We start from the raw sequence: 132,095 nt of genomic DNA, 5'->3' as shown, positions 1-132,095 counted from the left end.
GATGTAGTTTACACTGCGTTTGGGAAGTATTCAGACCCCTTGACTTTTTCCACATTTTGTTATTGATGAGTTTTTATTTTATTTTAATCCAACTACGAACACCACCCTGTTTGTAGTTGTGTTTGCAAATTCATTACCAAAAAAAAAACGTATTTACGTAAGGAAAGGGGGATACCTAGTCAGTTGTCCAACTGAAATGTGTTTTCTGCGTTTAACTGAACTCTGAATCAGAGAGGTGCGTTAATCGACATCCACGTCTTCGACGCCCGGGGGAACAGTGGGTTAACTGCCTTGCTCAGGGGCAGAACGACAGATTTTTTTTTTTTTTTTTTTTTTTTTTTACCTTGTCAGCCTCGGGGATTCGATCCAGCAACCTTCCGGTTACTGGCCCAATGCTCTAACCACCTGCCACACCATAAGTATTCAGACCCTTTGCTATGAAACTCGAATTTGCTCAGGTGCGTCCTGTTTCCGTTGACCATCATCCTTGAAATGTTCCTACAACTTGGAGTTTCACCTCTGGTAAATTCAATTGATTGGACTAGATTTGGAAAGGCGCTCACACCTGTCTATATAAGGTCCCACAGTTGACAGTGCATGTCAGAGCAAAAACCAAGCCATGAGGTTGAAGGAATTTTCCGTAGAGCTCTGAGACAGGATTGTGTCGAGGCACAGATCTGGGGAAGGGTACCAAAATAATTCTGCAGCATTGAAGGTCCCCAAGAACATCCTCCTTAAATGAAAGAAGTTTGGAACCACCAATACTCTTCCAAGAGCAGGAAGCCTGGCCAAACTGAGCAATTGGGCGGAATGACCTTAGTCAGGAAGGTGACCAAGAACCTGGTGGTCACTCTGACAGAGCTCCAGAGTTCTTCTGTAGAGATGGGAGAACCTTCCAGAAGGACAACCATCTCTGCAGCACTCCACCAATCAGGCCTTTATGGTAGAGTGGCCAGACAGAAGCCACTTCTCAGTAAAAGGCACACGACAGCCCGCTTGGAGTTTACCAAAAGACACCTAAAGACTTTCAGACCATGAGAAACAAGATTCTCTGGCCAGATGAAACAAAGATTGAACTATTTGGCCTGAATGCCAAGTGTCACGTCTGAAACCTGGCACTATCACCGCAGTGAAGCATGGTGGTGGCAGCATCATGTAGTGGGAATCTTTTTCAATGGCAGGGACTGCGACGCTAGTCAGGCTCGAGGGAAAGATGAGCGGAGAAAAGTACAGAGAGATCCTTGATGAAAACCTGCTCCAGAGCGCTCAGGACCTCAGACTGGAGCGAAGGTTCACCTTCCAGCAGGACAATGACCCTAAGCACACACCCAAGACAGCGCAGGAGTGGCTTCAGGACAAGTCTCTGGCCTTGAGTCGCCCAGACGGAACCCGGACTTGAACCTGATCGAACATCTCTGGAGAGACCTGAAAATAGGTTGGATGTGGAGTGTCGCTGCACAGCTGACAGCTTGAGGATCTGCAGAGATGAATGGGAGAAACGGAATGGGAGAAACAGAATGGGAGAAACTAGAAGGCCAGCCTCCCGGACTTGCCTCTTCACTGTTGACATTGAGACTGGTGTCTTGCGGGTACTATTTAATGAAGCTGCCAGTTAAGGACTTGTGAGGGGTCTTTCTCAAACTAGACACGCTAATGTACTTGTCCTCTTGTTCAGTTGTGCACTGGGGCATCCCACTCCTCTTTCTATACTGGTTAGAGCCAGTTTGCGCTGTTCTGTGAAGGGAGTAGTACACAGCGTTGTACGAGATCTTCAGTTTCTTGGCAATTTCTCGCATGAAATAGACTGACGAGTTTCAGAAGGTTATTTGTTTCTAGCCATTTTGAGCCTGTAATCGAACCCACAAATGCTGATGCTCCAGATACTCAAGTAGTCTAACGAAGGCCAGTTTTATTGCTTCTTTAATCAGGAAAAACTGTTTAACTGTGCTAACATAATTGCAAAAGGGTTTTCTAATGATCAATTAGCCATTTTAAAATGATAAACTTGGATTAGTTAACACAACGTGCCATTGGAACACAGGAGTGATGGTTGCTGTTAATTGGCCTCTACGCCTATGTAGATAATCCATTAGAAAATCAGCCGTTTCCAGCTACAATAGTCATTTACAACATTAACAATGTCTATACTGTATTTCTGATCAATTTGATGGTATTTTAATAGACAAACGTGCTTTTCTTTTCAAAAACAAGGACATTTCTAAGTGACCACAAACTTTTGAACGGTAGTGTATAACCTGTTTTTGCTTTGTCATTATGGGGTATTGTGTGTAGATTGAAGGGATTATTATTATTTATTTTTTTAACAGATTTTAGAATAAGACTGAAATGTAACAATGTCAAAAAAATTATAAATAAGGTCAAGGGGTCTGAATACTTCCGAATGCTCTGTATAATGGTGGATATGGGGTGATGTCTTGTTTCAGGCTGTTTTCACACTTGGGCCCTTTCAGCCAATTTTTGTGTACTCAGTGCAGTTCGCTTAGTTTTTTTTTTGTGCAGTGTGAACTCCCCAAATGAACTCAGACCCTTCAAAAGATCACCCGAACTGAAACCATCTCGAGAGGTGGTCTGAGTTCGATTCTCTTGAATTCTGCGGTCTGTTTCTCCTTTTTTGAAGACAGTTTTAACGCAAAGCTCCCCAGGTTTGCATGTCATTATTCCCGCACTGCACACTAGACTACTACAACACATTTTCCTCTGGATGTTGATTAGTGATTGTCAAGGACCCACAGACATTCCAAAATGTCTTTGTTCAGATTGTTTGCATTATGTGATCAATAGGCTGAGGGCTTCATAAGCTGTTTTTTGATTGTCTGATTTGAATAGTGTGAGAAGACATGTTTGGTGAGAAACAGATTTTGTACTCTATTTTAGCTCTTATCAAGGTAGTAGCCTACCTTGGGTGTACAATTTATTTTTCAATTACAGCGTTGATTGAATAATTGCGGAATAAATAATCAAATGTATTTAAAGCCCTTTTTACATCAGCCGATGTCACAAAGTGTTATACAGAAACCCAGCCTAAAACGCCAAAAAACATGCATTGTAGAAGCACTGTGGCTCGGAAAAACTACCTGGAAATGCAGGAACCTAGGAAGAAACCTAGAGAGGAACCAGGTTATTTGGGGTGGCCAGTCATCTTCTGGCTGTGTTGGGTGGAGATTATAACAGAAAATGGCCAAGATGTTCATAGATGACCAGCAGGGTATTATAATAATAGTGGTAGTTATTCTGTTACCAATGAAATGCACATATTAATAGCATCTTCTGATTACAATTCTCTCTCATATTTTAACTAAATGCAGTCAATCTATTAGCGTACAAAATGTATAGCTAGCTGTCCAATAACGCTTTCTGATTGAATGGCTTGTCCTACACATTGTAAAAACCCAGAGTGCATGTTGGAAAGAGATCTTGGTTCCTTTCTAAACATAGCAATGTGAATGCAAAGAGGACCACAAAATAGTTGAAGTGAACTGGCTAAAGAGTTGAGTCCTCATTCAAAGGCAAGGGCAGTGTGAATACAAAGAGAACGGACTTCTTTTGCTCTTTGTTTTTACCCGAGTTCACTTTAAATAGGACTGTGTGACAACACCCTGACTGCTTCCTCTAAGGCATCTCCCACTCATTCAAGAGCCCTGTGTGTTTTACAGACTCTAAATGGCTGCGAGGAAGTCTGATACCCACAACAATGGTGAGTGTGTCTGTCTTTCGGCCTCTTTCTCTGTTCTCCATCTGCTCATTTTGTTTTAAAATATTCCTACATTTGCATCATGGTGTCATTTTTCATTTCGGCCATTCACTCATCCTGTTTTTCCAGGACCCATCAGCTACCTTGATGACGTTCCCTTTAAAATCAACGATAAGTTCCGCTGCCCTGCCAAAGTGGGGCTTCCTGTTGGCTTTTGTCTGCCCGACTGTCTTTCTGTGCTCGCAGACCTGCAGGTAAGTCTTCTGACTTATGTCACTGTTGCATCAAGCGTTTCAATGACAGGGATGCTTGGGGGTAAGTTTTATCGCTTCCCTGTAATATTAGTCTGTATTAGGGGGGCACCTCTGTAAATGTTGTAAATGTTGAAAATAAGATATCTCATGTCTCGACCAGATTCACCCGGGTTGATTAGTCTCTATTCCTTTAGTCCTTTGTCTGTTGCTCCGCTCTAACTAGTCATGCTGGTTGTCTCTGGCCACTGCAGTATGACTTCTCCCTGGAGAGGCGGAGTGTGCGCTGGGGGGCGGAGCTGGCCGAGGCCAGGGCGGCAGAGGCCCGAGCTGCAGCAGTGGAGCTGGAGAGCAGGGAGCACTCACCCCCCGCACAGGACCCTGACGGAGGATTGGCCGGCGGGGGCAAGAGGCCTCGCCCCGCCGAGGAGCAGGACGCTCTCCCGCCCGCATTGAATCCGCTGATGGCCGCACTGCGCCACAACGCCATCCTCACCCCGCTGCCCGCGCCCGCCAGGCAGACCGCTCCCAGCATCCCGGAGCCACAGTACCTTAACCTGGCTGACTTTGAGCGCGAGGAGGACCCCTTCGACAAGCTGGAGCTGAAGACGCTGGACGATAGGGAGGAGCTGCGCAACATCCTCCAGAGCCAGCCACAGCCCCAGCAGCAGTCTGTATCCCCACCTGAGGAACCCCATCCCGAGCTGGCATCACGAGGCAGCACGCCTCCACCCCAACTCCCCGCCACCAGCCTTCCGGCCAAAACAGGCTTTTCCCTCAACGGGCTAGTGGCGCAACTGGACATGGACAGAGCTGGGGGTCTGGCCCAGGGACGGACAATGGACCCAGACCGGCCCTGCAACATCCGCTCTCTGACCTTCCCCAAGCTGTCGGACCCCGGGGACTTGTCATTTGACTCCTACTCTCCAGCCCCTGTACCACCTAGCCTATCCACCGGCAGCCCACCAGCACCCCAGCAGAAGACAGAGGAGCCACCCAGGCACACCCAAAATGGGGCACCAAAGCAGGTGAGCTTACACACAGAAGGTGAAGTGGGCTTTGCTTAGTTTCAATCACTAAATGTATTGCTTAATTATTTCAAACTTCTGAAAAGCTTAGAAGTTTTGTGGACCAGAGGAAGATGCTTTTTTTGGACTCATATAGAGATATGATGCTATAAAAACTCTCTGCATAGATAAATGCAGGTCCTCTCCCGTGCGGAGCCGCACTGCTCAACCTGTCACCCAGTGGGCGGCAATGTGTGGAGACCATCGTGTCCATGGGGTACTCCTACGAGGGGGTCCTGCGGGCCATGCAGAGGCGAGGCCAGAATGTGGAGCAGGTACGCCCCTCCGCTCTCCCTCGCGGTCACAGCAGCCTAGGCCCATTTCCTCTACACAGATCTGTTATAAAGAAATGTTCTATTTGAATCTGTGCTGTCATTCACTCACTGCCCATTGCGCCCAGAGAATTGTCTGTCTGTCATGGTTGACTGTGAAGTCATCAGGTGTCTGCATTATGTGATTGTCTGTGTTCACAAAAAAGTCCACCAGGCAACAAGTTGAGGATGGTGGTTGTGAATAAATGAATCGTTTATGCAGTGTTTTCTTTTGTCTCAAAACACACCATCCATCACCTTTGTTTGATGCCTAAACACTATGATGGCATTGCAGTGAAGGATTACAGTAGTACTGTAGGAGACGCTCGTTAAGGGGCTAGTTAACTCCCGAGTGGCGCAGTGGTCTAAGGCACTGCATCTCAGTGCAAGAGGCGAATCCAGGCTGTATCACATCTGGCCGTGATTGGGAGTCCCATAGGGCGGTGCACAATTGGCCCATTGTCATCCGGGTTTGGCTGGGGTAGGCCGTCATAGTAAATAAGAATTTGCTCTTAACTGACTTGCCTAGTTAAAGGTTACAAAAAAACTATTGAATAAACATTGGCTAACAATGGAATGACACAGTGGTAGTTGATACGTTTGACAGCTAGCTTCCAAAATGAAAAAATTTATCCTCAAGCATCACGCAAGTACAATATTTTATAATGTGAATTTAGCGATCCCTCTAATCAACAATGAATATTCATGTATTTCTATTTCATAAATTCACCTCCAAGAATTTGGTCACCATCATATTTGCAGTCATAATTATCTTGCTCTCAGCTTGTAAAACCACCTAGCAGATAGACAGTCTGGACTTACACATGAAGCCCTCACCTAAAGATCAACAATGTCTGTCATCCTGTGAACCAGGTGCTGGAGTACCTGTTTACTCATACGCGTCTTTGTGAGCGGGGATTTGAGCCCAGTGCTGTAGAGGAGGGCTTAGAGATGTACCAGTGCTCTGAAGAGAAGGTGAGTCCACCCACAGTCTCTACCGTCACATACACTGATATGCACGTTTATACAGATGAACTCAGCATGCAGAACCAAAGACTATTAGGATGACTAGCCAGCCAACTCCATTATCTCTGATGTTTCAACACACAAATGTTGAGTGGCCTAAGGTAAGGTTCACTTCCAGTTTTCCCTGAACTTAGATACACCAAGCATGTGCTGTTCTCCTCCTCCACCCTTTTCAAATGTGTGGCGGCCTAGGGAAATCCTTCACGTTGTGAAATTGACTATTTCTGAAAATTGCAACCTGTCCCAAATCCAGATATATTTCAGACCCTGAGTTATGAGCTTTTAAAGTTGACTTCGGACAAAATAATCAAAAATTGCAATTGCATTCTAAGATACCGTTATTTTCTAATTCCATTAACACTTGAGAGAAGAACACCAACACTGATTAATTGTTTCAAAATATTTGTCACTATTTATTCTGATCAAAAATATAGACACATTCGAAGTGTTGGTTTGTTTTTTATGAGCTGAAGTAAAATATCCCTGAATTTTTCCATATGCACAAAAAGCTTATTTCTCTCAAATGTTGTGCAGAAATGTATTTACATCCATGTCAGTGAACATTAATTTCTTTGTCAAGTTAATCCATCCACCTGACAGGTGTGGCATATCAAGAAGCTGATTAAACGGCATGATCATTACACAGGTGCACCTTGTGCTGGGGACAAAAGGCCACTCTAAAATGTGCAGTTTGGTCACACAACACAATGCCACAGATGTCTCAAGTTTTTGAGGGAGTGTACAATTGTAATGCTGACTAGGAATGTCCACCAGAGCTGTTGCCTGAGAATTTAATGTTAGTTTCTCGACCATAAGAGAAACGTTGTTTTTAGAGAATTTTGCAGTACGTCCAACCGGCCTCACAATTGCAGACCACGTGTAACCACGCCAGCCCAGGACCTACGCATCCACAGTGGTGGAAAAAGTACCCAGTGGTCATACTTCAGTCAAAGTAAAGATACCTTCATAGACAATGACTAAAGTTAAAGTAAATGTCACCCAGAAAAAGTCTAAAAGTATTTTGTTTTAAATATACTTAAGTATCAAAAGTAAAAGTATAAATCATTTAAAATTCCTTATATTCAGCAAACCAGACGGCACTATATATATATATATATATTATAAACCACAGATAGTCAGGGGCCCCCTCCAACATTCAGACATAATTTACAAACAAAGCATGTGTTTAGTGAGTCTGCCAGATCAGAGGCAGAAGGGATGACCAGGGATGTTGTCTTGATAAGTGTGTTACATGTTGCGTTTTATTTATATCTATTTTTATTTTTTTTACCGGAACTGCTGTTTTTTTCTTATTCATTTACTAGAACAAATTATTATACAACACATTACACTGCCTTGAGTTATTCCACATTTTGTTGTTACAGCCTGAATTCTAAATGGATTCAATATTTTTTTGTTGTTCGCCAAATCAAATTTCATTTGTCACATACACATGGTTAGCAGATGTTAATGCGAGTGTAGCGAAATGCTTGTGCTTCTAGTTCCGACCATGCAGTAATATCTAACAAGTTAATCTAACCTAACAATTTCACAACTACCTTATACACACAAGTGTAAAGGAATGAATAAGAATATGTACATAAAAATATATGAATGAGCGATGGCCGAACAGCATAGGCAAGATGCAGTACATGGTATAGAGTACAGTATATACATATGAGATGAGTAATGCAGGGTATGTAAACATTATATAAAGTGGCTAGTGATACATTTATTACATACATTTTTTTCATTATTAAAGTGGCTAGAGATGAGTCAGTATGTTGGCAGCAGCCACTCAATGTTAGTGATGGCTGTTTAACAGTCTGATGGCCTTGAGATAGAAGCTGTTTCTCAGTCTCTCGGTCCCCGCTTTGATGCCCACCCATCTGATGACGAAGTGTAAACATGTTTTTAGAAATGTTAGCAAATTTATTGAAAATTTAAAAAGATCAAATTTACATAAGTATTGACTCATGGGTGTGAATACATGTCAGAATTCCCTTTCTCTAAGAGCTTTGCCCACCTGGATTGTAAAATATTTGCCCATTTCTAACTCGGCCACTCGGGAACATTCACTGTCTTGGTAAGCAACTTGTGTAGATTTGGCCTTGTGTTTCAGGTTATTGTCCTGCTGAAAGGTGAATTAATCTCCCTGGTGGAAAGCAGACTGAACCAGGTTTTCATCTAGGATTTTGCCAGTGCTTAGTTCCATTCTGTTTCTTTTTTTACATTTTTTTTATCTTAAACTCCCCAGTCCAAAGCATACCCATAACATGATGCAGCTACCACTATGCTTGAAAATATGGAGAGTGGAACTCAGTAATGTTGTATTTGACATAACATTTTGTATTTAGTACAAAATGTTTTTGCAGTATTAATTAATTGCAAACAGGATGCATGTTTTGGAATGTTATTTTATTCTGTACAGGCTTCCTTTTCACTCTGTCATTTCGGTTAGTATTGTGGAGTAACTACAATGTTGTTGATCCATCCTAAGTTTTCTATCATAGGCATTCAACTCTGTAACTGTTTTAAAGTCACCATTGGCCTCATGGTGAAATCCCCGAGTTGTTTCCTTACTCTCCGGCAATTGAGTTAGGAAGGACGCCTGTATCTTCGTAGTGACTGGGTGTATTGCTACACCATCAGTGTAATTAATAACTTCACCATGCTTGAAGGGATATTCAGAGTCCTTCTTTGCAAGTCATTGGAACACCTCCCTGGTCTTTGTGGTTGAGTCTGTTTGAAATTCCCTGCTCGACTGCGGGACATTACAAATATCTGTATGTGTGGGGTACAGAAATGAGTTAGAGTTTAACACAACTTATAAATAACTATTGCACACAGTGAGTCCATGCAACTTATTATGTGACTTAAGCACCATAACAAAGGAGTGGACTACCTACTGACAAGACATTGCAGCTTTTCGTTTTTTTTAATTAGTACAAATTTCAAAATACGTAATTCCACTTTTCATAAAGTTAAGGTTTGTGAATACTTTCTGAAGGCACTGTACCCCTGATTATACCAAACATTAGGAACATCTTCCTAATATTGAGTTCCCTCCCCCCTTTTTGCATTCAGAACAGCCTTCATTTGTTGGGGCATGGACTTTACAAGGTGTCGAAAGCGTTCCACAGGGATGCTGGACCATGTTGACTGCAATGCTTCCCACAGTTGTCAAGTTGGGTGGTCGACCCTTTTTGATACACACAGGAAACTGTTGAGCGTGAAAAACCCAGCAGTGTTAAGGTTCTTGACACAAACCGGTGCGCCCTACTACCATACCCTGTTCAAAGGCACTTAAATATTTTGTCTTGCCCATTCACCCTCTGAATGGCACACACACACACACACACAATCCATGTCTCGAGGCGTGTACATCGTTCTTTAACCGGTCTCCTCCCTGTCATCTACACTGATTTTTGAAGTGGATTTAACAAATGACATCAAGGGATCATAGCTTTCACCAGGTCAGTCTATGTCATGGAAAAAGCAGGTATTCTTAATGTTTTTTATACTTACTGTATATTTGAATTGGAACCCAAGTAATGTCATTATGAACCGTCAACAACCAATCCTTAAAAATAAAAACATAAAATTAAGGTCCTTTTGATTTGACTATATGCAACACTGGATGGCAAAAATAATGAGAATTGAAGTTCAGCTTGATGAACGGGTACTGGAAAGTGTTGCTGACGTCTCCATGGCCAGGAGGAACAATCTTATCTGCTGAGATGATATTACATTTTTGTTTTTCATACATGCAAAGTAAAAACAATAAAAATACTACAAGACAATCGCACAAAGCGTAAATATAATGGTAGAGGCAAATAAAATAGTACAGTACGTGTGTAAAAGCAACTAGTGACTGAGTAGTGCCATGTAACTACGACCTGGTGTTGTTGAAGGCCCAGATGGCAGTGGGTAAGAAGGATTGATTTCATATTGATATTCATTAATTTGACTCTCTCTGACAAACACACTGAGATGTCTAACACACACAAACCACTAGGTTGTCATTCTTACCTCAGCTGAGTGCTCCATGGTGAAGACTACCTTGTATCCAGCGCTGACAACCAGATCTTTGAGCCTGCCCATGATTTTATCAGTCTTGTTTATTTGGGTCCATATTAAAGTAAATTGTCATGGAGACAATGTTGAAACCACTCAAAGTAATCCTTGATTAGCCGTTATTCAGAGCTCAAAGTAATGACAACTAACTACCTAATCAAACAAAACATCGCTATTTATCTGAGAAGTCAGCTTCAACGATGATTGATGACTAATTAGAAAGCGGAAAGACTGCGTGCGTTTCTTACTACTAGGCTGAATGGAGCCCAATCCCATATTGCACCCCTTCTCACCTGTGCACTCATTCACACTGCCTCAAAGATTTCGAGCATTGGATTAGTGTAGCTGTGTTGGTAGGCAGTGAAGGCAAGTGGCCAGGGCTAGCATGATATGTGATGCGGCTCAAAATGACATAGCTAACAAATGACAGCAAGATGCGTCTCGCTTCCAACAAGTTTAGGATAGGGCATCGATTGCTACCTTTTTTTTAAATAAAAAAAATTCTGAACTGCAGAAATTGCTGCAATACTGTTAATTTATTTTGTATCACTTTTCATGTCATTTTGGCCCGCTGATAGGCCTACCAACCGATCAAGCATCATTAAAAGGTGTGAAACTCTCATGCACATCAGCTCCTGCGTAAGGCCACTTGAAGACAAAATGAAAATCCAACCCACTTGTATTCATAACTACATTGTTGATTGTAAATAATGACTTTATACTACTACATTACTAACCAGATAGCTAATTATTGTCTAGACCAGCCTAATTTCATTGATCTGTTCAGATTGTTATAGATCGCCTTGCAAATGTTTGTAAAAAATCTAGTTAAATTGTACAGAAACAATCCGTAACAAGAATTCCCAATTACAATGTATGTTTTTCATCATTTCTTCAGGCCTTAGAGTTCCTGTCGCTGATGACGCGGTTCGGCGAGATGGGCTTTGAAAGGGACACCATCAAGGAGGTGCTGCTGGTGCACAACAACGACCAGGAAAAGGCTCTGGAGGACCTCATGTCCCGTGCCGCAGCCAGCTGAGCCCCACCCCCCCCCCCCCCCCCCCCCCCCTTCAACCATCAACCCACATGCTCCTTGTTGGCTTCCTTCCCCCCCCACACACACAACCCCCCCCCATGTTTCAATAGTGTTACAGCACAGAGGGGTGAACCACCCAATGCAGCTCATGACTTCCGCTCATGATCCCACTCTGTTCTACTCTCACAGTGACTCCGAGCGAGCAAATGCATATACTTCCATAGTCTATTCTTCTGTTCTTAGAGTGTGGGGGGGTAAATGGAAGAATATGAGGAGCACCTGCAAATTGAGATGGTTGGTTTGTGCTGACCACACCAGGGAACCTTGCCTGTTTTTTTTTGTTTTTTTTTACATTTCCTAGCTTGTCAATCGACGTGTGTGTGTGTGCACCGTGATGGTTGGAAAGGAGGCATGAACTTCCCAAAGGAGCATAGAGGAGGAGACCCAATGCTGCACAGCACTTTGGTGAGTGTGTCTGACTCTGTGGATGGGGACAATGGGCCCCGAACTGGGAGGAACCACTAGCCAGGCTCTACATTCTACAGATGCACAGTTAACACTCCCAGCTAACTAAGCTGCCATCTTCCGCTGCCCAACGTAGGCCTACAAAATGGTAGAGCGGAAGGGACGCCAAGCGGCCCGTGTGTGACTAACTGACCGACTGACGCCAGAACCTAAAAACACAGCTGGCATTGTCGCAGAACAGAGAACTGAGTTCAAGAAGTGCCCCCTCTGTTCCTGCGACTGGCATTCACCGTTCTCCCTCATATTTTCTCTGCTGTCGTTTTGCTTGTTAATTTGTCAGTTTGTTCAAAAGGACACACATTATTGTTTCCCGAGTCCTTGTATAGAGATTCTTTCTTTGCTTTCTGTTTTAGGAACTGCATTAACAAAACCTTAAAAGTAATAATAACATAACTGCTACTACTGCCCGTTGGCTCGTCCTGCACTGGAACAGACTGCAAGACCAGTGGAGGAGAGGTGGTCAAATTATTTTGCAGGAAACATCATGTCCAAACACTCACTGGCACAGCGAAGTGTGACAAACTGTACAGACACACACACCTCACCAACATAGATATTGACTTATTTAAAATGACACTGAAATTTAGTAATAAAGAGGTGAAATATGATCAAAAATGAGAACCTTGTATGAGAAGCAAGCACTAGGATGCAAGTGGTGCTTTGAAATGGTCCCTATTGGTTTTTATTCACAGACTGGACAGAGAGCTGGGAAAAAATAATTGTTTTGCAACCTAAACTTTTGTGCAATATGTTTTATGATGTGTGACTGACTGGCATATTTTTGGGACCCAGTAAACCTGGGGTATGAGCAATGAGTAACTCCCAAAATGACAGATTTCCTTTGCTGGAGACACACTCACTGGAGGAGGAAATCTGTGGAAAACATTTGATTTAATTGTCTGCTGTCATTTACTCGCCTCATTACTGAAGATCAGGCGCCGCTATCAACTATGATTGTGGTCTTTGTCTCACTCGTCACACACATTCATGCTGATCTGAAAGTGTTTTCGCCTCTTTGCCTGGTGTCATGCATAGGAATCGGACTGGCAAATCTTCCAAGAACGGGTCAGAAGATCAAACAGCTTGTCAGTTAAATATTAACCAAATTCGTTAGGGTGGCTTTTATTTTCTAATTGTACTTCATATAGCTATTGTTTCACCTTGCATCGACCCTTTTTATTTTGACTACTGACCTGTTTGTATGAGTCTACAGGTGTTTTTGAAGTGCCATGATGTTCTCCATTTCATGTGTGAATCTTGTGTGCAGAAAAGCAGCTTTCCTCTCCCAACCAAGCAGCGTCGGTTCAAGCTTCATGATTACTTTCCTAGTGTAATGACCAATGTCTTTAGAATACAACCGTCTTGATCTCTCTGGTAATCAAGAGGATCCCATGTGACACATTACAACATTAACATTTGATTTGAAGATTCAGAGCTGAGAAGTTGAAGGCAGGACATGGGAATGTGACTGAAAATTGTCACTTAGCTCTGAGGTTGTACCTAGTTCTACCAAAAGAAGACATGAACAAACCAATTGTTACAGATTTACATTATCACATAGGCCTACTATTGTAAGAAGAATCTGTTATTGAGAGCATACTGTTTGTGGATTTTGATCTTTGTATTGATAATATGTTGCCAATACGTGAGTGTGTGTGCGTCTGCATCTGAGAGTGGTAGAGGAGAGCAGACCGAAGGGGCTTTCTGGCATTATACGACACTGGACCCTACGGTGTTCACAGAGCGCTTTGTACACCAATGTCAATGTGAACCGGTCTAGAACTTCCCCTAAATAGGTGTGTTAACATCTAAGAGATTAAAACACCCCAGATTCCATTCTGAATTATTAGACTTGAGTATAGCATCTAAACGCAAGGCCACCTCCAGATCTTGCTCTGAACTAAAGGCAAGATTTTGCCTCCTGATAACTGGTCAATTTCCTTTCGACATTACTGGCTTCTTTGGGGAGGGGGGCACAAGATGCCAAGCCACATGGAACGTGGTGATGGTTGAGGGGGGAAAAAATATTGCTGGCCTGCTTTCTGCATTGTGGACATTATTGGGTCTAATCTTAACTTGAGATCTTGGTTTTGTAGTAAGCCTCGGAGTCAGACTTGAGGTGTGGGTCTGATATGACATCTGGATTTTGATGTCTTAATTATAAAAATAAGCAGTGGTGTTCCTGGTAGCCCCTGAAATGTGATTTAAAACAAATGTTAACTCCTGAATCATTTGGCAGTTCTTCAATGTGATTAAATGTACACATCTTTTCAATGGTGTGGCTGTTACTATTTATAAGGTGTGGGTTGTTTCTGTCCATGGTTATTGGAAAACCATGAATTTGTTAGTACTCAAGCAGATTAGAAATTATCAATATTTCATAGATTGTGGTGTGTTTCTCACTTAGTGTGTACAGCAGCACAATGGTGAAGCGACAATAATGCAAAGAGATGATTGTTCCCTGAGCATTATGGGTAACGGCAAAAAACTTTCAGTGTCGTGGAGTGGTCAGCAGAAAAAAAACAATAATGGAGCCATATTTCTGCTGTCTCAGTCAAAGCAGATGAGCTGTTCTGTTCATATACCATTACTGTGACATCACAGATCATATAATGTTTTTTTTCCATGCCTGGTTCCATTTTGGAACCTTACCTTTTTGAAAATGCCAGAGTGTAAAATTACTTATTGTGTTCACAGAGATCTCTAAGCTGTATAGGTGAAAGCAATATGGTTACAGCTAGACTCTGCCTATTGAGCAGCTGGTCTCAGATCTGTTTTTGTTATATTGCCAACTCCAATGCTGTCATTGTCAAGCCAAACAATAGGCATGATAATGAGTGACAAGGAGTTTGTATGATAGCACAGACAGACTGGAACTTAGGAAACACCAAAGGGAACTAGACTTAAATGGAACTAGGCTGAACGTGGGCTAAAAGCCATGGCATGACAATGTAGGCCATGACCTATATTTGTATTTCCTGTGTGCTTCCTAAATATACCATGTTTATTTTACTATTCCTGATCTTGACACTGTTGGGAATATAGACTTTGGTGATCAGACTAGATTATGTATTTTATTGGCAGGCCGTGACCAGTTGCTCAACTGTTCCAAGGCAGCAGAGGTTGCCTCAGACTGATCACCTTTCCCAACCCTGACCCCTGTATGGTCTAGTCACTATTCTCCTGTGTAACGTAGCCTAATATTTGACTAAAGGAGCCTAACATTTCGCCTTATAGTCCAAGGACCTTACATGTTCTGTTTAAAGGTGAAATGGCTCTGGAAGCCAAAACATCCAAATACTCCATCTAAACATGAATTGATTCTCAATTACGGTACTGTTTTATTAACATAAATCCCTCTTTCATATCGCATCAAAATATTTTTGCAAAATGCACACCTACTGCAGACTGTTTTTAACTGCGTTCAACACAGTTGCAGCTGACAGTATTTTTTTCAGTGACAACACTTTTGTGACATACTTACACACAGCTGTCCGGAGATAGCTAATTAGCACAGGTAGTGCACTCTGTCTTCAGTCTGTTTTCTGTAAACAAGCACTGGAACATGGAAATATGGCTGTGTGGGAACACTAGCCATAACCTTATAAAAGTGTGTAGTTTTTTATTTTTTTGAAAATGATTTCTCGCTAATATGAAAGATAATGTCTTTATGCTTCCAAAACCGTACCGCAAGCAACGCGTGTTAACATTGAGACAGTGTCGGGGCTCTTAACACAACTCCCCCATACAGAATACGCCTTCGTGCAATGTCATGGATCTGAGAGTCATGATCAAGGGCTTGTGTAACGATGCAATGACATGAACAGGCAAGCACCAGTAGTTAATTTTGAATCCCCATTTGCTTTTGCAGGAGCTACCCTTCTTGGGGTGCACAAAAAACCCAAAACATGACAAGTAACAAAACATTGGTACACTTGTAGACAAGGACATTCACACAAATGTAAAATACAATGATGTTTAAACAATACATCAGAAAAATATAATACAAACAATACAACAAAACATTATGTCCCATCACAGTCCCTGCAGTTAAAGTAATTTTGCTGTTTGTAATTGGAGATGGAATGGAGTTCCATGTGATCATCATGGCTCTGTATAATACTGTGCATTGCCGTGAATTTGTTTTGGACTTGGGGACTGTAAAGAGTCTCGTGGTGACATCTCCAGTGTCCCCATCCCAGAGTGCAAAGAATCTTGGCGTGACCCTGGACAACACCCTGCCGTTCTCTACCAACATCAAAGCAGTGACTCGTTCATGCTTTACAACATCCGTAGAGTACGACCCTACCTCACACAGGAAGCGGCGCAGGTCCTAATCCAGACACTTAACATCTCCCATCTGGGCTACTGCAACTCGCTGTTGGCTGGGCACCTCGCTTGTGCCATCAAACCCCTGCAATTTATCCAGAATGCTGCAGCCTACCTGGTGTTCAACTTACCCAAATTCTCCAATGTCACCCCGCTCCTCTGCACATTCCGCTGGATTCCAGTCAAAATTTGCATACACTAAAAGGCCATGGCACTTACTTATGGAGCAGCAAGAGGACCTGCCCCTCCCTACCTTCAAAACCTACACCCCAACCCGAGTACTCTGTTCTGCCACCTCTGGTCTCTTGGCCCTCTCACCCCTTCGGGAGGGCAGCTCCCACTCAACCCAGTACAAGCTCCTCTTTGTCCTCTTTCCCCAATGGTGGAACCAGTTTTCCCCCTGAAGCTAGGACAGAAGAGTCCCTGTATCTTCCAAAAAATGTCAGAAACCCTACCTCTTCAAAGAGTATCTTTAAATAATCCCACAGAACATGTATACTGAACAAATATATCAACGCAACAGGTCGGTCCCATGTTTCATGAGCTGAAATGTAAGATCCCAGAAATGTTCCATATGCACTAAAAGCTTATTTCTCCCTGTCAGTGAACATTTCTCCTTTGCCAAGATAATCCATCCACCTGACAGGTGTGGCATATCAAGAAGCTGATTAAACTGCATGATCATTAGACAGGTGCACCTTGTGCTGGGGACAATAAAAGGCCACTCTAAAATGTGCAGTTTTGTCACACAACACAATGCCACAAATATTTTGAGGGAGTGTGCAATTGACATGCTGACTGCAGGAATGTCCACCAGAGCTGTTGCCAGAGAATTTAATGTTCATTTCTAGACCATAAACTGCCTCCAATGCAGTTTTAGAGAATTTGGCAGTATGTCCAACCGGCATCACTGCAGACCACGTGTAACCACGCCAGCCCCAGACTTCCACATCCGGCTTCTTCACCTGACCAGCAACCAGAATTTCTGCACAAGCTGTCAGAAACCGTCTCAGGAAAGCTCATTTGCATGCTCGTCGTCCTCAACAGGGTCTTGACCTGACTGCAGTTCGGTGACGTAACCGACTTCAATGGTCAAATGCTCACCTTCGATGGCCACTGGCACGCTGAAGAAGTGTGCTCTTCACGGATGTATCCCGGTTTCAACTGTACAAGGCAGATGGTGTCATGTGGGCAAGCAGCTTGCTGATGTCAACGTTGTGCACAGAGTTCCCTAAGGTAGCGGAGTTATGGTATCGGAAGGCATAAGCTACGGACAACGAACACAATTGCATTTTATCAATGGCAATTTGAATGCACAGAAATACCGTGATGTTATCCTGAGGCCCATTGTGAAGCCCCTTTTTTTTTATTAAGGTATCTGTGACCAACATATTCATATCTGTATTCCCATCCATTGATTCGGGCCTAATGAATTTTTTTGAATTGACTGATTTCCTTATATGAACTGTAACTTAGTAAAATCTTTGAAGTTGTTGCGTTTTTATATTTTTGGTGAGTGTTATATTTCCAAAAGCCTTTTTTGAACTAACACTCACTTGAATCTTTCCCCCTTAGTATATCTGACTTTGCTGATAGCTACTTCATTGTGTACTTACTATGACTGTGATATGTGGTTGTCTCACCCAGCTGTTTTAAGATGAATGCTGTAAATCCTTCTGGACAAGAGTGTCTGCTAAATGACTTGAATGTAAATATCTTGTGGAGAATGTATGGGTGTCTGAGTTGAATTTTATTTCATTATGCAGACAATCTGGAATTTTCATTACATTACTACATCTCATAACTAGTAGAGAAGCACTTAATCTCTCATTAACCCTCAACCAGGAAAGACTGGCATGCATGTTGTTGTTAGTTCTGTATGTGAAGTTAAGGGCAAGGTGTGCTGCTCTGTTCTGAGTCAGCAGTAGTTTTTCTAGGTCTTTCTTTTGCTGCACTTTACCATATTAACGGACAGTAATTAAGATGGGTCAAGACCAGAGCCTGAACAGCTCGTACAATTGATTGTTGTGCCAAAAAACAGAATATATATATATATATATATTTATATTTATATTTTATTTATTTATTTTAACAGCTTCAGAACCACTTTGTCAATATGACTTGACCATGATAATTGAGCTTCCAATGTTATACCTAGGAGTTTAGCTTCCTCAACTTGCTCAATGGTTGAGGTTTAGGTCTTTAGAATGTTTTAAACCAAATACAATGCTTTTAGTTGTATTTGAGACCCGTTTATTATTATCACCCATTCTTTGACTGACTGTAATTCCTTATTTAGAATGTCAGTGAGCTCACTGACTTTGGGTGATGAAATGTAGTGGAATCATCCACACACATAGTCATTCTAGTTTTGTGTAAGACCAGTGGCAAATCAATTGTAAAAATAGATAAGACTAACAGCCCAAGGCAACTGTCCTAAGGGACATCGCACTACATATCTGCTGTTAGGGGATCTTCCATTGAAGAACACTGGGTTCTATTTCATAAATAATTGTCCAACCATTTGATGGTAGGTGATGTAAAGCCATATCAAGTGAGTTTCTTCAATAACAATTTATGATCATTAACATCAAAAGCTGCACTTAAATCTAACAATACAGCTCCAACTATCATCTTATTATCCATGTATTTTAACCAATCATCTGTCATCTGAGTCAGTACAGTACAAGTTGAGTGCCCTTCTCTATTTGCATGCTGAAAGTCAGTTAATTTGTTCTCTGAAAATAGCAAACACAATTCTCTCCATCAGTTTACGAAGAGCAGGCAGCAAACTGATTTGGGCAGCTGTTAGAGCCAGCAATTTGTGCTTTACTATTTTTAGGCAGTGGAATTACTTTAGCTTCCTTCCACGCCTGTGGACACACACTCATTTAAGCTTTAGCCAAAGATATAGCAAATATGGGTGGAAATTCAGTCTGCTACCGTTTTTAATAGTATCCCATCAATGTTGTCTATACCTGGCGGCTTATGGATAACAATTGTTTTTCCACCTCCCGCATTAACTTGACCAAATTCTTTCATTATTAGATATTTTATACAAAAATAAAATGTCATTTCACTTTCCTAGTGAAATAGTAATTGAAATATGTTTTTTATTTAACTAGGCAAGTCAGTTAAGAACACATTCTTATTTACAATGACAGCCTACCCTGGCCAACGCTGGGACAATTGTGCACCGCCCTATGGGATTCAAAATTAGCGCCAGATGTGATGCAGCCTGGATTCGAACCAGGGACTGCACTGATGCCTCTTGCACTGAGATGCAGTGACTTAGAGCACTGCACCACTCGGGTGATTGGTAATATTGAAAGATTTTGTTATAAATGACCCATCAACTTCAATGAACGAAGGAGATTAATTTGGTTTTCTGCCCATGATATCAGGTACTCAAGTCTTTTTCCATTGTGTTTTATGTCATTTATCTTGGTTTTGTAAAGTTTAGTCAACATTTCTCAATTTATGTCAACCAATCAGCTGAGCAGCCTGACTTCTTTGCCACCTCTTAGGCATAATTTCTTTGAACCATGCAGTTTTCAATTCATCATCAATCCAGAGGGCTATAACATTTTTTGTTGTTGATTTTATTAGGATCTCACATTCCTATTACCTACACATAATACGACCCCCACCCCCCCCCCCCACCACCACCACGAACCTCATGTGCATATATGAATTTGAACATAACATATTACAATATCCTCTAAGACCAACTTTAGACGTTCAAGACATTTTGTGAATTAATCTCTTAAAACAACTATTTGGCAAGTTTTGGAACATTCTGGCAAGAAGTTCCAGGTCTTTACTGCCCTGAAACTAAAAGCTATTTTGCCCAGCTCTAGTTTGGGGTTTGGTGGTCTAAAGGAGGCCTGGGTTCTGCACTGTGTTACGAGAGTGTTTGTCTTTCACCATATTCAGTTTATCATATATACCGGTTGGTCTTTCAGTGGTTAATTTTATGAAAAAGGATTTGTGTATTTTCTGTCAGTTCCTTGACAGTCGGCCATTTCAGTGCATGTAACCACATGGTAGAACCATTCTGGCGGCTTTATTTTGTGCTATCTGCAGTCTCTTTAGGTCACCAACACTTACATTACTCCAGACGACAGAGCAGTACAGTAGTTAATTTGACTATGGATGAGAGCTTGTGAGGTTTGTTTTAAAATTTGCTCTGGCATATATTTCGCAATCCTTCTGTGCATACACGAGGTTCTGATTTTGTTGCAGAGCTGTGAAATGTGTGATGAGCAAGAGAGACAGTGTGCTGCTAAACAACAAACAGCCGCGTCTCTAAAGCCTCTTCTATGGGTGTCCCGCCAACTGTCAGCTGTAAGGAGGGTAGCGTCTTCCTTTTTGTACATATTAGCATTGCCTTGGTTTCCTTTATATTTAGCACTCATTTGGGTTATCCAATTTGAAATACTTGTCAGCTTCAAGAGCCTCTTTCAGCTGCCCTACAGAATTGCCTGTTACATAGACAGTGGTATCGTCAGAAAACATGGTTGTATATTTGGATAGCACCAGAGGGAAAACGTTTGTATACAGCAAGTACAACATTTTACGGCTAATTTCCCTCTTAATTTAAGTGGAAAATGTTAAGGGTGCCCATGAGGTCCCTTAAGTGCTTCATTCAGTATGGGTGTCAATTTAAATATCATTTTTGGAGTTGAATGTTGCTTTCCTCTGCCCTGGTTGCAAATGGAAAATATCTACCAGCAAGCTAGGTGTATAGCTAGCTACTTAGCTAAACAATGGAATGTGCACAATCCATGGCTACAAAGCTACCTGGCTAGCTCGCTAGCGACCTACTATGTAAGCTCACCTGACGTGCTAGAAAGTAATAGAAACTAGTTGAGAAAAAAGTAACAACAAGAAACGTGTTTTATTATCTTCTGAATCAATTTGTTTATCCTGTCTTGAATGTAGAAGTTCTATTTTGTGATCTCCCAAAATAAATGTGATTTTATTTCACAAGAGATCTTCATACAGTGAATCAGGTCATCTCTGTGGTAACCAGAGAATTTCTGCCATATATGCCTTCAAACTACCGGTACTGTAAAACCCCTTTAAGTATGCCATTACCTAAGGAAAACGTTTGCGCGGCTCTATGCAACCGCCTTAAACAATTCCCCTCGGTAAGGGGAAATTATTCCTTGAGGTAAATCCTTTAAGGGATACACTGAAGATGTTTTATGCAACCGGGCCCTAAGCTATTGATCTGTTAAATCAACCAGGGCTGTTGCAGTCGAGTGATCCGTACGGTATGCATGCTGGTAGGCTGTGATAATTTTCATTTGTTCTATATACTCCCATACATGGTTACTGACAATTGCTTCCAAAATCTTACTAAATGATAACAGTAGGCTAATTGGTCTACTCTTTGATACACTAAAAGGACATTTTTCTTGTCTTTTGGATATGGACACAATTTTGCATGCTACCATTCATTTAGGAAATGTTCCCTTGAGTAATGTGAGGTTAAAAATAAGCTTTATTAGAGCTGCAATATAGGGTGCTGCTAGTCAGTCATTTTTTGTCAATGAGATGGAGCCCAGGTGACTTGTCCTCAGGTAAGGACATTAATGCTTTGAGCACTTCATCAGTGGATACCTGTGGTAATATGAAACTGCAGGCTTTTGATGCCATGATTTGGTCAATAGAATAAACAATGTCCCTTTCATTGACAGAATGACTCATATTCTGCCTAACATGTTGACCAGACCCACACCAGATGTGATCAGGACAAGCAGGTTGAAATATCAAAACGAACTCTGAACCAACTATATTAATTTGGGGACTGAACGATAAACTCTTATGGCAACTGTGATGTCCTCAAGCACTGCAATGCAGTGCCTTAGACCGCTGGGCCACTCGGGAGGCCCCACAGTTAATTTCTTAACAGGTGTGCATGCTTTGTCAACAATTGGCATGAATAATTTTATAAATACTTCAAGTGTTGCATCTGGAATCACTTCCTCGTACACATCAGACCAACATACAAAAAGTTTTGATGATGTAAAACATGTATGATCTCTTACAGTGAGGGGGAAAAAAGTATTTGATCCCCTGCTGATTTTGTACGTTTGCCCACTGACAAAGAAATGATCAGTCTATAATTTTAATGGTAGGTTTATTTGAACAGTGAGAGACAGAATAACAACAAAAAATCCAGAAAAATGCATGTCAAAAATGTTATAAATTGATTTGCATTTTAATGAGGGAAATAAGTATTTGAACCCTTCTCAATCAGAAAGATTTCTGGCTCCCAGGTGTCTTTTATGCAGGTAACGAGCTGAGATTAGGAGCACACTCTTAAAGGGAGTGCTGCTAATCTCAGTTTGTTACCTGTATAAAAGACACCTGTCCACAGAAGCAATCAGATTCTAAACTCTCCACCATGGCCAAGACCAAAGAGCTCTCCAAGGATGTCAGGGACAAGATTGTAGACCTACACAAGGCTGGAATGGGCTACAAGACCATCGCCAAGCAGCTTGGTGAGAAGGTGACAACAGTTGGTGCAATTATTCGCAAATGAAAAAGAAAAAAAACAACTGTCAATCTCCCTTGGCCTGGGGCTCCATGCAAGATCTCACCTCATTTCAGCTGCACTGAAAGTAAAGGGGCTGAATAATTTTGCTCGCCCAATTTTTCAGTTTTTTATTTGTTAAAGTTTGAAATATCCAATAAATTTCGTTCCACTTCATGATTGTGTCCCACTTGTTGTTGATTCTTCACAAAAAAATTACAGTTTTATATCTTTATGTTTGAAGCCTCAAATGTGGCAAAAGGTCAAAGTTCAAGGGGGCCGAATACTTTCGCAAGGCACTGTACATGCCCGTCTGAAGTTTGCTAATGAACATCTGAATGATTCAGAGGACAACTGGTGAAAGTGTTGTGGTCAGATGAGACCAAAATTGAGCTCTTTGACATCAACTCAACTCGCCGTGTTTGGAGGAGGAGGAATGCTGCCTATGACCCCAAGAACACCATCCCCACCGTCATACATGGAGGTGGAATCATCATGCTTTGGGGGTGTTTTTCTGCTAAGGGGATAGGACAACTTCACTGCATCAAAGGGACGATGGACGGGACCATGTACCGTCAAATCTTGGGTGAGAACCTCCTTCCCTCAGCCAGGGCATTGAAAATGGGTCGTGGATGGCTATTCCAGCATGACAATGACCCAAAACACACGGCCAAGGCAACAAAGGAGAGGCTCAAGAAGAAGCACATTAAGGTCCTGGAGTGGCGTAGCCAGTCTCCAGACCTTAATCCCATAGAAAATCTGTGGAGGGAGCCGAAGGTTCGAGTTGCCAAACGTCAGCCTCAAAACCTTAATGACTTGGAGAAGATCTGCAAAGAGGAGTGGGACAAAATCCCTCCTGAGATGTGTGCAAACCTGGTGGCCTACAAGAAACAAGTCTGACCTCTGTGATTGCCACCAAGCACTAAGTCATGTTTTGCAGAGGGGTCAGATACTTATTTCCCTCATTAAAATGCAAATGATTTTATAACATTTTTGACATGTGTTTTTCTGGATTTTTTTGTTGTTGTTATTCTGTCTCTCACTGTTCAAATAAACCTACCATTACAATTATAGACGGATCATTTCTTTGTCAGTGGGAAAATGTACAATATCAGCAGGGGATCAAATACTTTTTTCCCTCACTGTATATATTACTTTTGGCCCAACCTTGGGCACTTTGGCTTTCCTTGGTATTGCCACAATGTTATGGTCACTACAGCCAGTGGGAACTGATATTTCTTTGGAGCAAAGCTATGCAGCATTAGTGAAAATATGATCAATACAAATGGATGTCACATCTAACACTATTGGTATGCACTCTATTTGGTTGTGCAATAACCTGGATCATATTACAGGCATTTACACAGATGGTAGCTAATCATTCAATGTTCAGGTCACCCAGAAATTAGACCTGTCTGTTAACATCAAACACACAATTGCTGCACACAAACAGTGCCTTCAGAAAGTATTCACACCCCTTGGCTTTTTTTCACATGTTGTGTTACAAGGTGGGATTAAAATAGATTTAATTGTATTTATTTTTTTATTTTTTTTGTCAACGATCTACACAATGCTCTGTCAAAGTGGGAAAAAAGTCTAACATTTTGTAAGAAATTAATAAAGAAATAAGTGTACAAAACATGAACACCTGCTCTTTCCATGACATACTGACCAAGTGAATCCAGGTGAAAGCTATGATCCCTTATTGATGTCACTTTTTAAATCAACTTCAATCAGTGTACATGAAGAGGAGGAGACAGGCTAAAGATGTATTTTTAAGCCTTGAGACAATTGAGACATGGATTGTGTATGTGTGCCATTCAGAGGAGGAATGGGCAAGACAAAAAATGTAAATGCCTATAAACAGGGTATGGTAGTACGGTAGGTGCCAGATGCACCAGTTTGTGTCAAGAACTGCAACGCTGCATGGTTTTTTACACTCAACGGTTTCCTGTGTATATCAAGAATGGTCCACCACCCAAGGACACAACATGGGCCAGCATCCCTGTGGAATGCTTTTGACACCTTGTAGAGTCCATGCCCCCATGATTTGAGGCTGTTCTGAGGGCAAAAGGGGGGGGTTCAACACAATATTTGGAAGGTGTTCTTAATGTTTTGTACACTGTGTATCTTCATTGGATAAGTATTGAACCCTCTCAGTCAATCAATACATGTTAGAATCAACACCTTTTGTCTTTCTGGGTAAGTCTGCAAATAATTTTAAAAATAATTCTTCAAGCTCTGTCAAGTTGGTTGTTGATCACTGCTTGTCAGCCATTTCCAAGTCTTGCCATACATTTTCAAGCCGATTTTTGAGTCAACTGTAACAAGGCCACTCAGGAACATTCAATGTTGTCTTGGTTAGCAACTCGTGTGTATTTAGCCTTGTGTTTTAGGTTATTGTCCTGCTGAAAAGGTGAATTTGTCTCCGTATCTGTTGGAAAGCAGACAGAACCAGGTTTTCCTTTAAGATTTAGCCTGTGCTTAGTGCTATTCACTTTATTTTATCCTAAAAAATTCCCTAGTCCTTGTCGATGACAAGCATAACCATAACATGATGCAGCCACCACCATGCTTGAAAATATGGAGAGTGGGACTCAGTGATCTGTTGTATTGGATTTGCCCAGAATATAACACATTGTATTCAGGACATGAAGTCAATTTCTATCCCACATTCTTTGAAGGTTAACGTTAGTGCCTTATTGCAAACAGGATGCATGTTTTGGAATATTTTGTATTCTGTACAGGCTCACGTCTTTTCACTCTGTCAATCAGGTTAGTATTGTGGAGTAACTATAATGTTTTCATCCATCCTCAGTTTTCTCCTATCACAGCCATTAAACTCTGTAACTGTTTTAAAGTCACCGTTGGCCTCATGGTGAAACCCCTGAGCGGTTTCGTTACTTTCCGGCAACTGAGTTAGGAAGGACGCCTGTATCTTTGTAGTGACTGGGTGTATTGATACACCATCCGAAAGTGTAATTAATAACTTATCCATTCTCAAAGGGAATAGGCCCACACACTTTGGAACCAGGCCCAGCCAATCATAATGAGGATTTACCCACAAAAGGGCTTTATTACAGACAGAAACACGACGATCCTGCAGGTGAAGAAGCCGAATGTGGAGGTCCTGGACAGACATGGTTACACGTGGTCTGAGGTTGTGAGGGCTGTGGGACGTACTGCCAAATTTTCTAAAATGACGTTGGAAGCGGCTTATGGTCGACAAATTAACATTCAAATCTATGGCAACAGCTCTGGTGGACATTCCTGCAGTCAGCATGACAACTGCACGCACCCTCAAAACGTGAGACATCTGTGGCATTGTGTTGTATGACAAAATGTCACATTTTAAGAGTGGCCTTTTGTTATCCCCAGCACCAGGTGCACCTTTGTAATGGCCATGCTGTTAAATCAGCTTCTTGTTATGCCACATCTGTCAGATGGATGGATTGTCTTGGTAAATTGTCTCGCAGCATTACTGAGAGACCTATCTGCTGCCTTTGATACTGTGAACCATCAGATCCTCCTCTCCACCCTCTCCGAGTTGGGCATCTCCGGCACGGCCCACGCTTGGATTGCGTCCTACCTGACAGGTCGCTCCTACCAGGTGGCGTGGCGAGAATCTGTCTCTGCACCATGCGCTCTCACCACTGGTGTCCCCCAGGGCTCTGTTCTAGGCCCTCTCCTATTCTCGCTATACACCAAGTCACTTGGCTCTGTCATATCCTCACATGGTCTCTCCTATCATTGCTATGCAGACGACACACAATTAATCTTCTCCTTTCCCCCTTCTGATAACCAGGCGGCGAATCGCATCTCTGCATGTCTGTCAGACATATCAGTATGGATGACGGATCACCAGCTCAAGCTGAACCTCGGCAAGACGGAGCTGCTCTTCCTTCTGGGGAAGGACTGCCCGTTCCATGATCTCGCCATCACGGTTGACAACTCCCTTGTGTCCTCCTCCCAGAGTGCTAAGAACCTTGGCGTGATCCTGGACAACACCCTGTCGTTCTCCACTAACATCAAGGCGGTGACCCGATCCTGTAGGTTCATGCTCTACAACATTCGTAGAGTACGACCCTGCCTCACACAGGAAGCGGCGCAGGTCCTAATCCAGGCACTTGTCATCTCCCGTCTGGATTACTGCAACTCGCTGTTGGCTGGGCTCCCTGCCTGTGCCATTAAACCCCTACAACTCATCTAGAACGCTGCAGCCCGTCTGGTGTTCAACCTTCCCAAGTTCTCTCACGTCACCCCGCACCTCCGCTCTCTCCACTGGCTTCCAGTTGAAGCTCGCATCCGCTACAAGACCATGGTGATTGCCTACGGAGCTGTGAAGGGAACGGCACCTCCATACCTTCAGGCTCTGATCAGGCCCTACACCCAAACAAGGGCACTGCGTTCATCCACCTCTGGCCTGCTGGCCCCCCTACCTCTGAGGAAGCACAGTTCCCGCTCAGCCCAGTCAAAACTGTTAGCTACTCTGGCACCCCAATGGTGGAACAAGCTCCCTCACGACGCCAGGACAGCGGAGTCAATCACCACCTTCCGGAGACACCTGAAACCCCACCTCTTTAAGGAATACCTAGGATAGGATAAAGTAATCCTTCTAACCCCCCCCCTTAAAAGATTTAGATGCACTATTGTAAAGTGGTTGTTCCACTGGATATCATAAGGTGAATGCACCAATTTGTAAGTCGCTCTGGATAAGAGCGTCTGCTAAATGACTTAAATGTAATGTAAATGTAAATGAGAAATGCTCATTAACATGGACGTAAATAAATTTGTGCACAAAATTTGAGAGAAATAAGCTTTTTGTACATATGGAACATTTCTGGGATCTTTAATTTCAGCTTATGAAACATGGGACCAACACTCTTGACTTTATATTGTGATTGGCAACTTTCATAAATCAGGTGCATTACCGGCACTGACCTCGTTCGTCTTTCAGTCACCCACGTGGGTGTAACCAATGAGGAGATGGCACGTGGGCAGCTGCTTCTGTTAAAACAATGAGGAGATGGGAGAGGCAGGACTGGCAGCGCAATCTGCGTTAGAAATAGAACTGACTTCTATTTTACAGGCTGACTACACCGCTCGCGTTGCAAAATAAATGTAGATATCTATGTTATTCAATTATTGCACCAACGAGCGTCTGCGTTACCAAGGGCTAAAATAGAAGTCCGTTCTATTTCTGACGCAGATCGCGCTGCAAGTCCTGCCTCTCGCATCTCCTCATTGGTTTAAAGAAGCAGGTACCCACGTGCCATCTCCTCATTGGTTATACCCACGTGGGCGACTGAAAGACAAACAAAGTCAGTGGCGGTAATGCACCGAATTTATGAAAGTTACCAATCGCAATATAAAGTCGAGAAGAAAAAGTCTGGAAGGAGGAGAGATGACTAGAAACGATTCGGTTGACCGTTTTATGTGTGGATTAATTGGCGGAGTAGAGGACCTTGTGCATTTCAGGTAAAATAACAACTCAATGTTTATATCCCAGGACAAATTAGCTAGCAAGAGCAAGCTAGCTAAAAAGGACAAATTAGCTAGCTAGCTAATTTGCCATAAATGTTTAATGCTTTTTGACCTGTCCCCAAATGAATATAATTGGTTCAGAGTTTGTTTTGATATTTTAACCTGTGTATCGTGATTGCGTTTGGTGTGGGGGGACAAATTACATTTTTGCACGATGGCTTGGGTTCAGTGTTAGCCCTTGGCAACGCAGACGCTCGTTGGCGCAATAATTGAGTAATATATATTTCTACATTTATGTTGCAAGGGGTGTAGTCTGCATGTTACTTCTCTATCGTTTTTTTGGGGGATTCCCTGTCCAGGAAATATTACAATATCTTCTATGTGATGCACGATCAATGTAATTTGTTAGTCTCATACATTTGATGTTTGCATGAAATCTGAACTCTTGAATTGAAAAAATATTGTGCTTTTTCAAGAAATCATTGGAGGAAAGAGTTCGGAAGCATAAATATGACGCCAATGACAAATGGTTCGCGAACGCGCACGCTTTAGCGTAAACATACACGTTCGACCTTGTTTTTGTTGATGTTTAACTTGACTGCGGCTGCGCGCGGCAGAATGTTGTTGCCGTTGGTGACGCGATTTGTAAAGAAAGAACAATTGGATAAAATATAAAAATCGATTTGTACTGTAGGGGAGTCGCATATTTTGGCTCCTCGACCGAAACACATTTTAGTAGGTTACAAACTAATCTACGCGCGAAGCTAGAGTTTGAGTTTCGGAGGCCGGAGTGGAGGGGAAGCCAGCTAGTCAACCTCACCCTTATGTGATCGTCCTTCCACGTCGCCGGGCGCTGCTACACTCAGAGCAAGAAAACAAAATAGCTTATCGCCATTATATGACCCAGTACTTAGCGTCATTATTTGGCCTCCATGTGGGTGAGGGATTTGTGTGTGTCAGATTATGGCGAGAAAAACAGTTAGCAGGAAAAGGAAGGCAGGGGAGTCCAAGGACCAACAACAACAACAGGTATGAGGAAACAGACTGGTGTTTCAGTCAATTGCCGTTAGCCATTCGAGCAAATCTTGGTTAGCCTAGTTGGCTAGCTAACGTTACCATTTTGCGTTGACTGGTTGAGCTAGCTAACTACTAACATATTCGTAGTGAATTTAACTCGATAGGTAACGCCACGCAGATAAAAAGCACGGTCGTTTTTACACTAACTAGATAACTATTAGTAACGTTAGCTTCCTACGGAACTCGATCCGTGTTACTAGCTAGAATGCCATGGTTAACGTTAGCTAACTCACTGGCTAGTGTGCTTAGCCTATGTTAGTTCATGTTTCTATTTTAAATGTTTTATGTCGTTTGACTGTCCTTTTTTTTTATTACATGGACCGTTTCTCTAACTGGTTAGCTAGCTAATTTAGTTAGCTGGTTAAATTAGACTTGTGTGAGTGTTTCTGGTTAGGACCTAGGCCTACAACTACTAATGTTTTTTCCTAAGCACCGGATGTACTATTGGATCGTAGGGGATGGATGGAAAAATATATAGAATAGTCATTCTGAGAATGGAATACAATTTCAGTAACTGTAAAATTAATAGGAATTTTAGCTAGTTTATGTCCTATTCGACTGGTTACGGGTGGTTAAGTCATGTGTTGTATACCGACTGCAGTTGGGTTCAACTCAATTTCAATTCTTATTTTAGACTATATCCATTTGGTTGGTTAGGCAAAACATTTTTTGTTAATTAAAATGTATGTAAAAAGAGAATTGTTAAAGTATTGCCCCCAAATTCAGTGCCACATCCGGCATCGTGTTCCAATGTTGATGTACCACGGCCATATACAAAGCCCCTACTGCAGAAATGTCCAAGTAATAACACCGGTAGTTCCTATGTTACAACAATGCAAGTATGAATTGACGACCCAGAAATCCAAAGGTGATATGTTAATTGAATTCAGCAAATATATAATTGGCCTGCACAAATGACTCCTGTTTTTATTTAATTTGAACTTTTATTTAACTAGGCAGGTCAGTTAAGAACAAATTCTTATTTACAATGACGGCCAACCCCGGACGACGCTGGGCCAATTGTGTGCCGCCCTATGGGACTCCCACTCACGGCCGGATGTGATGCAGCCTGGATTCGAACCAAGGACTGCAGTGACTACTCTTGCACTTAGACTGCGTCACTCGGGAGCCAGAAGGAGCTAGCAAGTTTAATAGATAGCTACAGTAGTTGTCATGGTAACCAAACATACTTGCTAGTTTAGCTAACCAAACCATCGATTTTCATAATGTCAGTAATGTTTTCAATTTTACTTTTGCTTTCAAAAGCAGCTCAAACATAGAACATGTAAGAATGAACTATAGCTATTGAATTCTACCTTGTGTGTTTATAGGGAAATAATCCATCCTCTAAAATACTCAAGACAATCAGGAACAAGTATTCAACAATGCCATGGTATAAAGACAATTATAAACTGTGTGGTTCAAGCCCTGAATGCTGAAAGCTGTGGTATATTAGACCGTATACCATGGGTATAACAACATGTATTTTTACTAGGGATGCACCGATATGAAAGTTTTGGCCGATATATATTTTCCTTGCCCCAAAAATTATAACGATATTTACAATTTTACTGGCCGTTTAAGCATTCTAGGACAGTTAAATAGTTGACACACACACTGACTAAAAGGTTATTTTGTTGGTATTTACGTATTTAAAACTTAAATACATTTAAGTAACCTTTATTGAACTAGGCAAGTCAGTTAAGAACACATTCTTATTTTCATTGATGGCATAGGAACGGTGGGTTAACTGCCTTGTTCAGGGGCAGAACGACACACTTGTCAGCTCGGGGATTCAATCTTGCAACCTTACGGTTAACTAGTCCAACGCTCTAACCACCTGCTTTACATTGCACTCCACGAGGAGCCTGCCTGTTATGCGAATGCAGTAAGAAGCCAAGGTAAGTTGCTAGCTAGCATTAAACTTATCTTATAAAAAAACAAACAATCAATCAATCATAATCACTAGTTAACTACACATGGTTGATGATATTACTAGTTTATCTAGCCTGTCCTGCATTGCATATAATTGCTTGGGTACACGTTGCTCCAACCATAAACATCAATGCCTTTCTTAAAATCAATACACAGGTATATATTTTTACACCTGCATATTTAGTTAATATTGCCTGCTAACATGAATTTCTTTTAACTAGGGAAAATGTGTCACTTCTCTTGCAAACAGAGTCAGGGTATATGCAGCAGTTTGGGCCACCTGGCTCGTTGCGAACTGTGAAGACTATTTCTTCCTAATAAAGACAGCCGACTTCGCCAAACGGGGGATGATTTAACAAAAGCTCATTTGCGAAAAAAGCACAATCGTTGCACGACTGTACCTAACCATAAACATCAATGCCTTTCTTAAAATCAATACACAGAAGTATATATTATTAAACCTGCATATTTAGCTAAAAGAAATCCAGGTTAGCAGGCAATATTAACCAGGTGAAATTGTGTCACTTCTCTTGCGTTCATTGCACGCAGAGTCAGGGTATATGCAACAGTTTGGGCCGCCTGGCTCGTTGCGAACTAATTTGCCAGAATTTTACGTAATTATGACATAACATTGAAGGTTGTGCAATGTAACAGGAATATTTAGACTTAGGGATGCCACCCGTTAGATAAAATATGGAACGGTTTGGTATTTCACTGACAGGAAAACGTTTTGTTTTCGAGATGATAGTTTCTGGATTCGACCATATTAATGACCTAAGGCTCGTATTTCTGTGTGTTATAATTAAGTCTATGATTTGATAGAGCAGTCTGACTGAGCGATGGTAGGCACCAGCAGGCTCGTAAGCGTTCATTCAAACAGCACTTTCGTGCGTTTGCCAGCAGCCCTTCGCAATGCATTGCGCTGTTTATTACTTCAATCCTGTCAACTCCCAAGATTAGTCTGGTGTAACCGATGTGAAATGGCTAGCTAGTTAGCCGGGTGCGCGCTAATAGCGTTTCAAATGTCACTCGCTCTGAGACTTGGAGTAGTTGTTCCCCTTGCTCTACATGGGTAACGCTGCTTCGAGGGTGGCTGTTGTCGATGTGTTCCTGGTTTGAGCCCAGGTAGGAGCGAGGAGAGGGACGGAAGCTATACTGTTACACTGGCAATACTAAAGTGCCTATAAGAACATCCAATAGTCAAAGGTATATGAAATACAAATCGTATAGAGAGAAATAGTCCTATAATTCCTATAATAACTACAACCTAAAACTTCTTACCTGGGAATATTGAAGATTCATGTTAAAAGGAACCACCAGCTTTCATATGTTCTCATATTCTGAACAAGGAACTTAAACGTTAGCTTTTTTACATGGCACATATTGCACTTTTACTTCCTTCTCCAACACTTTGTTTTTGCATTATTTAAACCAAATTGAACATGTTTCATTATTTATTTGAGGCTGAATTGATTTTATTGATGTATTATATTAAGTTAAAATAAGTGTTCATTCATTATTGTTGTAATTGGCAATTTTACAAAAAATAAAATAAAAGTAGCAGATCAATCGGTATCGGCTTTCTTTTATTCCCCCCCCCCCCCCCCCCCCCCCAATAATCGGTATCGGCGTTGAAAAAGCATATTCGGTCGACCTCTAATGCTTACCGATATATCGTGCATCCCTAATTTTTACTGCTCTAATTACGTTGGTAACCAGTTCATAATAGCAATAAGTCACCTCGGGTTTTTGTGGTATATGGCCAATATACCATGGCTAAGCGCTGTTTCCAGGCACTCCGCATTGCATCGTGCTTAAGAACAGCCCTTAGCCGTGGTGTATTGGCCATATACCACACCCCTCGGGCCTTATTGCTTAATTAACACAGGTCTCATAAACAATATCTCAAGCACAAGCCCACATGCTAGTGAGTAGCCAGATAATCATTATATTTCAAGTTTAGCCTACTAGGATCTATTTTCTAACTTACAAGGCAGAACAGTTGAATTGTTATGAACACACCCTTCTGTCCGTTTCCAACTGTTTGAACAGCATGGTAGCCTGTCCATGTTGAAATCAAGTAGCCTACCTTATTTCTCAGAATGAGAACAAGTTGACAATTCTGTATATAATTGTGCTTCATGGTTATTGCACATTTAAAACATGCAGACTAAACAGCAAGTATAGCAGTCTTTGGCTAAAATGCTTCTACTGGTACCGCAATGCAGAGTGCGACAAACTGAGGAATTATTTCCCAGAATCAATGTTTATTGATACTCCCATTTTAGTAGTCTGCTCTGCTCGCAATTTGAGTTGAGATATAAGAAGGGTATCGTTAGAAAGGTTATCTTCTCAATAGCTAGGTTTCCATCCATTTGGTGACAGATTTTCATGTGAATATTCTAAAATCTGCATCAAATCAACATGCGCAATTTCCCACCAGAGATGTTTCCATTAAATAGAGTTGTTGCAGGTAAATGGCAGTGCGTGATGACATAGTGCACATAAAAATACCTTTTGCGGTTCAATTCCCATCTACTGAATAAAAAATACAACTTTTCAACTCTACTGATGTTTGTCTCACGTAAAAAAAAAATGCTTTATATAGCATGTGTCCCCTCTGGTATTGGCACGTGTGCTCTAGTTGAAAGCGCGCAGGTATTTGACTAGAGCGCATGTATAGCCTACATGATGAGATTAAAAAGAGCAAGATTGTTTATTTGCCAAAAGGCAGCCAAGCATCGATGATTTCACCAGAATAAGTCCCTCGATCTTTATAGGAAAGGAGCATCAAGCTCATCACCATGCACTTTCACCACCCTGTGATAACTTATTTCATCTGTAGCCTAATAAACTGCATGCTTTCCTGGCGAGTCGTTGTGGGAGGACCACACGTGATATCAACAGAAAGGTATAAAAGTTCCAGTATATAGTGTATGAGGTCATAGAAGAAGTTTTGTAGTGATTCCTTTGTTGTTGATGTAATTAATATTTGTTGGTCTGTGGTGTGTAATGAGGAGCAAGCAGACACTGCACTTGACATATGACATTTCTTATTCCAGTCACTAATACGCATGCACCCATTTAAGAAATTACTATTGATGAGCAATTAAAAAATTGTATGGTTGAGAGGGATGAGGCAAAATGAATGGCAAATAAGTCTGGCAGCACAATCGATTGGCAAACATACTGCAAATTGAGAAATTATGAGACTAAGCTGAATAAAAATAATAAACTATTCTATGAAACAAAGATGAATGATAGTAAAAGCTTTGGAGCACCTTAAATGAAATGTTGGGCAAAAGGGCAAACTCATCTGTCATTCATTGAATCAGATGGCTCATTCATCACAAAACCCACTGATATTGCCAATTACTTACATTTCTTTCCCGTGGCAAGATTAGCAAACTTAGGCATGACTTAATGCGGCTTTTGACATTATCGATCATAGTCTGCTGATGGAAAAACGTATGTGTTATGGCTTTACACCCCCTGCTATATTGTGGATAAATGGTTAACTGTCTAACAGTACACAGAGGGTGTTCTTTAATGGAAGCCTCCAACATAATCCAGGTAGAATCAGGAATACCCCAGGGCAGCTGTCTAGGCCCCTTACTTTTTTCAATCTTTACTAACGACATGCCACTGGCTTTGAGTAAAGTGTGTCTATGAATGTGGCTGACTCAACACTATACACGTCAGCTACTACAGCGAGTGAAATCTCTGCAACACTTAACAAAAAGCTGCAGTTAGTTTCAGAATGGGTGGAAAGAATAAGTTAGTTCTAACTATTTCTAAAAATAAAAGCATTGTATTTGGGACAAATCATTCACTAAACCCTAAACCTCAACTAACTACTTTAATAAATGTGGTAATCCTGGATTGTTAACTGTCATGCTCAAAGCATGTTGATACAACAGTAACTAAAATGGGGAGAAGTCTCTCCATAATAAATCATTTCTTTGCCCTTTTAACAACATCAGCAAGGCAGGTCCTACATGCCATATATTTGTCGCACCCCCGACTCCTGTTCAGTTGTGTGGTCAGGTGCCACAGATGGAATTACAATTGGGTCAGAACAGGGCACCACGGCTGGCCCTTAAATGTACACGCAGAGCTAACAATGATGTGCATATAAACCTCTCATGGCTCAAAGTGGAGTAGAGATTGACTTCCTCACTACTTGTTTTTGTAAGTGTTGACATGCTGAATGCACCGAGGTGTCTGTTTAAACTACTAGCACGTAGCTCGGACACACATGCATATCACACAAGAAATGCCACTGAAGGGCTCTTCACAATCCCCTAGTCAAGAACAGACTATGGGAGTCGCACAGTACTACATAGTCATGGTTATGTGGAACTCTATTCCCACATCAGGTAACTGATGCAAGCAGTAGAATCAGATTTAAAAACCAGATAAAAATACACCTTGTGGAACAGCAGGGACTGTGAAGCAACACAGACACATGCACATAAAGTAAATCTGTCAAAGATACGTTCTCTAGCCTAAAATACAATTTTGTTTATTGAATTGCAGGAGCATAGGAAATTTAATGAACATTTTGTTCCATATTCACTTGGAATGACCCTGTTCTAAATAGTCAGTGTTCTTGATTTACTTCGTGCTGTTCATTTCATTTAAACCTTGTACTAACCTTTCTCCTTCTCGCTTTTTCTCTCTCCTCCGTCAGGTGGCCTGGTGCCAGTCGGCGAGCAAGCGGACGCGTGTGTCCTCCTCGTCCCGGCACGCTCAGCAGTGGTGGCGTAGTCAGTGCTCGGTGGTGTGTGCGCTCCGGGGCCGAGAGTTTCGGCCGCAGCAGCAGCATGAGTGGCGGCTCCAGCGTAGCCTGCGGGGCTTTGCTGCCGGCCGCCTCCCGGGCATCCTCAAGGAGCGGGAGTTCTCCCTTGGCCGCCTCAACAAGGTGTTTGCCTCCCAGTGGCTCAACCACCGTCAGGTGGTGTGTGGAACCAAGTGCAATACTGTGAGACATTGGCCTCTTGTTTTACTCTACTTTGCTTTCTTCTTTCAAAAAACGGAAAAAGTGTATTAACATTTGCTGTTAACCGGAAAACCTTGAACTGACCTATTATGAAGCAAAAAATGCGCCCCCCCAATGATTCCAGACCATTTAACTTTTTCTCTTACCAGATTTCTTTCTTCCTCTACCCAGCTATTTGTGGCAGATGTTCTGACAGGGCAGATCACCCGCATCCCAATGCTTAAGGACCGACACGGTGGTGGAGGGGCCCCCGGGGGGGTTGCGGGGACAATAGGGGCCCCCTTCCTCCCTGGTAGTGGCTCAGTGTCTGGGCTGGACCAGCAAGGCTGTGGGATCCATGCCATCGAGCTTAACCCCTCCGGCACTCTGTTGGCCACCGGCGGAGACAACCCCAACAGCCTGGCCGTCTACCGGCTGCCTACCCTGGATCCCGTCTGCGTGGGGGACGTGAGTGGTTCCCCTCTCTTCTTGGTACTGAGCTACACAAAGTGGGACAGCACTGGTGGCTGAGACAGCCTAAGCAAGCCTGATCATACATTGAAACAAGTTGTTCTCTGTTTTTCAGGATGGTCATAAAGACTGGATCTTCTCCATTGCGTGGATCAGCGACAGAATGGCTGTGTCAGGTGGGTGTTAAGTGACACACTGCTAAGCCATAGGAAGACCTTCACACTATTGTTCATCTGCAATAGTTTTTTTATGTGTGTAATATTGTCTCTGTATAAAATCAACCAACCAATCAATCTGCTGCTATTCTACAGGGTCCCGGGACGGTTCAATGGGGCTGTGGGAGGTGTCTGAGGTGGTTCTGAGCCACTCCATGAGACAGCAGGATGAAGAGGGGGTCCCCTGCTACTCCCACATCTCCCACCGTGCCCTGGAGGACATCCCCAAGGAATACACCAACCCGTACAACTGCAAAGTGCGCGCCCTGGCCTTCAACAACAACCACAAGGTCAGACATACCTCCCTCCTACACCTCTGAGACAAACCACAGCCTGTGTTCTCTAGTAAAAATCTGTGTTGTACTACAGCCCTGTACTTACGGGGACCTACACACTATCTTGTTTTGCCTTCTCTCAGGAGCTTGGTGCAGTGTCCCTGGATGGCTATTTCCACCTTTGGAAGGCAGAGCAAAACTTGAGCAAGGTCTGTTTGAGTATATCTGTTTCTGCTCTGCATAGCAATGTTTGTTTGGTTCTGTGACTGTACTTTCTTGGGGACATTGAAGATTATGAAGACTTGGCTGGTGTCGTCATGAGTCAATATTAAACAGTACTGTATTTTTGTTGAATGTCCTCGCATACCAAACCTTTCTGGTCAAGATGATTGTGTAAATAATATATTTCTGTTTTTTTATTTGAATTTCTAAAAACATGTTTTCGCTTTGTCATTATGGGGTATTGTGTGCAGATTGATGAGGATTTTTATTTATTTAATCCATTTTAGAATAAGGCTTTAATGTAACAAAATGTAGGTTATGCATGCCATAGCAAAGGAATAGGCCATTTGTCAGGGCCTGCTGTGGGCTGCCCGGTCAGCTCTTTACTGCGTGGTACAGACAATTTGAAATTGGCGATGCATCGATGGCTGTCAATCATCTTCGATATCCGATACCATTGTAACATCGCCAAACCCTAACGCACATAGTTGTTCAGTACCTTTTGTTATGCGACTCGAATTTGAGCTCAGGTACATCCTATTTCCATTGATCATCCTTGAAATGTTTGTACAACTTGATTGGAATATATATATATATATATATATATATATATATATATATATATGCGCCCACAGTTGACAGTGCATGTCAAAGCAAAAACCAAGCCATGAGGTATGGGGAAGGATACCAGAACACAGTGGCCTCCATTCTTAAATGGAAGAAGTTCGGAACCACTTCCCTGACCAAGACTCTTCCTAGAGTTGTCTGAAAGGCCAAACTGAGCAATCGGGGGAGAAGGGCCTTGGTCAGGGAGGTGACCAAGAACCCGATGGTTACTCTGACAGAGCTCCGGAGTTCTTCTATGTAGATGGGAGAACCTTCCAGAAGGACAGCCATCTCTGCAGCACTCCACCAATCAGACCTTTATGGTAGTGGCCAGATGGAAGCCACTCCTCAGTAAAAAAGGCACATGACAGCCTGCTTGGAGTTTGCCAAAAGGCATCTAAAGGCCTCAGACCATGTGTGGTCTGATGAAACCAAGATTGAACTCTTTGGCCTGAATGCCAAGCATCATGTCTGGAGGAAACCTGGCACCATCCCTACGGTGGTGGGGTGGAAAAAACAATTTTCTTTAATGTAACAAAGTCTGTAACGTAACAAAATGTGGAAAAAGTCCAGGGGTCTGAATACTTTCCGAATGCACTGTATTTAAATATGTTATAACAATTTACAGAATGCAACTTATTAACAATGTAGACAGAGCTAAGATTTTCACCAAAGCAGCGCAGAATGTCCAGTCAGATAAAATTTTTCTCTCAATGTTGGTTGATCTGAAGCCTATTTTAGTTTTTATAGAGGACACTGGTGTCTTATTTTAAAATCCACATTTGGTATTTTCTCTCCATTTGATATGAATATGACTTAAATGTTTATGCATGCTGTCTTTCTCCCGCCGTGCTATTTCATTATTAATCAATGAATTTATCTAACCGAATTCTAGGCTATCTCAAAGTTTGAAGTTGTTTTTGAATAACCTAAAAATATGATAGGCCTAAGGGAATAATGAGAGGTAGAACAAACAATAGCAAGATAGAAAAATCAAACTAGTAGTTTGAACAAACCTTAGTTGGGCAAGGCTTAGTCTATTATAAAATAAAGGATGCATGCATCCCTCCTTCCAGTTGCGAACCAAACAGCCAAAAGCCAAATCCTACTGATAGCCTATCAAAACCATTAAGACAAGTTAGTTATTTAGAGTATTTCCCAAATTGGCTAATAGTGTCATGTCCAAACATTGCAGCTTTCAAATGGGAACAATTAGAAAATTGCCTATAGACTGGCTTTGCATCACAGCTCTATTTTGAATGGAAAATATTAGGGTGAACAATAAGTGAAATTTAGCAAAAAATATCAAGATGGAACATTTTTATGAGAAGTCAAAAGAACTTACAGCTGAGCAAAGCTTATGAAAGCAGCGACATGTAGAGTAGGCCTATTTAAATAGGCTACATTTCTAATACCGTAATTTCCGGACTATAAGCCGCAACTTTTTTCCCACGCTTTGAACCTCGCGGCTTAAACAATGACGCGGCTAATATATGGATTTTTCCCGCTTTCACATTTTTTTTCTCCAAAAAAACACATTCTGTGACGTGCTCAGTTTTTGGGCGGCATGAAGCTTTCATTAGACCAATGAAATTGCCTAACGGGTTAAGGTCAAACAACTTTTTTGTTTACTGTTTAGATTAAATCGAGCGCTCTCAAACTTCCCATCATTCTGATTATGGTAGTCATTTTGTCACCCTCATCATTTTGTCAGCCTCATCAGACGATACGAAAGAGGTTGAACAGGCTAGTAATAAGGGTTGCAACAATTTCAGCAGATAATTTTAGAAAGAGAGGGTCCAGATTGTCTAGCCCGGCTGATTTGTATGGGTCCAGATTTCCAGCTCTTTCAGAACATCAGCCATCTGGATTTGGGTGAAGGAGAAATGGTGGGGGCATTGGCGGGTTGCTGTGGAGGGTGCCGGGCAGTTGACCGGGGTAAAGTTAGCCAGGTGGAATGCATGGCCAGCCGTAGAGAAATGCTTATTGAAATTCTCAATTATAGTGGATTTATCGGTGGTAACAGCGTTTCCTAGCCTCAGAGCAGTGGGCAGCTGGGAGGAGGTGCTCTTATTCTCCATGGACTTTAGTGTCCCAGAACTTTTTTGAGTTAGTACAACAGGATGCAAATTTCTGTTTGAAAAAGCTAGCCTTAGCTTTTCTAACTGCCTGTGTATATTTGTTCCTAACTTCCCTGAAAAGTTGCATATCACGGGGGCTATTCAATGCTAATGCAGAACGCCACAGGATGTTTTTGTGCTGATCAAGGGCAGACAGTTCTGGAGTGAACCAAGGACTATATCTATTCCTAGTTCTACATTTTTTGAGTAGGGCATGCTTATTTAAGATGGTGAGGAAGGCACTTTTAAAGAATAGCCAGGCATCATCTACTGATGGGATGAGGCCAATGTCATTTCAGGATACCCCGGCCAGGTCGATTAGAAAGGCCTGCTCGCAGAAGTGTTTTAGGGAGCGTTTGACAGTGAACTCCCGTACGGACTCGGGAGAGGCGAAGGTTGAGAGCCATGCGTCCTCCGAAACACGACCCCGCCAAGCCGTGCTGCTTCTTGACACAATGCTTGCTTAACCCAGAAGCCAACTGCACCAATGTGTTGGAAGAAACACTGTACACCTGACTACCGTGTGAGCCTGCATTGCGCTCGGCCTGCCATAGGAGTCGCAAGAGCGCGATGGGACAAGGACAACCCGGCCCGCCAGCTAAACCCTCCCCTAACCCCCTGGGCCAATTGTCGCCTCATTGGTTTCCCGGTCGCGGTCGGCTGCAACACAGCCTGGGATTGAACCAGGATCTGTGTGACACAGCTAGCACTGCGATTCAGTGCCTTAGACCGCTGCACCACTCGGGAGGTCCCGGTGTGTGCAAACTTTTGACTGGTACTGTACATGTCTATCCCCATCTAACAAGCCTGTGTATCTGTTGTACATAGCTGCTGTCCACAAAGCTGCCTCACTGCAAGGAGAATGTATGTCTGGCATACGGTCAGGACTGGTCGGTGTATGCGGTGGGCTCTCAGGCCCATGTGTCCTTCCTAGACCCCCGGCAGCCCACTCACAACATCAAATCAGTCAGCTCCCGGGAGAGGGGAAGTGGTAAGGAATTGACACCACACTACAATGTTTCTCACACACACACAGGGTGTATTGGTGTGTATATATATTATATTATATATATAATATATATATATATTAGAACACTATAGCATATATTCTGTAAACTTTCTGTAACTTTCATTTCATTCCATTTTTCCAGAGGCAACACGAGGTACTACAAACACATTCCATCAAGAAGCAAAACAAAACCCAAACATTCGCCAAGACCTGCTCTGCACTTATGCTGCCTTCAAGTGGTGTCGGAATTATCGGAAATAGGAGTTACCGACTCTGAAATTTCACTTGAATGGCCCTCCATGTCGGGATTACGAGTTGGAAAAGCGGGAGAAAATAATGAAATCCTAATTTACGAGTTGTGCCGTTTCATCACTGTCCTTTTCAACCAAAAGATGATTAAACAATCCATTTACATTATTTGTACATTATTTTAATGTGAATAATGAAGCTAGTTTGGCTATTTTGTCAACGTTAGCCAGCTAGCTAAAATATTATTAGGGACGTTAGCTAGCTAGATTTATTATTAGCAACATTAGCCAGCTAGCTAAATTATTATTATTAGCAACGTTAGTCAGCTTGCTAAATTATTATTAGCAACGTTAGCTAACTGGCTAAAATATCATTGGTTGAAGGGTTGTTCCGAATCCAAAAGCACTTGGACACACTGTCGTATTTACGACTTCACCAACTGGGAAATGCGAGTTTCCGAGTAGCATTTGAACGCAGCATTACAATGAAGTGCAGAGGCAGTACTTTTAAAAGGAACATTTATTACAGCTTTTTTTAAAGACGTTTTAAAGCTATTAAAGGCAAGTTATTAACTTGTTTGTGTGTGCTCGTTCACAGGCATCCGCTCGGTGAGTTTCTATGAACACATAGTGACTGTGGGCACAGGCCAGGGCTCCCTGCTGTTCTATGACATCAGAGCCCAGAGGTTCCTGGAGGACCCTTCCAGCCCGGCCGGCGGGTTCCGGCAGCGCCCAGGAGAGGGCATCCTCAAACTCGCCACAGGGAAGGGCTGGCTGGTACGATTCTTTTATTGATTATTCCCCTTTTGTACACCCCTCTCAGGAACTTTTAACTTGAAGTGTCCTGCTATTACTATATACACTACATGACCAAAAGTATGTGGACACCTGCTCTTCTCATTCCAAAAGCATGGGCGTTCATATGAAGTTGGTCCCCCCTTTGCTGCTAATACAGCCTCCACTCTTCTGGGAACATACTGAGTATACATACTGGACCTCTGAGACCCTGAAGCGACATTTGTCTGGATTTAGTTTGAGATTAAGAGCTTTTATCCTGTCCATGATCTGGCGGAGGGGCTCGTCGTGTTCCTGACCAGGATGTCGACCATAATGATTTTGACAGGGTTGTTCTGCGAAGAGCTGCTCCATGCACCTCCTGAAACACTTCACTTCCTGTAGAGATTCCACAGGGCGTGAGTAGGAAGTGATATCTGCCCCCTGGGGTCATGAAGGTGGTGAGCTTTGACGCTTCATCAAGTGTGCTCTGCCAGAACCAAAACTTGGCATTCAACATGAACATCAGGCACGTCTGAGCTCCCCTGCTCCACTGTTTTCATGGGATGATGTGGCCTGAGGAGTGCTTTGTTGAGATGGACTGGATCAATGCATATTCTCACTCTTCTATCCTTTTTCTTTACAGCCACCATGGATGGCTGAGACCAATTCCATGGCCTCTTCTCTCGTGATGAGATCTTGTCCTTCCATTCGGTCCATCTCCTTGATCACTTTTTCCTTCAAGTCAAATTTTATTGGTCACATACATATTTTTAGCAGATGTTATTGCGTGTGTAGCAAAATGCTTGTGTTCCTAGCTCCAACAGTGCAGTAGTATCTTCATGACGAGTGGCACACTTCTGGGAGCCCACGCTGTGGGGTAAACAGTCATCCAGCCGCATGTGGTAAACGGCTGGTAGCTTACCCACTGTGCTGCAGTCAAACAGGTCTCTGTATTCAGTCTGCTCAGGGGCTTCATTCTGGACTGCATGCACTTCAGGTTGGAGATAAACTAAGCCCAGTCTGATACTGTCAGAGAGGGCAATGAGTGGTTTGACTTCACGATACACCACATGGAATTGTAATTTTCCACCTATGAAGTCCAGAGTGGCAGTAAAAGTCTTAATCACCTGTCCTCTATAAGCCACTAGATTCACTGTCTTTGAGTGGTCAACAGGAGCGCTTGGGTCAACGTGTTGTAGCCCCAGTGTACATTTTTTTGTTTAATGTTCTCACTGCTATTGATGGTTGAGAGATCTGTGAATATCTTTCCCCTTTCTGATGTTATATCCACATTTTTACAGTTTAGTAGATCTGCTGGTTCAGGTGTCTCCTGTGTCCCCAGTTCATTAACCCTGTGTGAATACCTGCCTCTGCATGGATTGGGAGGAGCAGCCTGTGCTGGTCTGTTTGTAGTACACATGACCAAAAGTATGTGGAGGCCTGCTCTTCAAACATCTCATTCCAAAATCATGGGAATTAATATGGAGTTGATCCCCTCTTTGCTGCTATAACAGCCTCCACAATACTGGGAAGGCTTTCCACTAGATGTTGGAACATTGCTGCGGGGACTTGCATCCATTCAGCCACAAACGCATTAGTGAGGTCGGGAACTGATGTTGGGCGATTAGGCCTGGCACGCAGTCGGCGTTCCAATTCATCCCAAAGGTGTTCAATGAGGTTGAGGTCAGGGCTCTGTGCAGGCCAGTCAAGTTCTTTCACACTTATCTCCACTAACCATTTCTCCTAGAAGTTACTCCTAGAAGTTTCCACTTCACAATAACAGCCCTTACAGTTGACCGGGGCACCTCTAGCAAGGCAGAAATTTGACGGACTGACTTTTTGGAACGGTGGCGTCCTGTAACGGTGCCACGTTGAAAGTCACTGAGCTCTTCTGTAAGACCATTCTACTGCCAATGTTTGTCTATGGAGATTGCATGGCTGTGTGCTCGATTTTATACACCTGTCAGCATCGGGTGTGGCTGAAATAGTTGAATCCACTCATTTGAAGGGATGTCCACACACTTTTGTATATAAAGTGTATCTCCTTAATGCTGTTGTAAGAATGACATGAAATACTGGTTACTCCAGCATTTCTAGATTGTGACTATTGACAACACTATCATGACACAGAACATATTTATGAACAGCTGACTTTAGAGTACACTAAAAGAAACTGTGATTCAGTGACGCCTGACCTCATGTGTTGGTAGTCTATCTTGGACCTGCCTTGACAAGATGCTAGCACAAGACAACAAGTACCATTTCCCCCTCTGTTCTTTCACCCTTGTTTTCAGCAGCGGTGTTGGGTCTCAAAAAGGATATTTAAAAAAATATATATATATTGCTCCATTATAATTTTTCTACATGCTTTATATCTGGTTTTAGTCGTTAAAGTTTACACTGGAAAACTTTTTACCGTCCTGAAAATATATTCCCCCCCCCCAGTGGAGGCCACAATTGAAATGCATATAGGGGAAACACTGATGTCACCCCCTCCCCTCACACCTGTTTCTCTCGTTCTCCCTCAGAATCACGACGAGACGTGGAGGAGCTACTTCTCGGACATCAACTCGTTTCCCAACGCCGTGTACACACACTGCTATGACGACTCCGGCACCAAGCTGTTTGTGGCCGGCGGACCGCTGTGCTCAGGCCTTCACGGCAACTACGCAGCCCTCTGGAGCTAGCCTTCCCTTCTCCTCCTCCTCTGTCTCGCTATTCTCTCCTTACCCCACTACCCAGCCCCCCCCCCCCCCCCCCCCCCTTCCTGCTTTTAGCGTTTCACTCACTGTTGTCCCTCCTTAGTGGACTCAGGAGCATGATCTTGGCCCCCCCCTTTTCTTAACACAGCTTCCATATTGCCACTGTGTATCTCGTCAACACCTCTTCCATATTGCCACTGTGTATCTCGTCAACACCTCCTTGTTGCATCCCTCCATCCTCCCTTGCACTTTGCCCTGTTTATATTCAGTTCTTTCATCTCTGCTCCCTGTTTTTTTATATAGATGATTAACCAGTGATGATGTAATGAGCTGAGAGGTCCGCTTTTGAAAAACTCAAATGAAAGTTTAACGTTTTATTACAATTTTTTTGTCTGTTTTTGGGAGTATGTCATACTGGCATAGACCGTTCCCTTGTGCGGACATTGGCGACACTCTCCTTACTGTTCCCCTTCTCTCTCTCTCTCTTTCTCTCTCTCTCCGAAACTGATGGCAATATAAAATATTGAGGATGGGGGAACATAAGAGACAAAGTTCTGAAGGAAGGAACAGGAGTATAGTTAGACTTTTCTAAGAAACTGAAAAAGGACATGGTCATTGGTTGGTAGCGTACCACCCTGTGCCATAGCAACCAATAAGAGCCGTAGCGATGGAAAAACTACCCAAACAGACGCAAGGTGAGAAGAAGCAGAGGATGAGTACAACCAATCAGACAGCGGCAGCCACTTGTTTTTTTGTTTTTCCCTGACTGATGATGTAAAGGAGTGATGACTGTAGATGCTAAATGCCATAGGTATTCTGCAATGAATAATAATCCTGAAGAATGCTTATTTTATTTTGATTCTGACTGTGTGATTTGACATAAACGTACACTTGTTGATATTACTACTATCTTTATTATAATTTATTTTCCCACTATTACCCTTAGTTATGGTTTACGGCCGGGGCATTCAACGTCAGGGCCGTGCGGAACGCAATGTCTGTTGGTTCTCTTTCTTCCCAGTTACTGGTCCATTCATGTCAGTGGTTGTGTATATCACAAAGCACGATCATTAAGTCAGCTAGCTAACTTGGATAAACATTCATACATGGCTGTTGATGTTGTGGATTATCCCTTACTTAGACCATTTCAAGTTCAACACCTTCTTGCTTTTTGAACTAGGAAATATGGAGTTGTTTGAGGAAATTTTTGAAACATTATCTTGCTAATAACTCTTTGATCCTGCTTTGTGACATAACACCGTGGTTAACATGTTCTAAACCAGCTGCTGATTTAAAAACAAGGATGAAAACCTGCAGACATTGCTGACCTTAAGCGCCTGAATCCCAAATCAGACCCTTGCCCTTTCCTCCTAGGCACTTGTGTAGATCTGAGAGAATTTAATAGGTGTAAGCAATATGGTGACAGCTCCATCAATGCCCTCTGATAGGCCAGATGGCATTGTTGCCATTTTGCCAAGACTTTCCCAATACTAACAGATCTCAGGTGTATTCACTAGAAGCCAACAGAAGCAAGCAGAATGAAGCAGGGAGAGACTTACCTGAATTGGTCCAATAGAAACTCTTGTTTTCATTGTAAAGGTTTTTTTGTTTGGAGTAAATGGTTTCCATTGCAAAACGGTTTGCTAAGGTCATGGTCTGAATGAATACATCCCTGGACAAGCGCATAGGATGTAAGGCAAGGGGTTGGAGTTGAATACATCTGGAGGTACCATAGTTTTTGTCACTGTTGGTTCTAATACACTTTTTTTTCCTCTTTTTTTTCTTTTTTCTATCAAGGGATGAGTGTAGCTGCTCTTTTCCTTGTGTGCAAAGGCAGGGTATATTTGAGTGACTTTGTTGCCTTTTCTATAGTCTTTCTGTGAAAGACTTGTAGGCTGACATAGTTTTGCTTTTTGGAACTTTGAGAGTTTTCATGATAATGCGAGAACAAAAAGAGACCCAATTAAGACCATAAGTTGAACAAATAACCACTTTTAAAGTGTATTTTATAAATGTGTATGTGTGAAATGCATAGGGACAAATGCATACATTTTTATGTATATGTTCCAGGAAGTGTGTGAACTGACCCTTGTCTTTACTTTGGTGGTGACCTATTTTATACCTTTACACACCTCATGAATGTTTTTAGAAATGATTGAACCTGGGGATATTGTATGATGTCAACAACAGCCGAAACCAACCTATAAATCTTTAAAATGAAAATAATGATAAATTAAAAATATGTAATATTTCTCTTATTTCATATTGCTGTTTGTGTGTGGTTTATTTCATATTTGTGCCGTAGTTAAATCACTCAAATTGCTCATTGAGGGATGCTGTAGGCCTACAGTACTTACGAAGTTAAATTCATTGTACGGACAGGGTTACTGACAAATTACTGATAGACATCATAGGTGACTCTGGCTATACTCTAAAACGTTTACTTATATCAACGACACTTTATGGCTTGCTGTGAATATCGATTACTCCAAGAGGACGACGCGCGTCTGCGCACTTGTCTTCCACCGAGGAAAGCAACGACGACAGCTACGCCGTATATCACGTGACCTTGTCTGCTGCTGACTGAGTAGAGCGTGTTAGCGGTTAGCAGGTAATACAAAAAACAAATCTCGTTCAGGCACTCAATATTTATCTTTATACTTGAGCTAATTTAAACCCTTGTGTAGTCTTGTCCCTCTTTAAGTGTAATATCACCGAATCATTCGTCTCTTTAAACCAGCTTTTCACTGTTTATTTCGTTATTTTCTATTGGCTTGTTCCCTGGCAAGTAATGTCGGAGCTTGGATCATACGCTGTGGCCATTTTCGTCAGAATTGAATTGATAAAGCTTTGTGGTTAGCTAGCAAACTAGCATGATTTGATACCTGAAGAACGGTTGTTTATTATTGTCACTTGGGGAGAATCCCCGTTGGTCAACATTCAATAATGTATGAACAGGAATATCCGTTCGTCGTGTTTTGGTATATTTCTTTACAATAAATAGCCTAAATTGCATTGCCAGCTAGCTAGTTAGCTACTTAGCGAACTAGGACAAAGGGGTCCCACTGTCTGTCACTGTTGTGTATTATTTGGCAGCTAGGACTAGAATCCATATTCGTGTATTTGAAGCGCTCGCGCTTACATTTGAGTTAACGTATCGAACGTGTGAAGACAAACGGAATTTATTATAAATGTCATTTATATAGGTATGCATTATTTTTTAATTCTAACTTAATTATGGCAAGCTATCAATAACAAGTATTGTTTGCGTTGCACCCATTTGATGGCCGTGATTATATTGGCTAACAGTTCTATATTTTTACCGTTCGAGTGTGTTTATGTCATATATTGTGTAGCTAGATTAATGATTTATGAGTAGCCAGCTACTATTAGAGGTGTTGAGGCCAAATTCGATAGCTGCGGTAACTTGTTTTGTTGTTGCACACCAGCAGTGAAATCTCTTGGCGAGTGTTATGATCCAATATCTCATTAGCTTTCATGATATTGAACTCGTATGGGCTTTGTAAATACAAATATAGGCCCTGGCAGACTATTTGCTAGGTATCCGAGTCCACTGCTTTCGCAAAGGCAAACTGATGTGGCTGCTCTAAATAATCATGTTTTTGGATGAATTATTGTGAGTTGCCAATGGTAGCCACTGACCTGCAGCTGCATTGTCCGATATGAACCAAGCGGTGTAATGTGTGAAGATCTCACTATTCAATCTCCGTATTCAACGCTCAGTTTATACAGTCTAGTTTATAAAGTATGTCTAGGGTTACTGTTCACCGTAGATTTATGCCAATACAGTCAGATCACTGTGTGTGTTTTTAGACTTGGTGTTGCGCAATCCCATCCGACTTTGTTGATGTGTGGATGTCTGATACAGGTTACTCGTGTCCACAGACCAGGGAATGCATTTCAGCTCAAAAGAAACTGCAATAAAATAAAATCAGGTCTATCCTAACAACCTAGGCCTAAATTTAAAGTGTTTGTCTTACACCTGTAATTTATTTGTATTAATTTTTATTTAACCTTTATTTAACTGTACAGTGAGTAGGGAAAATACTTGCGTTATTGGTGTGACTTTATATCCACATTTGACCTTTGTTCCCCCCCACCCAATCCCTCTTTCTCTCTGTTTTGTCTTCCAGATTTTTCTATTTTGTACATACATTGTTTTGTATATACTGTATATGATGACCTCGTTGGGTGGCGACAAAGCCCGGGGCACTCGGGATAAAGTGCTGCCTGCTGCCACCCACACAACTCAACCACAGAAACAGCTCCAGGTGAGGGACACACACACAGTACAATTCACTTGATCATACTTAGCAGGTCTTCCTTCAGGTGTTAATGAATTTCTTTAAAACATTACTCCTCCTCCCCCACCTTCTTCTTTTCCTCCTCCACCACCTTCCTCTTTTCCTCCTCATTCATCCTTCCTCGCTCTACCCCTTCTCGCCTGCAGGCGACCGCAGAGCAGATCCGGCTCGCCCAGATGATCTATGACAAGAATGATTCTGATTTTGAGGACAAAGTGAACCAGGTGAATGGGCGGGCATTGCCGAGGCCATTGTGTCAGTGCTGAATGCTGGCGTGTTTCTGTTGGGGTGTTTGTTGCCCATTAAGAGGCCTACCTTAATTCTACTTGAATCAGCAGGAATGAACACACTTGTGCTGTGCTCTCCTGTTAACTTTGGAAACTATTCTAAGCCTGTGAGTGTATGTTTGTGACTGCATGTACTAGAAAAAGAGGGTCCGAACTAATATAATAAAAACAAATATATTATGCAATTTTAGAATAAAATATCCCCCCCCACACACCTCAATTCTAAGAGTGCAGACCTTTTCCCTTTCTAATACTGTCTATGCAACTAGAAGTGACAAATATTTCCTTCTGTGATAGACACATACAAGCTGTACATACTATCAACATACATCAGTATACATAGGGTCCTTGTATATTCTGTCATGTTTTGTTGTGGATTCAAATGAAGCACTCGTGTATATTTGTGTGTGTGCCTGTGTGTGTACGTCCATAGCTGATGGAGGTGACCGGAAAGAACCAGGACGAGTGCATGGTAGCGCTCCACGACTGCAACGAGGATGTCAACAGAGCCATCAACTTCCTCCTTGAGAGCACCTCTGACACGGTAGGGGACAGGGGACTGAAGCTAATGCTACCTTTCAATTTCCTTCAAACACTTTCCTTCCCTCTCTGGGTGATGGGCAGCTAGTCGTAGCTAGCTTAGTTTTGCACAGTCGCCTCAAAGGCTCATTTTTGTTTTCTGGCACAAAACAATGTGCTACATTTTCATGCGTTTTGTGCTCTAATGAATATGACCCTGAAGTAGATGTCTCCCCCGAAACATAACAGCTGAAATCAAATTTTATTGGTCACATACACATGGTTAGCTGATGTTATTGTGAGTGTAGCGAAATGCTTATTCTTCTAGATCTGACAGTGCAGCAGTATCTAACAGGTAATATCTAACAATTCCACAACAAAACCTAATACACAATCTAGTAAAAGAATGGGATAAGAATATATAAGTATAAAATATATGGATGAGCAGTGACAGAGCGGCTAAGATGCAAAAGATGGTAAAGAATACAGTATACACATATGACATGAGTAATGCGACATGTAAACATTCTTGAAGTGGCATTTTATTAAAGTGACTAGACATTTATTAAAGTGGCCAGTGATATCAAGTCTGTAGGTAGGCTGCCACCTCTCTGATAGTAGTGGCTGTTTAACAATCTGATGGCCTTGAGATTGAAAAACAGCTTCTATCTCTCTGTCCCAGCTTTGATGCACCTGTACTGACCTCACCTTCTGGATGGAAGCGGGGGGAACAGGCAGTGGCTCGGGTGGTTATTGTCCTTGATGATCTTTTTTGCCTTCCTGTGACATCGGTTGTTGTAGGTGTCCTGGAGGGCAGGTAGTTTGCCCCCGGTGATGCGTTGTGCAGACCGCACCACCCTCTGGAGAGCCCTGTGGTTGAGTACGGTGCAGTTGCCGTACTAGGCGGTGATACAGCCCGACAGGATGCTCTCAATTGTGCACTTGTAAAAGTTAGTGATCGGTGACAAGCCACATTTCTTCAGCCTCCTGAGGTCTGTGTGCGTGGACCATTTCAGTTTGTTGGTGATATGTACACACAGGAACTTAAAACTTTCCACCTTCTCCACTGCTGTCCTGTCGATGTGGATAGGGGGGTGCTCCCTTTGCTGTTTTAATTTCCTGAAATTACACTCCGAGGGCCTTCACCTTCTCCCTGTAGGCTGTCTCGTCGTTGTTGGTAATCAAGGCTACCACTGTAGTGTCATCTGCAAACTTGAGGATTGAGTTGGAGGTGTGCATGGCCACTCAGTTGTGGGTGAACAGGGATTACAGGAGGGGACTGAGAACGCACCCTTGTGTGGACGCAGTGTTGAGGATCAGCGAAGTGGAGATGTTGTTTCCTACCTTCACCACCTGGGGGCGGCCCATCAGGAAGTCCAGGACCCAGTTGCACAGGGCGAGGTCGAGACCCAGGGTCTCAAGCTTAATGATGAGTTTGGAGGGTACTATGGTGTTGAATGCTGAGCTGTAGTCAATGAACAGCATTCTTACATAGGTATTCCTCTTGTCCAGATGGGATAGGGCAGTGTGCAGTATGATGGCGATTGCATCGTCTGTGGACCTATTGGGACGGTAAGCAAATTGGAGTGGGTCTAGGGTGACCGGTAGGGTGGAGGTGATATGATCCTTGACTAGTCTCTCAAAGCACTTCATGATGACAGAAGTGAGTGCTACGGGGTGATAGTCATTTAGTTCAGTTACCTTACTTTCTTGGGAACAGGAACAATGGTGGCCATCTTGAAGCATGTGGGGACAGCAGACTGGGATAGGGATTGAGCGTGTCCGTAAACACACCAGCCAGCTGGGCTGCGCATGCTCTGAGGATGCGGCTTGGGATGCCGTCTGGGCCGGCAGCCTTGCGAGGGTTGACATATTTAAATGTTTTACTCACGTCGGCCACGGAGAAGGAGAGCCCACAGTCTTTGGTAGCGGGCCACGTCGGTGGCACTGTATTGTCCTCAAAGTGCGCAAAGAAGTTGTTTAACCTCTATGGGCTAGGTGGGACGCTAGTGTGCCACCCGTGGTGCACTCCATCAACAGCAGGTGCATTTCAAGAGCGGCAAATTTGAATCCAAATAAATGTCAAAATTCAAATTTTTCAAACATACAACTATTTTACACCCTTTGAAAGATAAACATCTCCTTAATCTAACCACGTTTTACGATTTCAAAAAGGTTTTACGGCGAAAGCATAAATTTAGAGTATGTTAGGACAGTACATTTACAAGAGTTGTGTGTAATGTTTTGTCAATTCAAAGACAGGGTCACCAAAACCATAAAACCAGCTAAAATGATGCACTAACCTTTTACAATCTCCATCAGATGACACTCCTAGGACATTATGTTAGACAATGCATGCATTTTTAGTTCTATCAAGTTCATATTTATATCCAAAAACAGCGTTTTACTATGGCATTGATGTTGAGGAAATCGTTTCCCTCCAATAACCGGCAGTCAAGTCAGCGTCACAAATTAAATAATTAAAATTAGAAAACATTGGTAAAATATTATATTGTCATTTAAAGAATTATAGATTTACATCTCTTGAACGCAATCAACTTGCCAGATTTAAAAATAACCTTACTGGGAAATCACACTTTGCAATAATCTGAGCACTGCGCCCAGAAAAATACGCGTTGCGATACAGACTAGACGTCATGTTGGGGAGATCTAAAATCGAAAATACTATGTAAATAATCCATTACCTTTGATTCTCTTCATCAGATGTCACTTCCAGGTATCACAGGTCCATAACGAATGTAGTTTTGTTCAAAAAAGCTCATTTATGTCCAAAAATCTCCGTCTTGTTAGCACATGATCTAAGCCAGCCGGACTTCTCGTCATGAACGAGGGGAAAAAATATATTTACGTTCGTTCAAACATGTCAAACGTTGTATAGCATAAATCATTAGGGCCTTTTTTAACCAGAACATGAATAATATTCAAGGTGGACGAATGCATACTCTTTTATAACGTATTGGAACGAGGGTACCCAACATGAACTCGCGCGCCAGGTGTCTAATGGGCCATCATCGTTCCATGGCTCTTGTTCGGTCAGATCTCCCTCCAGAAGACTCAGAACACTTTGTAAAGGCTGGTGACATCTAGTGGAAGCAATAGGAAGTGCCAAAATATTCCTCAGCCCCTGTGTTTTTCAATGGGATAGGTTTAAAGGTAATACAACACATCAGGTATCCACTTCCTGTCAGAAAATGTCTCAGGGTTTTGCCTGCCAAATGAGTTCTGTTATACTCACAGACACCATTCAAACAGTTTTAGAAAATTTAGGGTGTTTTCTATCCATATGTAATAAGTATATGCATATTCTAGTTACTGGGTAGGAGTGGTAACCAGATTAAATCGGGTATGTTTTTTTATCCAGCCGTGTCAATACAGCCCCCTAGCCCTAACAGGTTAATTTGGTTGGAAGCAAGACGTCGATGACCGCGACAGGGCTGGTTTTCTTTTTGTAATCCGTGATTGTCTGTTGCCACATACATCTCGTGTTTGAGCCATTGAATTGCGACTTCACTTTGTCTCTGTACTGATGCTTTGCTTGTTTGATTGCCTTATGGAGGGAATAACTACACTGATTGTATTCGGCCATGTTTCCAGTCATCTTGCCATGATTAAATGCGGTGGTACATGCTTTCAGTTTTGCGCGAATGCTGACATCAATCCACGGTTTCTGGTTTGGGATGGTTTTAATAGTCACAGTGGGTACAACATCTCCTATACATTTCCTTATAAACTCGCTCACTGAGTCAGCGTATACGTCAATGTTATTGTCTGAAGCTACCCGGAACATATCCCAGTCCACGTGATCGAAGCAATCTTGACGCGTGGAATCCGATTGGTTAGACCAGCGTTGGATAGACCTAAACATGGGCGCTTGCTGTTTTAGTTTCTGCCTATAGGAGGAGAGCAACAAGATGGAGTCACGGTCGGATTTGCCAAAATGAGGGCGTGGGGAGGGCTTTGTATGCATTGCAGAAGGCAGAGTAGCAATTAGAGGTCGACCGATTAATCGGAATGGCCGATTTAATTAGGGGCCGATTTCAAGTTTTCATAACAATCGGTATTTTTGGCCACCGATTTGGCAAAAATGTTTTTATATATACATTTTATTTATTTAAAAAAATATATATATTTTTTAACTAGGCAAGTCAGTTAAGAACACATTCTTATTTTCAATGACGGCCTAGGAACGGTGGTTTAACTGCCTTGTTCAGGGACAGAACGACAGATTTTTACCTTGTCAGCTTGGGGATTCAATCTTGCAACCTTACGGTTAACTAGTCCAATGCTCTAACCACCTGCTTTACATTGCACTCCTGGTCCTGCCTGTTACGCGAATGCAGTAAGAAGCCAAGGTAAGTTGCTAGCTAGCATTAAACTTATCTTCTAAAAAACAATGAATCAATCAATCATAATCACTAGTTAACTACATATGGTTGATGATATTACTAGTTTATCTAGCCTGTCCTGCGTTGCATATAATCGATGCTGTGCGCATTCGCGAAAAAGGACTGTCATTGCTCCAACGTGTACCTAATCATAAACATCAATGTCTTTCTTAAAATCAATACACAAGTATATATTTTTAAACCTGCATATTTAGTTAATACTGCTTGCTAACATGAATTTATTTTAACTAGGGAAAATGTGTCACCTCTGCAACAGAGTCGGGGTATATGCAGCAGTTTGGGCCACCTGGCTCGTTGCGAACTGTGTGAATACTATTTCTTCCTAACAAAGACAGCCGACTTCGCCAAACGGGGGATGATTTAACCTCTCTAGGGTAGGGGGCAGTATTTTCACATCCGGATAAAAAACGTACCCGATTTAATCTGGTTATTACTACTGCCCAGCAACTAGAATATGCATATAATTGTTTGATTTGGATAGAAAACACCCTAAAGTTTCTAAAACTGTTTGAATGGTGTCTGTGAGTATAACGAACTCATATGGCAGGCCAAAACCTGAGAAGATTCTGTACAGGAAGTGCCCTTTCTGCGTGCATGTGAAGAGTCCATTTTAGATTTTCAGTCTTTGAACGAAAAAGACGTCTCCCGGTCGGAATATTATCGCTATTTTACGAGAAAAATCGCATAAAAATTGATTTTAAACAGCGTTTGACATGCTTCGAAGTACGGTAATGGAATATTTTGAAATGTTTTGTCACGACATGCGTCCGCGCGTCACCGTTCGTATAGTGTCTTGAACGCAAGAACAAAACAGAGGATATTTGAACATAACTATGGATTATTTTGAACGAAAACAACATTTGTGGATGAAGTAGAAGTCCTGGGAGTGCATTCTGACGAAGAACAGCAAAGGTAATCCAATTTTTCTTATAGTAATTCTGAGTTTAGTGAACGCCAAACTTGGTGGGTGTCAAATTAGCTAGCCCGTGATGGCGAGCTATCTACTCAGAATATTGCAAAATGTGCTTTTGCCGAAAAGCTATTTTAAAATCTGACACCGCGATTGCATAAAGGAGTTCTGTATGTATAATTCTTAAAATAATTGTAATGTTTTTTGTGAACGTTTATCGTGAGTAATTTAGTAAATTCACCGGAAGTTTTCGGTATGTTTGCTAGTTCTGAACGTCACATGCTAATGTAAAAAGCTGTTTTTTTTATATAAATATGAACTTGATTGAACAAAACATGCATGTATTGTATAACATAATGTCCAAGGAGTGTCATCTGATGAAGATCGTCAAAGGTTAGTGCGGCATTTAGCTGTGGTTTTGGTTTTTGTGACATTATATGCTAGCTTGAAAAATGGGTGTCTGATTATTTCTGGCTGGGTACTCTGCTGACATAATCTAATGTTTTGCTTTCGTTGTAAAGTCTTTTTGAAATCGGACAATGTGGTTAGATTAATGAGAGTCTTGTCTTTAAAATGGTGTAAAATAGTCATATGTTTGAGACATTGAAGTAATAGCATTTCTAAGGTATTTGAATATCGCGCCACTCGATTCCACTGGCTGTTGACTAGGTGGGACGATTTCGTCCCACATACCCTAGAGAGGTTAACAAAAGCGCATTTGTGAAAAAAGCACAATCGTTGCACGACTGTACCTAACCATAAACATCAATGCCTTTCTTAAAATCAATACACAGAAGTATATATTTTTAAACCTGCATATTTAGCTAAAAGAAATCCAGGTTAGCAGGCAATATTAACCAGGTGAAATTGTGTCAGTTCTCTTGCGTTCATTGCACGCAGAGTCAGGGTATATGCAACAGTTTGGGCCGCCTGGCTCGTTGCGAACTAATTTGCCAGAATTTTACGTAATTATGACATTGAAGGTTGTGCTATGTAACAGGAATATTTAGACTTAGGGATGCCACCCGTTAGATAAAATACGGAACGGTTCCGTATTTCACTGAAAAAATAAACGTTTTGTTTTCGAGATGATAGTTTCCGGATTCGACCATATTAATGACCTAAGGCTCGTATTTCTGTGTGTTTATTATATTATAATTAAGTCTATGATTTGATAGAGCAGTCTGACTGAGCAGTGGTAGGCACCAGCAGGCTCGTAAGCATTCATTCAAACAGCACTTTCGTGCGTTTTGCCAGTAGCCCTTCGCAATTCTTCAAGCATTGCGCTGTTTATGACTTCAAGCCTATCAACTCCCAAGATTAGGCTTGTGTAACCGATGTGAAATGGCTAGCTAGTTAGCGGGGTGCGTGCTAATAGCGTTTCAAACGTCACTCGCTCTAAGACTTGGAGTAGTTGTTCCCCTTGCTCTGCATGGGTAACGCTGCTTCGAGGGTGGCTGTTGTCGATGTGTTCCTGGTTTGAGCCCAGGTAGGAGCGAGGAGAGGGACGGAAGCTATACTGTTACACTGGCAATACTAAAGTGCCTATAAGAACATCCAATAGTCAAAGGTATATGAAATACAAATCGTATAGAGAGAAATAGTCCTATAATAACTACAACCTAAAACTTCTTACCTGGGAATATTGAAGACTCATGTTAAAAGGAACCACCAGCTTTCATATGTTCACATGTTCTGAGCAAGGAACTTAAACGTTAGCTTTTTTACATGGCACATATTGCACTTTTACTTTCTTATCCAACACTTTGTTTTTGCATTATTTAAACCAAATTGAACATGTTTCATTATTTATTTGAGGCTAAATTGATTTTATTGATGTATTATATTAAGTTAAAATAAGTGGTCATTCAGTATTGTTGTAATTGTCATTATTACAAATAAATAAATTTAAAAATAAAAGATTATAAAAATAAAAAATAAAATCGGCTGATTAATCGATCTGCTTTTTTTGGTCCTCCAATAATCTGTTTCGGCATTGAAACATCATAATCGGTCGACCTCTAGTTATGACCCTGTATACCCCTCCTACTGCAGTGTCACAACATCACTGACAAAGACAGACATCATGAAGGATTCATGACCACAGGGTTGCGGGAGCAGCAGTAGTAGATTGGGCTTGATTGGAAGGGCTGTGGCAAGGGTTGTTGAGCGATTCATTGCCTACAGCAAATTTAGCTACTCTATTGTTCCTGCAAGCATGGGGGGAGGCCGATGATAGAGGGTACCATCAGACCAACTCCTTGAACTTTGCAGTTGCTCTCATAAACACTATTTTCTGCGCGTGCTACACAAAAACCTGTCCCTGATATTCACACCTCGCCTCAATACAACACATTACATTTAACTTCACACTTTTTGGATATTGGATGTAGAACTCATTCTGATATGACATCACGCTCTGAACTCCCATATTCTATTTGTAGGACACGTAGAGATGCATTGTGTCATTCATTTCGATATGAGTAACATGGGTTTTGTTTTCACATGTTATTTCTGCACTTGTTGGCACTATGCTATATTCTTTGGGCACCATGTTGTTTCAATAAATATCTTTATTTTGCCTTCAGGCCTCAGTTTTGGATCTATTCCTTTTTTTGATAGTGTGCAGGTCTATTTCTTCTGGTATTGTTAATCTGACTTCTACGCACCTGGAACAGACACGTTCAGTAGTAAGGCCCTTAAAAGAGCGCAGAAGGCCTCTGATCAGATGTGAATAACATACCATTATTTAGTGATCACACAGGGAGAAAATCTGTTCGCATCTCACTTTCATAGCTCAATGAGTGACACACTGAGTCTGCACACTTTTCGTCAGACCCAATTCCCCCCACCACTCCCTACCCCAAACATATATATTTATTTTTACAGATCTACACGATTCACGTGGATTACTTATTTGGAGATAAAAATGGCAAATATCGCAGAAAAGTGATGTTTGCTTCCCTGAATAAACCAGAAAATGAATGCAAGATGGCGCCGATAGAGATGGCAGCTTCGCTTCTAGTCCTTAGGAAACTTTAGTATTGCCAGTGTAAGAGTATAGCTTCCGTCCCTCTCCTCGCTCCTACCTGGGCTCAAACCAGGAACACATTGACAACAGCCACCCTCGAAGCAGCGTTACCCATGCAGAGCAAGGGGAACAACTACTCCAAGTCTCAGAGCGAGTGACGTTTGAAACACTATTAGCGCGCACCCCGCTAACTAGTTAGCGATTTCACATCGGTTACACCAGCCTAATCTCAGGAGTTGATAGGCTTGAAGTCATAAACAGCGCAATGCTTAAAGCATTGCGAAGAGCTGCTGGCAAACGCACAAAAGTGCTGTTTGAATTAATGCTTACGAGCCTGCTGGTGCCTACCATCGCTCAGTCAGACTGCTCTATCAAATCATAGAGTTAATTATAACATAATAACACACAGAAGTACGAGCCTTTGGTCATTAAAATGGTTGAATCCGGAAGCTATCATTTCGAAAACAAAACGTTTATTCTTTCAGTGAAATACGGAACCGTTCCGTATTTTATCTAACGAATGGCACCCCTAAGTCTAAATATTGCTGTTACATTGTACAACCTTCAATGTTATGTCATAATTCTGTACAATTCTGGCAAATTAATTACGGCCTTTGTTAGAAATAAATGGACTTCACACAGTTCGCAATGAGCCAGGCGGCCCAAACTGCTGCATATACCCTGACAGCTTGCACGGAACGCAAGAGAAGTGACACAATTTCCCTAGTTATAAGAAATTCATGTTAGCAGGCAATATTAACTAAATATGCAGGTTTAAAAATATATACTTGTGTATTGATTTTAAAGAAGGGCATTGATGTTTATGGTTAGGTACATAGGTGCAACGACAGTGCTTTTTTCGCAAATGCGCTTGTTAAGTCATCACCCGTTTGTCGAAGTAGGCTGTGATTCAATGAGATTAACAGGCACCGCATCGATTATATGCAACGCAGGACACGCTAGATAACTACACATGGTTGATGATATTACTAGTTTAACTAGTGATTATGTTAAGATAAGTTTAATGCTAGCTAGCAACTTACCTTGGCTTGTTGCTGCCCTCGCGTAACAGGTAGTCAGCCTGCCACGCAGGCTCCTCGTGGAGTGCAATGTAAGGCAGGTGGTTAGAGCGTTGGACTAGTAACCGGAAGTTTGCAAAAACGAATCCCCGAGCTGACAAAATAAAAATCTGTCGTTCTGCCCCTGAACAAGGCAGTTAACCCACTGTTCCTAGGCCGTCATTGAAAATAAGAATGTGTTCTTAACTGACTTGCCTAGTTAAATAAAAATCTGCAAATCGGTGTCCAAAAATACGTATTACCGATTGTTATGAAAACTTGAAATCGGCCATTCCGATTAATCGGTCGACCTCTAGTCACAACCACATGTACTGGTATGTCGATTCCATAAATACATTCTCACATTGACTATTTTGTACTTTGAAGTTCATGGGAAAGGAAGAAGTTCAAGCAGTTGTAGGATCTGACTTGTAGCCTTTTAATCTGTCGTTCTCTTTCCCTTCCTCTACTTTTATCACTCCCTCTAATTCCATCCCTCCACCTCTTGCTCCCATTTCCCTATACACCCCCCCCCCCCTTTCAAAGCAAGTGAGGATGTGTCAATAAGGAGAGATCCAACTTTTTAAAACCTCTCTCTCTCTCTCTCTCTCTCTCTCTCTCAGACCTCATGGGAGACAGTGGGGAAAAAGAAACCCCTAGCGAAGGACGGCCCTGCGGAGGGCAAGGAGAACCGGGAGAAGAGAGGAGAGAGGGAGGTCAGCAGGGGCCGCGGGGGAAGCAACCGGAGAGGCAGAGGGGCCAGCAATCGCAGCCGCCAGGGGGAGAGAGGTAGGGGGCCACGGAGTCTCTCAAATCCTATCCATATGTTAATAAACAAGGCATTATAACACTGCCTAATTGATCACCTAAGAGCCAGGGTGAATGTTAAGTCAAACTCTGCAGCTCTCTAGGATTTCAGTTGTTTATTACAGTTCTACATCTTTCAAACCAATATGTTTTCCCGCCAACTTTAGCATCCCAACTTTTTCCGCCTTTTCTTTATATCTGAATGGTGTTGCCGGTATCAAGGCCTTTTCTTTATATCTGAATGGTGTTGCCGGTATCAAGGCCTTTTCTTTATATCTGAATGGTGTTGCCGGTATCAAGGCCTTTTCTTTATATCTGAATGGTGTTGCCGGTATCAAGGCCTTTTCTTTATATCTGAATGGTGTTGCCGGTATCAAGGCCTTTTCTTTATATCTGAATGGTGTTGCCGGTATCAAGGCCTTTTCTTTATATCTGAATGGTGTTGCCGGTATCAAGGCCTTTTCTTTATATCTGAATGGTGTTGCCGGTATCAAGGCCTTTTCTTTATATCTGAATGGTGTTGCCGGTATCAAGGCCTTTTCTTTATATCTGAATGGTGTTGCCGGTATCAAGGCCTAAACTTTTATTTCCGCGAACCAACCTAGTCATGATTGCGGTAAAGGCCTGCCTTCGGCTTAGTATGAAATGTAGCCGTAATGTTGAGATGGGATTGGCACGCACTATGCTCTTAAGGTCTTGATGGTTGCTAGGCAGTGGCCGTTACTACTATCCTCTAAACTTTGCGAGGCATGTCACTTCACCTATTTCTTTGCATAGCCCACCACATGCGCTGTTTTCTTAGCTACAACTGGATGGCTCCATAGAGAATAACTGGGAATGAATATGACAGAATTACAAAAAATATGGGGATAAAGTAGGCTAATGTCATTGAAGGCATCGAATTGTTGCTTACTGAAACTCAGTCTTCCAATTATTATAATACATTTGAAGCAATAGTCTGACGTGTGGTCAACTATTTGAGCACTGTTTCCTGCCGCTCTGAGACAAGCATGGGGTCTTGATAAATCAATACATTTCAGATTTTTCTTTTCACTGATTCGCTGTTTGGTTATTGGTTAGGCTACAATTAGGCTGTGGAAATGTTAGCTAAGTTGAGGTGCGTTCTGCTCATGATCATCTTGTCTAGTTGGCTCATTCATTAGCGCTGATCAGAACATTTTGCCAGCATGTTATGTAGCTTAACAAGTGGATAATTTTGCTCTTGACTTGCAGTCGTAGCCTAGGTCTACTCCCAACCAAAAGCCTGTGACTTGTCTTAATCAACCAATGGGATTTTGTTTAACTGACTCTCCATCTGTATATTTGGTTAAGTCTCTGGCTGAGCCAGTAAGTGGAGGTGGTTTACCTCATCTATAACTGATCAGAAACATTTAGCATTCAATAATGTAGCCTAAATAAAGTTTAGGCCTATTATTTTTGCTCGATCGCATATAGTTAACTCCAAAAGCCAGCGAAGGTTGTGAAATGACTTGCATGCTTTTGAAAGTATAGATTGATGATGAAGATACTCTCAATGTAAGACCCTATGCCTGCTCCCGACAAAGTGGAGTGAGGGTAGGAAAGAGATAAAACGTGTATCAAAAAAGCGGAAGTTGTGTGGGAAAATATTATTTGTATTTTATTCTGTTACATTATATTCTTATGTGTTGACTGTGATCAGGGTAGCCTAAGTGAGTACTGTTAAAATAACTATTGATTTCATGAGCATGGCGTAGGATGCATAGACCAGTAACATAATTAAACTCAAAATATGCCTTTCTATTCTTTTGAAAATACATTTTATTAGTCTTATGTTTCTTAGGACCTGCCTAAAACACATTAATAATGGGTTTCTTTGTAATGGCGTATATTTAATGGATGTATTAAAATAGACGTCCACCCACATCGCTCATGCCTACTCCCATTCCTGAACTTGCCGGCATGTGCATGGGCGATATAAAAGGCTTATCCCAGCAAGAATGTGGTAAAAATGGGACTGTATGGTTTGGGCTCTATAAAACATTGACAGCATTTTTTTATAGCCAACATTAGCATATAATCTGTCTGTAAAGGGTATTAGTCTGTGTTTATTTCATTGGCCATACCTTATGGAGCATTTACTAAGAATTATTGGCAGCCTATTTGTCACTAAGCCATTATTAGTCATTGATGCACTATTTAGCAGAATTGGTTAAAAGGCAACACATCGTTTTACCCAGTTACTAAGTCCTGTCCCTTCCCCTCTCTCCCTTTCTCTTTCTGTCTCTCTGAGCAGTGCGGCCAGAGGAGAATGGTGTGGAAGCGGTCCCTGTGGACAGAGGGTCAGAGCGAGGCCGCAGGGGGGGGAGAGGGGGTAGAGGTGAGTGTCATTTAGTGGCACTTTCTCATATGTTCCAGTCAACACTCCCAGGTAACTTGTGGCATCTTAACTACGCACAATTTGTTTGGTTCCATGCTTTCTGTGTGTTGACCTAGTGTGTGTGTGTGTCTGTGTGTGCTACAGTCGGATCTGGAGGCAGAGGAAGGGGCAGGGTGCCAGCGGGAAGCAGGTTCTCAGCCCAGGGAATGGGGTGAGTTATGGAATGCACACACCTACACACACACCAACTCTTACACACACACACACACCTGTCTGGTTCCTCGTACACTGCTTTTTCTTACACCTAGACCCCTCCTCTCCTCAGGACCTTTAACCCAGCAGACTACACTGCAGAACAGAGGACAGGGACCACACAAGATGACTCCTGGGAGTCAGGAGCCATCAACAGCACAGACGGGACAGGTGAGTCCAGGACCATAAAACACTGGGCTTTTCAAAAAATTGTGTGCACACATCCACCAATTTCCTCAGGTGCGGAGTTGAAAAAATATCACATCGTTTTGAACGTTGGTCAGGATGTATTCATTGGTCAGGATGTGTTCATTGTTTTTAATGTTGCTTGTAGATTGGTGCTATGGAAATGTCCCTGGACTTCAGTTCATTTTCTAACGCCTCTCCATAAAGCCTCTTGTGTTTTTCCCCCTTCATCTCTGACCTGTATTCAATAACCTCTAACACCTCACTGGTGTTCCCCATGCAGTGGCCTGGAGGAGTACTCTGGAGGACTGGGCTGCTGAGGACTGGAGCGAGGATGTGAGTCTGAGTACTGGGGAGTAGTGGTCAGGGGGTGGAGGGAGCTGTGAGTCTTATGTTCACGTTTTGGAGATTTATCTTCAGATGGAACAAATACAATATACTAGTTATCATACAGTGTTAGTTGTTTGTTAAAAAGGTTTATGCTAGTTGATATGGAGCTTTTCTTGAAGTGGACCGTGTTAGATCGGCCATTTTGGATTGTAATTTAACAAAACTATAGATTTGCTTGCATCTCACAACTTTTGTCACCAACTCAGTAACCCTCTCTCTGTCTTCCCTCAGCTCTCTGAGACCAAAGTGTTCACTGCCTCAAGTGCACCGGTACCTCAGAACCACATCACACCTGGGCAAAAGTAACTCCCTGCTCAACATCCGCACAACCAACTAGGGCACATTTCAACACTGATTTTGGTATTGTGTTTGTATATATATGGGCTCCCGAGTGGAGCAGTGGTCTAAGGCACTGCATCTCAGTGCTAGAGGCGTCACTACACACCCTGGTTTGATCCCAGGCTGAATCACAACCGGCTGTGATTGGGAGTCCCATAGGGCGGCGCGCAAAATATAGGACAATACTAGTGCCCAGCGGTGCACAAAACAACAGTTTTACCTCTTTGCCAGGTTTATTCCATGGAGTGATATGTTTGGCCCAGCTCTATACATGCACAATATCCTGGATGTATGGATCCTTCACCTGTAGACAGGGTTCTCATAGTGGCTGTGATGTGTATCTCTAAAGCAGGTCCCCATTCTGACTGTGTATGTGTATAATAGATATAGTATTATGTTGTAATAATTGTATGTGAATCTCCTGTAGCCTGGACCATGCGTCTATGCTGCAGAAGCCAGTGGGAGGAGAAGAGGCCCCCTCCTCTCAGAGCCTGGTCTTCACAAACTCCCACCATCACCCCGCCCGCAATGGGTCGGCCATCGGCACAGGCAGTACCAGCTACGCACATGCCGCCCTGGTGAGCCATACCCTCCCACACACTCGTTTCCTTTACAGTTTTCAGATATATGTTTTCTGTACATGATCGCCATATTTTTCTTGTATTATCATAGCGCCCCATTAATTCTGAAAATATGTCTTAAACAATTTACGAGCACCCCAATCTAACTCTCTGTCTCGCTCGCTCCCTGCCAGTCGTCAGTGCTGGGGGCAGGTTTTGGGGACCTGGGTCAGTCTAAGAGGAGTCAGTCCAGTCCAGGGGCCCAGATCTTGGAGCAGCTGAAGGGCCCAGGCCTGGGTCCTCTCCCCTCCTCCCAGGCAGCCCCCCCCCCCAGCACACAGGGGACCAGCAGCACCTCTCTGGGGAGTAGACTCCCAGGGTTAGGAGTAGCACCCCCGGTCCTCCCTCCGCCTTCCACTTCCAGCTGGGACATCAAGACCCCAGAGCCTAGCACCACCACCACCTCACTCACCTCCCACTTCAGCCGTGAGACACACACACACACACACTTGTTTTTCTATTCTCGTGGGGACCTAAACTTTATTTCAATTCAAAATCCTATTTTCTCTAACCTTAACACCTAACCGTAAAGCTAACCCTAATTGTAGCCCTAACCATAAACCTAACCCTTAAGTTTAAAATAGCCTTTGTCCTAGTGGGAAGAATTGAGTGTGTGGACTTTTGGGGATTTCACATCCCCCAGGAAGATGGAACAACACCCACCACACACTCAAACACTTTTTATCAGATTTAATTAGAGATTTATCAAATTCATCTATCATTTCAAATACCTGGCATATGGCTTCAAAAAATAAATGACCATATGTCTTAATGTGGTGTTTGTGTCCATATGCCTGGCTGATCTGTGTTTGTGTGTTTTTGCCCTCCAGGGGAGTTTAGGCTGCAGCCTGAGCCGTCCCTGGTGCTGAGCCATCTAATCCAGAGACACGGCACCCCCTCTCTGCCCCTGGCGCGCCAGTCCAGCCCCCCGCCAGCCCAATCCCCCTCCCCCAGCCAGGGACCCCCCCTGGCCGCCATCGGTGCCAAGCCTGCCCCCAGCGCAGGGCCGGACCCTCAGGGCAGCAGCTCGCTGCAGCAGCAGCACCGCGTTCCGCAGCTAAAGGCTCAGAAACGAAGGATACCTCCCACCTCCAAGGTAAGGAACCAAAGTCAAGTCTTTCCTCGATTCCCTGTGTGAAGTCAAGGAATCAAAGAAAGACTTTTGAGATTCACCCAGTGTGCAGGTCAGTAATGGTCAACCTTTGCTATTAAGGCTCTTAGCCTAAATTTTATTAGTCACATGGGATGTATACACCAGGTGTAGTAGACCTTACAGTGAAATGCTTATTTACGAGCCCCTAACCAACAATGCAGTTTAAAAAAAATACAAATAAGAATAAGAAATAAAAGTAGCAGGTAATTAAAGAGCAGCAGTAAAATAGCTATAGCGAGACTATATACGGGGGGTTACCGGTACAGAGTCAATGTGCGGGGACACCGGTTAGTCGAGGTAATTGATGTAATATGTACATGTAGGTATAACACGCCTGTTATTAAAGTGACTATGCATAGATGATGATAACAGAGAGTAGCAGCGGAGTAAAAGGGGGGGAATGCAATTAGTCTGGGTAGCCATTTTGATTAGTTCAGGAGTCTTATTGCTTAGGGGTAGAAGCTGTTTAGAAGCCTCTTGGACCTAGACTTGGCGCTCCGGTACCACTTGCCGTGCGGTAGCAGAGAGAACAGTATATGACTAGGGTGGCTGGAGTCTTTGAGGATTTTTAGGGCCTTCCTCTGACATCGCCTGTTATAGAGGTCCTGGATGGCAGGAAGCTTGGCCCCACTGGGCCGTACGCAATACCCTCTGTCGTGCCTTGCGGTTGGAGGCCGAGCAGTTGCCATACCGGGCAGTGATGCAACCAGTCAGGATGCTCTCGATGGTGCAGCTGTAGAACCTTTTGAAGATCTGAGGACCCATGCCAAATCTTTTCAATCTCCTGAGGGGGAATAGGTTTTGTCGTGTCCGCTTCACGACTGTCTTGGTGTGCTTGGACCATGTTAGTTTGTTGGTGATGTGGACACCAAGGAACTTGAAGCTCTCAACCTCCTCCACTACAGCCCCGTCAATGAGAATGGGGGCGTTCTCGGTCCTCTTTTCCCTGTTGTCCACAACCATCTCCTTTGTCTTGATCACGTTGAGGGAGAGGTTGTTGTCCTGGCACCACACGGCCAGGTCTCTGACCACCTCCCTATAGGCTGTCTCGTCGTGGTTGTCGATCAGGCCTACCACTGTTGTCATCGGCAAACTTAATGATGGTGTTGAAGTCGTGCCTGGCCGTGCACCCCTGAGGGGCCCCTGTGTTGAGGATCAGCGTGGCGGATGTTGTTACCTACCCTTACCGCCTAGTGGTGGCCCGTCAGGAAGTCCATTATCCAGTTGCAGAGGGAGGTGTTTAGTCCCAGGGTCCTTAGCTTATTGATGAGCTTTGAGGGCACTATGGTGTTGAATGCTGAGCTGTAGTCAATGAATAGCATTCTCACATAGGTGTTCCTTTTGTCCAGGTGGGAAAGGGCAGTGTGGAGTGCAATAGATATTGCATCATCTGTGGATCTGTTAGGGCGGTATGCAAATTGAAGTGGGTCTAGGGCTTCTGGGATAATGGTGTTGATCCGAGTCATGACCAGCCTTTCAAAACACTTCATGGCTACAGACGATAGTTCTACGGGCTGGTAGTCATTTAGGCAGGTTACCTTAGTGTTCTTGGGCATAGGGAGTATGGTGTTCTACTTAAAAAATGTTGGTATTACAGACTCAGACAGGGAGAGGTTGAACATGTCAGTGAAGACACTTGCTAGTTGATCAGCGCATGAACGCAGTACATGTCCTGGTAATCCTTCTAGCCCTGCGTCCTTGTGAATGTTGACCTGTCTAAAGGTCTTACTCACATCGGCTGCGGAGAGCGTGATCACACAGTCTTCCGGTACAGCTGGTGCTCTCATGCATGTTTCAGTGTTATTTGCCTTGAAGCGAGCATAGAAGTAGTTTAGCTCATCTGGTAGGCTCGTGTCACTGGGCAGCTCTCGGCTGTGCTTCCCTTTGTAGTCTGTAATAGTTTGCAAGCCCTGCCACATCCGACGAGCGTCAGAGCCGGTGTAGTACGATTCGATATTAGTCTTGTATTGACGCTTTGGCTGTTTGATGGTTCGTCGGAGGGGATAGCGGGATTTCTTATAAGCTTCCGGGTTAGAGTCCCGCTCCTTGAAAGCGGCAGCTGTAACCTTTAGCTCAGTGCGGATGTTTCCTGTAATCCATGGCTTCTGGTTGGGGTATGTACGTATGGTCACTGTGGGGACGGCGTCATCGATGCACTTATTGATGAAGCCAATGACTGATGTGGTGTACTCAATGCCATCGGAGGAATCTCGGAACATATTCCACTCTGTGCTAGCAAAACAGTCCTGTAGCTTAGCATCTGCTTCGTCTGACCACTTTTTATTGATTTAGTCACTGGTGCTTCCTGCTTTAATTTTTGCTTGTAAGCAGGAGGATAGAATTGTGGTCAGATTTGCCAAATGGAGGTGGAGGGAGAGCATTGTGTGTGGAGTATAGGTGGTCCAGAGTTGTTTTGTTTTTTTCCCCAGCATTTAACATGCTGATAGTTTCCCTGCATTAAAGTACCCGGCCACTAGGAGCGCCAGCTCTTGGTGATCGTCTTCCTGTTTGCTTATGGCGGAATACAGCTCATCTAGTGCGGTCTTAGTGCCAGCATCAGTCTGTGGTGGAATGTAGACCGCTATGAAAACTCTCTAGGTAGATGGTGTGGTCTACAGCTTATCATGAGATTACCTAGCTCATGTGAGCAAGACTTCCTTAGATATTGTGCACCAGCTGTTATTTACAAAAAGACAGTCTGCCGCCCCCTGTCTTACCAGACACCGCTTTTCTATCCTGCCGGTGCAGTGTATTACCAGCCAGCTGTATGTTGATAACGTCGTCGTTCAGCCACGACTCTGTGAAGCGTAAGATATGAGTTTTGAATGTCCCGCTGGTAGTTTAATCTTCCGTGTAGGTCATTGATTTTATTTTCCAAAGATTGCACGTTTGCTAGCAGAATGGAAGGAGGTGGGGGTTTATTCAATTGCATACGAATTCTCAGAAGGCAACCCGCCCTCCGGCCCCTTTTTCTCCGCCTTCTCTTCACGCAAATGACGGGGATCTGGGCCTGTTCCTGGGAAAGCAGTATATCATTCGCATCGGGCTCGTCACTCGTTAACCTCTCTGGGAAATGTGGGACACTAGCCCGCCAACAGCCAGTGAAATAGCAGAGCGCCATATTCAAAACAACAAAAATTTCATAATTCAAATTTCTCACACATACAAGTATTATACACCGTTTTAAAGATGCACTTCTCGTTAATCCAACCACAGTGTCCGATTTTCAAAAAGGCTTTACGGTGAAAGCATACCATTAGATTATGTTGGGACAGCACCTAGACAAGATAAACCACACAGCCATTTTCCAAGCAAGGAGAGGCGTCACAAAAACCAGAAATACAGCTAAAATTAATCATTAACCTTTGATCTTCATCAGATGGCACTCATAGGACTTCATGTTACACAATACATGTATGTTTTGCTCGAACAAGTTTATATTTGTATACAAAAACCCAAGTATACATTGGCGTGTAATGTTCAGAAATGTTTTGCCTCCAAAACCACCGGTGAATGAGCACATCAATTTACAGAAATACTCATCATAAACTTTGATAAAAGATACAAGTGTTATGCACAGAATTATAGATGAACTTCTCCTTAATGCAACTGCTGTGTCAGATTTCAAAAAAGCTTTACGGAGAAAGCACACCTTGCAATAATCTGAGTACAGCCCTCAGCCATCAAAACAAGCCATACAGATACCCGCCATGTTGTGGAGTCAACCAAAGTCAGAAATAGCATTATAAATATTCACTTACCTTCGATCTTCATCGGAATGCACTCCCAGGAATTCCAGTTCCACAATAAATGTTAGTTTTGTTCGATAAAGTCCATATTTATGTCCAAATACCTCCATTTTGTTCGCACGTTTAGTCCAGCATTCCAAATTCACTAAGCGCGTGAGTTTAGTCTAGACGAAAATTCAAAATAGTTTGTAGAAACATGTCAAACGATGTATAGAATCAATCTTTAGGATGTTTTTATCATAAATATTCAATAATATTCCAACCGGACAATTCTTTTGTCTTTAGAATTGAAAGGAAGGGCAGCTCGCTCTCACGGCTGTGCGCATGACTGAGCTCATGCCAATTTTCCAGACAGCTACAATCAGCTCTTATTCTCTCCCCATTCACAGTAGAAGCCTGAAACAACGTTCTAAAGACTGTTGACATCTAGTGGAAGCCGTAGGAAGTGCAATATGACCCCACAGACACTGTATATTGGATAGGCAATCACTTGAAAAACTACAAACCTCAGATTTCACACTTCCTGGTTGGATTTTTTTCTCAGGTTTTTGCCTGCCATATGAGTTCTGTTATACTCACAGACATCATTCAAACAGTTTTAGAAACTTTAAAGTGTTTTCTATCCAAATCTACTAATTATATGCATATTCTAGCTTTTGGGCCTGAGTAGCAGGCAGTTTACTTTGGGCACGCTTTTCATCCAAGCTACTCAATACTGCCCCCCTTTCCCAAAGAAGTTAAAGGAAAAAAGGGATTCTGCCAGTCCGTGGTGAGTAATCTCAGTCCTGATGTCTAGAAGTTATTTTCGGTCATAAGAGACGGTAGCAGCAACATTATGTACAAAAACTGTTACAAACAATGCCAAGAAATGAACAAAAAAACTCAATTGGATAGGAACACGTAAAACGTCAGCCTTCTTCTCCGGCACCATCTAACACACCTGATTGATCTAATCAATGTCTTGATGCTTAATTGATCAATGCCCAGCATTGTAGAGCACTGCTCTAAACCAAGAAGCTAAGGGCGTTTGAGGGTATTGGGGATCAAGATAGGCAAATCTTTGTAGATCCTTACACAGGCTGATCTTCTCAGATGCAAGGATTGTAAATGATAATGTTACCGACAGTATGCCCACTCTGAGTGAGAGCTTTCCCTCCCCTCCTGTCCAGATCCCATCGTCGGCGGTGGAAATGCCCGGCTCTGCCGACATCCCTGGTCTCAACGTTCAGTTCGGAGCGCTGGACTTTGGCTCGGAGGCGGCTCTGCCGGACTTTGGCCCCGTGGAGACATGTGTCAGCGTGGCCTCCAGGGCCCCCGCCCCACAGAGCCAGACCAACCTCTACTCCAAACCCCTCAGGTGGGTCACAATTTCCACCACAGGTGTATTCAGTTAGATTAAATGTTGCAGATAGAAAAGTAACGAGTTTACATGATTCCCCTTTGTGCCTGATAGGATTGTCTATCTGTTCTGCACAACATTTCTATGTTGTTCTATGTCTAGCTATATGTATTCTGTTATGTTGCACTCCTGAACAGATCACAGGGGTGGCCAACAGACTGAAGACCATGCAACCACACCCCTTGGACTAGAAGTCTATTTGAATACTTTATACTATGTACTTGTGCTTATGGCATGTTTATAACTAAAACCTTCTTCTCTGTTTGTCACCAGTGAATCTATGGGCACCCCTCTCTCCATTCCCCTCCCTCTGTCCTCCTCTGAGCCCATCTACCACTCCCCGTCGGTGGCCATGCCCAGCCTCGCCCCCTCCGCTATGGGTATGGTCAGCTCCTCCACTCCCTCCTCCTCCATTTCCTCCTCAGTGCCCTCTTCCTCCTCCACTTCTCCCTTCGTCTCACTGGGAAGCGGTTATGACTGTGGGCCTGTGGCCCCTCACTCACGCCTGGCCTTCTCCCAGAGCAAAGAGGCCCCCGGACCAATCATGGTGAGTCAATGTTTAGGTTATCTATCTAACATTGAAGGCCACCGGAGTCGTATTCGTTCGGCACCAAACGGACTGAAACATGGAGGAACGACCTGAACTTGTCCAATAAGAAGCGTTTGTTTTTATTTTCCATTGCAAAACGTTTTGTAATGACGTGTGCAGTAATGAATAAGACCCTCCCACACAGTGTCATGGCTTGTGTAATTGTGAGACGCACCAGTTGTTGTTGTTGTATGATAAAATCATTTCCCACTGTCGGATAATAAAGATAAGTTGACTTGAGTGAAGAATACAAACTTTGCTCGTCTCAACAGAACGGTCTGAATGGTGTGAGGACATCTGCGATGGACAGTAAGTAACACATTTCATTAAATCATTCATTAATTCAGTGCTGCTACTTTTGTAGTTAAATTATGTGATTGTTTCTCCCTCTCTCTCTTTCTTCCCAGCTTCATCAGCCTCCTCCACGCCAAAGCCAGAGTCTCCCTCTCCAAGCATCAGTACCAGCAGTGCTCCTGCCCCCTCTGCCCTCATGCCCTCCTCCATACCCCCCCACAGCTCAGCAATTCCCAGTCTGCCACACGACATGCCCTCTGCCAGCTTGGCAACACTGAGCAGGTAACACACACACACCTACTCACTTTTCCCTTGACGTCTTTGGATGTGTGCTTGTATTGACGTGAGTGAGAGGCAATTTATGCATACAGAATTCAAGTGTGCCACTATAGGCTACAAATGCAGTTACCTTCTAGTATCTATTGAGATGAATATACTTGATTGTGAATATATCTAAATCAAGAGCAGAAGGCAAGTGGTGGATATATAAATGAATGAATGTCCTTTATACAGTGCATTCGGAAAGTATTCCAACCCCTTCCCTTTTTCCACATTTTGTTACATTACAGCCTTATTCCAAAATTGATTAAATCGTTTTTTTTTCTTCTTATCAATCTACACACAATACCCCATAATGACAAAGCAAAAACAGGCTTTTAGACATTTTTGCAAATGTATAAAAAATGTAAAACTGATATCACATTTACATAAGTATTCAGACCCTTTACAGAGTACTTTGTTGAAGCACCTTTGGCAGCGATTACAGCCTCAAGTCTTCTTGGATATGACGCTAGAAGCTTGGCACACCTGTATTAGGGGAGTTTCTCCCAATCTTCTCTGCAGATCCTCTCAAGCTCTGTCGGGTTGGATGGGGAGTGTGGCTGCACAGCTATTTTCAGGTCTCTCTGTTTGATCGGGTTCAAGTCCGGGCTCTGGCTGGGCCACTCAAGAACATTCAGAGACTTGTTCCGAAGCCACTCCTGCGTTGTTTTGGCTGTGTGCTTAGGGTCGTTGTCCTGTTGGAAGGTGAACCTTCACCCCAGTCTGAGGTCCTGAGCAATCAGGAGCAGGTTTTCATCAAGGATCTCTCTGTACTTTGCTCCGTTCATCTTTGCCTTGATCCTGACTAGTCTTCCAGTCCCTGCTGCTGAAAATCATCCCCATAGCATGATGCTGCCACCACCATGCTTCACCATATGGATGGTGCCAGGTTTCCTCCGGATGTGACGCTTGGCATTCAGGCCAGAGTTCAATCTTTGTTTCATCAGACCAGAGGATTTTGTTTCTCATGGCCTGAGTCCTTCAGGTGCCATTTGGCAAACTCCAAGTGGGCAGTCATGTTCTTTTTACTGAGGAGTGGCTTCCATCTGGCCACTCTACCATAAAGGCCTGATTGGTGGAGTGCTGCTGAGATGGTTGTCCTTCTGGAAAGTTCTCCCATCTACACAGAAGAACTCTGGAGCTCTGTCAGAATTTTCCCTGACCAAGGCTCTTCTCCCTCGATTACTCAGTTTGGCCGTGCGGCCAGCTCTAAGAAGATTCTTGGTGGTTCCTAACTTCTTCCATTTAAGAATGATGAAGGCAACTGTGTTCTTGGGGACCTTCAATGCTGCAGAAATTTTTTGGTACCCTTCCCCCGATTTGTGCCTCCACACAATCTTGTCTCGGCGTTCTACAGACAATTCCTTTGACCTCATGGCTTGGTTTTTGCTCTGACATGCACTGTCAACTGTGGGACTTTTTATATAGACAGGCGTATGCCTTTCCAAATCATGAATTATGTTTTTTATTTTTAATAAATTTGCAAGAATTTCTAAAAACCTGGATTATTGTGTTTTGATTGTGAGGGGAAAAATTATTTAATCTATTTTAGAATAAGGCTGTAACGTAACAAAATGTGGAAAAAGTTAAGTGGTCTCCTTCTTCTCTACATTGTAGTCATGGCAGCAGTAGTCATTCCTCAGTGCTTGGCTCCAGCTCTCTCACTGTGAGTATGGCTTAACACACACTCACGCGCACATTTATTTTAGAGAGGTCTATGCAGAGTACAACCTGCTTAACTCTCTCTATCCCTCTCTTTGTAGTACACCAGTGTGGACAGTAGTGTGAGCTCTCCGGCGCCCTCGTCTGGCTCCTACTCAACTGGCCAGGCCCCGGCCCAGTCACTGCACCAGGCCCAGTCGCTGCACCAGGCCCAGTCGCTGCACCAAGCCCAGTCGCTGCACCAGGCCCAGGCTCAGTCGCTGCACCAGGCTCAGTCGCTGCACCAGGCCCCGGTCCAGTCACTGCACCAGGTCAACAGCAGCATGGCTCACATCATGGGCACCATGAGCCACATGAACAGTATGGTCAGTAGCATGGGTGGCACCAGCGGGCTACACGCCAGCCAAGCACTGGGGCTCAGCGCCAACGGAACCACAGCCCAATCAAACCTCTCCTCGGCCCCCAGGACCGCACCGCTGCTCTCCTCTTCAACTGGTACTCACAAATATATTCGTACACACACACACACACACACACACACAGAGTTAGCCAGAAACATGAAGCATACAAGTGGAACTGTAGTTGTCTAGAAGCAGTGTGTGTCCTTGTATTATCCAGGTAAAGCTCATCCTAACCTGTCCCAGGGAGGGCCCCCACTACTGCCCAACCAGTACATCATGGGCCCAGGAGGCCTGCTGCCAGCCTACCCGGTAATGAGTGAGTGTGTGTGTGCATTAGTGTTGCACGGCATACCGCAACTTCGGTACTTTTTCAATACTACAACATAAAAAAAACAGTTTGGAACTAGATTATTTTTACTTTCGGTACTTCTGTCAAATGTGTCTCATGTCATATACGGATTGAGAGGATCGTGTATGTCTAGTAATTTGTCTGAATCTTCTTAAGGGGGCAGAAGTAAGCTAGCCAGGCTTCTTGAGAATGTGCCACTTTTGAAAAGCAAGCGACGGCATGCCTTCTAATGAAAACATCATACCTCCACGTCCCACAACTTGACAGAACTGGCTCCAGAATGAAATGGAAATGCTTACAGAGCATATGATGGCCAGCCCACCAAAGAAAGTATTCAAAAGGTGTTGCAAAGCAGTGCAGTGCAGTGCAAGTCTGGTTTATTTGTAAAACAACAAACTATTTTACACATGACATTTGCATTGTAACGCTATTCTACTAGCAACTCAACTCAAATTATTTTTGAGTGACAACATGAACAAATATTCAGCATGACGTTCATGTGAGCATTATAATATGATTACAACCCAAAAGTAATGTAAAATGCACTCATAACTTAGCTATGACGGCAATATATTTAGGCTACTTAGCTTTGCCTGGGCTTGCTAGCGGTAGCCACTAGCCAGCCAGCAGCCCTGGGCGGACCATTGCCCCTGGGAGTTGAAATGCACTCTGGGAGTTGTAGTATGCTGTGTAAAATCCATTGTATTCCAATGGTGTGTAGACTATTGCAATATAGAAGCTATAGAAATTAGCTTCAAAGTGTGTTTATGTCATTTTGGAACTAAACTATTCATTTAATACATTCAATTATTTAGCTATAATGAATCATAGGTCTAATGAATGTAATTTGATCCAATATTATGTTCATAGATGAGCAACTTAACCCTGATATGTATTAGGGCTGACCCCGACAGAGAATTCTTGGTCGACCGAAAGTCATCTGTTCTTTCGAACTATCGATTGGTCAAAATGTTTAACCGTGTAGCCTATTTTTCTATATATAGACACACCCTGTGTTTTAATAAAACCAACTATATATGCATTGAGCTTGTCTGATGCTTTAAGCTCACTGTTTGAAATGAGACAAAATGACTCACGATAACCAGAAGAAAAAAACCTTAACCTGTCCCGACCATCCTCCTCCAGCTCCTACTGGCTTTCCCAAATTCTGCCAGTACTCTCCTGAAGTTGCCGGTAATAAGCTATACGAGGAGTCGGTGAACTTTCTCATGTGGAATGCCAATTTATCTTACCATTTCTACCGATATGAGTGCCAGTTATGGTTTTCATATGCACATTTTCATGGAACAGTTTAATTTATAATTATATCTTTGTATCTCAGTCATTAATGTGGTTGATCAAAATTCTATCTAAATGAAAATGATACAGACCAAGAAGTAACTTCTACTGCCATTGCCAACTATATAAAAATAGCGTATGAAGACAAAAAATTCAAACATTGCAGCCTGCAGGTTGAGAATATCCAGATAAAAATAAATATCCTATGAATTATATTGGCTACGCATGGCCTGTCTGCAACAAACTTGAAACATGGTATCAACTATTAACTTGGGTCCGGCCTGAAGCTCCTTGCAACATTGTATAAAATATTCTGGGCCCACAGTGAACTTGGGAGAGACACAGCTGTAGGCTATTTGTGTTTCCACTGGATCAGAGCATGACTTTTCTGTGGTTAACGAAAGGGATAGAGCTGGAAAGATTTTTCATATACATTGACAATAATTATTCATTCTCAATGGATGTAAAAACGGACTTTGTTTGCTTGCTGTTTGTGGTGAAGAAAACATTACTTTGAAAAGCTCCACAGCTCATTAGTGGTGGTGCATTAAACCAATCAAAAATACTATCAGATCCCCAAAGATTTATATGGTACATATGCGCTCAGGCCAGGTAGCCTATAGGCCTACTTCTGTGTAATCAGGTGCGCATCCTTACTCAACATTGACAGGAGTGCCCCAAACAAAAGACAATGATTAAATTGACAAAACCCGTTTCTCACAAGTGAAGCATAGGTTGTTCGCTATGCAAACAATGTGTCCACTCTGACAATGAGAACAGTAAATAATAATATATTAAATGCATTAACAGCCATTACCGTAACCAAACAAACATTGTAGATTAGAAATGATAGGAATTAATGGTAAATGTACTACTGGTGATATATGTAATGGGGAATTGATAGACACTAACAATCAAACAATTCACACAATGAAGTTATGAAACCAGGAATGTGCACAAATTGGCTGGAGAGAGTGCATTTTGGAGAGAGATGTGCTTTGTGCAGCCACACTCCCCTTAGACTGTGCCATCCCCGCAGCCTCTGCAATGGATTAATCTCGGCCTCTGCGTTCGCATTAGTTCACTGAGATGGGTGCGAATAAGACAGGTGTCTCGTGTGCCATAAAAAAAAAAATATATATATATACAATGCATTCCATGAAGTATTACATAAGTAAGTGAAATTGATTGGACATGATTTGGAAAGGCACACACCTGTCTATATAAGGTCCCACAGTTGATAGTGCGTGTCTGAGCAAAAACCAAGCCATGAGGTTGAAGGAATTGTCCGTAGAGCTTCGAGACAGGATTGTGTCAAGGCACTGGGGAAGGTGCCATTTGAAGGTCCCCAAGAACACAGTGGCCTCCATTCTTAACTGGAAGAAGTTTGGAAACACCAAGACTTTTTCTAGATCTGGCTGCCTGGCCAAACTAAGCAATCGGGGGAGAAGGGCCTTGGTCAGGGAGGTGACCAAGAACCCGATGGTCACTCTGACAGAGCTCCAGAGTTCCTCTGTGGAGATGGGAGAACCTTCCAGAATGACAACCATCTCTGCAGCACTCACCAATCAGACCTTTATGGTAGTGGCCAGACTGAAGCCACTCCTCAGTAAAATACACATGACAGCCCGCTTGGAGTTTCAGAAACAAGATTCTCTGGTCTGATGAAACCAAAAATGATCTCTTTGGCCTGAATGCCAAGCGTCGCATTTGGAGGAAACCTGGCACCATCTCTACGGTGAAGCATGGTGGTGGCAGCAACATGCTGTGGGGATGTTTTTCAGCGGCAGGGACTGGGTGACTCGTCAGGATCGAGGGGAAAAATGAACAGCGCAAAGTACAGAGAGATCCTTGATGAAAACCTGCTCTAAAGTGTTCAGTACCTCAGACTGGGACGAAGTTTCACCTTCCAACAGGACAACGACCCTAAGCACACAGCCAAGACAATGTAGGATTGGTCTCTGAATGTCCTTGAGTTGCCCAGCCAGAGCCCGGACTCGAACCTGGGCAAACATTTCTGGAGAGACCTGAAAATAACTGTGCAGCAACGCTCCCCATCCAACCTGACAGAGTTTGCGAGGCGTTTTAGAGAAGAATGGGAGAAACTCCCCAAATACAGATGTGCCAAGCTTGTAGTGTCATACCCTGTAATCGCCAAAGGTGCTTCAACAAAGTACTGAGTAAAGGGTCTGAATGCTTATGTAAATGTGATATTTCAGTGTTTTTTTTATTTGTAATACATTTGCAAACATTTCTAAACCTGCATTTTTCCCTCATCAATGTAGAAAAAGTCAAGGCATCTGAATACTTTCCGAATGCACTGTATATTTGCTACTGCTCGACTAAAAAAATATTGGTCGACCAACAGCCTATCGAACAAACAATCGACAAGTTGAATAATTGCGGTCAGCCCTAATATGTATCAAATTACATTTTTAAAATAGTTTAGATGATAAAAATTGTCTCATATGGTTTTGCCGAAGGAACATTTTAAATACACTGCTCAAAAAAATAAAGGGAACACTTAAACAACACAATGTAACTCCAAGTCAATCACACTTCTGTGAAATCAAACTGTCCACTTAGGAAGCAACACTGATTGACAATAAATTTCACATGCTGTTGTGCAAATGGAATAGACAACAGGTGGAAATTATAGGCAATTAGCAAGACACCCCCAGTAAAGGAGTGGTTCTGCAGGTGGGGACCACAGACCACTTCTCAGTTCCTATGCTTCCTGGCTGATGTTTTGGTCACTTTTGAATGCTGGCGGTGCTTTCACTCTAGTGGTAGCATGAGACGGAGTCTACAACCCACATAAGTGGCTCAGGTAGTGCAGCTCATCCAGCATGGCACGACAATGCGAGCTGTGGCAAGAAGGTTTGCTGTGTCTGTCAGCGTAGTGTCCAGAGCATGGAGGCGCTACCAGGAGACAGGCCAGTACATCAGGAGACGTGGAGGAGGCCGTAGGAGGGCAACAACCCAGCAGCAGGACCGCTACCTCCGCCTTTGTGCAAGGAGGAGCAGGAGAAGCACTGCCAGAGCCCTGCAAAATGACCTCCAGCAGGCCACAAATGTGCATGTGTCTGCTCAAACGGTCAGAAACAGACTCCATGAGGGTGGTATGAGGGCCCGACGTCCACAGGTGGGGGTTGTGCTTACAGCCCAACACCGTGCAGGACGTTTGGCATTTGCCAGAGAACACCAAGATTGGCAAATTCGCCACTGGCGCCCTGTGCTCTTCACAGATGAAAGCAGGTTCACACTGAGCACGTGACAGAGTCTGGAGACGCCGTGGAGAACGTTCTGCTGCCTGCAACATCCTCCAGCATGACCGGTTTGGCGGTGGGTCAGTCATGGTGTGGGGTGGCATTTCTTTGGGGGGCCGCACAGCCCTCCATGTGCTCGCCAGAGGTAGCCTGACTGCCATTAGGTACCGAGATGAGATCCTCAGACCCCTTGTGAGACCATATGCTGGTGCGGTTGGCCCTGGGTTCCTCCTAATGCAAGACAATGCTAGACCTCATGTGGCTGGAGTGTGTCAGCAGTTCCTGCAAGAGGAAGGCATTGGTGAATCCAATTGAGCACATCTGGGACATCATGTCTCGCTCCATCCACCAACGCCACGTTGCACCACAGACTGTCCAGGAGTTGGCGGATGCTTTAGTCCAGGTCTGGGAGGAGATCCCTCAGGAGACCATCCGCCACCTCATCAGGAGCATGCCCAGGCATTGTAGGGAGGTCATACAGGCACGTGGAGGCCACACACACTACTGAGCCTCATTTTGACCTTTTTTAAGGACATTACATCAAAGTTGGATCAGCCTGTAGTGTGGTTTTCCACTTTAATTTTGAGTGTGACTCCAAATCCAGACCTCCATGGGTTGATAAATTGGATTTCCATTGATTATTTTTGTGATTTTTGTCAACTATGTAAAGAAAAAAGTATTTAATAAGATTATTTCTTTCATTCAGATCTAGGATGTGTTGTTTAAGTGTTCCCTTTATTTTTTTGAGCAGTATATTGTTGTTTTAAAAAGGTGTTTTACTGAAAGAAATGTAATATACACTGAACAGAAATATAAATGCAATATGCAACAATTTCAAAGATTTTACTGAGTTGCAGTTCATATTAGGGAATCTGTCAATTTGAAATAAATTCATTATGCCCTAATCTATGGATTTCACATGACTGGGAATACAGATATGCATATTTTGGTTACAGATACAATACCTTTTTAAATAAATAAAAAAGGTAGGGGGGTGGATCAGAAAACCAGTCAGTATCTGGTGTGACCACAATTTGCCTCATGCAGCGCGACACATCTCCTTAGCATAGTTGGTTGTGGAATGTTGTCCCACTCCTCTTCAATGGCTGTGCGAAGTTTCTGGATATTGGCGGGAACTCGAACACTGTGATACATGTAGATCCAAAGCATCCCAAACATGCTCAATGGGTGACATGTCTGGTTAGTATGCAGGCCATGGAAGAACTGGGACATTTTCAGCTTCCTGGAATTGTGTACAGATCCTTGCGGCATGGGGCTGTGCATTTTCATGCTGAAACCTGAGGTGATGGCGGTGGATGAATGGCATGACATTGGGCCTCGGGATCTCCACACATTTATCTCTGTGAATTCAAATTGCCATCGAAAAATTCAATTGTGTTTGTTGTCCGTAGCTTAGGAGTCATTGCTCCTAGTGGCCGGTGATTTTAATACAGGGAAACTAAATATGTTTTACCTAATTTCTACTAGCATGTCACCTGTCAACTAAAGGACAAATCTAGATTACCTTTACTCCACACACAGATATACATTTACATTACATTTAAGTCATTTAGCGAACGCTCTTATCCAGAGCGACTTACAAATTGCCGCATTCACCTTATGATATCCAGTGGAACAACCACTTTACAATAGTGCATCTAAATCTTTTAGGGGGGGGGGGGGGGGGGTTAGAAGGATTACTTTATCCTATCCTAGGTATTCCTTAAAGAGGTGGGGTTTCAGGTGTCTCCGGAAGGTGGTGATTGACTCCGCTGTCCTGGCGTCGTGAGGGAGCTTGTTCCACCATTGGGGTGCCAGAGCAGCGAACAGTTTTGACTGGGCTGAGCGGGAACTGTGCTTCCTCAGAGGTAGAGAGGCGAGCAGGCCAGAGGTGGATGAACGCAGTGCCCTTGTTTGGGTGTAGGGCCTGATCAGAGCCTGAAGGTACGGAGGTGCCGTTCCCCTCACAGCTCCGTAGGCAAGCACCATGGTCTTGTAGCGGAAGCGAGCTTCAACTGGAAGCCAGTGGAGAGAGCGGAGGAGCGGGGTGACGTGAGAGAACTTGGGAAGGTTGAACACCAGACGGGCTGCGGCGTTCTGGATGAGTTGTAGGGGTTTAATGGCACAGGCAGGAAGCCCAGCCAACAGCGAGTTGCAATAATCCAGACGGGAGATGACAAGTGCCTGGATTAGGACCTGCGCCGCTTCCTGTGTGAGGCAGGGTCGTACTCTGCGAATGTTGTAGAGCATGAACCTACAGGATCGGGTCACCGTCTTGATGTTAGCGGAGAACGACAGGGTGTTGTCCAGGGTCACGCCAAGGTTCTTAGCACTCTGGGAGGAGGACACAATGGAGTTGTCAACCGTGATGGCGAGATCATGGAACGGGCAGTCCTTCCCCGGGAGGAAGAGCAGCTCCGTCTTGCCGAGGTTCAGCTTGAGGTGGTGATCCGTCATCCACACTGATATGTCTGACAGACATGCAGAGATGCGATTCGCCACCTGGTTATCAGAAGGGGGAAAGGAGAAGATTAATTGTGTGTCGTCTGCATAGCAATGATAGGAGAGACCATGTGAGGATATGACAGAGCCAAGTGACTTGGTGTATAGCGAGAATAGGAGAGGGCATGCACAGCTCTTCATTTGGCAAATCTGACCACAACTGTATCCTCCTGATTTATGCAAGCAAAAACTCTAATGACACGCCCAATACAGAAGTGGTCCGATGAAGTGGATGCTAAGATACAGGACTGTTGTGTTAGTACAGACTAGAATATGTTCTAGGATTCATCCGGTGGTATTGAGGAGTTTACCACATCAGTCACACCCCACAGTGACTACGTACATATCCCAACCAGAAGCCATGGATTACAGGCAACATCCGCACTGAGCTAAAGGCTATAGCTGCCACTTTAAAGGAGTGGGACACTAATCCGGACACTTATAACAAATATATAGCCAAGTTATCGTTCGTTACTCATTGTGTATATATTACTACATGTTATTACTTTTCTATTATTTCTCCATTTTCTTTCTCTGCATTGTTAGGAAGGGTCCGTAAGCTTTTCACTAAGTCCAGTGGCGTAATGTACTTAAGTAAAAATAATTTAAAGTACTACTTAAGTAATTTTTTGGGGTATCTGAACTTTACTATTTATATTTTTGATAACTTTTATTTCACTACATTCCAAAATAAAATAATGTACTTTTGACTCCATACTTGGCTATATATTTATTATAGGTGCCCCTGACACCCAAAAGTGCTCGTTACATTTGAATGTTTAGCAGGACTGGAAAAGGGTCCAATTCCCACACGTATCAAGAGAACACGCCTCTGATCTGGCCGACTTACTAAACACAAATGCATCATTTTGTAAATGTTGGAGTGTGCCCCTGGCTATCCCTAAAATGTAAAATCAAGTATATTTTAAAAAAATATAAAAAATAAATGGTATACTTAAGTGTATTTTAGCAATTAGTTTTACTTTTGATACTTAAGTATATTTAGAACCAAATACTTTTACTCAAGTAGTATTTTACTGGGTGACTAACTTTTACATGAGTAACTTTCTATTAAGGTATCTATACTTTTACTCAAGTTTCACAATTTTTCCACCACTGACTAAGTCAACACCTGTTGTTTATGAAGCATGTGACGAATAACATTTGATTTGAATATTGTGATAATAAACCTGTGATAATAACACTACTGTGCATGCGTGCAACTCTCTCACCTGTCCCATAAACTACTTTGAAAGCATCTGTCTTTTGTTATCTGGATTTACGATTCCTTCAATTGACTGTACTTGCCCTGTGTATTCCACAGCAGATTTATGGCTATGAGGACCTCCACATGCTACAGTCCAGACTGCCTATGGTGAGTCTCAACCCTTTACCCTTCACTAATCAATGGGAGTGTTTGTGAAAAGACAGGACAAGCATTAGGATGTCCTTTCTGATCCTGTCTCTCTGTGTAAAGCCCTCTTTGCAGGATTATTACGGAATCACATTCCCTGGCCCCACAGCACTCTCTGGCAGAGATGGGAGCCTCGCCAATAACCCTTACTCAGGTAAGCAACTCTGTCAGCGCTACTCTCAAACTCGTCTGTCAACTTATTGGAATCAGCCTATTGAAATGTTCCAGAGAAACAAGGTCCTGTAATGTTTTTTTATCCGTTTGAAAATAGCATCTGGCGCAATCAGACACTTAGCAGACACCTCCATGTCTCCCACCCTCCCACCCCTTCTGCAGGTGAAGTCACGAAGTTTGGCAGGGGTGACTCCACCTCCCCTGCACCCCCCAGCAGCTTGTCAGCCCAACAGCAGCCACAACAAGGCCAGACCCAGGCCCAGCCTCAACCTCCCCAGCCTCAAGGCCAGCCCCAGCCTCAGGGCCACCACAGCAGCCAGCAGCAGCAGGCCTTCCTCCCGCCGGGCTACAGCTACACGGGCCTGCCCTACTATCCCGGGATGCCCGGCGCTGCCTTCCAGTATGGCCACACCATGTTCATGCCCCAGGGACAAGGGCCAGCCAAACAGCACGGTGTGGGTCTGGGTAACCCCTCAGCAAGCCCCTTCCAGCAGCAGCCCAGCGGCTACGGCCAGCACACTTTCAGCTCAGGTCGGTTACAGTGAGATGGCGAGCGAGACGCACACAAACACCAACAATCTAGTCGACCTCTGAGGAAAGGACAGAGTTGATGTCAGTATGTTGTTGTGGTGTCCTCAGGGTATGAGGACCTGACCCAGGGCCAAGCAGGAGTGGACTACAGCAAAGGCTACAGCAACTCATCCCAGAGCCAGGCCAAATCTGCTGCTACAGGTGCTGGTAAAGGTACATCACCCATCACTTCACTGTCATCTTACCTACCATCTGTCCGTCCCCCTATTGTTACCATGCTTGAACTATTTTGTCTCTTGAGTTGTCCATATTTGTCTTTTTAATTTTTGAAAATTATAACTGGTTCTCAGCTAACTTGCCTGGTTAAATGAAGGTTAAATAAATACATAATATTGTCAGTAACTTGTCATTTCAATAACATCTGATACATTATTTTGAAAGTATAGTGTCATAAGCTGTCATGGTGTGATTTATGAGGCATTATAAACTAGGTAATTCGAGCCCTGATTGGCTGAAAGCTTTGGTATATCAGACTATACCATAGGTATGACAAAAATTACTTTTTACTATTCTAATTAAGTTGGTAACCAGTTTATAATAGCAATAAGCGGGGGTATTCAGACCCTTTGCTATGAGACTTGAAATTGAGCTCAGGTGCATCCTGTTTCCATTGATCATCCTTGAGATGTTTCTACAACTTGATTGTAGTTGTGGTAAATCAAGCCATGAAGTCGAAGGAATTGTCTGTACCTCGAAACACGATTGCCTCGAGGTACAGATCTGGTGAAGGGTACCGAAAAATGTCTGCAGCATTGAAGTTCCCCAAGAACACAATGGCCTCCATCATTCTTAAATGGAAGAAGTTTGGAACCATCAAGACTCTTCCTAGAGCTGCCAAACTGAGCAATCAGGGGAGAAGGGCCTTGGTCAGGGAGATGACCAAGAACCCTATTTTTCCTCTGTGGAGAAGGGAGAACCTTTCAGAATGACAACGATCTTTGCAGTACTCCACCAATCAGGCCTTTTATGGTAGAGTGGCCATACGAAAACCACTCCTCAGTAAAAGGCACATGACCACCCACTTGGGGTTTGCCAAAAGACATCTAAATACTTTCAGACCATAAGAAACAAGATTATCTGGTCTGATGAAACCAAGATTGAGCAAAGTACAGAGAGATTCTTGTTGGACCTGCTCCAGAGTGCTCAGGACCTCAGACTGGGACAAAGTTTCACCTTCCAACAGGACAACGACCCTAAGCACACAGACAAGACAACACAAGAGTGGCTTCGCGACAAGTCTGAATGTCCTTGAGTGGCCCAGCCAGAGCCCGGACTTGAACCTGATCGAATATCTTTGAAGAGACCTAAAAATAGCTGTGCAGCAATGCTTCCCATCCAACCTGACAGAGCTTGAGAGGATCTGCAGAGAAGAATGGGAGAAACTCCCCAAATACAGGTGTGCCAAGCTTATAGCATCATACCCAAGAAGACTCGAGGCTGTAATCGCTGCTTCAACGAAGTACTGAGTAAAGGGTCTGAATACTTATGTAAATGTGGTATTTCAGGTAATTATTTTATTTTTTTACATTTTATAAATCAGCAAACATTTCTAACCCCTGTTTTTGCTTTGTCATTATGGGTTATTGTGTGTAGATTGAGGGGGGAAACAATTTCATCAATTTTAGAAAAAGGCTGTAACTTAACAAAATGTGAAAAAGGTCAAGGTGTCTTAATACTTTCCGAAGGCACTGTACCACACCCCCTCAGGCCTCATTGCTTAAGTAATTCTGTGATTTGAATGTTTGTTTTCAACTACAGTATTTTATATTTTGTCATACGCTAGGTGGCATTTCTGTGACGTCAGGCAACACCGGGATCCCAGAAATCAGTGGCAGTGTTTACAACAAGACCCAGGTGAGATCTTTGACGTAGTCATGTTTGTATTTCTAATTTTGTTTAGTTCATTACAATACCCATTAGTCCACCAGGGCTTATTTTCCTAGGATAAGATACACCAACACATAATAATCTCTTGTCAATTAGGATTGAAATTCAAGTCCTTGCCAGAGCTTAACAGTGATGGTATTTGTTTCTCCACGTTTGTTTTCCACCAGAGAAACCTAATCGCTGACCTCTACTTTGCTCTCCTTCCGTCTTTCTCCAGTCCTTTGATAAGCAGGGTTTCCATACTGGGACTCCCCCTCCCTTCAACCTGCCCTCAGCTCTGGGGGGTCCTGGAGGGGCCCCGGGGGGCTATGCTCCTGCCCCCTTCCTCCACATCCTGCAGCCTGCCCACCAGCAACCCCACTCCCAGATGCTGCACCATCACCTGGCTCAGGACGGACAGGTAACACACACTCCTCTCAAACACTCAGCCGCCTGTAGTGTACAGGGTACTGTATAAACTTGCTTTAACATGCCACACAACGGCACTGGTTAGATGGTGGACAATCCTACATGTGCTGGTGCGGTTGCAGGCTTTTGTTCCAGCCAAGCAGTATCACCTGATTCTACCCGTCAAGTCTTCAAGACTGATTTAGGTCAATCAGATATATTGCTGCTTGAACAAAAGCCTGCACTCACACAAGCCATCACATAGCCCACCTCTGGTTTATATTCCCATTACGTCTTTGTTGTGTATCAGTGTGGTACCTTACTTGGGATGGTCATGTCCAGTTTGTGACGGTGTCCTCGTCTCCTCCGTTTGCAGGGAGGTCCTAGCCAGCGAGGCCAGTCTAGCAGCATCCAGCAGAAGAGCCAGGTCAACAAGTCCAGCTACGGCAGCTCCCCATACTGGGGCAACTGACAGGGCTGTGTGTCTGAGTGTATATACTGCAGCGTGCCCACCTATCTTGACTGATCAGACCATCGAAGGACAAACCATTTTACAGCACCGAGCTAAAACACACTACCACCCATCCCCCCTACTCAATATTCCCCTTTTCAAATTTATGGCTGTTGTATGTAAAATATATTTATGTATGTATTTATACAGTATATATGTATTGGTAGGACATGAAATGTGGTTTTCTGCATTTGTTTTATTTTTTTGAAGGATGTTTTGTTTTATTTCAAAATGTCAGGAAGATGAGCATCAAAGATCATGAGAAGTAATTATGAAGTTGATGGTGAATATACTTGAACCAGAACAAGCATCATGTGGCGTGGACGATTTTTGTATGCATACATGACCCTGATGTACATTACTGCTAAGCATCATTTTTCATGGTGAAGCCTTTTTTTAAAAGCTTTTTATTTTATTTTTTTGTAACTTCGGTCTCTCCCATCTGAGCTCTTTTCTATTGAGGGTGACTTAAGTTGATAGCTTGAGTTTTTTTATTTTTGGCCCTTTATCCCACCATTTGATTCCCACTTTTAGTTGGCTGACGTGTGACAGCCAGGCATTGGATGTCAATAACATTGGTTTAATCTTCATTGTCCAACAAATAAAAGTTCTGAACAGTTATGAATTATAAACGTATTTTATTGGATTATTATACAAAACATTGCAGGTCCACATGATACCGTACTGTAAACCACTCATAGCATATTCTTGTGATTCAACACATGTACTCAACCATTGGTTTAGTCACTCAACTCACAGGGTGAAATAAACTCCTTTCCCACTTTGAAACTAAGATACAAAGGTTTGATCTTTGGAAGCTTGCTTACATGTAGTCACAACATGCCTTGTACTTTGTTTTGCTATTCAAAGTTCCATTAGCTGTGTTCGGGAATTGTCTACTCCGCATGACACCCCATTTACCTGGCAACAATCTCAAGGATAAGCAAGCAGGGACTGTCCATGATTTGATTCATACATTTTTTCCCCCCTTAAATTTGCAATCGTTGAGTTTCATGAATACCATTATGCAGAAGGCAGGCTCGTAAAATGTATATTTCCAGTTGTAAACAATTCTTATCCCAGTCTGTTGTCCCCACATGCTTCAAGAGGGCCACCATTGTTCCTGTTCCCAAGAAAGCTAAGGTAACTGAGCTAAATGACTACTGCCCTGTAGCACTCATTCTGTCATCATGAAGTGCTTTGAGAGACTAGTCAAGGACCATATCACCTCCACCCTACCTGATACCCTAGACCCACTCCAATTTGCTTACCGACCCAATAGGTCCACAGACGACGCAATCGCCATCACACTGCACACTTCCCTAACCCATCTGGACAAGGGGAATCCCTATGTAAGAATGCTGTTCGTTGATTACAGCTCAGCATTTAACACCATAGTACCCTCCAAACTCGGCATTAAGCTCGAGACCCTGGGTCTCGACCCCGCCCTGTGCAACTGGGTCCTGGACTTCCAGACGGGCCGCCCCCAGGTGGTGAGGGTAGGTAACAACATCTCCACCCCTCTGATCCTCAACACTGGGTCCCCACAAGGGTGCGTTCTCAGTCCCCTCTTCTGTACTCCCTGTTCACCCACGACTGCGTGGCCATGCACGCATCCAAGTCAATCATCAAGTTTGCAGACGACACTACAGTGGTAGGCTTGATTACCAACAACGACGAGACGGCCTACAGGGAGGAGGTGAGGGCCCTCGGAGTGTGGTGTCAGGAAAATAACCTCTCACTCAATGTCAACAAAACAAAAGAGATGATCGTGGACTTCAGGAAACAGCAGAGGTAGCACCCCCCTATCTACATTGACGGGACAGTAGTGGAGAGGGTGGAGAGTTTTAAGTTCCTCGGCGTACACATCACGGACAAACTGAAATGGTCCACCCACACAGACAGCGAATTTCTTCAGCCTCAGGAGGCTGAAGAAATTCAGCCTGTCACCAAAAACACTCACAATCTTTTACAGATGCACAATTGAGAGCATCCTGTCGGGCTGTATCACGGCCTGGTACGGCAGCTGCTCCGCCCATAACCGGAAGGCTCTCCAGAGGGTAGTGAGGTCTGCACAACGCATCACCGGGTGCAAACTACCTGCCCTCCAGGACACCTACAGCACCCGATGTCACAGGAAGGCCAAAAAGATCAAGGACAGCAACCACCCGAGCCACTGCCTGTTCACCCTGCTATCATCCAGAAGGTGAGGTCAGTACAGGTGCATCAAAGCTGGAAACGAGAGACAGAAGCTGTTTTTCAATCTCAAGGCCATCAGAATGTTAAACAGCCATCACTAACATTGAGTGGCTGCTGCCAACATACTGACTCATCTCTAGCCACTTTAATAATGGGATAATTGATGTAATCAATTTATCACTTGCCACTTTATATTATTTATATTAGATAATGTTTACATAACCTACATTATTCATCTCATATGTATATACTGTACGCCATACCATCTACTGGATCTTGCCATCTTGATGTATCACTAGCCACTTTAAACAATGCCACTTTATATGTTTTCATAATTTACATTACTCATCTCATATGTATATACTGTACTCTATGCCATCCTGATGTAATGTATCACTAGCCACCTTAAACAATGCCGCTTTATATGTTTTCATACCCTACAATACTCATCTCATATGTATACACTGTACTCCATACCATCTGTTACATCTTGCCTACGCCGTTCGGCCATCACTCATTTATATATTTTTATGTACATATTCGTATTCATTCCTTTACACTTGTGTGTACAAGGTAGTTGTTGTGGAATTGGTAGATTACTTGTTAGATATTACTGCATGGTCAGAACTAGAAGCACAAGCATTTTGCTACACTTGCATTAACACCTGCTAACCATGTGTATGTGACAAATACATTTGATTTGTACACAACCCAATTACAGAAAAGCAACAATACAGATTGCTAGGGATTCGAGTTGACATGATGCAATGAGCGCGCAACTAGCTGCAGTCATTCCTGGCTCATGGAACTTCAAAGGTAACTATCCCCTTTTACAAAGCATTAGCTGCAGTTCTAGCCACATGGAAATACACTGAACCAAAATAAATGCAATTTGTGACAGATTTGACTGAGTTAGTCAATTGAAATAAGGTATCTGTATTCCATAGATTAGGGCCTAATTTAAGATAGGGGTGTAGATCATAAAAACAGTATCTGGTGACCTCTTCAATGGCTGTGCGAAGTTGCTGGATATTCGTGGGACCTAGAACATGCTGTCGTACACGTATACCCGTCTGCACATTATGCCCTGAATCTATTCTACCACGCCCAGAAATCTTTTATTCTTTGTCCCCAACGCTCTAGACGACCAGTTTTGATAGCCTTTAGCCGTACCCTCATCCTACTCCTCCTCTGTTCCTCGGGTGATGTGGAGGCTAACCCAGGCCCTGCATGTCCCCAGGCACCCTCATTTGTTGACTTCTGTCATACTTTCCAGGTCTATACCCAAACAGTTCGAACTTCTAATTTTAAAAATTAATCTCTCCAGAAATGTCTCTCTCACTGTTGCCGCCTGTTATCGACCCCTTTCCGCTCACAGCTGTGCCCTGGACACCATATGTGAATTGATCGTGCCCATCTAGCTTCAGAGTTCGTTCTGTTAGGTGACCTAAACTGGGATATGCTTAACACCCCGGCAGTCCTACAATCTAAGCTAGATGCCCTCAATCTCACACAAATCATCAAGGAACCCACCAGGTAAGACCCTAAATCTGTAAACATGGGCACCCTCATAGACATTATCCTGACCAACTTGCCCTCAAAATAAATCTGCTGTTTTCAGTCAAGATCTCAGCGATCACTGCCTCATTGCCTGTATCCGCTATGGGTCCGCGGTCAAACGACCACCCCTCATCACTGTCAAACGCTCCCTTAAACACTTCTGCGAGCAGGCCTTTCTAATCGACCTGGCTCGGGTATCCTGGAAGGATATTGACCTCATCCCGTCAGTCGAGGATGCCTGGTCGTTCTTTAAAAGTAATTTCCTCACCATCTTAGATAAGCATGCCCCTTTCAAAAAATGTAGAACTAAGAACAGATAGCCCTTGGTTCACTCCAGACCTGACTGCCCTTGACCAGCACAAAAACATCCTGTGGCGAACTGCAATAGCATCGAATAGTCCCCGCGATATGCAACTGTTCAGGGAAGTCAGGAACCAATACACAGTCAGGCAGGAAAGTAAAGGCTAGCTTTTTCAAGCAGAAATGTGCATCCTGTAGCTCTAACTCCAAAAGGTTTTGGGACACTGTAAAGTCCATTGAGAACAAGAGCACCTCCTCCCAGTTGCCTGCTGCACTGAGGCTAGGTAACACGGTCATCACCGATAAATCCATGATAATCAAAAATTTCAATTTCAACTCCATTTCAAATTTCAACTCCTACCCCGGCCAACAGCTCCGCTGGTCACGGGTGCACCTCAGCCATGCTCAAGGTACTAAACGATATCATAACCGCCATCGATAAAAGACAGTACTGTGCAGCTGTCTTCATCGACCTGGCCAAGGCTTTCGTCTCTGTCAATCACGGTATTCTTATTGACAGACTCAATAGCCTTGGTTTCTCTAATGACTGCCTCGCCTGGTTCACCAACTACTTCTGAGTTCAGTGTGTAAAATCGGAGGGCCTGTTGTCCGGACCTCTGGCAGTCTCTATGGGGGTACCACAGGGTTCAATTCTCGGGCCGACTCTTTTCTCTGTATATATCAATGATGTCACTCTTACTGCAGGTGATTCCCTGATCCACCTCTAAGCAGACGACACCATTCTGTATACATCTGGCCCTTCCTTGGACACTGTGCTAACTAACATCCAAACGAGCTTCAATGCCATACAACTCTCCTTCCGTGGCCTCCAACTGCTCTTAAACGCTAGTAAAACCAAATGCATGCTTTTCAACCGTTTGCTGCCCGCACCCGCCCGCCCGACCAGCATCACCACTCTGGACGGCTCTGACCTAGAATATGTGGACAACTATAAATACTTAGGTGTCTGGCTAGACTGTAAACTCTCCTTCCAGACTCATATTAAACATCTCCAATCCAAAATCAAATCTAGAATCGGCTTTCCATTTCACAACAAAGACTCCTTCACTCACGCCGCCAAACTTACACTAGTAAAACTGAGGATCCTACCGATCCTCGACTTCGACGATGTCATCTACAAAATAGCTTCCAATACTCTGCTCAGCAAACTGGATGCAGTCTATCACAGTGCCATCCGTTTTGTTACCAAATCACCTTATACCACCCACCACTGCGACCTGTATGCTCTAGTCGCCAGACCCACTGGCTCCAGGTCACCTATAAGTCTATGCTAGGTAAAGCTCTGCCTTATCTCAGCTCACTGGTCACGATAACAACACCCACCCGTAGCACACGTTCTAGCAGGTATATCTCACTGATCATCCCCAAAGCCAACACCTAATTTGGCCGCCTTTCCTTCCAGTTCTCTGCTGCCAGTGACTGGAACGAATTCCAAAAATCGCTGGAGACTTATATTTCCCTCACTAACTTTAAACATCAGCTATCTGAGCAGCTAACCGATCGCTGCAGCTGTACATAGTCCATCTGTAAATAGCCCACCCAATCTACCTACCCCATCCCCATAGTGTTTGTTTTTTTACTTTTCTGCGCATCATCATCTGCTCATTTATCACTCCAGTGTTAATCTGCTAAATTGTAACTCTTTGCTACTATGGCCTTTTGCACACACTGTATATAGACTTTTTTCCTACTGTGTCATTGACTTGTTTATTGTGTTATTGGCTTATTGTTTATTCCATGTGTAACTCTGTTGTCTGTCACACTGCTTTGCTTTATCTTGGCCAGGTCGCAGCTGTAAATGAGAACTTGTTCTCAACTAGCCTACCTGGTTAAATAACGGTGAAACAAAAATAATCCAGAGCATCCCAAACATGCTCAATGGCTAACGAGTATGCGGACCATGGAGGAACTGGGACATTTTCAGCTCCCGTGAATTATGTATAGATCCTTATGACGAGGCTGCGGATGAATGGCACAATAATGGGGACTCAGGATAAAATGCAATTGTGCTTGTCTGCCCATACCATGACCCCATGATGGGGCACTGTTGACATCAGCAAACCGCTCACCCACAACGCCATACAGTCTGCCCAGTACACTTTAAACCAGAATTCATCTGTGAAGAGCCCACTTCTCCAGTGTGTCAGTGGCCATCGAAGGTGAGCATTTTCCCACTGAAGTCAGGTCAAGACAAGAATTGCAGATGAGCTTCACTGAGAAAGTGTGCGTAGAAATTCTTTGGTTGCGCAAACCCAGATTCATCAGCTGTCCGAGTGGCCGCTCTCACAACCCCGTTGGTGAAGAAGCCAGATGTGTTCTGGGCTGGCACAGATACACGTGGTCTGCAGTTGAGGCTGATTGGACGTACTTCCAAAATGACACCTGAAGCAGCTTATGGTGGAGAAATGAACATCCCTGCAGTCAGCATGCCAATTGCACACTCACTCAAAACTGCACATTTTAGTGGCCTTTAAACACACATGGCGCATCTCTGGAATAAACATGCCATTTAATCAGCTTCTGGATATGCCACACCTGTCACACAGATTGCATAAATGTTCCAGCATTTCTAATCTTTTATTTCAGCTGATGAAACATGTTGCATTTATATTTTTGTTCAGTATATTTCAGACACATCAGGTAGGTAGCGTATATAATATTTAGTTGAAAAATGGTTAAAAGCAAGTTTACGGTGAACAGATTTGATAGAGAAAAATGGACATTAAAGTATTTACACAAGGGGGATGTATAATTACATTAAGGTCAAGGCACTGAGCTGAATATTCATTCACTTTCAGTGTGAAGTGCGTTGAGGATAGGGAGGGGAAGGTATAAAATTGAGACAAACACTGATTACACAAGTCAATCTGCTTCCAACCTCATTGGGTGGTTAAAGTAAAAAATAAGCAATACATTTTTTTTAAATATGCACAAAACTAAGAAATGTTCAGTCTCATCCAAATCCCCTATTCAACATTTTTCTTCAGTCTGGGGGGTCTCTGGGGCCACCCCCTCTATTGCCTCACTCTTTCGTTTCTTTTTGTCTATGGGGTCTCCATCCTGTTGCTGGAGCCTCTTCCTTCATTTGGACAGCTTCCTCTGCTGCATGCTTCTTTACCACAGCGACGTCACCTTCTCCCTATTAGCATAAACCCATAATAGAAAACACATTAGGATGTTTCATAATTTCTCCATGGCATAAGTTTTAATTGCAGTATGACAAGAGCTGTAATGTCCGACTCACTTCAGTGATTTGGTCTACAGGAGAAGACCAGCCAATGGTTCGGAGTCAAGTTAGTTTAGCATGTCGTACACTGAGAGAGAACCACGTAGAAGGGTCAAATCCCAAATCTAAACATGCTTTCAGTTTCCGGACAGAGCTAAAGCAATACATACCTCTTCATCGCCTGTGGAAAGGGCTGCCAGCTTCTTCTCCCGCATCCTACATTTCTTCTCCAATTTGATCTTTATCTCAGCTGCCACCTCTCCTGCCTAGGAGTGGTAAGCCAAACAGCATGGTTAAACAGCAAATACTTCTAGAAGACTAGGTGCTAGTGGCACTGATGTGTTTGGAGCTGTGTCAGGCTCATTAAATCAGTTAAACCCCCACGTTTGAGTCGGGGAAAGTGTCGTCATCACTCACAGCAGATTAGCTAAACATCTACAAGGAAAGAGTCCTAAAAGCAGGGTTCATACACATTGACAGATGGAATTTCATTACTTGTAACCAAATTTTTCATGACCAACGCATACAAAAGTACACGTAATGTATTGACACTGGTCTCTGATCCCATGCTTAAAATTACATTAACAGAAATGTCCATTACATTTCAGATTTGACGATTTTCTAACTCTTCCACGCCTAGAAATCACAATTTTCAAATTCCATTACTTTGCTCTGATTTTTATGACCGTACAAACGCTGTAAAATCATGCTCACAAACCCAAGAAAATTAATCCCATGTCAGTGACATAGCCCACCTGTATCACAGCCTCTCATGACATCCAGGTTCTTACGAGGCGCCTCGGCCGTCTCGTAGAATGACAGGCGCTCCTCCACCTGGTCACGTAGCTTGTCGCCAAACACACAGGTGGGCACCTCTGTCGGAGGGAGAGGAAACGTCAATACCACCGTAGGAGCACGGGGCAGCAGTAGTCAAGAGACCAAAGCTTTGCTCAGTATTTAGCTAGTCACCATCATCTACCCAGAGGTGGATTACTGTTGACGAAAAATAAGAACATCATTGCAAATAATCCAGAAGGGTCATAACAATCAACGGTTGGAACATCTGTTTTTCCAAAGTGTCTTTCACTGGAAACCCTACATCCATTCCCCACACACAGGGCTCTGAAGACCCGTGACACTTTGGAAAAACAGATGTTCCAACCGTTGATTGTTGATTCTTCTACACAAGAATTTATTGGTTGAGTATGGCATGTAGGTGTTACAGTAACTACCTCTGCACACTAGGCAGCCGCTCAGACTGTGGGGGTGAGTAAGGGAAAGGGATGACTCTGAGGGGGGTCACACCCCCAGTCACCCTTCTCTGCTTAGCCCCAGCCCTGCCCGTTTCCCCAGCAGGGAGTGGGTGCCCCAGTACCTGAACAGGGCCTTCTCAGCACCCAGGATCTGCACGGTGGAGGCTGGGTACTTGGCCAGGTTGCTGGCATGGGAGATCAGACGTGCTCCCACCTAAAGGAGGAAGAAACACCACGTCAGAGGTTGGCCGATGAACATGTCACCATGAGCTGAGGTGTCAGGGACTGTCAGCACCGATGGAAGACTCAACACAAAGAACTCAGAGGATTGACAGATTTGGTATAAACATCATTCGGTCCCCTTAGGAAGAGTATGTAGATTGGACATTTGCTGAATCTAATTAGTACGCACCACATCTCCTATAAGGGCAGCCAGGTTGGGGGCCACCTGGCTCATCTTAGAGCGCAGGTACTCCTGTAGTTCCAGCCTGTAGGCAGCTAGCGAGACCACACGGTTGGACAACCTCTCAATGTTGATCAGGTCGATGGGAGAGATGTCCATGCCTACAGAAAGCCATGGGAAACCAGTTTCAGCGGCAGTCTCGATACCCAGACACAGGAATTCAATGTACAAACATCTCCACTGTGAAGACAAGGGAAGATGACTGAAATATACGTTTTGTATCTCCTGACAGGATCCGCAGGGAGGATTTGAGCCTACACTACAGGTTTATGAGAAAACTATCACACTCTTCCCCTGTGTTGGTCATATAGGACACTTAAAGTCCCAGATGGCCCAAAAAGGGGTTGGTTTTATAAGTGTGTATAATATACTGTGTGGCTTGACTGACCCATGGAGCTGCGGGATGCCTCCAGGACAGCCTGGGCCTTAGCACTATCCATCACTACCTCCTCCAGGCTCTCTAGACTCTCCTCGCTCAGCTCCTTTCTGTTGCCGATCAGCTGGGCCATCTTGCAGTACGTAGAGTTGTCAGTCACTATCTTGATCAGCTCTGGGAAGTGGTAGCCATACCACTCACTATAAAGCAGAAGGGGAGTGGCGAGCAGAAGTTTGGAAATGTTAGGATAGTCTCAACCAGGTTGAAGGCATACCTGACATTTATACTGCGGGACTGTCAGCACTGATGGAACACTCAACATAAAGAGTTCAGGGGATTGACAGATTTGGTATAATCATCATTTGGTCCCGTTAGCAAGACTGCCGAGTGGATGGTTGTTGGGTCTACTACTACGTACCCTATGAGGGAGACTTGACATTCACAGCAGCTGTACGCACACGCATGGAGAACGTGTTGATGTCCTTGTCCAGCTGGTCCAGGAGGGCGATGGACTGGATGATCATGTCGGACCTGTTGACGTTGAACTTGACCTTGGCTCTGGAGTAGCTGTGGCCCAGACCTAGTTGAGCCTTGGAGGCAGCCTGGGCAGTCAGCCCCTTTACCAAGGAGTGGAAGTGGAGACGCACACCTTCAGGGGAGAGACGGGTAGTGACGTTGAGTATGCACGGTGGAGGCACTTTCACGGCCCTAGGTCATTCGCCCTGGCGGCCTTTCAGATTTTCACTATAAACCATCACGAGGGTCAGGGGTTGATTATATTGACATCACCACAGGCCAGGTTTCGCCAGCTACAAACAAGTTACTAGTCACAACATAAAAGACGAGATGACCCCCCCCCCCCAAAAAAAAAGTTTTTTTACTTTTACTGTAGTTCATGTGAGTCCTCACCTCTCAGTATCTCTGACACCACTCCACCAGTCTGGATAGACAGGCCCAGCTCCTCCTGCAGAGCTCCTCCTATCTTGGCATCACCCACCCCCAGCATCGCCTTCTTCTTACCCCCTATGGGCAGGTTAGTGTCCAGGAACAGCTTCAGGTCAGTGTGGACCACACCTGAAACAAGTCAGGGTGTTATGAGGAAACTTTTTAATTATTTATAATCGACTAAGATAAGATAATCAGTTGGGGGTGTGTTGAAACATACATACTGACTAATGCCATCTGGTATCATAAAGATAGCCAGGCCCAGATGTTCAGGTTTGATGATGTGTCAGCACAGTGATTCAGTGGATTGACAGATTTTTGATACATCATTACATCTGAGCAAGGACTAGAATGGAGTAAATTAAAGCAAGCAACTCACCTTCCGATATGGCATTATGTTTTCTAGTGCAGCCTGAGCAGACTTGAATGGGAAGAAAGCGGCTAGGCTCACCATACCATGGAATTTCGCAATGTTTAGAATGCAGTCTACAACCTGTGGAATATGGGTGATTAGTAACTTGGCCCAACGGTCATCAATTATGGGTAAATCCTAATAAAAATGTACATATTTGGAAGTGGTTATTCGTACCGGAGGCAAAAGCATGGCAACTTCTTCCACCTCCTTGACGACAAAGAGTGCATATCCTGCTGCATGCTCAAAGAGCACGTGCAACAGCACCTGCAGAAGACACAGCAGGTTAAAATGTTTGTACAGTATAGAATGTGGCTAACAGTGACAAACAAAACGATGGAATCACAACGTAAGTAGTGAAACATTATGGGGCTTGGGCAATAACGCACCGCTTGCATTTAGCTGAGGAACATGCAACTCAGTTCACACACACAGGCAGAGTCGTTGCTCACACATCCCGCTACCAGGTGAGTTACCATCAGTCGATTTGAATAAAAATTTAAATTCTGAAAACATTTAACTGTACAACTTCAGTCCTTCCGTGGTGTTGAAATTCATACTTTTATTATTATTTTGTAATAGCGAATAGACTTCTCCCCCTCGTGTGCACCTACTTAAACTGAGAGTCAGTTGGGTCCATGCTATCTGGAATCCTTGTGACAACCATTTTTATTTTAACTAGGCAAGTCAGTTAAGAACAAAATCGTATTTACAATGATGACCTAGGAACAGTTGGTAAACTGCCTTGTTCATGGGCAGAACAGATTTTTACCTTGTCAGCTCGGGGATTCGATCTAGCATCATTTTGATTACTGGCCCAATGCTCTAACCACTAGGCTACCAGCCGCCCAAACCATACCACCCATTGAAGATGAAATAAATGGTTAGAGTAAGGGTATGGATATCCCAAGGATTCTTGAATGGGCAGACCGATTGAATTAGCACATGCTGACAAACCGTACAGGTAAGCTTTTCGGAATCAACCGAAGACAATGTTGCTGCTAGCAAATTGCGCGACCATTTATCAAAACCCATCTCCGCCAGGATATGCCCTCAACTATCACCAAGCCGGTATACTGCCAGGATGGAAATAGCCACGCGGCGCAGATAATGCCAAGTGGACAAGAGAAAGGATGTTTAGCGAGAATAAAGTCACATGCCAGAAGTGGACTATGGTCAGCGCAGCCTACGGGTCGTGTGACGTGATAATGTCTACCCAACAAAAATAAATGCAACAAGTTACAGTTCATATAACAAATCAGTACATTTAAAGAAATTCATTATGCCCTAATCCCGTCTTTCTTAAAGTATGGGTCGCGACGTGTCAGTGTACATTTATAATAGTTTCATTATTTACTGGAACTGATTTGGCCAAGTGCATCTGCACTCTGCTCAGTTTGGCAGCTGTGCGAGTGGGATATGCCCGTGTGCTTCGCAGTTCCCCGGATCTTTTTTCTGCATTTTCTTGAAGACCACTCCGTGACACACGATGCAGCGCTGTCGTCCAGGCAGCAGATGCGCTGTCAGCCATTGACTTGTCGTTCCCACTCGCCGGTCATCAAATGGACTCATGCTAGCCACAAGTTCTGACTGACCTCAATTGTCATGAAACGGCTATACAGCGATGAGTTTCTCTTTCATACAAACTGATAACGAGGAGCGCCCACAATGTCTTTTGTGTGTGGAAGTGCTTAGTAATGAGACTCGCATAACGAAAAAAAATGTATAAAACGACACGTCCTGATCAAACATCCACAGCAACCTGATGGTAAACCCAGGGAGTTCTTTCAGAACAGGGCAGAAAGCGTCAGGAAAGTGCTTCGACAGTGGAAAAGTCAGCTAGCAAGGCATTGTCATTTTATAACAGGTGATAAGCAGTAATAAGGGAGTACTGACTGACTCATAGTAGATCTGAGTTTCTCTTTCAAACAATTCCCTGGCCTTGTACACAGCTAATAGCTAACATTTACCAAAGCAAGCTAGCTACTGATAGTGCAACCCTAGTAACAGTACAGATGATGAAAAATGATCAGGCCTACTGTACAGCTACTGTAGAAATGATTTAAAACTAGTCTAGGTTGGAACTGTTGCTGTTAAAATACAATAATTTTTATTCTTAACTGGAATAAACTGATTGAGGCAAGATGCTTTTTGAGGCAAACACCCAGTTGTGGGTTGTTCATCTACAGCAGGAAGCAGTAGATGTTCTGGTCCAGTTTGGCACCACATACCTATGTGAGTCAGGGTTCACAACTCTGACATACTTAGAAAACAAGTACAGAAACAGTTTCAAGGCTTAGCATGACCTCAGTGTTGTACTGACAAAAACAGAGCCCAGAATAGACATGCTCTCATTAGGACTGGGTCTGTTCTGGTCTACAGAGGTGATCAATCACTTTATTCCAGGTCAGAATAAAACACATGTTGTATTTTAACAGCAACAGTTCCAACCTAGACTTTCTTTCCACAATTATTTCTACAGTAAAATGTACAGTAGGCCTGAACATTTTTCATCTGTACTGTTACTTAGGGTTGCACTATCAAAAAGCCTGTGTGTGTGTTCTGTTATTCATCTGTGTGATCAATCCATTTATTCCAGTTCAGAATGAAAAGTATTCATTGTATTTTAATAGCAACAGTAACAACCTAGACAGATATGCAAGAGTGTTTTTAATGGGGGAAAATAGGCTGAAAAGAACCCATGCCCTAATCTATGGATTTCACATGACTGGGCAGGGGTGCATCATGGGTGGGTCTTGGAGGGTATAGGCCCACCCACTAGGGAGCCAGGCCCAGCCAATCAGAATTAATCCCCGGGTTTATTACAGACAGAGACCCCAATGAGGAGGTCCTGGGCTGGCATGGTTTGTCTGCACTGCAAAATTCTCTCAAACGAGGTAGTTTATGGCAGACACATGAACATTTAATTCTCTGGTAACAGCTCTGGTGGACATTCCTGCAGGCAGCATGACAATTGCACACTCCCTCAAAACTTGAGACATTTGTGGCATGGTGTTGTGTGACAAAACTGCACATTGTAATGACCATGCTGTTAAAAACAGCTTCTTGATATGCTACACCTGTCTGGTGGCTGGATTATTTTGGCAAAGGAAAAATGCTCACTAACTGGGATGTAAACACATTTCTATTCAATTTGAGAGAAACTTAGTGTCTACGGTTAATTTCGGTGATTTTCTATTTCAGCTCATGAAACCAACACTTTACATGTTGCGTTTAGATTTTTTTCAGTGTAGGGACTAGATAGTATTTCTCCAAAATACTGTAACGTGCCCCTATTTGAACTTGCGCGTCATTAAACCAAGACTACTGTCATCATGTGTTGTGGGGATCAATACGCAGAACCCATAGCATACATATTGTAAAGATATTTAAACCTGTTTAGGATAGGGGGCAGTATTTTCACGGCCGGATGAAAAAACGTACCCGATTTAAACTGGTTACTACTCTTGCCCAGAAACGAGAATATGCATATTATTAGTAGATTTTGATAGAAAACACTGACGTTTCTAAAACTGTTTGAATGGTGTCTGAGTATAACAGAACTCATATGGCAGGCAAAAACCTGAGAAAATTCCAAGCAGGAAGTGGACTGTCAGAATTGTAGTTCTTTTGATTCTCTATCGAAACTACAGTATCTGTGGGGTTACGTTGCACTTTCTAAGGCTTCCATTGGCTGTCTAAAGCCTTCAGAAAGCAGATTGAGCCTTCTCCTGTCTCTGGGCAGAGTATAGTAGCTCAGTTTCTCAGTGGTCTGCCTGGGGACAAAGAGATTGGATATGCGCATTCACGCGAGCACACTTATCTTTTCCTCCTTGAATGAATACACTATTGTCTGGTTGGAATATTATCGCTATTTTACGAGAAAAATACCATAAAAATAGATTTTAAACAGCGTTTGACATGCTTCTAAGTACGGTAATGGAACATTTCAACTTTTTTGTCTCGAAATGCGCTTGCGCGTTACCCTTTGGATAGTGACCTGAACGCACAAACAAAATGGAGGTATTTGGACATAACTATGGATTATTTGGAACAAAAACATTTCTTGTGGAAGTAGCAGTCCTGGGAGTGCATTCTGACAAAGATTAGCAAAGGTAATACAATATTTCTAATACTAATTCTGAGTTCAGTTTGCCCCGAACTTGGCGGGTGTCAAAATAGCTAGCCGTGATGGCTGAGCTATGTACTCAGAATATTGAAAAATGTGCTTTCGCCAAAAAGCTATTTTAAAACCTGACATAGCGATTGCATAAAGGAGTTCTGTATCTATAATTGTTATGTATTTTGTCAACGTAATTCACCGGAAGTTTTTGGTGGGAATACATGTTCTGAACATCACATGCCTATGTAAAAAGCTGTTTTTGGATATAAATATGAACAAAACATACATGTATTGTATAACATAATGTCCTAGGAGTGTCATCTGATGAAGATCAAAGGTTAGTGCTTCATTTAGCTGTGTTTTGGGTTTTTGTGACATATATGCTTGCTTGGAAAATGGCTGTGATTATTTTGGTCTATGTACTCTCCTAACAATCTAATGTTTTGCTTTCGCTGTAAAGCCTTTTTGTAAAGCCTTTTTTAAAAATCGGACAATGTGGTTACATCAAGGACAAGTGCATCTATAAAATGGTGTAAAATAGTCGTATGTTTGAGAAATTGAAATTATAGGATTTTTGAGGGTTTTGTATTTCGCGCCACGCTGTTGCATTGGATATTGGCTAGACGCCTAGATGCAAAAGATTTTAAACTAGTCCATTACCTACTTAACAGTTATAGCAAATGTTTACCAAATTAGGCTGTTATCAATAACTATGTTAAATGTGTTCATTAAATCACATGTATGCTTTCCTTTCGCAAATCTGGCTTTTTAACGAGGCTGAGGCCTAGTTGAGAGGCCGCCAACACATTTCCAATCTTTGCTGAGAACGCTAACGTTGGGTAATGACCGTCAATTTGGAATATAACGCTAATTGCATGCAGTAAATGTTTTATTCTGATATGATAAATCAAACACGTTTTTGTAACTATTAACTTGCCAACTCTTCACCTTTCGAACCTGAAATGGAATCTATGCCATATAAGTTAGCTAGTTGGGTAAACTAACGTTATTTTCCAAAGCATGTTTAATCATGAGTAGTTATTTTTTGGTATTTCAAATGCTGAAACGTATAACAAAAAAAATATCTTACCATGATTGCACAATCTCTGATGCTATGCGTGTCCTTTCCTCTGCTTCACGAATGTAGAAAGACTCTTTTAGTTTTCAACACGCGGCTACATGACCGTATTACCGTGGGGTCGACTTTGTATCGCGAGGTTCATGAACTCTGCGTCATGTCGTGCACTACCTGTTGATTGGTGAATGATGAGCTCAGTTGGGAGGGACAGAGAAGATGGAAAGGATGCTGTGAGCGAGGCTTATGATGGGCTTTAGGCAAATTATTGCAATGGGGATTTCTATGGAGTATCACAGCCATAATATCAGCCTATATAAATACCTATAGATCTGCAAATGAATACAATCTTTAATAAGTATTTAGCTTAATCTGATTTGAATGTCATTCATTAGTCAGTCATTCAAATTATGTTATATATTATTATTTGAAATCAATTTGAAATTAATAATGTCAATGGAGTTATCTTCTGCAATTCAACACTGCTCACACATTGTCAGTACTTGAAATTCATTCACTTTCTATCTTCTTTAAAACATTTACAAGCTAACTGTCAGTGATAGAAAAAACAATGCCCCCTTCAACTTTGTCATGAAAATGTAATAGCAAAAGCAATATCCTCCAACGGTGCTTAATTTGGAAATTGGAGGTGCCAGAATAAAAAGTGAACCAAGAGGGGGGTGACATGGGGGGTTCTGAGGTATCAGAATGCATGAAAAAAACTAAACTTTATAATAAAGCTGTGCATGTATTAGCATCGCTTTTGTGTGCTGGCATAGAGCAATAGAGTAGAGGCGCTTGGAGAAGTTGCACAGATGAGGAATTTTTTTAAGCCTTTTAGGCCTTTTATAAACACATTTCATGTGATACTACATCATTTTAGATGACTGGAGATTTTAGCAGAATCTTGTTTTAATACCTCACAAATAATCGAAATGACAGGCTACTTTGACACTGACAAACTGAGAATCTGAGATCAATAAAAACAACCTTGTCTTGAATCCATCAATAGCCTTTTGGCCTAGGTGTGTGGAGACACTGTACAATATGAGGAGGGAATTTGGGGCAGCAGGTAGCCTAGTGGTTGGAGCATTGGACTAGTAACTAAAAGGTTGCAAGATCAAATCCCCGAGCTGACAATGTAAAAATCTGTTCTTCTGAACAAGGCAGTTAACACACTATTTCTAGGCTGTCATTGAAAATAAGAATTTGTTTTTAACTGACTTGCCTAGTTAAATAAAGGTATACATTTTTTTCAGATTCACCCAATGGTGCTCAGCTCACTCACCAGCGATGGCGATGCGATCATGCCAAAAGCATATTTCTCTCTCTTATTTTACTTTGTCAAACAATGCTGCTCTCTCAATAGGCCTATTTGGAAGTTGATAACATATTTGGTTGCCTACACAGTTTAGTCTTCTCCTTTCAGCAGAATCCATTTGCTTTCCAAATCGATGTTGCACAAGGACTGTTTTTGCTGCATGCTGCTCACTGACATTTGCAGCGCATTCCCTACATTAGGCATGCCTTGGGATTGTGCTACACACAATCCACAGCTAGGGTATATATTTTTTCTAAGCTATTGATCCTCTGTGGTTAAATTATAGGCCTACTCCTGGTGTAGTCTTCTGAATTGTAAAATCATTCTATAACTTTGGCAAATGTATTTCAATTTTTAGGGGTGCTGTGGCACCTCCAACACCCTTCCCGCGGCTATGATTCTATAAGGAAATACATTATTAAGTGCAACTCTGGAGAGATGACAGTTGGCTCATGCCATGTTTATCAGAGCAGAGTGGGAGAGAGATCATAAAAAGTTCATCTCATTCAAGTTCCGTGAGAGATAGAGAGAGGCTCATCACAGCAATGGCCAGTTGTGGAAAAAGTACCCAATTGTCATACTTCAGTAAAAGTAAAGATACCTTAATAGAAAATGACTCAAGTGAAAGTGAAAGTCTGATTTTATTGGAATTTTTACATTGCACACAGTGTTTGTGCCATGAGAGGTAACGGACCCTGGCAAATGGTTTCCAGAACAAAACAGTCCAAAATGGAAAGATGCCTGATCCTGTTCCAGCAGGATCCAGCTCAACTTAAGCACTGTCATCCAGAATAGGGAATTCAATTTAATTCCAGACTAAATGGGATTCACAGCTGGCACTGGACTGCTGGTAACCACAAGGGACACTGAAGAGTTATGCAAAACACCAAAAGCTGGGTAGAGGGGCTCAGTGAATGTGGCCTGGAATGTGCACAGGTGGGTCATGGCATCAGAGGAGACACTGTAGAAGGACAGAGTGCCATCTGGCCAGTCCAGAAACACTCCTACTCTCTGGGGTTCGGGTCTGGGGGTTGGGTCAAGAATATTAATCTCCGTATTATTGTGGAAGGCAAGGTAACAGTTTTCTTCTTCAAAGTATAGAGACCAAGACTTGTCATTGCTTCCCAGTTTACAATCCTTTTCATCTCTTCACCTGCTGATAATTTTATATGACATTCCTATATCACACTCCCCAATCAAATCTGCCTCCCAGTAATGGCATTTGGTAAGAGGCTCTCTACACAGCACCTGTGACATATCCTCAAATCTCTCTGGGCCATCATGATATGGCTGTTCCTCTTCCACCCATGTCCCCTTTCTGTTCTCCTCAGTCAGTGAGATATTTATGTTTGCTGTGTTTGGGTCTAGTGTGACCTCAGTAACATCTGCACAACCAAGAGAAGTCAGAAAATTGTATCAGAAGCAGTTAGATTAAATTTCAATATCATTAGCAAAGTCACACTTTTTAGGCAGCTCCGGTTTTAACCAAAACTCTTAATTTTGGGTCAAACTGTGGGAGAGGCAAAGGAATAGACATTAAGTTAGTGACAGACACATTGTTTGTAATGTAACGACCCTTGCTTAGGTACTAGACTTGGGCAGTGATTGGGGAGAGTGGGGACTTAAGACACATTTTACACAAATATCATACACACTTTAGTTTATCCAATCTACAGTGTGGATCCTCCAGTCTAGTAGAGAGTAGCTTCACTCCTGAGTCTCCTGGGTGATTGAAGCTCAGGTACACCTCTCTCAGGTGGGAGGGGTTAGAGGTCAGAACAGAAGCCAGAGAAGCACAGCTTTCCTCTGTGATACCACAGAATGACAGCCTACAGAGAGATGTCATCATTATTTTACAACAGGACTGCTGTACAGTTATGTAAGCACAGCTAGTCCAGTAGCATACCGTCAGGGCATTCAAAGCCTGACATTTACAATTCAATTGAAACGTATAACACATACAGTACCAGTCAAAAGTTTGGACGCAACTACTCATTCAAGGGTTTTCTTTATTTTGACTATTTTCTACATTGAAGAACAATAATGAAGACATTAAAACTATGAAATAACATATGGAATCATGTAGTATATATTATATATTTATAATATATACTACATATATTTTCCATAAACAAAAATATTGTATTTTCAGCTTTTTGAAGCTGGTGTATAAGACACAAAAACAAAACTTAAGAACGGGAAGCATAGAAAAAGCACACATAGAACATATATACCGCTTCTTAGACTTGCTTTCAAGTAGAATGATATATCTATAACTCACATTCTATGTGAATTTGGCCAGGGTGTCACGTCTTGACCAGCTGATGGAGCTATTGTATTAGTTTTGGGGTCAGGACGTGGCAGTTTTGTGTAGGTGAATGTTTGTGTTGTTGATTGGGACTTCCAATTGAAGGCAGGTATGTTGAGTTGCCTTTGATTGGAAGTCCTATATAGGTGTGTGTGTTTTTCTTTGGGGTTGTGGGTGGTTGTTTTTGCACTGCGTTTAATAGCCTGCAGAACTGTTGCTGTTGTCACCTTTATTGTTTTGTCAAGTGGATGCTTTACTCCTTTTTTGAAATTAAATATGAGTATTCACATACCTGCTGCGCCTTGGTCTTCTCTCCATGACAACTGGTGTGACACAGGGTCACCCAAAAAGTTACATATTGTCACTTTAAATATACAGTTGAAGTCGGAAGTTTACATACACCTTAGCCAAATACATTTAAACTCTGTTTTTCACAATTCCTGACGTTTAATCCTAGTAAAAATTCCGTCTTAGGTCAGTTAGGATCATCACTTTATTTTAAGAATGTGAATGTCAGAATAATAGTAGAGAGAATTATTTATTTCAGCTTTTATTTCTTTCATCACATTCCCAGTGGGTCAGAAGTTTACATACACTCAATTAGTATTTGGTAGCGTTGCCTTTAAATTGTTTAACTTGGGTCAAATGTTTCGGGTAGCCTTCCACAAGCTTCCCACAATAAGTTGGGTGAATTTTGGCCCATTCCTCCTGACAGAGCTGGTGTAACTGAGTCAGGTTTGTAGGCCTCCTTGCTCGCACATGCTTTTTCAGTTCTGCCCACATATTTTCTATAAGATTGAGGTCAGGGCTTTGTGATGGCCTCTTCAATATCTTGACTTTGTTGTCCTTAAGCCGTTTTTCCACAACTTTGGAAGTATGCTTGGGGTCATTGTCCATTTGGAAGACCCATTTGTCACCAAGCTTTAACTTCCTGACTGATGTCTTGAGATGTTGCTTCAATATATTCACATAATGTTCCTTCCTCATGATGCCATCTATTTTGTGAAGTGCACAAGTCCCTCCTGCAGCAAAGCACCCCCACAACATGATGCTGCCACCCCCATGCTTCACGGTTGGGATGGTGTTCTTTGGCTTGTAAGCCTCCCCCTTTTTCCTCCAAACATAACGATGGTCATTACCGCCAAACAGTTCTATTTTTGTTTCATCAGACTAGACATTTCTCCAAAAAGTACGATCTTTGTCCCCATGTGCAGTTGCAAACCGTAGTCTGGCTTTTTTATGGCAGTTTTGGAGCAGTGGCGGCCTTTCAGGTTATGTCGATATAGGACTCGTTTTACTGTGGATATAGATACTTTTGTACCTGTTTCCTCTAGCATCTTCACAAGGTCCTTTGCTGTTGTTCTGGGACTGATTTGCACTTTTCGCACCAAAGTACGTTCATCTCTTGGAGTCAGAACGCGTCTCCTTCCTGAGCGGTAAAATTAAACTCACTGATTGCATCTGGGATCACTGGCATTAGAGCAGTAATCAAAGTTGCACAAGATGGTTCTGTGAGTTTACAGCCAGAGAGTTTACAAAGGCAGAGACATCAATTGGTTAAAACAGTTGTCTTATTCCATTTATTTATTGTTTGTTTTAAGAAACTCAGCATAGAAAGCATATGTGTGAAATGAAGCTGAACATAAAGCATCATAAAAAAATAATTTCATTTATATGTGTGTGCTCATTACTTAAAAGGTGCAATATGCAGAAATCGCTCCGCTATTTCCTGGTTGCTAAAATTCTAATAGTTAGGCTAATTTCAGTTTATGTGACAAAACAGGCAATGTATAGTATAGAGAATCATAGAAATGGCCTTAATGGAGTCCATGGAATGGTATCAATCACATGGAAACCACATCTTTGATGTGTTTGATACCATTCCATTGACTCCATTCCAGCCATTATTATTATGACCTGTCCACTTCTCAGCAGCCTATAACTCACATTTCTATGTGAATTTGGTCGGGTCACCCACAAAGTTACATATTGCAGCATTAATGCCCAAAACACGCTCTAAACCTTATGGAACAGTTTGTTAGAGTCAATCTGTGGGTTGTTATCAGGATATCATACTTGGACCCCTCCAAAAGAACTGACCTCAGTGTTTCCAGTTTACAATGTGGAGGTTTTAATCCAGCAAAGAATAACATCTCTTTGCAATCATCAAAGGCATTGTTACTCAGGTCCAGGTCTCTCAGAGGTGAGTCTGCAAATTGCAGAATGGAGGCCAGTAATTCGAAGCACTAATTTGAGAGTACAATGCCAGATAATCTGTAGAAATAAAGAAAATACAACTAATTTAACTTGTGATGTAGTGTATGTCAGGGTCGCTTAACTGATGTTTTGAAGGTAGACTCAGCCAAATAACGTTTCCACGAGCAGCACACACAGTATCTGAGCACTTGCTCAGGTTCGCTTCACACTGTTCACAGCGTGGTAACCATGTGACCAAAACAGCAGAGAAGTTGAGCATCAGGCTTCAATGCTCTTAGTTGTTGCAGAAATTGACCCACAATGCTTTTTACTTTCTGCATCTACGTCATATCGCTGAGTTTACCTTTGAGTATTATTTTGATTTACCAGGTAACTGTAAGCAATTGACAAATGAAAACCCAGTGCTACTAGGTATATCAGAAAGGCTCTCACTATAGTAAAAATGTCAATTCATGGTCAAATCTGATTGTGTGACATATGTGTGAATTCTGCATTAATACTTGCATTGCCTTTCTGCAGTTCCTCAAAACTAGAAGCAGTCTCACATCACCCGCAATACCCGTGTTGTATCCGTTCACGTCAAACTCATCCAGCACCTCGTCTGACATTTCAAGCATGTAGGCCAGTGCTGAGCAATGACAGGTGACAGTTCTGTTTACAATCAATCCTTAGGGTCTTTTTAACATAAAACGTCAATAATATTCCAACCGGACAATAGCGTATTCATTACAGAGGAAAAAGAAGGAGAGGCGCGCCAACGTGCCTGCGTAGTAAACAACTCACTGGTCCCAGGCAGTCTACTGATTGACTGAGCTCCTATTCTCTGCCCAGTAACAGTAGACGGATGAAACAAGTTTCTAAAGGCTGTTGACAGCCAATGGAAGCTGGACCCCACAGACACTGTAGTTTGAATAGGGATTAGATAGAAGAACTACAAGTCACTTCCTGGTTGGATTTTTTCTCAGGTTTTTGCCTGCCATATGAGTTCTGTTATACTCACAGACATCATTCAAACAGTTTTAGAAACTTCAGAGTGTTTTCTATGCTTTCTGGGCCCGAGTAGTAGGCAGTTTAATTTGGGCACGTCATTCATCCGAATTTCCGAATACTGCCCCCTGTCACTAAAAAGTTTTAACAACCATCATCTGCAGAAGCCTGTGCAAGGGAAGCTCATCCTAGGGGCATTCTTTTGGCACATTTTCCAGGAAAGGCTCCAGCTCCTTGACGTTCTTGGTCACACAGCAGTGGAACACGTACAGCGCAGCAAAAAACTCATGGATACTCAGATGCACAAAGCAGTAGACCTTCTTTTTGTACAACACAGACTCTTCTTTAAAGATTTCTGTGCACAACCCACAGTATACTGCAGCTTCACTGACATCAATGCCATACTCATTCAGGTCCTTCTCATAGAACATGAGATTGACTTTCTTCAGGTGCTCAAATGCTAGCCTCCCCAATTTCAGAATGAAATCTTTCCTTGATTCCAAGATCTTCTGTGCATCTCTCTCATTTTGCCCCAGATACTTTTCATTTGCCAGGTTTGTCTGAATGAGTAGGACGTGAGAGTACATCTCAGTCAGAGTTGTTGGGATCTCTCCAAACTCATTTGTCATCAGTAATTCTTCAAGGACTTGGGCAGAAATGCAACAGTAGACTGGTATGTGGCACATGATGTAGCAACTCCTTGATGTTGTAAGGTACGAGATGATTCTGCTGGCAAGATTATCATCACTGATTCTTTGGGAAGCAGATTACATTTACATTTACATTTAAGTCATTTAGCAGACGCTCTTATCCAGAGCGACTTACAAAATGCAAAAAAAATACAAAATTACCCTTGATAATGTTTGTAAGCAACACATCCACTGAGGATGTCTTTGTAACATCAGTCACCCTCTTGTTTTTATGGAAATCCAGTTCAAGTTGGCTTTCATCCAGACCATCAAATATGAACAGAACTTTACAAGCAGCAAATTACTTTGTCTTTTATCTCTACAAGTTCAGGGTGGAAGTCATTCAGAAGTTCAGAAAGACTGTACTGGTCATCTTTGATCAAATTCAGCTCTCGGAAAGGAAGAACAAAGATGAAATTCACATCATGATTGGCTTTTCCTTCTGCCCAGTCTAGGATGAACTTATGCACAGAGACCGTTTTTCCGATTCCAGCGATGCCTTTCGTCATTACTGTTCTGATGGCTCTCTTGTTCCGGTAAGGGGTTGAAGATGTCATTGCAGTTGATTGGAGATTCTGGTGACTTTTTTCTCCTGGATCTTTTCTCAATCTGCCACATTTCATGTTCATCATTCACCCCTTGACTTTCTCCCCCTGTGATGTACAGCTTTGTGTAGATACTTTCGAGATGAGTTTCATTGTCTGTGTTGCTGTCAAACACAAACTGAAACTTCTCCTTCAGACTGGCTTTATGCTCCTCTTTAACTCTATGCATCACATTGTCCACTGCAAGGATAAATTATATAAAATCCACAATAAGTGAAGATAAACATTTCATGGTAACATTTTGTACTGCAAAAGCATTATAGTTAATGTCGCCCTCAATCTAATATACACGTACCCTACTACTAAAATAAAAAAAGTTATAGTAGTACAGACTTCTTACTCATTAGCTAGTCTACAAGGTAAAACGCAATTGGTTTTCAATGAAATGTCATCCCTCTTTCAGTAGTTTCTCTTCAATGGTTTTTGTTTTTACAATTTGGTTCATATTACATGTAAGGTACAGTATATTGTTTTTAAATACAAATGCTGATTTAAATGCATAATGATGTGGGAGAAACACAATGTGTCCTCTAAGTTTGTGTGGTTTTGCGGAATGTGTTCTGGATCGCAGTACACTGAGGGGTGGCATAATGGATGACCCTCAACTCACTGCAGAGAAAGAGAGATTTAACCACAATTGTGCGCTCGAGCAAACACACACAGACACATGCAAATACTTGAGATGATTCAGTTACATTTTATACTCCTCAATAGTAACCACGATTAATTATTTTCATGATATAAAAAGTTCAGCACCTCACCCTTGTTGTTTGACAATGCTTTGCGGGGCCTGGGATGTGTGCTCTGGAAATATAATGGAAAAACAGAATGGAGGTTAAGACTGTACCGTTCTCAGGGTAACTTGATTGAATGGCGTCATCCGTATGACCACAAGGGTACATAAGAGCAACGAACAACTGACCTTTCATCTGAGCTTGCAGAGTGACATTGATGTTTATGGAGCCTTCTACATTGGAGTTTTCTTTATGTGGGACAATGTTAAAATAAATCCTGTTAGGGATCTAGCGGTCCACCTGCGACAACTTCCGGTGAAATTGCAGAGCGCCAAATTCAAAATAAAAAATCATAATATTAAACATTCATGAAAATACAAGTGTCTTACACCATTCAAAAGCTTAGAATCTTGGTAATCGAACTGTGTTGTCCGATTTCAAAAAGGCTTTACAGCGAAAGCATAGCATTCAATTATCCAACATGTTTTCCAAACCAGCACAGGCGTCACAAAATCACAAATAGCGATAAAATAAATCCCTTACTTTTGAAGATCTTCCTCTGTTTGCAATCCCAGGGTCCCAGCTACACAATGAATGGTCGTTTTGTTTGATAAAGTCCTTCTTTATATCCAAAAAAGTATGTTTAGTTGGTGCCATTGACTTCAGTAATCCACTCGTTCAACATGCAGACAAATGAGTCCAAAAAGCTATCGGTAAACTTCGTCCAAACAAGTCAAACAATGTTTCTAATCAATCCTCAGGTACCCTAATATGTAAATAAACAATAATATTTCAGACAGAAAGAATGGTGTTCAATAGAAAAGGACAATAATGAAGAGCGCGCCCTCGTTCACGTGCGCCAAAAGACTCACTGTCCTGATGACAACACCTTGGTTAAACTACAACTACTTGTTCGTTTTTCAAAAAACAAGCCTGAAACCCTGTCTAAAGACTGTTGACATCTAGTGGAAGCCATAGGTACTGCACCCTGGGAGCTATTTTTAAGTATATTCAACAGGGAACAATTGAAAAGGCTTGTGACCCCCCAAAAAGACATTTTCCGGGATGGATTTTCCTCGGGTTTTTGACTGCCATATCAGTTCTGTTATACTCACAGACATTATTTAAACAGTTTTAGAAACTCCAGAGTGTTTTTTATCCAATTCTACGCATATTCTAGCTTCTGGGCCTGAGTAACAGGCAGTTTACTTTGGCCACGTCAAACAGGCGGAAATTCAGGATACTGCCCCCTAGCCCTAAGACGGTGTACCGTACAACACCACTCTGAACCTAATATAACCCAACGTAACCTTAGAAAGTACAACACCACTCTGAACCTAATATAATCCAACGTCTCTCTCTTTCTCTCTCTCTCCGTCTCTCTTTCTTTAACGCCTCCAGTTTGAGCTGCAATGAAGGTTGGGAGAGGGGCTGGTCTGTGCTCCTCAACATACAGGTACCCTGTTTTGACACACACACACACAAAAAACGAGACTCTACTTGCCAACAGAACCTCACATAAGATAGGCCTGGATTCAATCCGTAGAGCACCGTCAACAAAGCGCCATTCACAGGCAATGTTATGCGTTCACGGAGATGGCATTCACAGGAAAAGCTGAAGATGTTGGCTCAATCGTAAATTACCTTTAAATGTCAAGCGTGCTACAATGCGGCATCGGATTGAATCCGCACCAAGATTTGCAACTTAGCCGACTTTTAAATAAACTTTTTGTTCTCATAAAGAATCTGTCTTACTCTCTTGTTGTCTAACAACAGATTGCTTGTTGGATGTAGGTTCAATTCAGGATGTGTTCTGGATCTCTTTCCACACTGAGGACAGGCAGGGTCTCATAACGGACCAGGCTGGTCCCAGTAGCTGCCAATGCACTGTCTGCACACTATGTGCCGGCAGATGAAAGACACTGAGTTTCTCAGCCCCTGTTCGCACACTGGACAGACGAGACCAGCCCTCAACTCACTAGAGAGAGGGAGGGATTTAACCACAATTGCACATTCAGTTTGACATAATTAAGAAGAGTCCTAACACATAATTAAGAAAGGTCCTGTTTTTAAGGTTACAGGCTGACATGAAAACTGAACACAAGAGTGTGAGCTTTCGTGTTAGTCAGAGGTAGTTAAAGAGAGATTACAATGTTTGTATAAATGCAGTACAAAAACTCACCTTTTTATCCCCCTGTCTTGCTCCAGCACCCAATCATTGCTGCAGCTCTTCTGATTCTGCTCCAGGTCATCCAAGAGATCAAGGGAGAATGCCATGGTCACAAGCTGAAACACACAAACTGCCTGTTTTGTCATGGCAGTCAATTTAATTTAGTATATTACACAACTGGCATTTAGACTTTCATGGACTTTACTTACTCTATTTATTCCTTTCAGCTCCAAAGATCCTGAACGGTGCATATTCAGCAAACTCTGTTCTTTGCGGTTTTCTTGACCTCATTCCAGGTGGTTCCTGCCTTCTTTATCTCTTCCTCATTCGTCCTTCTCAATGTCTTCTTTGGGCAGCCAACCTTTCTTTTGTCTTGTGGGTTTCACTCAAGCGCCTGCCTGGTATTGGTGTTTTGAGGCTTCCTTAGTGATGAATAGTGATCATGGAGGCTGTCATTTTCATTGCTTTGCATTGCTTGTGACGTACATTTGACTTCAGAGCAAAATCGGACCTTTGATATTTTGTAATGTTGAGAGTTACATAGGCTCCAGGGCTGTAGTTTTCTTTGAAAATCATATGTAACATACTGTAGGTCAGGTAAAATATTACTGTAACTCTTCACCTGGCATATAAAAAGTGCATTTGGAAAGTATGAAGACCCCTTCCCTTTTTCAACAATTTGCTACGTTACAGCCTAATTCTAAAAATTATTAAATTCATGTATTTCCTCATCTATCTTCCCACAATACCCCATAATGACAAAGTTAAAACAGGCTTTTAGATTTTTTTGCAAATGTATAATTATTACAAATGTTTTAAACCTTATTTACATATTCAGACCATTTGCTATGAGACTTGAAATGGAGGTCAGGTGCATCCTGTTTCCATTGATCATCCTTGAGATGTTTCTACAATTTGATTGGAGTCTACCGGTGGTAAATTCAATTGATTGGATATGATTTGGAAAGGCACACAACTGTTTATATAAGGTCCCACAGTTGACAGTGCATGTCAGCGCAACAACCAAGCCATGAGGTCGAAGAAATTGTCCGTAGAGCTCCGAGACAGGATTGTGTCAAGGCACAGATCTGGGGAAGGGTACCAAAAAATTTCTGCAGCATTGAAGGTCCCCAAGAACACGGTGGCCTCCATCATTCTTAAATGGAAGAAGTTTGAAACTACCACAACTCTTCCTAGAGCTGGCTGCCCGGCCAAACTGAGCAATCAGGGGAGAAAGGCTTTGGTCAGGGAGTAGACCAAGAACAGAGCTCCAGAATTCCTCTGTGGAAATGGGAGAACCTTCCAGAAGGGAAGCACCACCAATCAGGCCTTTATGGTAGAGTCGCCAGATGGAAACCACTCCAGCCAGCTTGGAGTTTGCCAAAAGGCACCTAAAGGACTCTCAGACCATGAGAAACAAAATTCTCTGGTCTGATGAAACCAAGATTCAACTCTTTGGCCTTAATGCCAAGCGTCACATCTGGAGGAAACCTGGCACCATCCCTACGGTGAAGCATGGTGGTGGCAGCATCATGCTGTGGTGATGTTTTTCAGCGGCAGGGACTGGGAGACTAGTCAGGATCGAGAGAAAGATTTACAGAGCAAAGTACAGAGAGATCCTTGATGGAAATCTGCTCCAGAGCGCTCAGGACCTCAGACTGGGGCAAAGGTTCACCTTCCAACAGGACAAGCACACAGACAAGACAATTCAGGAGTGGCTTCGGGACAAGTCTCTGAATGTCCTTGAGTGGCCCAGCCAGAGCCCGGACTTGAACCCGATCGAACATCTCTGGAGAAACCTGAAAATAGTTGTGCAGCGATGCTCCCCAACCAACATGACAGAGCTTGAGAGGATCTGCAGAGAAGATTGGGAGAAACTCCCCAAATATAGGTGTGCCAAGCTTGTGGAGTCTTACCCAAGAAAACCCGAGTCTGTCATCGCTGCTTAAGGTGCTTCAACAAAGTACAGAGTAAAGGGTCTGAATACTTATGTAAATTTGATATTTCCAGGGTTTTCTTTGTCTAAAAAACTGTTTTTGCTTTGTCATTATGTCGCATTGTGTGTAGATTAATGAAGAAAAAACGATTTATTCCATTTTAGAATAAGGCTGTAATGTAACAAAATGTTGAAAAAGTCATGGATTCTGAATACTTTCCGAATGCACTGTATGCTCAGGGTGCACCCTACAACCTATATGCTAAGAACGTCACAGGATTTGGGTACATCAGGGTTGGGGCCAATTCCATTTAAATTCCAGTAAATTCATACAGTAAACCAAATCCTAATTCCAAATGTTCCTTATTGAAAAGCATTGAAGATTATTTAAAATTGAATTGTACTTGTACTTATTGAATTGAAATGGAATTGACCCCAACTCTGAGGTACATGAAATATGAAATATTTCTGGTTCTGTCATGTGGGCTGCAGGTTGTCATGCAACGTTTCCCTATTCCTGTTCTAGTTTCGACTGCCACCCTGGTGACTTTGAGGTTTTCTATGGCTCAAATCCCTTCCTGACAGAGAGTTTGTTAACTAGTGCTGCTATTCTACCGGTCAGTAGGTTGGTCAAATTGGTCTTTCAAATCACAGATAACAGCTTTACAATTCCTACTTTATGAGTTTTGGAGCACTACTACTTTACATAATTGAGGTATTACTACATTATGTCAACATCAGTGATCAGTGCTTCATAGTATTTGGCCAATAACCCATTTTAGTATATGCGCACAACTTATTTCCAAAGACAAAGGATAGCCTAGTGAGTCAATTTATATCAAAACAACATGTTTAATTTTTAAGTAAGAAAACAATAACTCACCAAGTGTATATTTCTATGGATGTCATCGCTGGTCTCCTCTGCTCACCCTCTGTTCGTCTAATGGTCATGCTCCTCCCAAGTCTAGCTGGACCAGTTGTTTTAGTGAGAATGGGTTTATGTGTGAGAATGGGTTTTCCAGACCTCCAGGTTTCCAAGTTTTCCAGGGTGGAAGATTCCCAGGATCAGGAGGGAATAAGCAGGAATTCCGCAATTCTCCAACCAGGATTTCTTAAAAACTTGAGAAAGTTGCCAGAATCTTTCAACCCTCATGGATATAAGGTTTTTTGCTTTTCATCCCATGTTGGTTAAGATTAGGATTAGAGCAGTTGAACTGATCTGAGACCAGAAGTTGACGACATGCTCTTCTACCCTCAGTGCCTCAATGTAGCAGACTTAAAGATCCATTCATGCCACAAGCTTGTCTGAACAGTGGTTGTTTGGGAGGGAATATAGGGGGGCAGTAACAGGGTAAATACAATTGTAGAGGAGAGTGGGGTAAATTGAGCAATCCCTCAGTCAAGGGAAATATAGTATTTTTTCTAACAAAGATATTTAAATATATTTCAAGATGTTGTGTATCCCTGGAAATAATCTGAATTTATTGAAAACATGACAGTTTTTAAAACATAGACTGTCTAAAAAAATTGGTCTCTTGGCACAATTTACCCCGGGCATGTTGATCCGCAGGACAAGGTAAGTTAAGTCGCCTAGAAATCTCTGTACTGAATTAAATATTACCACTACCTTTTAAAAACCATGTCTGTCTTTATTTCCCAAACACAATTCTACACAATCACTTTATTGTATTTTAATCATTTTAAGGATATTTTAACACAGGCTTAACACCTAACAAACAGTTTGTACTTGTTTTGTACACATTTAACGCTGCAATATGTAACTTTTTGGGTGACCCCACCAAATTCACATAGAAATGGGATTTATAGATCTGTCATTCTCATTGAAAGCAAGACTAAGAAGGGGTAGATCTGTTTTATGTGCGTTATTCAATGCTTCCCGTTCTTAAGTTCCATTTTAGCGTCTTTTACTTTCGGTTTTGTACACCAGCTTCAAACAACTGAAAATGCTATATTTTGCTTATTGAAAAGATATTTCACAGTGATTTAGATGGTACAATGATTCACATAAACGTACATTTCCCTGAAATTAGGCGAACTATTAGAATTTTAGCATCCATGAAATTGCGGAGCGATTTCTGTATATTGCACCTTAAACCTAGGCCCTTTTGTTACCTCATATCCCAGCGATAATGCCTTGGGAAGAAAACACTTACATTTCCTTGCCATTGGCTCAATTTGCCCTGTTATCTTCTGTTAATTACTGATATCCCCTTTAAGAATGGAGCACCCTTGGTCACGCGCAGTCTTGTTCTATGTTATTCTGGTATTAACTCGTTTTAGTAAATGTGAAGCTCCAGCTAATTTCCTTGTATTCGGAGTCTTTCTAATTATATAAATAAGTAATAAGAGCTAGGACACTACATACCCCATGGCCATTTGCTCAACTTACCCAAAGGCAAAAAGGTTGACTATATTATCCCACACAGCTACAAGGATGCACTTTCATTCTAGGTTTAGGACCTCATATTGAAGCTTATAGAGACCCCAACTGATGTATAGAACAATCTTAAAAGTATATACTTTGGTTTAGATACAAGCAAAATTAAACCTCTAACACAATACATTAATTTAACTTGGTGAAAATATTTTTTGGGGAACTTACTTGCTTACCACTTTTTCCATGTGGTTTCTTCCTTCACAGACTCCATGAAATGATAACCTCTTTGTAGATATTTGGTCAACCAGAAAAGTCATTTTTCTGGTTCAGTACCTTTTTAAAACGTAACAACTATGTGTACCTCTACTGCTGTTTCCCATAATTGGTTGGCTACTATTCCAAAAAAATATTACTGTAACTTTTCAACTGACTTCCTATTTTGCAACAAAGCATCCTTCACTCATGCTGCCAAACATACCCTCGTAAAACTGACTATCCTACCAATCCTTGACTTAGGCGATGTCATTTACAAAATAGCCTCCAACACTCTACTCAGTAAATTGGATGCAGTCTATCACAGTGCCATCCATTTTGTCACCAAAGCTCCATATACTACCCACCACTGCGACCTGTATGCTCTCATTGGCTGGCCCTCGCTTCAAATTCGTCGGCAAACCCACTGGCTCCAGGTCATCTATAAGTCTTTGCTAGGGAAAGCCCCGCCTTATCTCAGCTCACTGGTCACCATAGCAGCACCCACCCGTAGCACGTGCTTCAGCAGGTATATTTCACTGGTCACCCCCAAAGCCAACTCCTCCTTTGGTCGCCTTTCCTTCCAGTTCTCTGCTGCCAATGACTGGAACGAATTGCAAAAATCACTGAAGCTGGAGACTCATATCTCCCTCACTAATTTTAAGCATCAGCTGTCAGAGCAGCTTACAGATCATTGCACCTGTACATAGCCCATCTATAAATAGCCTTCCCAACTACCTCATCTTCATATTGTTTTTTTATACTTTGCACCCCAGTATCTCTACTTGCACATTCATCTTCTGCACATCTATCACTCCAGTGTTTAATTGCTAAATTGTAATTTCGCCACTATGGCCTATTTATTGCCTTACCTCCCTAATCTTACTTCATTTGCACTTACTGTATTGTCAGATCGCGTCAATTCGAATCTGGTATCAGAACAAAATAGTCAGCACATAGTAACTTCTGATTTCTTTGTACTTTAATTAATGCAAACACTTGAATGGTAAATAGATGGTTCGTATATACGGGCTCCCTGTAACACCTCGCAGGGCAGACAGAGAACTGAAAATGACATCATAAGTTCTTCCTTAAATACTTCTTGACAGACGTAGTTCCCTCTCCCTGAGGGCCTGTCATAGTAGAGGCTTGGGTGTGGTTTAGACTTACTCCAGCCTATCGTTGGCGTGCAGGCTGGTCCCAGCCTCTAGACGCATCTTTGTTGCCAAGCATAGTTATTATCTTTGGCAGTCGATTTATCTTGTGACTGCACAGTTCTCTAAAACCCCGACACCCCTCTGCGTATACATTTCACCCATATCCTGCCCTTATCTTTTAACAAGCTCTTCCACATCCCTGATTCACAGCATCTGCATTCTTTCCATATGACTCACCATCCCATGAGCCCCTTCCTCTCACACAGCAGTATGCTCTTATCATATAGAGTATTAACTTAATATTATAGTATAGCTTCTTTGTTATATTATATAGGTTATGCAAACAAATAGTTGGTCAAACCCTAACAATCCCCCTTTCACACCTGATAGGTGTGAATACATAAGTTCTTAAAATTTCAGGGAAATTTTGAGATTCCCCCTTTTGACACCCCCTAGGGTGGCACTCAACACAATTTTAAATTCCCATTTTAATGATTAAATGATTAGTTTAAAAAACCCTCAAGTCCTTCCGGCTACACCTCACTTGTACTAGGTTGACTACCAGCCACCCAGGAACTTCAAACCTTCACATAAGGAAAGACAAATAGTACACAGGACATATTAATTAAAAAACGTATAAAAAGAAGACCTTCCTGCGGCAGTGGCTACACCTAACATGGATGGGACAGACTTTTTGTCCCAGTACTTAAAACCTTCACATCCACCTGCCACTACATTACATATGAGTACATTTTAGATAAGCTTTATTCGACTACTTCCTCAACAGTAAACCAAGGATCGTCCTCAGACAGACCCGTCTTTGCCCAGAGGTTGATTCAGTATCCACTGGGGTCACTTCCATCAAAGACATCATTCCGGTTGCTCTGACAACTTCTGTAAGATATTTTCTCAAGCAAGGGATTATACAGGCAACACAACACAACAATAATAAGAACACAAGCACTAGGGTCAGAAATCCAGTAACCACCATAGATGTGTACTTATCAAAAAAGGTATTCAGCCAATTCTCCTCGTATACCCCTGCTACACCCTTCATTTCAGCAGATAGCTTGTCCAGTCCCATTAGGGCTTTGGTAATGCTTACCATCAGGGCTAGTGTTATTAGGGATAAAAGTACAGCATTGTTCACCAAACATTTTACACACCCCCCATTATTAGCCAATATCATATCCAACTCCAATCTATTTCGTCTAGCGGTTCTAGTGGTAGCCTCTAGCTGCTCAGCCATACTTGTCAGTGCAGTGCAAGTATAGTTAACAAATCTCTGTTGGTTATAATATATCCTTCTATATTAACACACACACACACACACATCAGTAAAGAACTCAACCCATCTTTAGGTGGCTGTATTTTTCCCACAGTACACATACATTCCTTATCAACCTTGCCACCTGTCTTCTAATCTTCTGCCCACTAAGCCATTCCCAGGTCGTTGCTACTCTCCCTAACTTAGGGAGTCTTCTTCTCCTGTTCCTTTCCCAAGGTCTTCTTATCAACTCTGCCCTGCTCATTCTGGTAACAGTGTCTTACTCACACAGTATTGGAATATAGTTTTTAACCTATTATTATAGCTGTATTTCGAATACATTTCAACAGGTTATAAGGTTTCTGAGTGAAATCTTTTAGTCAAACCTTTCATTACATCCACCCGATTGGCTAAATATTTCACATACATTATAACACATCTATTTTTATTGGATTCAGAAATTTCACACAAAATCAAACTAATTCAGGAAACTCTAAAGATGGTCTCATCTAACATGGGCTCCTCGTAATTGAATGAATCCTCCACCAGGCTCGGCGGTAGGTATTTGTCGTCCCACTGGTCTGAACTTTGACTCGGTCCGTATCTCACCATCTGCTCCGTTATCGATCTCTCTAGAGTTCTGGAAATGAGACCTCTCGCACAAGGGACCAAACAACAACCACACAATGCAAACACACTCATACAAGTGAAAGCAGCCCATAATACAGTTCTTACAACACTTTTCCATTTTCCCAAACATGAGATGTGTCATCAGGAATGTACGTGCAGTGATGAACCTAATCATTCTACCTACACCATCCTCTTTTGCCAGTAACATATCGAGATTCAGTCTATTTTACCAGGTCATGAGGGAGGTGGCAGATAATTGGTCAGAGAACCTCTTTACTGCATCCCCGGTTTCATTCATGAATCTCTGTTGATTATAAAAGATGTCAATAATCTCTTCCACATTTTTATTTATTGTCAACCACCAAAATAATGTAGTGTTAACCTTTTTGGGCTAGGGGGCAGTATTGAGAATTTTGGAAAATATATGTGCCCATTTTTAACTGCCTCCTACACCAACTCAGAAGCTAGAATATGCATATTATTGTTCAGGTTTGGATAGAAAACACCCTAAAGTTTCTAAAACTGTTTGAATGGTGTCTGTGAGTATAACAGAACTCCTATGGCAGGCAAAAACCTGACAAGGTTTCATGCAGGAAGTGGCCTGTCTGACAAGGAGTCGTGCGTCTTGCATCTGTTTATTGAAAAGTAAGGATCTTAGCTGTAACGTGACAATTCCCAGGGCTCCAATAGGCTCTCAGGACGCGGGAAAATCATGAAGGTTGACGAGGCAGCCTCAGGCTGAAACAGATTATCATCTTATTCAAGTGTCCCATTAGGTGACAATGGAGTGAGGCGCGTGCGCGATTAGCCCCCGTGGAGTATTTTAATTCGGCTGTTTAGTTTATTGCAGATTCCCGGTCGGAATATTATCGCTTTTCTACGAGATAAATGGCATAAAAATTGGTTTTAAACAGCGGTTGACATGCTTCGAAGTACGGTAATGGAATATTTAGACATTTTTTGTCACGCCATGCGCCATGCGCTATGCTCGTGACCGTGGATTACCATTCTGATAGTGTCTAGAACTCACGAACAAAACGTCCCTGTTTGGATATAATGATGGATTATTTGGGACCAAACCTACATTTGTTATTGAAGAAGAAGTCCTGGGACTGCATTCTGACGAAGAACAAGAAAGGTAAGAACATTTTTCTTATAGGAAATGTGATTTTGGTGAAGGCTGAACTGCATGGGTGTCTAAATAACTAGCCCTGTGATGCCGGGCTATGTACTTAGAATATTGCAAAATGTGCTTCATCCGAAAAGCTATTTTAAAATCGGACATATCGAGTGCATAGAGGAGTAATGTATCTATAATTCTTAAAATAATTGTTATGTTTTTTGTGAACGTTTATCGTGAGTAATTTAGTAAATTCACCGGATGTTTGCGGGGGTATGCTAGTTCTGAACGTCACATGCTAATGTAAAAAGCTGGTTTTTGATATAAATATGAACTTGATTGAACAAAACATGCATGCATTGTATAACATAATGTCTTAGGGTTGTCATCTGATGAAGATCATCAAAGGTTAGTGCTGCATTTAGCTGTGGTTTTGTTTTTTGTGACATTATATGCTACCTTGAAAAATGGGTGTCTGATTATTTCTGGCTTGGTACTCTGCTGACATAATCTAATGTTTTGCTTTCGCTGTAAAGCCTTTTTGAAATCGGACAGTGTGGTTAGATAAAGGAGAGTCTTGTCTTTAAAATGCTGTGAAATAGTCATATGTTTGAAAAATTGAAGTTTTTGTATTTTTGAGGAATTTGTAATTCGCGCCACGCCTATCATTGGATATTGGAGCAGGTGTTCCGCTAGCGGAACGTCTAGATGTGAGAGGTTAAGGAGGTAACCCCCGGACCCTGTTGGTACTCGGTTCTTCTCCTAACTCTGTGTGTGATCAGCAGTGCTCATATGTGTACATACCTTCTTGCAGTGGATAACGTGGACCCAAGTGACTCTCTCAGCTTTTCTAATGGCAAAGGCAATGGTTTAACAGAACCTGGTATGGGCCCTCCCCACGGGGCTGCTTCCAGCTTTTTCTCCTCAGGGACTGGATCCACACCCAGTCTCCTGGTTGAATTGAGTGAATCACCTTCTCCTGTAATTCACCTGTTGGACACAAATTCTTGGACATACAGGTTTGGTTAACAAACAGTCTTCTCATGTGTTCTGTTAGTATTACTTCAACTTCTATGTCTATCTGTTCTGGTATCTCTATTCTCCCTAACTCTGGCATATATAGGCTCTACCTGATTAGCTAAAATGTCATCCATCATTTAAAGAGATAGATCCCAGTAAACCAACTCTAGGGATAATATCTTGACCTCAATTTTTTCTGTTACCATAATCATGTCCACCATGTAAGTTGGGAACGCTTCTACCCATTTGCTATACTTATCTATTATTGTTAAACACCCCTTCTTCCCCTCAAATCGGAATAGTTCACTAAGTCCATTTCCAAATGTTGGAATGGATATTCTACAAAAATGTTTTTGTTTAAGTAATTATCCTTGTTTAAGTAATTATCCTAACCTGTTCTATCAGCTGCTCTACCATACTCTCTACCATACTCCCCCTATTTATACATGGCTCAAGCCATGTATCAATTTTGCTGCATATCTAAACAGTGTCTTTGGTAAGGTTAGTAAATTATCCTTATGTCAGCCCTTCTCTTGTAGGATTGCCCCCTATTTTCCACATGTCCAATTCTCCCTTGGGCATTAATCCTTAGCTACCCTGTAACAATTCTCTGTCAAGTGTCTTATCTTCTTTAAGATTTAACAACTACTTTCAACAAAATTATAATATCTTTTCCTAGCGAATTTGACCAAACATAACTTAAAATCAAAACTAAAATACATGCCTATGGAGCCGATAATCTCTCCATGAATTAATATCCTAAAGCTAAGCAAACCAAACTAAATTCTCTTCCTATCTTCTATTCTTATTATGTCTTTTCTGTCTGTCCCAGTATTATTTCTGTCCTCACCTGTTTATAATTTAACTATGCTGGTCTCCACTCACTAACTGTTATCTAATTCTTCTGTGTCCCTTTTATCTTCTCGTCCTTGCTTATGCTCTCCTCCTGCTACTTCCAACCCATCAAGGTCTCAGCAGTGTAGGGGAGGACTTCTCCGTCTGCTGTCTTATTCCATAGCTACTTAAATTTATCTCGATACCCTCAATGATCCTGGATTACCTACAGATGTCATATATTCCTGTCCTGTTGGCTTAGAATATATCCTAATGCTTGACATAAGTCTACCATTATTAAACTTATTCAACAACAAAATATAATAATACTATTATATTAATTCCACAGCCTTGTTGTGTTAAATCTCTTCCACTGAATACAACCACAGCTGACTTCCTAAGGGAAAATAAACTTATCTAGATAATGTAAAAAGTACCCCTAATTATCAAACGATATTCACATAACATAATCAGATCAAAATGACTAATCTGAACTACTCCACAAAGAAATCTTATTGTACCCTTATCGTCATTCTGTCTTCTCATTGGTTCAAATTATCAATTGTGTCTAAGAACTTTAACTCCATCATAATTATCAGTTATACAAATTTCCTTAAAGTCAGTATCACAAATGACCTTATTCACCATTCAAATGGCTTTTCATTGCGGCTGATCAGACCACAAAAGGAAAAGTCACCAGAGGGGTCAAAAGTCATACCAACCTTTCAGAACCGTATTTCTTACTACATTAGACAAATGAAGGCTAAGAACTTTATCTACATTTTGTATCCCAGGTTCCCAGAACATTCCCTATCAAACGAATTTCACGTGCTTAATTAAAACTCAGAAAACAAAACTTAAATGATTCCATGGGTGTATAACTTCTAAGATTCCATATGTGTGTATACCACTTTAAGATATCCTGTCCCTAGGATTTTTCCAAAGAGAACTAAGCCTCCTTTTTCCATAAAATAACCACTTGGTCAGCATTTCCTCATACTACACCGATTCAAAAACCCAAAAGTTAACTACAAACAAAACCTAATAATAACTCCCCTGTACTTCCTCAACTCATTAATGATTCGTTTTAAACTTCCTCGATGGTTCTGTGTACTTTAATTGAATATACACTACCCTTGGATAAAATATTTTACTTCCAATCTATGAAACCCCATATTTTAACGTACTATTTGACTAATTTGACCCAAGATTGCTTAAAACCTTAAAACCCCTTCAGTTTGTCTGCAAACCGGCCCATTCTGTTTGCTAGGAATACCCTGCCATTATACACAACTGTGTTTAATGTGCACAGTCCCTGTAAAAATAAAATTAACTCCACCTGTAATTCACTTGAATGACTTGATATTTTTCCATGGAATGTTCAATTCACTGGTGTTACTAAACAATCAATACCACGAATTAATAACCAGAATTTATCACAGAACTTTTACAATTCCATTATTCAGACCAGAATCGCTACCAGCCACATACTCATAGGAAAAAATATTACCTATTTTCAAAAAGCGTTCTGCCTTTCCTCTATCGCAAGATTAAAACCAATGTTCCAACTGTATCTCTCTTTCGGCTCCACATACCTTACGATAGCAAATTTCAATTTACAAAAAAAAACGGAGTTTTCGTCTTTTGAGCTTCTAGTCATGAAATCTATGCAGCCTACCCAATCACTTTTTATAGCTACTGTTTACAGGCCTCCTGGGCCATATACAGCGTTCCTCACTGAGTTCTCTGAATTCCTATTGGACCTTGTAGTCGTAGCAGATAATATTATAATTTTTGGTGACTTTAATATTCACATGGAAAAGTCCACAGACCCACTCCAAAAGCCTTTCGGAGCCATCATCAACTCAGTGGGTTTTGTCCAACATGTCTCTGGACCTACTCACTGCCACAGTCATACTCTGGACCTAGTTTTGTCCCATGGAATAAATGTTGTGGATCTTAATGTTTTTCCTCATAACCCTGGACTATCGGACCGCCATTTTATTACGTTTGCAATCGCAACAAATAATCTGCTCAGACCTCAACCAAGGAGCATCAAAACTCGTGCTATAAATTCTCAGACAACACAAAGATTCCTTGATGCCCTTCCAGACTCCCTCTGCCTACCCAAGGACGTCAGAGGACAAAAATCAGTTAACCACCTAACTGAGGAACTCAGTTTAACCTTGCGCTATATCCTAGATGCAGTTGCACCCCTAAAAACTAAAAACATTTGTCATAAGAAACTAGCTCCCTGGTATACAGAAAATACCTGAGCTCTGAAGCAAGCTTCCAGAAAATTGGAACGGAAATGGCGCCACACCAAACTGGAAGTCTTCCGACTAGCTTGGAAAGACAGTACCGTGCAGTATCAAAGAGCTCTCACTGTTGCTTGATCGTCCTATTTTTCCAACTTAATTGGGGAAAATAAGAACAATCTGAAATGTATTTTTGATACGTCAACCTTTAAGTCTTTACTGAAGACTCAAGTCTTCAGTAGGTCATATGATTGAGTGTAGTCTGGCCCAGGAGTGTGAAGGTGAACGGAAAGGCTCTGGAGCAATGAACCACCCTTGCTGTCTCTGCCTGGCCGGTTCTCCTCTCTCCACTGGGATTCTCTGCCTCTAACCCTATTACAGGGGCTGAGTCACTGGCTTACTGGTGCTCTTCCATGCCGTCCCTAGGAGGGGTGCGTCAATTGAGCGGTTTGAGGCGATGACGTGGTCTTCCTGTCTGGGTTGGCGCCCCCCCCCCCCCTTGGGTTGTGCCGTGGCGGAGATCTTTGTGGGCTATACTCAGCCTTGTCTCAGGATGGTAAGTTAGTGGTTTAAGGTATCCCTCTAGTGGTGTGGGGGCGATGCTTTGGCAAAGTGGGTGGGGTTATATCCTGCCTGTTTGGCCCTGTCCGGGGGTATCATCGGATGGGGCCACAGTGTCTCCTGACCCCTCCTGTCTCAGCCTCCAGTATTTATGCTGCAGTAGTTTATGTGTCGGGGGGCTAGAGTCAGTCTGTTATATCTGGAGTATTTCTCCTGTCTTATCCAGTGTCCTGTGTGAACTTAAGTATGCTCTCTCTAATTCTTTCTTTCTTTCTCTCAGAGGACCTGAGCCCTATGACCATGCCTCCGGACTATCTGGCATGATGACTCCTTGCTGTCCCCAGTCCACCTGGCCCTGCTGCTGCTCCAGTTTCAACTGTTCTGCCTGCGGCTATGGAATCCTGACCTGTTCACCGGACGTGCTACCTGTCCCAGACCTGCTGTTTTCAACTCTCTAGAGACAGCAGGAGCGGTAGAGATACTCTCAATGATCGGCTATGAAAACCCAACTGATATTTACTCCTGAGGTGCTGACCTGTTGCACCCTCGACAACTACTGTGGTTATTATTATTTGACCATGCTGGTCATTTATGAACATTTGAACATCTTGGCCATGTTCTGTTATAATCTCCACCCGGCACAGCCAGAAGAGGACTGGCCACCCCTCATAGCCTGGTTCCTCTCTTGGTTTCTTCCTAGGTTCTGGCCTTTCTATGGAGTTTTTCCTAGCCACGGTGCTTCTACACCTGCATTGCTTGCTGTTTGGGGTTTTAGGCTGGGTTTCTGTACAGCACTTTGATATATCAGCTGATGTAAGAAGGGCTATATAAATAAATGTGGTTTGATATTTCAAGGCCTACCTTCAAACTCAGTGCCGCTTTGCTTGACATCATGGGAAAATCAAAAGAAATCAGCCAAGAACTCAGAAAAAAAATTGTAGACCTCCACAAGTCTGGTTCATCCTTGGGAGCAATTTTCAAACACCTGAAGGTACCACGTTCATCTGTACAAACAATAGTTTGCAAGTATAAACACCATGGGACCACGCAGCTGTCATACCGCTCAGGAAGGAGACGCGTTCTGTCTCCTAGAGATAAATGTGCTTTGGTGCGAAAAGTGCAAATCAATCCCAGAACAACAGTAAAGGACCTTGTGAAGATGCTGGAGGAAACAGATACAAAAGTATCTATAGCCACAGTAAAACGAGTCCTACATCGACATAACCTGAAAGGCCGCTCAGCCAGGAAGAAGCCACTGCTCCAAAACCACCATAAAAAAGCCAGACTACAGTTTGCAACCGCACATGGGGACAAAGATCATACTTTTTGGAGAAATGTCCTCTGGTCTGATGAAACAAAAATTGAACTGTTTGGCCATAATGACCATCGTTATGTTTGGAGGAAAAAGGGGGAGGCTTGCATGCCAAAAAGAACACCATCCCAACCGTGAAGCACGGAGGTGGCAGCATCATGTTGTGGGGGTGTTTGCTGCAGGAGGGACTGGTGCACTTCACAAAATAGATGGCATCATGAGGTTGGAAAATTATGTGGATATATTGAAGCAACATCTCAAGACATCAGTCAGGAAGTTAAAGCTTGGTCACAAGTGGGTCTTCCAAATGGACAAAGACCCCAAGCATACTTCCAAAGTTGTGGCAAAATGGCTTAAGGACAACAAAGTCAAGATATTGGAGTGGCCATCACAAAGACCTGACCTCATTCCTTTAAAAAAAAAAAAAATCACTTTTATTTAACCAGGTAGGCAAGTTGAGAACAAGTTCTCATTTACAATTGCGACCTGGACAAGATAAAGCAAAGCAGTTTGACACATACAACAACACAGAGTTACACATGGAGTAAAATAAACATACAGTCAATAATATAGTAGAAAAATAAGTCTATATACAAAGTGAGCAAATAAGGTGAAATAAGGGAGGTAAAGGCAAAAAAGGCCATGGTGGGGAAGTAAATACAATATAGCAAGTAAAACACTGGAATGTTAGATTTGCAATGGAAGAAAGTGCAAAGTAGAAATAGAAATAATGGGGTGCAAAGGAGCAAAATAAATAAATAAAAACAGTAGGGGAAGAGGTAGTTGTTTGGGCTAAATTATAGATGGGCTATGAACAGGTGCAGTAATCTGTGAGCTGCTCTGACAGCTGGTGCTTAAAGGTAGTGAGCGAGATAAGTGTTTCCAGTTTTAGAGATTTTTGTAGTTCGTTCCAGTCATTGGCAGCAGAGAACTGGAAGGAGAGGCGGCCGAAGGAGGAATTGGCTTTGGGGGTGACCAGAGAGATATACCTGCTGGAGCGCGTGCTACAGGTGGGTGCTGCTATGGTGACCAGTGAGCTGAGATAAGGGGGAACTTTACCTAGCAGGGTCTTGTAGATGACCTGGAGCCAGTGGGTTTGGAAATGAGTATGAAGCGAGGGCCTGCCAACGAGAGCGGACAGGTCGCAGTGGTGGGTAGTATATGGGGCTTTGGTGACAAAACGGATGGCACTGTGATAGACTGCATCCAATTTATTGAGTAGGGTATTGGAGGCTATTTTGTAAATGACGTCGCCAAAGTCGAGGATCGGTAGGATGGTCAGTTTTATGAGGGTATGTTTGGCAGCATGAGTGAAAGATGCTTTGTTGTGAAATAGGAAGCCAATTCTAGATTTAACTTTGGATTGGAGATGTTTGATGTGAGTCTGGAAGGAGAGTTTACAGTCTAACCAGACACCTAGGTATTTGTAGTTGTCCACATATTCTAAGTCAGAACCGTCCAGAGTCGTGATGCTGGACGGGAGGGCAGGTGCAGGTAGCGATCGTTTGAAGAGTATGCATTTAGTTTTACTTGTATTTAAGAGCAGTTGGAGGCCACGGAAGGAGAGTTGTATGGCATTGAAGCTTGTCTGGAGGGTAGTTAACACAGTGTCCAAAGAAGTATACAGAATGGTGTCGTCTGCGTAGTGGTGGATCAGAGACTCACCAGCAGCAAGAGCGACATCATTGATGTATACAGAGAAAAGAGTCGGCCCAAGAATTGAACCCTGTGACACCCCCATAGAGACTGCCAGAGGCCCGGACAACAGGCCCTCCGATTTGACACACTGAACACTATCAGAGAAGTAGTTGGTGAACCAGGCGAGGCAATCATTTGAGAAACCAAGGCTATTGGGTCTGCCGATGAGGATGTGGTGATTGACAGAGTCGAAAGCCTTGTCCAAGTCAATGAATACGGCTGCACAGTATTGTTTCTTATCGATGGCGGTTAATATATCGTTTAGGACCTTGAGCGTGGCTGAGGTGCACCCATGACCAGCTCTGATACCAGATTGCATAGCGGAGAAGGTGCGGTGGGATTCGAAATTGTCGGTAATCTGTTTGTTGACTTGGCTTTCAAAGACTTTAGAAAGGCAGGGTAGGATAGATATAGGTATGTAGCAGTTTGGGTCAAGAGTGTCCACCCCTTTGAAGAGGGGGATGACCGCAGCTGCTTTCCAATCTTTGGGAATCTCAGACGAAACAAATAAGAGGTTTAACAGGCTAGTAATAGGGTTTTGCAACAATTTCGGCAGATAATCTTAGAAAGAAAGTGTCCAGATTGTCTAGCCCGGCTGATTTGTAGGGGTCCAGATTTTGCAGCTCTTTCAGAACATCAGCTGACTGGATTTGGGAGAAGGAGAAATGAGGAAGGCTTGGGGGAGTTGCTGTGTGGGGTGCAGTGCTGTTGACCGGGGTAGGGGTAGCCAGGTGGAAAGCATGGCCAGCCGTAGAAAATGCTTATTGAAATTCTCAATTATAGTGGATTTATCGGTGGTGACAGAGTTTCCTATCCTCAGTGCAGTGGGCAGATGGGAGGAGGTGCTCTTATTCTCCAAGGACTTTACAGTATCCCAGAACTTTTTTGAGTTTGTGTTGCAGGAAGTACATTTCTGCTTGAAAAAGCTAGCCTTTGCTTTTCTAACTGACTGTGTATATTGGTTTCTAACTTCCCTGAAAAGTTGCATATCACAGGGGCTGTTCGATGCTAATGCAGAACGCCACAGGATGATTTTGCGTTGGTTAAGGGCAGTCAGGTCTGGAGAGAACCAAGGGCTATATCTGTTCCTGGTTCTAAATTTCTTGAATGGGGCATTCTTATTTAAGATGGTGAGAAAGACATTTAAAAAAAATAACCAGGCATCCTCTACTGAAGGGATGAGGTCAATATTCTTCCAAGATACCCAGGCCAGGTCAATTAGAAAGGCCTGCTCGCTGAAGTGTTCTATTCCTATAGAACATTTGTGGACAGAACTGAAAAAGTGTGTGCGAGCAAGGAGGCCTACAAACCTAACTCAGTTACACCAGCTCTGTCAGGGGGAATGGGCCAAAATTCACCCAACTTATTGTGGGAAGCTTGTGGAAGGCTACCTGAAACATTTGACCCAAGTTAAACATTTTAAAGGCAATGCTACCAAATACTAATTGAGTGTATGTAAACTTTTGACCCACTGGGAATGTGATGAAAGAAATAAAAGCTGAAATAAATCATTCTCTCTACTAATATTCTGACATTTCACATTCTTAAAATAAAGTGGTGATCCTAACTGACCTAAGACAGGGAATTTTTACGAGGATTAAATGTCAGGAATTGTGAAGAACAGAGTTTAAATGTATTTGGCTAAGGTGTATGTAAACTTTGGACTTCAACTGTATATTATGAACAGAAGCTTAGTCCTAACCCCAGAGAGATAGAGAGAAATAGAGAAATGCTGGTGGCATGCTATGACACCGACATTCATTTCTTTATGTCAGATGGCTACTGCGTCTGCTATGCAGATATAGACGTACAGAAGTAGGCAAATTTGTTAATGTTCGATCAGAATTTTTTGTATAAAGATGAGCATTATATTTTTAGATTATAGGATTAACTCTGGTAGGCCTGAAACAGTCTTCTTCACCTCACCTCACCTGTCAAAGTCAGTTGAACCGCCAGGGCACACTGCCTTAATTTCATAGGCCTGCAGTAGCTAAAGCTTAATAATAGCCACACAATAGCAGACCTTTGTTTTATTAGGCACTACCCTCCCCTGTGCCCAATAAAAAAACACAACTCTCCTCAAAACAAACATTTTTAAGTTTGACAACCCCTCTCCTATTTTGGACCATCCCTCCCCCCAGTAAATTTCAACCTGTCCCTAACCACTCAGCAAAAAATGTAACTGGCCAAATCTAGACATTAAAGGT

The 132,095-nt window shown here is 42.6% G+C and overlaps 3 protein-coding genes, 2 non-coding genes and 1 pseudogene across 10 annotated transcripts in view; 3 read left to right on the top strand and 3 right to left on the bottom strand.

The window, feature by feature from the left end:
- LOC106583424 (ubiquitin-associated protein 1) overlaps positions 1 to 14,279 on the top strand; it is a 21,909-nt gene extending 7,630 nt beyond the window's left edge. Inside the window, exons 2-7 of one of the 2 annotated variants that reach the window (XM_045705284.2) lie at positions 3,675 to 3,715; positions 3,842 to 3,966; positions 4,218 to 4,991; positions 5,159 to 5,305; positions 6,215 to 6,316; positions 11,343 to 14,279. In XM_045705284.2, the coding sequence (XP_045561240.1) occupies positions 3,682 to 3,715; positions 3,842 to 3,966; positions 4,218 to 4,991; positions 5,159 to 5,305; positions 6,215 to 6,316; positions 11,343 to 11,483 (1,323 nt within the window). In that variant the 5' untranslated portion in view covers positions 3,675 to 3,681 and the 3' untranslated portion in view covers positions 11,484 to 14,279. The remainder of the gene's footprint in view (positions 1 to 3,674; positions 3,716 to 3,841; positions 3,967 to 4,217; positions 4,992 to 5,158; positions 5,306 to 6,214; positions 6,317 to 11,342) is intronic. The other variant, XM_045705285.2, reaches the window with a different exon arrangement.
- A 14,658-nt stretch (positions 14,280 to 28,937) lies between these two features.
- On the top strand, positions 28,938 to 47,263 carry LOC106583426 (DDB1- and CUL4-associated factor 12). 2 transcript variants are annotated; one of them, XR_014382199.1, is made up of 9 exons: positions 28,938 to 29,391; positions 36,068 to 36,358; positions 36,548 to 36,823; positions 36,942 to 37,002; positions 37,138 to 37,331; positions 37,460 to 37,525; positions 41,093 to 41,255; positions 41,416 to 42,298; positions 44,827 to 44,946. XR_014382199.1 is itself a non-coding variant. In XM_014167574.3 (9 exons), exons 1-9 carry the CDS (start codon positions 29,326 to 29,328, stop codon positions 44,983 to 44,985), a joined length of 1,455 nt encoding a protein of 484 aa, XP_014023049.1. In that variant the 5' UTR covers positions 28,939 to 29,325; the 3' UTR covers positions 44,986 to 47,263. The 2 variants fall into 2 exon arrangements, 1 of the variants encoding a protein (XP_014023049.1); XM_014167574.3 differs by having other exon boundaries at positions 28,939 to 29,391; positions 42,120 to 42,298; positions 44,827 to 47,263.
- A 244-nt stretch (positions 47,264 to 47,507) lies between these two features.
- LOC106583427 (ubiquitin-associated protein 2) lies at positions 47,508 to 87,082 on the top strand. 3 transcript variants are annotated; one of them, XM_014167578.3, is made up of 27 exons: positions 47,508 to 47,611; positions 49,155 to 49,292; positions 49,472 to 49,549; positions 50,046 to 50,156; positions 60,181 to 60,346; positions 62,640 to 62,723; positions 62,868 to 62,934; positions 63,049 to 63,146; positions 63,445 to 63,497; positions 63,783 to 63,853; positions 64,318 to 64,468; positions 64,645 to 64,936; positions 65,341 to 65,606; positions 70,582 to 70,769; positions 71,085 to 71,358; positions 71,673 to 71,709; positions 71,808 to 71,976; positions 73,633 to 73,681; positions 73,779 to 74,172; positions 74,296 to 74,387; positions 82,822 to 82,872; positions 82,975 to 83,065; positions 83,248 to 83,616; positions 83,725 to 83,829; positions 85,460 to 85,530; positions 85,781 to 85,963; positions 86,327 to 87,082. In XM_014167578.3, exons 2-27 carry the CDS (start codon positions 49,197 to 49,199, stop codon positions 86,420 to 86,422), a joined length of 3,702 nt encoding a protein of 1,233 aa, XP_014023053.1. In that variant the 5' UTR covers positions 47,508 to 47,611; positions 49,155 to 49,196; the 3' UTR covers positions 86,423 to 87,082. The 3 variants fall into 3 exon arrangements, with proteins under 3 accessions (XP_014023053.1, XP_014023050.1, XP_014023051.1); XM_014167575.3 differs by having other exon boundaries at positions 62,640 to 62,774; XM_014167576.3 differs by lacking the exon at positions 47,508 to 47,611 and adding an exon at positions 48,182 to 48,206 and having other exon boundaries at positions 62,640 to 62,774.
- A 6,017-nt stretch (positions 87,083 to 93,099) lies between these two features.
- LOC106583360 (nucleolar protein 56-like) lies at positions 93,100 to 102,535 on the bottom strand (annotated as a pseudogene). Its single transcript, XR_014382178.1, has 12 exons — positions 102,430 to 102,535; positions 97,394 to 97,483; positions 97,184 to 97,297; positions 96,769 to 96,933; positions 96,309 to 96,508; positions 95,872 to 96,055; positions 95,433 to 95,584; positions 95,083 to 95,234; positions 95,000 to 95,025; positions 94,523 to 94,642; positions 93,938 to 94,033; positions 93,100 to 93,680 (listed from the first exon to the last, which is right to left on the bottom strand). The product of XR_014382178.1 is annotated as a nucleolar protein 56-like (transcript).
- Positions 93,771 to 93,902, bottom strand: LOC123729742 (small nucleolar RNA SNORA42/SNORA80 family). The gene has a single exon (XR_006761449.1). It is a non-coding gene; the product is annotated as a small nucleolar RNA SNORA42/SNORA80 family (small nucleolar RNA).
- Positions 94,119 to 94,185, bottom strand: LOC123729741 (small nucleolar RNA SNORD57). Its single transcript, XR_006761448.1, has one exon. It is a non-coding gene; the product is annotated as a small nucleolar RNA SNORD57 (small nucleolar RNA).
- Positions 102,536 to 132,095: the final 29,560 nt, after the last annotated feature.

This window comes from Salmo salar, chromosome 22 (assembly GCF_965601325.2).
Source record: "Salmo salar chromosome 22, fSalSal1, whole genome shotgun sequence".
NCBI classification, from domain to species: domain Eukaryota; kingdom Metazoa; phylum Chordata; class Actinopteri; order Salmoniformes; family Salmonidae; genus Salmo; species Salmo salar.
This window is presented reverse-complemented; position numbering and strand designations above follow the sequence as displayed.

What these genes read in the sequence shown, in the direction of transcription:
- LOC106583427 (XM_014167575.3), top strand. Translation starts at nt 49,197, where the DNA reads ATGATGACCTCGTTGGGTGGCGACAAAGCCCGGGGCACTCGGGATAAA. An exon ending in TTGAGGACAAAGTGAACCAG is followed by an intron (nt 49,550 to 50,045) that starts GTGAATGGGCGG and finishes GTACGTCCATAG; the next exon opens with CTGATGGAGGTGACCGGAAA. An exon ending in GTGTTTACAACAAGACCCAG is followed by an intron (nt 85,531 to 85,780) that starts GTGAGATCTTTG and finishes GTCTTTCTCCAG; the next exon opens with TCCTTTGATAAGCAGGGTTT.
- LOC106583426 (XM_014167574.3), top strand. Translation starts at nt 29,326, where the DNA reads ATGGCGAGAAAAACAGTTAGCAGGAAAAGGAAGGCAGGGGAGTCCAAG. An exon ending in ATCCCGTCTGCGTGGGGGAC is followed by an intron (nt 36,824 to 36,941) that starts GTGAGTGGTTCC and finishes TCTGTTTTTCAG; the next exon opens with GATGGTCATAAAGACTGGAT. An exon ending in CTCCCGGGAGAGGGGAAGTG is followed by an intron (nt 41,256 to 42,119) that starts GTAAGGAATTGA and finishes GCTCGTTCACAG; the next exon opens with GCATCCGCTCGGTGAGTTTC.